Genomic DNA, 110,744 nt, shown 5'->3' with positions numbered 1-110,744 from the left:
GTGTTCGCGTCACAACCCCAGCTTGGTACCGGTCAGCTCGTGCGCGATGTTCACCCCGGGACTTGCGTTTAGAGCTTCACCGCTTTGAGGAGATGATGGTGGTGGGAGAGGGAGAGAAGGCGAGGCTTCTTGTTCATCGTTACAACCGAGCGACTGTGGGTTGACGGCTTCGTGGGCGATCCTCTTGCCAAACAAATGTACGTGCGGTGGTCCTCGATCTTTGTCTGCTTCTCTCCCCGTCCTATGAAGGGTGCGAATCTTCCCCTGCGACCAGAACTCCATCTCCTCCGATTGGCCCCCACCGTTCTCCCGGTAACCACGCAGTAAAAAATGAGCCAATAATAGCCCAGAGTCTTCTTGGTTCTTTCGGTAAAGTCACGTAGAAGGGAAAAAAAAATAGAAATAAAACATAATATAATAATATAATACAATATTTTGTATTATAGATGTTATTTTTATTATTTCCCTTCTACGTGACTTTACCGAAAGAACCAAGAAGATGAATCCCTGCAGTCACGAAAGCTTTAAATCGAAAAATAGCCCAAAGCTTTTTATTTTCATTAGTGACTGGCTTACCTTTTATATTCTTTACACTAATATCGTAGTGTTTTTGTATTGTTTGCTGTTGTAACTGTCTGACCCGCCCCTACTGGACATCTGTAAAAATTATCTTTATAGCTCACCGCTTTCCTCCAGTATAAATACCGATTCTGAACTCACCACTCAGCTGATTCACCATTTAGCTGACACTACTCACCTGACGCTCACGACTCACCTAATACTGCTCAGCTGACACTACCCACTCCCCTGACCCTCACCACTCAGCTGACACGACTCCCCTGACCCTCACCACTCAGCTGACACTACTCACCTATCTCTCACCACTCAGCTGACACTACCCACTCACCTGACTCTCACCACTCAGCTTACATTACTCCCCAGACCCTCACCACTCAGCTGACACTACTCACCTACCTCTCACCACTCAGCTGACACTACCCACTCACCTGACCCTCACCACTCAGCTGACACTACTCACCTATCTCTCACCACTCAGCTGACACTACTCACCTATCTCTCACCACTCAGCTGACACTACCCACTCACCTGCCTCTCACCACTCAGCTTACATTACTCCCCAGACCCTCACCACTCAGCTGACACTACTCACTCACCTACCTCTCACCACTCAGCTTACACAACTCCCCTATCTCACCACTCAGCTGACACTACCCACTCACCTGACTCTCACCACTCAGCTGACACCACTCACTCACTTACCACTCACCACTCACTCACCTACCTCTCACCACTCAGCTGACACTACTCACCTACCTCTCACCACTCAGCTGACACTACTCATCAGACCCTAACCTAATGAGGCTCATGCGTTTAACTTACCTGTGACTATTGTATCCAGTGCGTGAAGCCCCCCCCCTCCCCGCCCCCTGTGTGGAGCGAAACGTCGGACATCGGCGTCACACAACACCACGTAACTTAGTTGTCCAACCCGACAACACGTGGGCGAGGTGGGGAGAGAGCCATGCGTGAGCCTGGCCACCGGATGAGGGTGAGAGTGTGGCGACGTGGCCATGGCTACCCATACGCTGCCTGGCCCTGCAATTCCGATTTAAATGTCGCCACACACAGCGGTGCAGATCTCAAGACCCTGCACAGGCCAATGGCACGTGTGCATCCAGGGGGAAATGAAAGAGGAGGCGTCTTTGTTATGGGGGAGGAGGAAGCAGGAGGGTCTTAAGAGTCAGAATCTTTATTTAGACTGGAGTAATCAGGTCTGTCAAGGTCGGCGACCTAGGAAATGCACGCCACTCGGCACACCACATCCCGTATACTTCTCGTTACAGATGCTATGAGTCGTGTGCCACCTACGACTGTAGGAAGTCTACCAGCGACTCGCACACTGTTCAGTGAGACATTCAACTCTTGACTGCCATGGGCCGAAGATGAGAGCAGGTTCTTGGAGCAAGGGGCTTGAGCAGGGGGTAAGGAGACGACAGCGCGGGTTACTGGGGGAATTGTGTGAATGGAAAGAATGCTCAGAACGCACTCGCTGAACACGTGTTCAGCGAGTGCAGAATGCAGCTGCCCGGATGACTCGGCGGGTTCGCCGTTGTGAACACATCACGCACTGCAGCATGCACTGGCTACACCGGTCCGCTTCCGCATACAATTCGAGGTTGCTCTTCTCACCTACAAAGTACTGCAACGACTTGGGCCCCCGATCTACTTGCAAAACGACAACTCCATCCAATCCTCAGGCACATTCGGTACACTCCGTTCCACGGGAACGGAAAGGCTTTCCCAGCCCAGGATTGTTCATCTGACTCTTGGGAGACAAAGCCTTCGCGAACGCTGCCCCCCTAAAAAATCTGGAATACCACCCGGCCTGGCCACCGGACATCCGAAACGCGCAGCGTGTCTCTCAATTCTAGATTTGAAGCTTTCGTGACTTCAAGGATTCACTCTTTTTTTCGGTAAAGTCACGTAGGTAAAAAATAGAATGAAAACAACTAAATTAAATCACGACGTCTCGGAGGCAACACAAGCTTCCGTCTTCAGGTGGAACCGTTATAATTGTCTCTCAATTATCAAAATATTTGTTTATACCGGAGGAATTCGATGAGCTATGAAGCGCTTTTTTAAAACAGATGCCCAGTAGGGGGCGAATCGTAACGTTACAACTACAAACACAATGTTATAGGTTTTTTTTGGGGGGGGGGGGGGGTTACATCGCGTAAATATAAATGCGTCGGTAAACCCGCTACCACCCGACACTGACAATTAGTGAAGGTTCGTCACGTAAACAGGACGTGCCAATTCGTTACTAGTACAGCACTAGCCGGTGTGTTGGAGAGCATTTACAATCTGAGTACGACGTTTCGCCAGTAACTACAACTATCTTCATCATCCTTCTGTTTCGTTCGTTAAACAGAGGGGTAGATGTGATGACATCACTTGTGAGCTCTTCACGTGGGAAAGGGGCAGGGTGGGTTAATTAATGCACATAAATTACAACGGATATCCATTCGGTTATTCATATGGTAATCGGCGTACTTTATGCATGCACATTGTTCTTGCTATTGTATACGCACAGGTAATCCCCATTGACGTATGGAAACGTGTAGAGGCATGCATTTAAACCATGTATTATTTGATTATTTGCTTCCAAGCAGCACGAAGCCTGTAGCTATCCGAATGTTTTAAAAAAATTCTCAACCAAACAGGATTTCTCCACAAATCTGGCTCTCCGCCTGATGAAGCTAGTTGTAATTACTGGAGAAACATCGTACTCAGATTGTAAACGTTGTGACTTGGCTCTCCAACACACCGGTGTGCTGTACTAGTGACGAATTGGCGTGTTCTGTTTACGTGACAAACCTTACTAATTGGCTGTGTCCGGTGGTGGCGGGTTTAACGACACATTTATATTTACGCGATCGAACCCCCCAAAAAAACGATATTATGGATATTGGTCGCGAAAGCCTAAGCGTTAAACAAACACAATGGTCTGTGCCAGCCATCTTTTCAGACTTGCCTTCCCATAAAATATAAAATACTTATTTTATTTACTAATCACCTTTCGTATGCTGATTCGTTGCGCACGGTCGCACTTTTATTTTTCACGCACTTGTGTTAGCCGCTGAGGTCGTGACGAATATTCTTTTCTCATCCTTGTTGCTTCGTGGTAACCTAGAAGCCTCACCGTTCCGTTGTAATGCGCACGGATGCCAACTTGAGGACCCATCACGGCACGTACAATAGAGATTGATTGACGTGTGAGAAACTCCTAGTGACAAAATGCGAGCGCGAGAAACGTGGAGTGGTTGTCCTAACCAAACCCGGCCACCAGAGGTCGTTGCGATCCACAACTTGGTAGAATACAAAGATATCGTTCGTGACAATAGAGCAGTTGGTTTTCAACCTTTTGTTGGCTACTGTGTTACCCCCCCCCCCCCCCCCCCCCCGTTGAATTTTGTTTTAACAGAGTACCCCCTTGGCTGATCCAAACCGCTTTTGAGAAATAAATTTATGAATAACGAACATCAATATTTTAACCAATTGTACATGTTTTGAGGCATCCTAACAAGCTGGTAATTGCAAGTAAATAAAACAAATCAACGGAGGTTTAGAAATGTATTTTATATCGTTCTAGGATTGTATAAATACAGGCGATACGACTATCTTGGTCACATTGTGGCCCAAGCCTTGTAACACTTGGGATGCTCAGGCGGTCCCGTCTAGCATCGTGTATCGTCATATTACAGTGGTGGAAATGGGCAGGGGATTACCCCGGAATGCCGTGGTGGGAGTAACATTTTGAACCCAACTGCGTTACGAAAAGAATCAAGGATTAATGTTTTTTTTGTAATTTGACTCATAGACCCCTAGACCAACAGAGATACCCACAAACACGCTCAGAAATCCACAGACACGCTCAGAAACTCACCAACACCCATAAGACCCACAGAAACCCACAGACACGCACAGAGACCCACACACCGAGCGAAACTCCTCACCCCCCTCCCACTTAGGAGATCTATAATGTACGGTCCAGATGTAGTGGCGGGTGAGGGGGAACCATTTAGGAGTTTCCCCAGTAATTTATTTCCATCTCCAGCCCTGGTACCATGTGATTGAACGCATTCAGGATTCAGCAAACCAGCCACGACTCCACTCCTCGCATCGGATTGAGCGGTGACGCGCCACTCAACTCGACCGCTTGTGGCAGAGAAACACGCTGCACACTGCATTTAGCCACAAAAAGATTCACTCATGAGCGTTTAATGGAACAAAATCAAAGTTTCCGAAATTGAGTTTGCTCTAGTATCAATCTTAATTTGGAGCTTTCGTGACTGTAGTATTCAGATTGTGTTAGTGTATCTTCGACAATATTTTGCCTGGAGTCTCAACGGGCTCTCTCACCTTTCCTGAATGCCTCGCTGAGGCCGTGTGAACGCACACGCCACATGGGATCTTTGTCTCAGTGTGCTATCATGCGTGTCGTGTAAATAACGTGTTGTTGCTCTGGTTAGTTTGCACATTCCCTCCACCCTGCAGCGTCTGGTACAACCGCCGCCACTGCCGATGGTCTTTGGCTGTGGCCTCTGTACCTCTATGGGTCTCTAGGTAATTCTTTGAATGGCTATGTAACTCTATGGGTCTCTATGGAACCATGTGGGTATCTATGTAATGATATGGGTCTTTAACTCCATGGGTCTCTGTGTAACTGCATGGGTCTCTATGTAAATCTTACGTAACTGTAATGTCATATAACTGCCACCAGTGCCGATGGTCTTGGGCTGTGGTCGTTTTTGTAACAGAGCTGCTTAATTCCACGTGGTCTCACCAGCTGCAATAATAAAGCCTAGGGGGGTCTGATATCAGTGCAACGACACCAAAGCAAGAACATTTTAGTGGGACAAACACAACACGGTTGTGCAACCAGATGACGGCCAAGTACGCTACGTTGATATAAGCCGGTCACAACGTGGGACGCAGAGCCACAATCGTTATACTCACACGGTCACCGCGCGCGCACACACACCGACTCCACAACGGCAGAATAATCCAAGCGACATCACAGCTGGTGTCTAGTTTTAAGGCATTCATTCTCTCTCAAAACAACAACAACCACCATCCTGCGCGCTGTAAAATGTAGACTTAAAATTAACAAAATAAAAAGGTACAAATCGGTTTTTGGGAAAACGATCAAGCGAAGGTCAACGTGGTCAACGGGTCGTGCCGGTCCCACACCGAGACGAGGCCTCTTGGCCACGCCGGGTCCACGGCAGGGGACGTGATCACGTTGTTCCACTCTCAAGGCGGCGCGGGAACGGCCGCAGCGAGCGTCGCACGTTTCTCCCAAAAATATAACATCGTCGTGTGTCAATTTGCAACAACAAAAAACCCACAGCCACCGCTTGGAAATGTGCACGGTTACAAACGAGGGCCTTGCGATCGGTCGACTGCGGAGAGTTTGCCGCCAGCTTAGTGTCCCACCTGGCTGGCCACGTTCCCGATATTCCTGAGGATTCGGCAGACAAATTCTGGATGGTATCGATCGACTCCCACAAGTGATTTCTATGGAATCCTACCGATCCTAAAGTCCATCACACGTTTAAATTATTCCTTAAGCTTCAGGTTGCCACTTGCCCTGGTCTTCCCAGGACCATACTGTTGAGGTAGTCATCCTGGGAAAACCGTAAGTCATCCTGGAGACATTTAAAGTCTCTGTGGTGTCATTTGCGCAGTAATATGCCACACAAGACAATTAATTTACAATCGGTTCTCCCGCTTCTGTAGCATTTTGAGATATTGTTCTACCCAAGATATGCCCCATTTTTTAATATTTCACAAGTGGAAACCTGACTCCGAACCCCGCATAATATCCTCAGGCCTTTGGGTTCTGCCTCGGGGCCGTTGACCCGCATAAATGTGCCCCCGATGAGCAGTGACATCGCCATGGCCTGCGAGGGATTGTTAACGGGTTTCTGTCCTCGACGGCAACAAATGAGACGCGAACAAAACGCCGCGGGGCAACCCCGGATACGATCATCACGCGGCGCGAGCACAAACGCCGCTGCGGCCAAGGTGCGAACCGCGAGGCCCAGGGCCGGCCTTCGTGCCGTTCTGGTCCGGGAGGCACAGTCGCGTGAACAGGCTCAACCGGTTTCCGTCAGACAAACGCAAATGGGGGGGGGGGGGGGGGATTGGAATATGACCTCAATCAATACGTAAAACGAGGGCGCGGTGGGATGTATTATTGTCACATAATAGGAAGGTGGGTTTCGCGTACTTTATTTTTAACGGCCGTGTAAAGGGGTCATATTTTCAGCTTCACGTACATGAGCCAGGAATATTTCAAAACGAGAACTGGAGCACGACCACGATGCTCGTGAATTGCCACAGGACCACGCCGCTGAGTGCGCTTTGGCACCGCTGACCCCTCCAACGGCAACACAGTCCAAGCCCAGCTGACCCTGATCCACGCCACGGCGTCAGGGGTCACACGTATGGGGAGGAATGGCTAAGCTTTGACCGGGTTACAACTTACAGCAAAACAGGCTTTTTTTATCCCAGTGTGCATACAAAGGATCATTATATACATACAGCACAACATGCGCGCATCCACTTAGGCCGCGTCATAACGGTACTCCCCCCTTCTCTACAGTAGATGATTTAAAACACGTACAGCTTTAAAATAAATAATGTTAAAATCATGGATTATTATCATTATTATTGCCAAACGAGAAAAGAACTTAGTTTGTGAATACAGCCGCCCGGTTTTGATTAAAGTGATTTTTTTTTCCGCGCGCAGACTACGAGGTTAGGGGGTGGCGGTGCCTTACCCTGGTGCGCCCACAATCGACCTGAAGACTCCTTCTCTCGGGTTTGCAAGTTCTCTCTTCCTTCTACAGTAGACGACGCTTTTCTTCAGCAACGCGGGGCTTCAGTTAGTGGTGATTAAAGAACACTCAAACCGGCGGGCGAGGAGCGAGAAAAGCCCCACTTACAAAAAAAAGTCTCTACGTCTTTAAACGGTTTTGAGAGGTGGAGCCCTTGTTGACTACTTTCCGACAGAGGTTGCAAGTAAGGCGATCTCCCCCGGAGCCAACCATCTCCCAAAACCACAACAACATTTCCTATTTTCTTTGCAGCAGTTTACAAAAACAACCGTTTTAAAAACTCGCTCGTTCTTCCGTTAAAACATCAAGGCCGGGGGGGGGGGGGGGGGAGAATGGCGGAAGCTCCGAGCAAGGTGTCGTGGTCATCGCTATCGTCGTCGTGGCAGCGCGACGCACGTACGCGCATAGTCCCTCGCCGCAGCTCCTGGCGTGCGCCGCCGCCACCAACCACCCAGCCAATCGCAGCAGGCCCGGCTCCTGCAACCTCTTCGTGATGGGTTTTTTTTTATTAAAATGTATTTGGTCGCTCGCACGGCGGCCTTGTGCAGCTGGGTGGGGAGGTTAAAAGGGTCGACGAGCGCGCCGAGTCATCTCGTGATCGCGGGCGCCGCTGCGAAGAGACCACCGTGTTGCGCCGCGCCACGGGGGACGAGGAGGCGGCACGAGTGGGAAGCACTTCATCGGTGGGTCCGGGTGGGCGGGTGGGGGGGCGGAGGTCGACAAAGAATGGCGCCGAGGAGAGAAGGCAGCTGCACCTCATCCATCTCTTGAGCGGCTTGCCGAATTGACGAAAAACGATTTCACTCGAGGCATCCGATTTCAAACGAGAAAATTGTTGCGGCACGCGCACGCTACCCAAGCGGCCTTCGCGGCTTTGGCGATCTTGCCCGGCGCTCCCACGGGCAGAACCTTCCACCAACGTGTCCACCGCGCAGGGGTAGGGCCCCCCCTACCCCCTCCGCTCAGGCAGCGCCAAGGGGCACGGGCCGGACGACACGCGGTCGTCGCCCCGTCACAGGTCGGTGACCTTGTTCTCTACCGCCGCCGCCACCTGCTGCAGCCGGTACGCCAGCTGCATCTTCTGGGTGTGCGGGTCGTCCTCCAGCGCGGTGATCACCTGCGCACGCGAGCATGCAGACGCACGTCCTGGCGGTCAAGCGCCAGCTGCACGGGTTGGGGGGGGGAACTCTTTTCTCCTCCTTACCAGTGCCGAATTGGGTTTTAAATACCTTTGGTGGAGTGCCACAGATTTAACTATTTAACGCACACCTGTCAGGGCTGTCCAATAATGCCACTCAAATTAGTGCTCAAATTTACAAGTGTCTGCATTCAAATCAGAAACAGTGTTGTTGCCAGGTTAAACACACTCCCCCTCCTCAAGCACCCAATTGGTGTGGCTAAGAAGCTTGCAGTGATGGTTAAATGTCAATTTCGGGCAGTTTTGCAGAGGAAGGTAGACCTCACATGGCCACGAGGCCATGTATGTATGTATGTTAAACTTCTTTCGCACCGTACGTAGCCAACCGTGCTAATCAGGGAGTTGCGCGCGTTACAATAACTGGGCAGCGAAGCCGTAGGCTGCGGTCGGGAAGGAGCCAGAAGTTGATCGTTACTTGCACCTCAGATTCGGTGCACACTTCACTCATGTCACGTGCCGTCATGTTCACGGTCAATTTGTCGCCATTTTGGTTTTGAGTGCCACCACTGCCCACGAAGCGTGACCGTTGGAGCTGCCCGACAGACGGGCGTCCACGTTGCGCAAGGCCAACCATCGCGGCGGTCAGAAGGTGGAGCGAGCGAGTCAACTCGATGCTACGTGGCGATCGAGCGGGTCAAACGCTCGTCTGCTGGCTGGCATCCCAGCCCGGGAGCGTGGTGGTGTGGTGGTGTGGGGGGGGAACTCGCCTGGTCGTAGTACTTGTTGACGTATGTGTAGAGCTCGTGAAGCGCCACCATCGAGTTGAGTTCGTTTGAGTTGTTCTGGGGATGCAGCAGATCCGCGCGTTACGCACGCACGTATGCACACACACAAACGTACACAAGTGGTCTGCACACACACACACGCAAGTGGTCCATACAAATATAAAGATCCCCCGTATAGCCTTAACAGACTGTTGGGACAAGTACTGTTAGCAAGCAGCTATGAAGGCCGGCACAGTACACGAGGGGATGGGTTGCCAACAACGCACTCTGCCGACATTGTCTCCCCAGTGCTGATGTTTTACACACCGCACCAGGTACTGATTTGAGGCCGAGTCGACCTAGAGGAGGGCCAGAACTACTTCAGATAATCGTCACTGATGTTGGGCGCGAGCGGGAATTGATCTCGGGTCGCCAGGTTTGTAGTGCAGCGCGGTGAGCACTGCACTACCGCTCCACTCACCCGTGACTCCTCGGAGAGTTCCGTTCTCATGTCCTCATCCCGGACCGGTACCATCTGGCGGATGTCTGCGTAATACCTGGAGTGGAGACACACGCACATACACAGGCACGCACGCACGCGAGTGCACACACGGGTATATTTAGAAGTGAATTACTGATTCCGTTCATGGTTGTCTCAATCATAGTATGCCTCTTCAAACTAAACACAATGATGAGGAAAATGTATCAATAAATAGTTCAAGGTTGTTTGAGTATATATGTTCTCTTGTAAGGAACTTGGCACTACAGGCATGAGTCTAAATTAACTTGAGAGCTACGTGACAACGAGAATCCTGGGTGGCCATTAAACCGTGAAGTTGCGCTACACCAGGCGTGGAACCCGAGGCCAAATGCACACAAACCATCTCTCCAAAAAAGTAGATTGATGACCATGCTGTGGAAGTTTAATTCAAATTGCGAGGTCCCCCTTGGAAAGGTCTCCCGCACCTCCGACTAGCACGGTTGGCTACGTAAGATGTGAAAGAAGTTCAACATGCATACATATGTCGTCTCAAATAATGTTTAGAGAACATCTCCCTCATGTGAAAGATACGATGAGCATTACAAGTATCAATGCTCAGAACGACTAGAAATGGCCAGAAGAAGACCAAAGGAGATCCAAAGCTCGAGAGCACCCAGAGAGTGAGAGAGCATCCAGACAGCCAGAGAGTGAGAGAGCGTCCACACAGCCAGAGATTGAGAGAGCATCCAGACAGCCAGAGAGTGAGAGAGCATCCAGACAGCCAGAGAGTGAGAGAGCGTCCACACAGCCAGAGAGTGAGAGAGCACACAGACAGCCAGAGAGTGAGAGAGCGTCCACACAGCCAGAGAGTGAGAGAGCGTCCACACAGCCAGAGAGTGAGAGAGCGTCCACACAGCCAGAGAGTGAGAGAGCGTCCACACAGCCAGAGATTGAGAGAGCGTCCAGACAGCCAGAGAGTGAGAGAGCGTCCACACACCCAGAGATTGAGAGAGCGTCCACACAGCCAGAGAGTGAGAGAGCGCACAGACAGCCAGAGATTGAAAGAGCGTCCAGACAGCCAGAGAGTGAGAGAGCGTCCAGACAGCCAGAGAGTGAGAGAGCGTCCAGACAGCCAGAGATTGAAAGAGCGTCCAGACAGCCAGAGAGTGAGAGAGCGTCCACACAGCCAGAGATTGAGAGAGCGTCCACACAGCCAGAGATTGAAAGAGCGTCCACACAGCCAGAGATTGAAAGAGCGTCCAGACAGCCAGAGAGTGAGAGAGCGTCCAGACAGCCAGAGAGTGAGAGAGCGCACAGACAGCCAGAGAGTGAGAGAGCGTCCAGACAGCCAGAGAGTGAGAGAGCGCACAGACAGCCAGAGAGTGAGAGAGCGTCCAGACAGCCAGAGAGTGAGAGAGCGTCCACACAGCCAGAGATTGAGAGAGCGTCCACACAGCCAGAGATTGAGAGAGCGTCCAGACAGCCAGAGATTGAGAGAGCGTCCAGACAGCCAGAGATTGAGAGAGCGTCCAGACAGCCAGAGAGTGAGAGAGCGTCCACGCAGCCAGAGAGTGAGAGAGCGTCCACACAGCCAGAGATTGAGAGAGCATCCAGACAGCCAGAGAGTGAGGGAGCGTCCAGACAGCCAGAGATTGAAAGAGCGTCCACACAGCCAGAGAGTGAGAGAGCACACAGACAGCCAGAGAGTGAGAGAGCGTCCACACAGCCAGAGAGTGAGAGAGCGTCCAGACAGCCAGAGAGTGAGAGAGCGTCCACACAGCCAGAGAGTGAGAGAGCGTCCAGACAGCCAGAGAGTGAGAGAGCGTCCACACAGCCAGAGAGTGAGAGAGCGTCCACACAGCCAGAGAGTGAGAGAGCGCACAGACAGCCAGAGAGTGAGAGAGCGTCCACACAGCCAGAGAGTGAGAGAGCGTCCAGACAGCCAGAGATTGAGAAAGCGTACACACAGCCAGAGATTGAAAGAGCGTCCAGACAGCCAGAGAGTGAGAGAGCGTCCAGACAGCCAGAGAGTGAGAGAGCGTCCAGACAGCCAGAGATTGAGAGAGCGTCCAGACAGCCAGAGAGTGAGAGAGCGTCCACACAGCCAGAGAGTGAGAGAGCGTCCACACAGCCAGAGAGTGAGAGAGCGTCCACACAGCCAGAGATTGAGAGGGCGCCCAGCGGACCAGAGCCAGAGAGCGCTCACAGGCAGAGCCAGGGCCAACCCCGATGTTCACGTTGGCTGACGAGCATGCACTCCGCCCCCCCTCCCCACCCCACGTGCTTGTGAGGCTTCTCTCGATGTATTTGCACGAGAACGGCCGAAACGCCGGGTAACCTCTCAGAGGTTCAGTTGTAAAAAGCAGTGGAGATGACGAAAGAAAATGGTTCGATTTTCGGTTGTTGAATAATATAGAGCCGAGACAAACCGCAAGTGACAATAAAGAGACTCAAAGTGAGTGAGATACGTTGGCATTGTATCCAACTGTGCTACAAAGGTCACGTGCCATGGATGACACGAGCTGAACAACACGAGACTACTGTAAACCACCAAAAGCTCGTGAATAATTACCACGGTTAAGATTCGTCTGTCCCGTCGGGACAGTGAATGAACAGGAACACCATCATCATTCTACACATCGGCAAGACTTGACTACAACTGGCAAGCCAATGGCTGCATCAATCACCTGGCTGCGGCTGTCATGACCAATCAAGCCGCTGTCTGCGCTGTTCCAAGTAACCGCGTGTGTGATGACTTCACAGTCACACACAGCAACAGACTCCGACACGCTTGCCCCATGTCACCTTCTCAACCCGAGCTTGAGAGACCGAAATCTGAGTGACACCTTTGTTGCCTTTGCCGAATCATACACATCATATTGTGCATGGGGCGATGCATTAACCTAAATTCAAAATTAAGCTATTGATTCGTTTATTTTTGTTTTCATTGGTATAACCGTATCAAGTATTATTTGGTTGAGTGTCAGTTGCATATTCAATGACTGGTGCTCGGATCTTTTATAAATAAGATACTTGTTTGTATTAAAACAATCGGTCTCTGTGTGTCTCGTTGAACAGCGTGTCAAATCCATCCGTTACGTGTGAGAAATCTAAGAATCTGAACAAGGTTGGCATTTGTCGTTGTGTATAACGAATACATCATATCCATATGCCATTGTGCAGAGAAAATAAGTCATATCGAGGACGAATCAAATATTATTTTAAATGACAAATACCTTCAACAACTACAGTGATGTCATTGCGTTCTTGAAAAATACAACATTTAAGTAAACGCATCACTAAATGCAAACGTACACAGGCAAAAGACAAAGTCACCCCCATATAGCCTTTAACAGACTGTTGGTGTAAGTGTTGGGTGGCTCTGAGTAAGTTCCAAATGAACAAGGGAAGTTGTTGTTTGCCGTGCGTAGCAATGGGCTCTGCTGTGGCGATGTCCGTGAGTGGCGAGGGCCGTACTTTTCCACCATTTTCTTGTAGCCGGAGATTTCCCTTGCGTAGAGCAGCTTGTTGATGGGGGAGTCCTGCATACAGAAATAGAAAGAGATACGCGGGAGAAAGACACGGGGACAGAGAGAGAAACGGAGAGAAAGACGTGGGGACAGAGAGAGACACGGGGGCAGAGAGCAACACGGAAGGAGAGAAACACGTGGAGAAAGAGACATGGGGAGAGAGAAACACCGGGAGAGACAGGGAGAGAGACAAGGAGAGAAAGGCATGGGGAGAGAGGGCACGGGGAGAGAGTAATCAGTGTGTATTTACAAAGCAGCGTCAAGACTGAGTGGTCCATGAGCCAGGGTGAAAATATTCACGGCCACATCACAGCGGCATCATGTGTGCAGAAAGTTACCAACGGGAGTGAATCGCAATTACATTTAAAAATGAATTGCCTACCAGTAACAGTTTTATGTATAAACACCTTCAGGGTGGTGGCGACGATCCAAATGTCTAGTACCGTCCCACGAAATAACATAACGAGTCTCGCAAAAGGAGAACCGATGTAGCCGCAGGGACAGCCGGCGTGCACTCAGTCACGTGTGACACTGGCAGCACTGGACGCTTGTGATTTGTGACTCGGCAACAGGCAAGGGGAGAAAGCTCAGCGACGATTCGTTTCGCTGGGCTTCCCCTCTTCGTTGTGTCCTCAGAATGGCCGACCAATGCAAACACCGAGGTTTGACCTTCCGGCCAGAGATAGCAAACAGGCTGAGATATACGTGTGTACATTTTTCTGAAAGGTGGAATTTCAAGGGCACTCGACTTTGCGCGTCTGGTCCTCGGTGTGCTCTTGTTCTATGTCTCCGCGTGCTCATGTGTGTCTAGATGTATTTGGCTGCTAGAAATTTCCAAGTGATAAGCCGCTTCGTTGAGCTATCATTTGCATCAAGGTCACTTCTGAAAAGAGCTATACAGCTCAGTGGGCCTTACCTGGTAAAATAAAAATAGTCTGTTTCGGTTTTAGATGTTCATGTGCGTCTCGATACTCGTGCGTGTCTCGATGATCGTGTGTATCTAGATGCCCTTGCTGCTCGTGACATGCTCATGCTGCTCACGATGACACTCACCCGGCCCAGCTTCTGCTCCTGGGTGGTGCACGAGTCCATGAAGGTCTGCGCGATCACGGAGAGCGACGCAGTCCACAATGTCGCTCACCTGCACGTCGAACACGAAGTTCGGGTTCTTCAGAATGTTTACCCAGAACCTGAGCGGCAGGCTGGAACACGCGCAGGAGAGGGGGCGGGGGGGGGGTACAGAGCAGGTTGGTCAGTCATACCCCCAGTTACACTGGCACATCTGAGCGGAGCCAGCGTCAGGCCGGCACGTTACAGGCGATTTTCCCACTAGATATTTGTCGAGCCAAGCCAGAACCAAACCGCGACATGCTGTGTCACAAGACGACGCTTGAAGCTGGCTCGGGGCCAAGCAGGGCCAGGGGGCGGGGCGAATGACGCATTTGTTGCAGTGCAACGTTATGTCGGCGTGTGGCAAAGACGCGGCGTTGCAAAGACGCGGCGTCGCCACGCCATCTTACACACGCCTCAACTCGTGCGTCGCATGCGACGTCGGGTGGCACAGCTTCGCTCGGTTATCTCGTGGACAAAATAGGTGTGGGGGGAGGGGCGGGGCCTTCGGTGGAGCGGCGAGTGTGTACGGGCGCCGCCACCTGTTAGTCTTCCAGATGTGGATGGTCTCCGGGTCCTCGATGCCGTGCCGCTCAGCCGCCTCGTCCAGGAAGTCGAAGAAGTACTTGACGGCAGGCGGCACCGGACGGCTCGTGCTCAGCACCACCCGGAAGAAGTCGTCGACGAACTTCTGCAGGATGCCCTGCGGAGGGACGGACACGCGCACACCGGCGCGACACTCACGCAACGTGCACGCGGCAACGCCACGATCGCACACCCCCACGGAGGCGTCACACTCGATGAGAGAGTGCAGCTGCACCTCATGTACCACGTAAACATGCAAATGTTGGTCCAATTTTGGCCCAAGCTTGCTTGATGTTTACCAGGGCAGCTCCCGAGTGACTTTCCAAATCGACAAAGAATAACTCCACTCCGGGTATCGGATTCGAAGTTGAATCAACTGCGGAGCCTGTGCCAGGCCTCGCGCGATTGCGAGGCCGGGGGAGCTGCTACCTCGGCATGTGTGAGCGTAGGGCAAAGACCGGGAGACGCGCGGTCACCGCTGTTGTCGCAGGTCAGCGGACTTGTTCTCCACCAGAGTCAGAAGAGGGGGACGAGGAAGCGGAGGAGGAAGAAGCGGAGGAGCAAGCGGTACCTTCATGGAGAGCAGGCGCGTGAGGTAGATCTCGGGGATGACCTTGGTGCGGTCGCGCTCGCGCATGCTGCTGCGCTTGCTGCGGTGCACCTCCACGTCGTCCGTGGACTTGACGAGGTGCCAGCGCTGGAAGCCGCCCTCTTCACCGTCCTCCAGCATCGGGGTTCCTGCACAGATCACGCCGTCAAGTCATCGCCATCGTCGTCGGGCGCCAAGGTGGTGGCGTCAGCACTACGACGAGTTCCCATAACGTTGGCGCGGAGTGGGAACCGCCGGGCCTATGTTGGGGCGACGTCACAGGTTCGCTGGGTGCATGCATGTGTTGCTGGCATGCGTCGCCACTCACGCTCGCCGACACAGTGGTCGCGGTGCTGGTCCTGAACGTGGCTGCTTTTGAACCTCTGTACGAGTGCCACCGTCGCTCCGTCGGGGACCTGTGGCAACGGACAGAGCCGCGCTATGTTGCAGGCAGGCCGCGGCCAAACCGCACCGCACGGCCAACGCGACAACCCTGGCCACCACAGCCACCGCGACCGTCGACAGGTGCCGGTTTGTGGTCGAACACGGATGGAAAAAACACTCAAACGGCAGAAGTGGAGGCACGTTTGTGATGAACAGCAGGACACGGGGTGGACGTGTCAGGGCCAACTGCGATCACGAGATAGCCGATCCTCCCCCCTGCCCCCTTCCCCCTCACCATGCCGCAGGCGTTAATTTCTGACTAAATGCAAATCATCACGTTTTAGTTTTGTCCAGTCAAGTGATGCTTTGTAGCTTCCAGTTACGAGCTTTATCACTGAGCAGCAGTAACACAAAGTCGCTAGGTAGGAGCAGAGCGATGAAGCCTGGATGGCGTTAGGGTTGGGGGTGAGAGGTTGAGAAGGTCGGGGGTCAGGGGACCATTGGCACCTTGTAGTGCTGCAGCGTGTTGACTCTCTTCCAGCGGCCGTGCGAGACGGACGTGACGTCCTCGTCCGAGAGGACCAGGTGCCCCGCATAGCCGTTGCGCCACTCTGCGCAGACACAAATAGCGTGGCCGCGTGGAAACACGGGTCAGAATGCCGGGCCAGCACCGCTGAGGTACTGGGTTCAGATCCGGGCTTCAATCGTCTGTGGAACTAAACAGGGCTCTCAAAAAGTACAGCGAGTTGATGATCACAGCCCGGTCACCGGTGACTCGCACAGAGCCGACCCATAGACTCAGATAAACCAAGTTGTGATTAAACTAGGTTCTCATGATGTGTAGTGAACGTATGGGTTCTGATGACACAAAAAACCTCAATGAATTTAAACATTTGATTTCTGCACTTCACTTGACTAAAGTTCAGCCCTGAGAATGAACAATATCCGTTTCACCGTCACGTGACGAACATTACTCTAGAATGTGAATGCGCTTCCTTCTCCGACGTGGACAAGAGGTCACTTGCAAGGGTCTCTAGGAGGTAGCTCTGTGAGATCCGCTTCCGCAGGCCCTTCTTGATAACACGAAGGGTGGCACCGCTGTCTGAGCGGGTGCTCCCGTGTCATGGCACCCCCAATGCCGACACGGCAACAGGGATACGATGGGGCAAATATTACAACATCAAGATAACACGCAAACATAATACGGCCGTAGCTCCCACCAAGAGCGATATCACGCGAGCCCAAACAGGAAGTGGTTGCAAGGCCGCACCCCACCTCACCCCTGCCCCTCCACCAGCCCCCCCCCCTCCTCCCCCCGCATCACGAGCCACCGGCGAGGGACACCCACCAAGTTCGACGTCGCAGATGGGGGGGCGCTGCGAGAAGGGCAAGTTCTTGTAGACCTGCTCCAGGATCTTCTCCTTGGCCTGATGTACGCTGTCGCAGTCCAGCAGGCGCACGGGCGTGGGCTGCTCCTCAATGCTGCCCTGCACCGTCACGTTCAGCATCTGCCGCCGCCGCACGCACGCACGCCACCGCGTAGCCTTAACAACACCGTCGGGGCGAGTGTTGCGAGCGAGTATCTAGGAAGGCTGGCACGGCGCACGAGGTGCTGGTGTGGCCGGTTTTATGCCGGCCAAGCATCGCATACACACATAGACCCAAGTACAGTATATGGAAATATATATATAGACACGTACACACACAAGACAAGCGCTCTCCTGTGTACCCTTGACAGACTTTTGGGGCACGTATGAAGTCCGGCAGAGCACATGAGGGGGTGGGTGGCCAGAATCACACCCAGCCGCCTTTGTCTCCCCAGTGCTGATGTTTTCACGTCACACCAGGTGTTAATTTATCTCTCACCCCTGTGTTGAGATGGTGTGCCACGGTGGAGAGATGTTTACTACCTTGCCTGGTATACAGGAGGTCGTGGGTTCAATCCCGATCCTGATGCCTACTGTATATTTGGAGTTGTATGTATGGTCGGGTAGTTTTTTCTGCAGGTCCTCCAGTTTTTCCCTTCCACATTTAGAAACATGCATTTAAACTATTTGGCTGCTATAAATGTCCACGTGATAAGCCACTTCGTTGCGCTATCATTTGTGGCCATGTTGCATCTGAAAAAGAGCTAAATAGCTCAGTGGGCCTTACCTGGTAAAATAAAACATAGTTTACTTTGTAATAGTTTAATAGCTGCTGATGTCGTCGTCATACCAGTTGTTGGTACTCAACGTCCTCCCCGAGCAGACGGTTGTCGTTGAGCGAGTACTTAGCCTTGCCCAGCACTACGTCCACGGGGCCCTTCTCCACCTGGTGCTTGATGGCCTTGAACAGCGTGAAGAGCGACTCCCCCGCCGTCTCCTGCAGGTCAAAACAAAGCGCTCGTCGTCCACGGAGGAGACACGGGTTGGGGGGGGGGAAGAGGCGACGGGCTCGTCGTACGTGCTGGCTCGGGCAACGCGGCATCCGATCGAGGCTGGCATCGAGTCACCTCGCGCCGCGTAGGGGCGAGCTGTTGTTAGCGGATCCCCTAGAAGAGCTGCCCTGAGGGGGTCCCTTAGGTGGGCTGCCATTAGCGGGTCCCCTAAGCGAGCGGCTGTTAGTTAGGGGGTCTCCGAGGCGAGCTTCGTGTCAGACGCAACAGTGCCTCCTCATCATTGGAACCTCCTCCTTCGAGCAGGGCACCCCCCACCCCACCCACCCCCCTCCACCCCATTTGACCCCGTGAACTCGTAGTTGCCCACCTTCAGGAATTTGTAAAGGCAGATGGACATCCAGTTGGTGAGCATCTTTTCCACCACCGTCTCAGTCCTTTAAAAAAAAAAAAACGATAGATGCATTTAGTTACAGCGATTGTCAACACAGGCGCATTTAATTGTACATTTGTTCTGATTTATTGCAATTTCTGGGAGCGGCCGTGACCGCCCGTGCCTCCGAATAATGAGCCATAGTGGCTTTCGGTGAGAGTGCGCGCGTCGTGTGCGTGCCGGGTGTCGTGCGCGCGGATGGGCCGAGCGATCCGTGTCGCCGCCGTGTCGCCGCCGTGTCGCCAGCGGTGCGTACCCTCATGCCGGCTCTTACCGTCGCAGCATGAGCTTGGGGTTCTTGGCCACGTACTGCTCCATGAGGTCGTTGAGCAGGGTCTTGAGGATGTCGGTATAGTACTCCAGGTTGCCGTGCAGCGCCACCGTGAGCAGCGACGCCACGCAGCCGCGGTCGCGTGCCGAGAAGGTCGGCTGTCGCTCCAGCGTGTGGATGAACTGCGGAGAGAGGGGCGGCGCGAGAGGAACGGTGACGCAGGGGGGAGCGACACGGGGAGCGACACACGGGCAGTGACGCAGCGGTGAGAGACAGAGGGTGGTGACAACGGCAAGGGTAGGCGTTTGCTTTTTCTGGTCTGGGTCTTCCCTGAATGAACATCGATGAGCCCGTGGCATCGTTCGCAAAGGTGGCAATTGCGTGCCGATGCCGGCGCCCAAAATCCACGTCGGCACCCCGCGCTCGTTTATCCGGTTACGTTGTTCGCGTGCGGGTTAGACACAACGTGAATTCAAACGCTATTACTGGAGTGCGTAGTTCATACAAACAAGGGCCCTGGAGGACTTAATATGCTGCTGGAGCAGTCAGCGAGCAGCTATGAAGGCCGGCACGGCGCGCGATACGGGGGGTTGTGGCCAACACCGCGCCTGCGCGGCAGCATTTGTCTCCCCACTCGTGGTACTCATTTAAGGTCGAGTCGACCAAGGGGGATGTAGGCCCACGACCAGTTTCTTTATCGGTCGTCGAGCAGAAAATTGAACTCGGGTCGCCGGGTTCCGTGGCACGGCGCGCCGACCGCCACGTCGACGCGTGCTCCCAGACGCGCACACAAACACAGAGGTTCCCGTGTAGTCGTAACAGACCGCGCGGGGCAAGCGCGCACACGCGGGCACACGCGGGCACACGTAGAAGCACCTTGGTGAGGAAGGGCTTGCTGTTGAGCAGGTTCGACAGCTGGCTGAGGCCCTGCTCCACGGTCTGCCGCCGCGCCTCCGACACGTCGAGGGAGCGCGACAGCGGGGAGCTGCTGCCGGGGAAGAAGATGCGCTCCGTGTAGAGCTTGTAGTCGCGGAAGGGGATGCCCATGCCGAGGAGGTCGCTCGACACGTCGTTCATCTCCGTCATCAGGTCTACGAGGGGACGGAGAGGGAGCGAGCGGCAAACGCCATCAACGCCACCACCACCACTCACTGCCGTTACCAACCACTACGACCACCACCAATCACCAACAACAACAACCACGTAATTCGCCACTAAATAGCGGTGACGTCACCACGGCGCTTGTGCCAGGCTATGTGCGCTTTAAGGCCACGTGAAGTGTTGAACGGCCGCTGGCAGGAGGTCACGGGACAGACCCATGTGCCATAGGCTGACTGACTGAGATGACTGGCAGATGCAATAGCTGTGCCCCCTACTGTGCCAACTCGCTGCATTTTAGCTGCCCGGCGCTCCGCTCGTTGTTACGAGCGTCGCTCCTCTCCTCTCTGTTGTTGCTGGAGGGCGACTGCCTTCAACTGCCCAGTAGCGTCCTTCACGAGCCGCCTCCGCCTGCTGCGCCTGCTTGCACCCCTCACCTGTGAACTGCTTCTTGCACTGGTCGCGCACGTTGGTCTCCAGGCTCTCCAGCTGTATCTGCACCTTCTTGTAGTCCCGCAGCGCCTTCTTGCTCTTTCTCCTGTGAACGTCCCACACGACGCGGTCACTCAGCGCGACGCGGTCACTCGGGGAAACGTGATGATGTTGTTGTTGTTATTTATGATGATGTACGTGTGTGTGTGTTGAACTTCTTTCTGTCCTAATCGAAGGTGTGGGGTCATGTCCATCTCACATTCATTGGTTCGCTCCTAAGTCCATCTCCTGCTTTCCTAGCCACGCTTCCCCAGACAGGAACGGTTGGAAACTCCCAGGGTGCCCCCCCCCCTCCCCCTCGGGAACTGCTTGTGGCTGGCTCCCATCGTGGGTGCGAACCCAGCGCGTGGTGCGCACGCTGGGGAAGTGGGAGTACGGGTGAAAGAGAAGGATTGTGGCTGCGAGGGTGTTACGCCCCGTGCCAATCTGGCAAAGCCAATGGGCGCGCCAGTGTGGCAGTAGCACCGCCGACAGGTTTTTATCCACCCCGGCGCCCCACTCATCGTTGCGAGCGTCGCTTCTCCACCCTCCGATGTTGCCGGAGGGCGACTGCCTCCAGTGCCTCAAAGTGCACCCAGCCTGGCACTGCGCGGGTCGAGTCCTTCACGAGCCTGCTCCACACGTACGCACCTGTAGATGAATATGACGGCGACCACCAGCAGGGTGAGGACGGCGGCCGCCACACCAACCCCGATCTGCGCCTCGTGCGGGAAGTTGTTCGTCACCTCCATGTCGTACTCCACGGGGCCCAGGTTGTACTCCAGGTAACCCATGTGCACCTGTGGGGAGGGGGAGACATTGCGTCGGACGCTTCGCGCACCGGCGCCGCGGGTCACGCGGCAACGATCGCGCGTCGGTGCTACCGGGCCAAACCGTCCGCGGCGTGGACCACGCCGCACCATGCAAAACCGCTCCACGCACCACAGCGATGCGGCAATACTACGGCACATCGCAGCAATCCTACGTGGCCCCACGCCCAGCAACACGGGCAACCTCGCAGCACACCGCACGCAGCAGCGGTGGGAGTCCACACCGTGAAGTTGACGGTCCGTTTGGGGTCGGGGGCGCTGGCTGACGGGTTGCAGTAGAGGTCGTTGTCGGTGAGCGTGCGGATCTCGCACTCCTGGTCCCCGAGTGTCGCGCGCACCTCCACCTGGCTGATCGCCTGCTTCAGGTTCTCACCCTAGAGGCACGGGAGGGGGGGGTCAAGAGGTCGTGGGGGCCGTCTCGCTCCAACAGGCCGACGTCGCGGGTCAAGCTACTCCATACGCTTGATGTCAACTATTAACGACACCATCATTATTATAATAATAATAAAAAGGAAAGGGTCCTGCCCTCACCTTGGCCACAATGAGGCTGCCCGGCTTGAACTTGTAGGGCTTGCTCGGGTCCTCGTGGTTGAGCGGCAGCATCTTGGGGTCACTCACGTAGCGGAATTGGCCGTAGTCCAGTTGCAGGTCGTCCATGATAAAGAGGAGGCGCGTGGAGGCACCGGGCGGAACGACGTCCGACACGCTGGGCGAGTAGCAGCTCATGCTCGTCTCGTTCAGCACCTCGCAGCAGTCCTCCGCCTGCCGCAAGCACGCGCACACGCGTGTTCACAAGAGGAAAAGGTGCAGCCCTGCAATTGCATGCTCCTGCCACTTGCTGGTGGAAGGGCATATGCTCGAGGGAGCTCTAGAGATCCTCTCTAGGGAGCATTGTGGCCTACCCTCTGAACGGCTGGCCAGATGTTTGAGTTGGTGGGAGCGCCCGGAATTTTTTCCACCTGCAAACCCGTTACTACCACGGGGTTGGACTGCGCCAGGAGATGGAACCGGAGACCCATGGCCACTCCACCGCAACGACGACGGCAGGGGCAGCGTCCCGCCCGTCCAAACGTCGGAACAAGTGGTACGCTCCGCACACGCTACGAACAACAACGTGAAGCTAACACAAGCAAGAGGGGAGCGAGGGGAAGGCGCTGCAGCATGCGGCGCAGGGGCGAGCGCTGCACTGAGCCATAAACCTGACGACCCACGTTCGATTCCCGCTCACGGACAACACCAATGACTATTATCTGCACCAATCCTGGGCCTTCCCCCTTGGCTGACTTAGCCATAAATGAGTACCCGATGCACTGTGTAAACATCAGCATGGGCGTGTTGCTGGCCATCCACCCCCTCGCGTACCGTGTCGGCCTTAATAGGTGCTTGCTAACAGCACTTGCCCCAAAGATGGGTCGCCGGAGTGGTGGAGGAGGCACTAGAACGGATTAGTATGGCACAGCGGTGATAACCCGAAATAGGAAGTTCATAGCACGTCAGTGTGTCTGCAGTCATTGTTGCAATGCGTGAGTTCTATTGGGGTGAGGCCCCTGAACATTCTAACCGCTAAACCTGGTTGTCAGAGTGACTCTCTAACTCACCCATGGCAAGTGAGCCGAAATAATAATACGCGTCAGATGGTGGAGGGCTCTCGCCGCAATAATTTGACCGAATCATTACTTTAGTGGCCGAACCCAACATTCAATTACGAGTCAAAGGAGATCACATCACGAAAAATGGCCTCGCGGTAACCTAGCTGGGCCCAAGCACAGTGCACGGACAAAAGCTCTCAGCTTGTCCAAACTACGCACGCCTCTAAAACCCGCACTGTGGAGGCAGCAGCGAGGGTTGGTGGATCACGCACAAATTTCGCGCAACTCCCTCCCCCGTAGGGGAGGCATCATACCCTGGTTCGCCAGGGGAAGACAGTACAGCAAATGCGAACTTCATCTGCTCGGGGATAGAACACATGGGCTTTCTCTCGGTGCTCCGGTTTACTCCTATATGTAAGCACTCATTCATTGGGCTTGAGGAATCGTTGGTCATGCCGACTCCTCGTCACCTGGCCGCTGCTGCTCGCACCTGCCGAGTCGCTCTGTGTCTACGCGAGTGAGCGAGCAAACACTGATCGTGAGGCCGCGCCGTGCCCCCAGTGGACCCACCAGGACGGCGGTGCCCTGGGGCTTGCGGTGACGCTGCGCGGTTCCGGGTCGGCACAGAGTCGGGGATGCAGCCACGGCCCGGGATCTACGCGCCCACCCGCGGCTCCTCCTGCGGCGAGCCGCATCGTCGCCGGGGTCGGAGGAGACCGGCGCGGACCACGAGGACGCCGCGGCGACCACCTCCACCCGCACCAGCGGCTGCTCCACCGAGTCCAGGTTGGTGCCGGTGACCAGGATGGTGCGCCCTCCGCTGCGAGGTGTGACGCACGCACAGCGACAAAGACGCCGTCACGTTCGGCGCCCCGACGCACGCGCTTGTGTACGCACGGCAACGACGACGATGACGGCCGCCGTTCGCCACAGACCGACGGTGATGGCGCCACGGCGCCTGTGTCTGGCTCGGGGCAACTTCGGCACCGCGTGAAGTTCCAGAATCCGGCCAGATGGCTCAGCAGCAGAGTGAACACATCGCAATCGGAAGGTGATGAGTTCGGGGGGCGGGGGGGGGGAGTATGAAGTCAACAGTGGTTGCCCGATGGATAAACTTGCCCCCTGCCATAGCAATGTGGAATTTCCACCATTGGCTTAGTGCTGTAAACAGGAGATGAGCACCGCCTTGATGGCCCATTGAACACGGGTGACTGTGGTTCCCTGTTGGCAGGACGTCCCGGGACAGACCCAGGTGTTACGGGTTTACGGACCGGGATGATGGGACCCATGCACCTGGACACACGTGCATGTACGCACGAGAAACAAAGATTACGGTCGCTAGAAATTGGCTCGTCACTCCCACTGCACCCAACCAATCGGCTGCCATGAAGACAATGCCTCATGTCCGCCGCGATATCATCGCAATAATAAGAACCTCGATTTAAAGCTTTCGTGACTGCAGGAATTTATACTCTTTCGGTCAAGTCACGTAAATAAAAAATAATAGATCACGACGTTTCGATCGCAACACAAGCAAACGTCTTCAGGTGAGAGAGAGAGAGAGAAAGAGCTGCTGAGACGTGGTCTTATACAGGCCTGAGATGGTGCAACAAGGTCGGTGGGTGGAGCTAAAGATGGTCCAACCAACGGAGACTGGGTCAGTGGCCTTTGTATTGAGAGATTATAATAACCTCTATTTTATAAAGTGCCTTTCATATTAAAGTATCTCAAAAAATATTAATTAACGATGGACTTTTTTTACTGTGACATGTGAGTGAGTGATCCCGACCTCCCCTAAGTTATCCCACAACGTTGAATTGTCTGAACTCCCGTAAAGAATCGACGTCAAAGCTTTACGCTGTGACATCGATTCGAGTGCTCGGGGACCACCGGCCGACGGAGGCCTGCGAATTTAAACCTCGCGCTGCCGGGACGCCGCACCTGATGAAACTCTCCTTGGGCTCCACGTTGTGAACCTCGGGGTCCGGGGTGTAGGTGTAGAGGCCCGAGAGCCTGCGCTGCGCCAGCGGCCCATAGTGCAGCACCACCTCGGCCTCTCCGGGCTCCGGGTTGCTGCTCGTACGGCACCTCACCTCGCTCTCCGTCACCTCCACGTTCCTGCTTAAGAGAACAAATGCCGATCGGTCGGACGTACGAACAAACGAACCCTCGCACGGACGGACGAAGCGGATGTTCGCACGGACCAACGCACGGTCACGTAGAACGATAGACGAACGCGGCCACAGAGAAGAACGCACGGTCACGTGGACCAATGCAGAGAGAGACGTGCAGCCTCACGGATGAAAGCACGGTCGCACACACGGATGGATGGACGGACGGCCACACCACGCGCGCGGAGAGGCGCACGCACCTGCAGTTGGTGTTGCCGACCGTGACGGAGATGTCAGCGGCGCTGCCCGAGAACAGGTCGTCCCCGAGCACCCGCAGCATCGTGCCACCCGCGCGGGGCCCCTTCACTGGGAGGAACTCTTGAGGATGGGGGTCCTGCCGTCCGGCAAAAAGACACGGCAACAACCGTCGAATAAATAACAAAACGGCCAGCGTTCGGAAGGGAGGAGAGAGGTGGCACCGTACCCGCGTTTAGGGGGTGTGATCGCGATACGGGTTCATCCGCGGGCGGTACGGTGGCGGTGCGGGGATTGGCGCATGGCAACCGGAATCCGGTGATCCGGGTTCGATGCCTGCTCCATGAATGAAATCTGAACAAGTGCCATCGTCTCCTTTCCCAACGTTCTTACCAAACAGAGAGCCTTGCTCAATCCAAGCAACGTGTTGCCTGGCAGCCCAGCATTATTTTTCGGCTTCGGCCACGCAGCGATCCGGCCAGATTTTTTTGCCGCGAAACCCTCCACCGCCCGGCAAGGCCAAACAAATAAAATTGCCAAATTCGGCCAGATCACTACACGTGGCCTAACCCAAAATCAGTCGGAGCCGTTTGTTGCCGGCCGCTCGACGTTTTTGGCCCCCTTTGGGCCCCGAGCTCAAAGGGGTCCCGGATGTAATCTCTCCGAGCGAGAGGGGGCTGATGCGGGTCACTGCCGAGGGCGGCCACCTGGTAGGTGAAGAGCTGCGGCGCCGTCGCGGCCGAGTCGAAGCCTCGCAGCTTGAGCACCACGGGGCCCTGCGTGACGGCGCTCACGCTCGACAGCTCGCACACCACGCTGTGGGGGAGGTGGGGGGGGGCAACAAAAACAAATTCACACGCATGCACACACATAAAGAAAAAGATCCCCTGTATAGCCTTAACGGACTGTTGGGGCAAGTGCTGTTGGCGAGCACCTATGAAAGCCCAGCCGCCTTTGTCTCCCCAGGGCGCACACACAGCGAATGTGACCATCGTGACACTGGCACTCACACAGCTGCCTGATCACATGACCAAGAGGCCAGGTGTGAAGCTAAAGGGGTGGGGATTGTGTAAGACCCGAGGTGGCATCAACCTGTTGCCTAACTGTCACGCGGCGCACAAGACGTTAACGACGTGCCAATTATTTATCATTTTGTCCACGGGCGAGTCAAACAGCAAGTTTCACAAGTGAACAAAGCAGCGAGTCAGATCGGAATCGAGCGGGCGAGCCACCTCGTAATCCTCGGCGACACCCTCCTCCACCCGTCTCCACCTATTCCACCTCGTCCTCCACGCGCCCCCCCCCCCCCTTGCCACTTACCGTATCGAAATCTCGTAGAGCTCCACGACGAGGGGGCACGGCGCGCCAGCCACCGTCACCGCCTCCACGTCGTCCACCCGCTGGCCCATGTCGTGACCCCACACGGTGAGCCGCGTGCCGCCCTGCAGCGCCCCCGTCGTCGGCTCCACCTGCGGACAAACGAGGGCGACGCGCCACGGAGGGTCGCGCTCACGATCGGCAGGGAGCGGCGCGGACTCCCCACCCGGTGGGGGCCACCGTGCGACCGCCGCGTCGCACGCACGTGGCTGCTCACGGCCTCGTGCGGAACAGCGACTCTCACCCGCACGATGTTGGGCGCCGGGCAGGTGGAGAGCGGCGCGGCGCAGGTCTTGTTGTAGACGCACGTCGGCTTGACGCCGCACCACTGGCAGCCGTAGCTGGCGTTGGCGGCCAGGCACTGGCTGCAGTCGCGCCGGCCCTCCCCGCACTTGTACAGCGTCACTGCAGCGCCGGCAAAAACAGGGAACGGCGGTCAATACCGGCGTACGCCGCGCGCAGTGGCAATACGTCTCTCAATCAATGTTTTGATGCAAATCATCTGCTGCTGCTGCTGCTGCTGCTGCTACTGCCGAACGTGGCTGCAGGGTTACCTGAACAGACATATGTGCGAGCGATCCGAGAATAATCGACTCACTTTGATGGCAGCGTTGCTCAATTGTGAAAAACAGCTTTTAATTAAGAATATACATTAATCAATAGGAGCAGTGACGCTCTCGTTGTTAGCTCGTGAGACAGCGCGTGAGCGAGCGTCGGAGTGAGCGTGTTCACGAGCGTGCGGTCGCGCTTCGCGCACCCTGGAGGTCGTTGTGGTTGTCGATGTTGAACTGCGACGTCCACCGCACGGTCACGTCTGCAGGGACCTCCATGGCAGCCTCGTCGTAGTCGTACTGCAAGCACAACCGACACCATCGCCGCGTTACCGCGGAAACGCTGTTGGCGCGATAGCCACACCGAGTAGGGCCCAGGGAGAGACAGACATGGGCCGCAAGGAGGGCTAGGACATGTGTGTGTGTGCGTGCTTGTGTGGTACAGTAGGGGGTACAAGTGGTGCATCGGCCAGTCATCTCAGTACCGTCAACCCATGGAACCTGAGTCTGTCCCGAGACCTCCTGTGAGCTAGCCTTCTACACTTCACGTGGCCTCAAAGTGCACCTGACCTGGCACAGATACCGTGGTGACGTCACTGTCGCTAAGTGGCGAATGACGGTTGTATTGGTATTGAGGGCACTGGGGGGGGGGGGGTGGGGGGGCGGCCCAGGAAGGGACGTGCGCTTGTCAACGCGAGCGATCTAAGCGGCAGGCTGCTGCTGCTGCTGCTGCCGCTGGCGGTGGTGCTTAGACCCCGTTCACCGCGTGCCGGGTCTCAAAGCGAACATTGCGCAGTTCATCTTGGAATGGGCACCGTCGGATTTGCACGTCGGCGCTCACCTGGGCCACGTCGCAGGTGATGACCGTTTCGGAGCTGGTGACGTCGCTCGCCTGCGCCCCCACAGCGTGCGACTTCCCGTCCACCGTCACCAGGCACTCGAACGCCGGCACCTGCGTCTGAGATTAGTGCCAGCACCGGTGGTATGACGGCAGTGCGTGCGGCGGTGAGGAGAGTGGGGGTGGGGGGGGGGTGAAGGGGCAGATGTCAGGATGTGGGAGACCTGCCGAGGGCTTCAGTGAGCACTCAGCTGGCTCTGATTAACGTCCGATTGGCCGATTGCTCGAGTGAGTGAGTGATTGGTAAAGTGTGCGCTCTGTTCAATTGGTTTATTGGATGAGAGTTTGATCATCACCTTGGCCAAATAGGCTCATCCAATTCGCCGGTTTTATTTGTTGGGTTGAGTCCCTATGAGCAACGCGACTTTACGCAGAAATGCAATCGGACCGTTTCTTCCGAGAGCAACGGCGCTTTTAACGTCGGCCGTAACGCGTCAAAAATAATTAGGGATATAAATAGCCCTCGCCCAAATAAATCCAAGTTTGCGCGTGCCCACCCATGCCGTGCCCCCCCCCCCCCCCACTCCGTCACCTCCAGCAGGTTGAGGTTGCGGGCGACGAAGGCGAGGGCGGTGGAGAAGCGCGCGGGCACGAGGCTGGCGCTGGAGAAGCTCTCCAGGCACGGGCAGCTGCCGGGGCCCTTCATGGGTACGGCCAGCTCGTGCTGCAAGCGACAGTACACCGTCACACGGGCACGGGTAGGGGCAGGACTACAGACATTCCTAATTGATCCTGAATGCACCCCAATCCTCGAGATGTGTCTTCATTTCCCACCCATGCCCTCATCCTCTAGGTACGCTGCTGCCGCCATTCTCTAGATTTTATACACAACACTATCCCTGTTAGATGTGTCCTCCGAATCCCAGCCATGCCCTCTGACCCAGAGACGCTTCATCATCCTCTATACCCACGCCCCTATCCACTCGACACTCTGCACGAACATTACCCGCAGATATGCCACCCCAACTCTGGACGTGCCCGCCACCACCCCCCCCCCTCCCAAGTTCTGGTCACGGCTCTCAACCAGAGCCGTGCCCCAATTCCCCAAACCCATGGCCCTTATCCTATCACATTCCTCGGCGAGTAATTATTTAGCACAGAGGGCTACTAAAACGAGAAGAGCCTTGCACGGGCTTCACCATCGTGAACGCCAGCAAGCTCCCCACTCTGGTCATGCAGCTACGCAGGAAGAGACGCGAGGGAGGGAGCGAGGGAGCGAGGAGCCTTGGGAATCGAAGCCTCAGCACGAGTGAAGAAGGCCCCCAAAGCTTCTCCTTACCTCACCCAGGCAACAGCCAGAAGCACGAGCACGCAAGCACGCACGCACGCACACACGCACGCACGCACACACGCAGGCACATGCGGGGTGAGGGGGTGAGGCTGGGAAGGTAAGGCTGGGAGGGCAATTGAGCCATTCCACAGTAATTCCGCATTCGCCGTAGCATGGGCAGTTCGTTTGCACACTGACACATGCTCACCGCACGCTCCCCTCTAACACAATCACCACGTGCTCAGCACACACTCGGCATATACTCGGCACACGCTAAGCGCACGCTCGCCTCTGACAGCCCCAGATCTACGGCTACCGGGCGGGATTGGCGATGGTGTAAACGAGCAAGGTGAGGGCGGGGAGGGGGTAGCAGGGGAGGGGGGAGGGCTTCTCCGTGGGGAAGGAGCGGCACGGTCATCTTCTCGAGCGACGCAATGCAAGCGCCTCCCAAACACCGCGTTCTGCAGTCGGCAGAACGAACGGTGTTTGTGACGCTGGGGGGGAGTGGGGGGGGGCGGTACTCACGTGCGTGTGGTGGCCCCCCCCCGCCGCCGTGTGGGGGAGGAGCTGTGGGGAGAGGGGGTGCCCGGCCAGCGCAGACCGCGGGTGCAGAGAGTGCGGGCGAGAGCCAGAGGCAGACAGCTGCAGCAGAGCAACTAAAGCGGCAGTGGGAGCTCCCGGTGTAGCAGCATCATCATCACCACCGTCGTCGTCGTCACCGCCATCATCGTTGTCGTCGTCACCATCACCGTCACCAGAGAGCAGCATCAGTGAGGAGGAGGAGAAGCGTGCGGGCGAAGCGGTGGGGTTTGCGGAAGCGGCGGCGGAGGAGCCGGGCAGCGGCGAAGACTTCTCACCCTCGCCCCCTGACCCCGACTCGTGACCCCCACCAAGGGTCAACGGGCTGGTGTCAAAGGTGAGGAGAGGCTCTCCGAGGTCACCGCCGGCCGAGCGAGCGGCGGTGTGGGTCGGAGCGGCGTGAGGGTCGGCGTTAGGGTCGGCGTTAGGGTCGGCGTTAGGGTCGGCGTTAGGGTCGGCGTTAATGTCAGGATAGAGGTTAATGTCGGGAAAAGGGGCGGCACTGGGGTTAGCGAGCGTTGGCGCATGCTGGGCGGGGCGGGGGGTTTCAGCGGGGGGCGCGGGGGTGGCATGCCGAGGGGGGGGGCGAGCAGGGCCGAGCGTGAGCAAAGCTACGGGGAGAGCAGGGTCAGAGGTTGTCGGGTTAGAGGGCCCGTTAGTTGGGGCGGCGGCGGGAGGAGCAGCGGCAGGCGGCGGTGTCGCGAGAGCGACGACCGCCGCACGCACCGGGGTGGGGGGCGCCTCCGGGGGCGTGCGGGGAGGGGCCGTGGGGACGCCGGCAGGGGGCAGGCTAGGGACACCGGCTACAGTGGAGGGCGTGGGGGGCTCTACTGGCAGGAGGGGGGAGGAGGGGGGTACAAGTGGCTGGGAGAACTACCGGGGTTACGCGCGCGGGCGCACACACGCGCACACACACACGCACACACACACGCGCACACGCGCGAACCGCAACCACAGCGCAGCAACGGACCGGGAAGGGAGGAGATGAAGGAGACAGAGAGAGGGAGGAAGATAACACACGCACACAGTTACCATCCACATGCCACATCCAAAGTGAGAGACAGCAACCACAAGGTGACCGCAGTGAGAAATGTAAAATATAAAAAAAACATTGGAGGGTGAACGAGGGTGACGATCGGAGAGGGAGGCGACAGTCGCAGGAATCATTGCTCAGCAAACTTGAAGACAAAAGCCCGAGGGAGCAGGGAGCACCGCACCCTCGATCCGAACCCCGACCCCGAGACCCGAACCATGACCCTGACCCAGAGGTCGAGTGGGAGCTGGCGGTGATGCAGGGGAGTTGGGGGTGGGAGGCAGTGCCGTCCCTTCTCGCCGGGTCCCACAGCCACCGCGACACTAACGGCCGCGACGCTCGCAGTCGCTACAGGCGATGACCACAACCGTGATGGCGGCGGCGGCGGCGGCGGCGCGAGTAGAGGGGCGACGGGGAGTGTACCTGGGCATTGTGGATGATGGGGCCCTCCTCACAGCTGGGCTCGTGGGTGCACTCGTGACGGTGCACGCACCAGTGGCAGCTCCATGGGCTGCCCACGCACGCGGCGCACCTGCACACACGCGTAGCCACAACAAAGGTCCCCTATGAGGTCGGCACGCAGGCTGTTGGGGCAAGTGCTGTTAGTGAACACCTACTAAGGGCAGCACGTTGCATGGTGGTGGGAGGGGGTGGGGATACTCATTTGAGGCTGAGTTGACTTAGAAAAGGCTCAAGATGGGTTCAGATAATCCTCACTGGCATTGGCCATGAGCGGGAATTGAACTCGGGTCGCCGGGGTTCGTAGTGCGGTGCGCTAACCGCTACACTACCGCTCCCCACACGCACACACATGGCCACGTCGGCTAACATGCCAACACACACATACACATATGCACACATGCAAAACGCGACCACACAAGTCAGTCAACACACACCAGACACACACGTTATACAGGAGCCCACACAGTGGAAGAATCACAATGCTTTACGCAACCGATGAGAAACTCAAGTTGCGGAAGAGTGCGTTTGCCTGCTGGCAACAAATAATACTCTCTTGCAGCAGGGCTGTTTTCCAGGAATAAAAACACAACACTCCGAGCTTAACCCGCCCACGTACATGCACATACCAACATACATGCCTCGCATAACAGGTGACATCACCACACCGCATGTACGATGCACACGGCCTTGTTTTAGTGATGGGGGGGGGCGGCACTTGGCGAGGTCACATGACCGGCAGTGCACGTCGGGCAGGTCCCAGCGTGCACGACCAGACGTGTTGCCGTGCGAGCATTGGGCGGCGAGCGAGCAAGAGAGAGAGCGAACGAGCAAAGGGTCTGCGCACGCATATGTTAAGCGCGCCAGTGTGTTAATGTGTGTGGTAGCGCGAGTGAGTTAGTGTGGTGGGCGTGCGAGTGAGTGAGCGTGCAAGCATATGCATGAGTGTGCACGTAGGTATATGAGCGTGTTCGTGGGTGAGTGTTCATCTCAGCGAATGAGGGTGTGAGTGTGTGAGCGAGTGTGGTTGTGGAAGAATGCGAGTGAGTGTGCATGCACAATGGTGCACGAACGTGTTAGCGTGTGAATAAGCGTGCAAGCATGTGTGTTGTGAGTGCGTGAATGTCTTCATGAGCGAGTGTGTAAGTACAAGCTTCACCACTTAGAGGTGAAGGGCGGTTGTTGTTAAGTTAAGTTAGTGTGCGAGTGAGCGTGCGAGTGAGCGTGCGCGTGAGCGTGCGAGTGAGCGTGCGAGTGAGCGTGCGAGTGAGCATGCGAGTGCATGAACGTGTAAGTGTGCGAGTGAGCGGACGGGCGTGTGAGCAAGCGTACGGTGCATTGCGTCGCGTCTGGGCGACGGCGTTGCAGTTGAAGTAAGTGAAGCTGGAGGCGGCGACCTCCACTCCCTCGAACCGTAGGACCAGCGGCACCACCATGTGGTCTGTTGGGAAGGAGGGGAGGGGGAGAGATGGAGAACACAGAACCAGGGTAAAGCAGCCGCGGCCCACACGGAACGAGGCACTCCGCGAGCGAACAAAACCTAAGAGCCCAGGCAAATGAGGAAGGAAAAACCAGGCACGCGTGGATCCAGTGGTCACGGTCTTGTCCTAAGTGAATCAGCGACGAGCGTTACATCCGGAGCCACGTGACCACGTGAAGCCGCACGGCATAGCAACGGCATCTCACGACATCACACGTGATCACGTCATCTCCTCGGTAGACAAAGACCAGACACTTAAGCGCTGGGTTCACCACCGAGTTCTGGGAAACCGCGCGATCGGATTTGGCCACTGTGGTCTGCAGAGCGAGACCCGAATAGTGACACGGCACTGGACGCTAACGTTTTGTGGATTGTCGGGTCACTGACTCAAGTTTTGACCCCCCCTGCTAAGGACAGACAATGAACAACGGTGGCCAAGGTGGTCATCCGACGTCCAACCGACGTCGGCAAGGACCTGCACCATCGTTGTGGTCGTTACAACGACCTGACGAATCGACGGACGCGAGGCGGATGTCAGCGGGGGTGTCGGGGCTGACCTGTGCCGTTCCAGGTGAGGGCGCCGATCTCCGGCGTGTGGCACGTGAGGCTGGAGCCGGACAGCGTGGCCGGAACGTTGTGATAGAGGAACGAGCAGGTGTAGGTCTCCCCGTCTCCCAACGCTGGCAGCCCGTCCACCTGCAGCGTGATCTGGTTGGGGGGGACATGGGGGGCACATGGGGGGCATGAGGGAGGTGACCCATATTTACAACCCAGCTTGGATTCACACGGTGTGTAAATGCAACCGTATTTCAACACGTTGTGGCCTCTGTGTGAGTCTATGGGTCTCTGTGCGAGTCTATGGGTCTCTGTGCTAGTCCATGGGTCTCTGTGCGAGTCCATGGGTCTCTGTGTGAGTCTATGAGTCTCTGTGCGAGTCTATGGGTCTCCGTGTGAATCTATGGGTCTCTGTGTGAGTCTATGGGTCTCTGTGAGAGTCTATGGGTCTCTGTGCGAGTCTATGGGTCTCTGTGTGAGTCTATGGGTCTCTGTGCAAGTCTATGGGTCTTCGTGCGAGTCTAAGTGGTCTGTCATAGGCAGAGGAGAGGAGGAAGTCTTGATCCTGGACTGGCACAGGGTCAGGGAGTTGACGGCAGGGATGGTTGGCGAAAGGGAGTTCAAGGCTATGGGGGCAACAGGAGAGAAGGAGCGATCACTGTTGACGCAAGTACTGTTAGCAAGCACCTAGGAAGGGACCGATGGTGACGCTCAAAGGAGGTAGTGTGGCCAGAACCACACCCCACCACCTTTGTCTCCTCCACTGCATTCCCACTCGACAGGCACCCGTCCACTGTGTCCGGGAATCTAACTCGGGTTGCCAGGATGGCACCACGTGTGTACGTGAGCACGTGTGGACGCAGGCCCTGTGTTTACGTGTGTGCACGCGGTCACGTGGGGACGTGGGCACTCTGTGTGGGGGGTTGGGGGGGGGTTGTGCGTTAAGCAGCACGCACCTCCTGTTGAACAACCCAGCTGATGTTGGCGGGCGCCACCTCCTCCACCCTGAGGCACTCCTTGTCATAGCTCCAGCGCCAACGGTTGGGCTCGTCGGAGGAGCGGCACTCGGAACGCCGGGAGCACCTGCGGGCAGAACCACGGAGCTGGGCACTCACCCTCGCTTGCGCCCCCTCACCCCGACTCATCCTGGCTCGCCCTCCCACCCCCTGGGTCACGTCTTCACCCTGACGACTCACCCTGGCTCACACCCTAACCCTCTCGTGCGTTCACACCGTGATGAGTACTGCTATTATTGCCCTTGCCAATCCAGAAAACAACCAAGTAGAAATCGAAGCAGAAACAATCGCGCTGTGACTCGAGCATGAATCAATATTAAACCAAATACATTTCCAGTAACTGAAGTAGGCTCGTACAAAAACGTGGTTACCGAGCGCGGCAGCTCACCTCCCCTCCAGCACACACCACCCGCAGTAGGGGTCGCGTGCGGCCACGCAGGACACACAGTCTGCGTGCTGCCGGCAGCTGCTCACCGGCACGCGGCTCACCTGCGACGTACGCCACCGTGTGAGGCACGGGGGGAATGGGGGGGGGGGGCGTGGGGAGATAATCGGGCTCAACGACGAAGTCACGGGCAACGTCGCGCGGGCAAACACCACAACCCTGCCACGAGGTAGAACGGTCACGGGTGCCTGTGCACAGGCCCACCTGACCCCCTGAGTCGAGAATCGAGCCACCAGCATTTCATGCTACGAGGCGCGAGCGTTACCACTGCTCCGCAACTCCTGCCGTGCTCAGGATGAGGTCAAATATCCAAGGATTATCTCAGGCCTTTTTCTGATTGTGTACATCTTGCGCGAATGTCTTCGTGATAACCACCGTGGCTTCGCCAGCCTTACCCAATGCCAAGCGACGCCACTTTCGAAGGGAAAGCAAGGAAGTGATGTCACGATAATACCATCGTCACTTCCGTTTTTTTGGATCAATCCCTAAAACTAAATATTCAGATTGTCCCCAAGTCCGTAATTAGGCCTGGATTTTGGCGTTTTGCGATTTAGTCCAAAAATCGGGTTCTCGTCTGTACTCACTCTCACACACGTGGTCACTCGTCTCAATAAAACCTGGACCAACTCAAAATGTTGTAGCAATTGAGTGTTGGGAGTATTCGCAGGTGTGGGAGGATGCCGGAGGGCCTCACGTTGTTCTCGGCCATGACGTAGATGTACTTGCTGTCGTTGCTCAGCTCCATGTCCTGCTTGATGGCGCCCGGCACGGAGAGCAGCGGGATGCTGTCCTTGAAACCGTCCTTGTCCGCAATGAACGCCTGGCACACGAAGCAGCAGCATCAGCAGCAGCAGCAGCACAGACACCGTGACCACATAAGCAAAAGGCCCCAACATGCTAGGCCCGCCGCCCGGCATGCCGTTTTAGAATGGGATGAAAGCAAGCCTGGGGGCTTGGAGGTCGGAGAGCGAGGCCGGCACCGCTGAGACCCGAGGTTCGAATCCAGGCAGCCACCTCCGCAACTAAACCGGGTTCTCAGGAAGTGCAGTGAGTTGATGGTCTAAGCCCAGTCACCAGTGGACTCGCACAGAGACCCATACACTCACGGAGAGACCCATAGACTCGCACAGAGACCCATAGACTCGCACAGAGACCCATAGACTCGCACAGAGACCCATAGACTTGCACAGAGACCCATAGACTCGCACATAGACCCATAGACTCGCACATAGACCCATAGACTCGCACAGAGACCCACAGACTCAAACGAATTACGTCAGGGGGATCAGTAACGCCCACAGCGAGTGAAGTAAACACGCATATGTAAAGGTTAATACAGTGCACCGCAGTATTAACTACAGTGGCCGCTGGAATCGAACTGCGGACTTCTGCAACGAGCGACGAAGGCGTCGCCGTTAAAGTTCACATCGCATGAGAAAACGGAGCGATCCGACGAGGAGAAAGATGTTTGTGATATGATATGTCAAGAAGGAACCACTGGGCACTTTCACATTGCTGTGGACAAATAGGAACGCTCCCAGGTCAGACAAACTGTGGACATCATCTCAGAATGAGGGATTGAAATTATAACAAAAATAATTATTATTATTATTGATATATCCAGGAAGCCACACTCATTCCAAGGACTCTCTTTCAGGAGGGTCCTGCACCATACGTTTTTACATTAAGATGTTTTCAGCCAATTAATGAGCGTTTATTCAGTGAATGCAATAGGGGGGCAAAGCTCTATCCCCGTACATATGGAAACCGATGGAGGGTTACGGCTCGCCCTCGACAAACAAGCGGATCAATTTGGCCTACCGCAACGCGGAACAGAGCGAGGTCCCCTGCTGCTCGAACGGGGCCATCGACGCTTCACGGCCCCACAGAGGCCCGGGGCGGCCGTGCGACCTCCCCGCACGAGCGTCTTCCGTGAGGAACCAATCCCCCCCGCCCCCTCCACCTTACCCGGCTCAGCTGGCCCTTGTTGGTCCCAAGGAACGCGTAGGTGCGCTCCTCCTCGGTCGTCACGGCAACGGCGGTGATGCAGGCGTCGTTGTTACGGCCCAGGAAGGTGCCGTCGGTGGGCACCTTGCTGGTGATGGGGGTGGCCAGGTGCTCCGATCCGCACGGGTAACGCGCTTCCGACTGGGACATGATGGGGAGGGGACGGACGGAACGACGGACGGAAGGGTTAGGGCCACACACGGCCCACATCACGGACACGGCACCACTGCCAAATGATGACTCGGCACTGAGTAATTCACTCGAGTCCCTTGCTCCCCACTTTTCAGTTGCCTCCGTATCACTGTTCTCTTGCTACTATCATGGTTACTCTGTCCGGGAACTTCACTTAATTCCTCCACCCGTGGTGGAGGAATTGGTCTCCCAGAATGACTGTTTTGCCTCATCCACACCACGTTCAAGCACCAGCACGCCGCAGCTAACAACAACTCGCTCGCCCACTCACCCGCCACACTGCAGGTCACAGTGCTTCCCCTTTCGGCTCGTTCCCTCGCACTGCTCCACGCTGGAATTCCCTCCTCCCATCATCATCACCATCACTGTCTCACCATCATCATCACCATCATCATCACCATCATCACCATCACCATCTCATCATCACCATCACCATCATTGTCTCACCATCATCATCACCATCATCATCATCACCATCATCACCCTCACCATCTCATCATCACCATCATCGTCTCACCATCATCACCATCATCGTCATCGTCTCACCATCATCATCACCATCATCGTCTCTTCAAGCCCCTCCCAAGCTCTTACAACAATCAACGTGGCTCAATGCAGGAAACGTGTGACAAACTCTTAACCATTACAACTCGGATAACAGTGCTGTTTGTTGCTGGACACTGGACGTTTTGCTGAACGACGCTCAGCAACTGCGTTCATCCCCCCCCCTCCCCCACCTCGTGCGGTCTCCGGGGGCCGTTCTGTTTGTTCCGCCAGAGCTGCCTCACCGATGTTTGCGTAGAGGCCCGATTCGGGCCTCCTCCTCCAGCGCAAACCCGGGGTAATTTATCGCTCGTCTGGGTTCATTTACTCGCCCGCCCCTGCGTGTGCGCTCCGACGGCGCAGCGAGCGTGCCTACGGGTGTGTGCGTACGCACGTGTGTCTGTGTGGGTGGGAGCGGTGGTGTAGTGGTTAGCGCGCTGCGCTACAAACCCGGTGACCCGGGTTCGATTCCGGCTCACGGCCAACATCAGTGACGATTATCTGAACCGGTCCTGGGCCTCCCCTAGGTAGACTCAGCCTCAAATGAGTACCTGGTGCGGTGTTTAAACATCGCCACCGGGGCGACAAAGGCGGTCGGGAGTGGTGCTGGCCACCCACCCCTCATGTACTGTGCCGGACTTAATAAGTGCTTGCAAACAACACTTTCCCCAACAGTCTGTTAAGGCTATATGGAAGATCCTTGTCTTTTTTTGTGTACGAGTGTGCGTACGTGTGCGCGCGCGTGTGCACGTGCTCGCCTAACAAGTCAACAAGAGAGGGCGCGTCGCTGCACAAATAAACACCGCCTTCACTGAGCGCAACAATCAACTAAAAGATGTTCAGATGAGCCACGAGATTGCTTCTATTCATAGCGGCCTCATTCACCAAGGCCCCCTCCCCCCCCACCATCACGGCAAAACTGAACTGGGCACAGAATCCCGGTCAGGGCCTTGCGCAGCCGGTCTCATAAACACGGCCATTAATGATGTTGTTTCCCGTAACCTCCGCTCCGGAGACGAATTTCTCCGCCGGTGGTAACGCGACTCCCGGGAGCCACAGCCCGTGGCGACGAGAGGTAGACTGAATGTGTGGGTGTGCCGGGGGCGGTGATGTTCTCCAAGTCGGCGACCCCAATGGGAGAGCTGGCTGAAAATGATGCTACGGGAGGGTAACTCGGGTCGGTAGATATAATCGAGCCCAGTCTAACCTGGTTAGCCTCCCTCCCCCTTTTTCCACTGCTATATCCGAGCCGAGCCAGTGTGGAGGCCCGCACCGTACCTGCCGGCTATTTTCCCTGCCGAGCCAAAAACCAAACCGCGACACACGCTGGCCGGCCTGAAGAGAAAACGTCCAGATCCGACTCGGGGCCGAGCATGGCCTGGGGCGCGGCGGGTGATCACGGCACGGTCGCCGCGCATGGCGTTAGCCGGCGGCGGCTCTCCGCGGGAATTGCGGCGTCACACGCGCGGTCTCGACTCGTCGATGGCAGTGGAACGATCGACGACCTGGTGCCTGATAACCCACGCGCCGGGGCTGTTTTACAGAGAATAAGCGGGAGACGTATAAAGTAAATAGATAGACAGGGTGGCCCCAAATGTTAGGACACGTTGGGGTTATTCATTTCTGTTGACACTTGCAGGGAAAATATTTTAACACTGTATTCTTTAAATTAATTTTGCATCTATTATTGTCATCATTAACATCTATTTATATATTCTTCCTTCGAGGGGGTCACCTCAGATGTGTCGTTTACAAATCTCCACCAAGATCCCTGGATGAATTGAGATAACACAATACAATCGATGTATGTTCAAAGATTGAACATGTAATCTATAAAAAATAAATAAGTCCTAAATTAATTTCTAAAGAAAATTCGTGCATGCAGTAAGGTTAATGGGAGTCAATAAAAAAATTTGTTCAAGTAAATTAAATAATAATTAAATGTGATTTGTAAATATAGATACAATAACCCTATATGTCTTGACTTTTTGGCCACCCCAGTGGTGATGTTTACACACCACAACAGGTAGTCGACCCTAGGAAAGGCACAGGATCGGTTCAGATAATCGTCACCAATGTTGGCCATGAGCAGGAATCGATATCGGGTCAACGGGTTCAGAGTGCAGCGCGCTAACCGCTACACTTGCGCGACACTCGCGCGACACGACACACAGTGTACACGCGCACACACGCACACACATTCGAGGCCAGAGCGAATAAACAGTGTGTGGGCATGGCGGCTCTCACATCCTCGCCCTCCTTGCGACACGGCAGCGAGATGTACTGCACGTGCGAGTCCTTGTCGCTGCCCTGGTAGCAGCTGACGCGCGCCCGCTTCATGACCGCGGCGATCCGGCCGAGCGGGAAGAGGCAGAGCGCCGACTCGTTGAGCGGGAGGCCGCCGTGGCCCTGCGTGGCCGCGAACGCCACGAACAGCACCGGTCCCGTGCCGTCCCCGTCGCCGTCCCCGCCGCCACCGGCCAGGCTCCGCGCCAGCTCCGAGCCAACGCCCTCCGCCAGGTACGCGTCCTGCGCCAGCGGGTACGCGGAGGCGCCGTCGCGGCACGACAGCGGCGCCTCCACGTACGACTGGTAGGTGTCGTCGCCGAGGCAGACGCGCGCCACGTAGCTGGTGAAGGGGCTGGTGGAGAGCGTCGACTCGTGGCGCGCGAACACGAAGTAGGCGTGACCGGCGTGCGCGAACGCCGCCGCGAACGTGAAGTGGTACGTCGAGTGCTCGCCCACGATGTGCGCCCGGTCCGCCACCGTGAACGCGTCGCCCGCCGGCAGCTGGTGCAGGTGCCGCGTGCACATGGGCCACAGCTTGTAGGGCGCCATGCCGCTGCCCACGAACAGCATGTCCTCGCCGCCGACGCCCGGCGCCACGAAGCCCACGACCCGCACGCTCGCGTTGCTCGACACCACCGTCTGGCTGTAGGTGGGCGACTCCACCCAGAAGGTCTTCTGCGACACATCGTCCGGCGCCAGCTTGGCGCACGTGCCGTGGTGGACGCTGCCGCACACCACCAGCGAGCCGCCCGAGCGGTCGAGCACCAGCAGCATGTTGGAGTTGTTGGTGAGCTGCGTATCCTTGCAGTGCTCCAGGGGCGGCAGGCACTCCTTGCTGTCATTGACGGGGCCCGTGCCGAGCTCGCTCTGTTTCGTCAGGAACGCGTCGAACTGGTACACGAAGTTGACGGCGCCCACGTACACGCGCCCCGTCTCGTTGTCCACCAGCAGGTGGTTGAGGGCGGTGGGGGTGCTCACGGTGATCGCGGTATCGGCGCCCCGGCAAACCAGGACGCAGTAGCACAGCAGCGCCAGCCAAGCCGATGCCGGCGTGAGCAAGCACCGTGGCGTCCGCATCCCTGCCGGCCTGCGACACGGGGAGGAGATGATCCTCGTGTTAGGGTAAGGACACCATTACGAGGTCTTGATGAGAACATTAATGATCGGGATTTACCGCAAGTCAAGGATTACCGGACGAGGTGGCCCCAACCCCACCGTGACTTCAAAGTTACCAGTGACGTCACTGTGATGATGCTCCACTCAAGCATGTCACTAGAGCACGGCGCTCGACTTTAAATGTTTTTTTCCCCCTCACTAGCAAAAGCCTAAACAACACAATTTGTGCAACCGGTACGGTTGCACTTAGGCAAATCCACGCCTCCGGCGATTGCATGGATCCCAGGTCGCGATACCTGACGCTGCATGCAGTGAGCGGAGCCGTGTTTCCAGGGGGTCAGTGGGGGTCACGCGAACCCCCACGGGACGCATCCAACCCAATCCACTCGCATCGATCCTCACGCCCTCAACCCAACGCAGCACGAATCGGTACCACCCCCGACGTAGGAAAAAACTTTAGTAGCCCTGAATTATACGGCCAAAGAAAGGAAATCACTTGATAACAAAATGGTTCCATGTAATTCACTGCACAAACAAAGATTTGAACCACGAAAGTTATGGCCTCCTGAGCGGGACAAGTGACATTCCTGGTCTGGGTTCAGCGGGGAGTGGGGGGGACCAGATAACCAAATCCACACAGCCCTACGGTGCGAGAGCACGACACAAACTACAGTGGCACGAGGCCATCTCGGCTGGCCGTGGGGAACACGATGGCCCGCAATCTGTATCCGGGCCGCGGCGCCGCTTCATGCGGCCCACGGCCACACGAGGGCCCACCCCTTGCAATCGCCCCGGCAGACAATGTTCTCATCTGTCACCGCGCGAACTTCCCAGCCATGATCATCCCCGGTGCCGAAAGGGGTCGGATATTTTCAACCTGGCACAGACACGTTTAAGCGCGCGGCTCGGCCGCTTTTGGTTCCCGATAACGATTTGAATGTCCCGCTTCGTTGGGTGGAAAGGTGCCACCACCCCCCCAGGCTGCGATGCACCGCAACGTACCGCGATAACGCGTCTTGCGCCACCCGCATTAACCGACGGGGCGCGAGCGCTCCGCGAAACGCCTGACTATCGCACCGCGCGAACTACTGTCGCTGCGTACACGCAATGTCGTGAGGGGGGTGGGGGAGAGCGTTCGCCCTTCATCGTTTCAATAACATTTAGGTCCAATTAGCGGCGTGCAAACTCTTCTGCGGTGTCTGCGAGAGCTCCCGGTGTTTGCAGTGATCGGGTCGCAGGCGACGCGGTCGCTGCTTAATTAACAGTGAATAATTAATTGGCGCGGCCAATTTGGCGCACACGCCGCCGCTCGCCGCTGGGTGTGGCCGGCATCCAGCGCCGTCCGTCGCCGGATGCATCCGCGGTAACCAAGTTAATTTCGTGGACGGCGTCGGCGAATTATTCAAGGGGACAATGTTTGCGTTTAATTAGGGCGCCGAGCGCACGTCAGAGGCAGTTTGGCTCAAACGTGGACAGCCGTTGGCCTCAAACGAAATGTCGGCTTCCCCCCACGGAGCGCGAGCGCCGTCGTCAGCGCAATCACACGGCGCCGACAACGGCGGTGGCACTGACGAAGCCCAGGACCTGGCACGCACGCTGCTGTTTCCATCCACACCAATTAGCATTAGCTCACGCGCATTCACGGTCAAACATGCGCGCGCGCGTTCATCCACTCGCACACAAGACAGAGACAAAGATTCTCCATTTCGCCTTTACATATTTTTGGGGCAATTGCTGTGAGCGAGCACCTATGAAAAGCTGGCACGCCACAATAGGGGGTGGGTGGCCAGCACCCCGCCCTGCCACCTTTGTCTCCCCAGTAGGTACTCATTGAAAGCTGAGTTGATCTAGGAGAGGCCCAGTACCGGTTCAGATATTCTTCACTGCTGTTGGTCGTGAGCGGGAATCGAACTCGCGTTGCCGGGCTCGTGGCTCGGCGCCCTAACCACTGTGCCACCGCTCACTCGCACACACGGACGGACGCACACACGCACGCAGGTCGTTCTTGCAAGTGAGACCGGTCCAGCTCTCTCTCTCCGGACTTCTCGCCTGGTCAGACAAATAAACCTCAACGGAACCCCGCAGGTCGCCCCTCTTCGCCGACGTCCCATCACTCCGCGCCCCCACCCCCCTTGAGCATACGTGAGTAGGGCTTGTCGAGCACTCGCTGCCGGCCCACCGTGGGCGAGCGCACGGACCCCCCCCCCCCCCACCACCTTCATGACCTCTCTTTCTCTCTCTCTCCCTCCCTCCCTCCCTCTTTAGTCGGCGGTGACGGTGACCAAACCGTTTCCCGATGGAATCCCTTCCGGAGATCTCTATTGAACCCCTCGTGAATCCATTTCATGGCTTTACCCTGACCTCTTATACAAACGTAGAGCGGCAAAGTCAAACAACAACAAAAGCTCCCCCACCGTCTAGCCTTAACAGACTGTTGGGGCAGGTGCTGTTCGTGAGCACCTGTGAAGGCCGGAAAGGCACACGAGGGGGTGGTGTGGCCAGCACCACGCCGGTGCTGAGGTTTACACACCGCAACAGGCACTCATTTAAGGCCCAGTCAGAATCAGAATCTTTACTCAGACTGGAGGAATCACAAAGAGCCATGAAGCACTTTTTCACAGATGTCCAGTAGGGGTGGGGGTTAGCAAGTTACAACTAAACATAGAAAAATACGATAGGAGTGCGAAAGAGAGAGGTTATCAAGTCGCAATTTGTTTAATACAAGTATGATTAATTGCAAGCTTGGGCAAGGCACCAACACGACAACAAAAACAGTCTCAGACCATACCAAATCAACACGCAGTCCCAACAAATAAATTGGGACATTAAAATTGAGTCAAACTCGGGTCACCGTGTTCGTAGCGCAGCGCGCTAACCACCGCGCCGCCACTCCCCGCCACGCGCAGAGCAACACGCAGGCACCCCGAGCTCAGCGCGCAAAACGCGAGATGGGGGGGCAATGTGGGCACGTGGGCGCTGGGTCGTGAACGCGAAACAGAAAGTGACAAAACCCCGCTACTATGCCGCACGTCGTAACGGGGAGGAGGGGACGGGGTCTCGCGCGTTGTCAAGGGAAGTTGTGGGGGGTTGGGGTGTCAATCGTTTCGCCACGGAGAACACAAAAGCAACGGAACGGCCAGCCTGAGGCGAACCCTTACCACGCTGCCAACCAGCGGCCATCCTCGCCCACAACCCCAAAACCGCCCCCGCGCCAATCAGCCACGAGCAGGACCCCGAACCAACCAGAAAACCAGCCACCAGTCCTGACTCTACCCCTAACCCCAAACAAACAGCAAACCAGCTACCAGTATTCACTCCACCCCTAACCCCAACCATCAAACCAGCCACCAATTCAGAGCGCTTCCACCGACCCCAAGCAACCAGCAATGAGCACCGGCGAAGGAGCACCGGCCATCTGATCAACCATACCCTTACCGATAACCAAACCATTCTCAGCGGTTCACCAAATCCCCTACATTCATCGTTTTCAGTTTCTCTGTTCACGGCACCACACGTCCCGCTTCTGACACTGCTCCCAGTGTCGCCCGTTGGCCGCCGTGCCCCCCCCCCACCTCCGCGGCTGCCACTGGTCGTTCGGTCAGTCGGGAAGCGAGCGCCCCGAGACAGATGCTCCTCTTCGGGTCACGGGCAACGACCGTCAGAGCACATCACCGGAATGCGGCACGGCAAGAGCACGGCGGGCGGGCGGGCCTCCCACCAGCACCCCCGGGGCACAAGCGAGCGCCACTCCTCCGCGCCAGCAACACCGCACACCCGGCCGTTTCACTCCTTCGTGGCGGCAGCAGCGAGGGAGGGATGGGGGCGCGCGCCCACAGACGCCAGTCCGCTCGTCCGCTCTGCGGTCGCGCGGCAAATTATGGGGACGTTTACTCGGCGCGCAGTCTTGAGAGCGGCCAAAGCGTTGATGACAGCTTCCCAGAAGAGCCCAGCCACGCGGGGGGAGGCGGCAGCGGCGCGGCCTTCTCCCGCCCAGCCCGGCTAGGCGGTAGTTTTCTCACTGAGACAGCAGGCGTGGGGAGAAGTTGCGACTCCCTCGTCAATCCACCGCTTGCACGAGGGCCTCCCGGTTACCGTGCGGCTCGCGGAGGGGGTTGTTTTTGACCGTACTTCACCACGGCGGTCAGTGTGGGCTGGTGAAGGACTCCGTGGGTGGGTGGGGGAGTCCCGCTGGTTTACCGGTGGGAGGTGGGAATGTGTCTACCCCTGGGGGGAGGCGATGGGGCACGCGACTGCACGACTGCAGCTGCACGGGCCCCGCTGGTCCAAAACGACAAGCGGTCAGCGACAAACAGCACTCGTAAAAGTTGTTTTAGATATTATTCAAGTTGAGGCTGCACCTTGCTAATGAGACAGCCACGATGACGATGCTCACGAGTGAATCCTGCGGTGTTTTCCAAACAGACGTCATGAACCACAGGAACTGGTCGACCCAGGATTTAGGATTGTTTGAGTTGCGGGGGCGGTGTCGTCGAGTCGAACTGGTCCTGCACCGCGCCTGGCACCATCGTCGGGGCGGCGCCGTACCCATCCCTGGCGGCGTGGGGGCGTGGGAGGAACGTGTGCCTGGCAGTGGACGGGGGGGGGGGGGGGTGGGGGGGGGGGGGACCGCCACCACCAAATACAAAGATCCCCCGTGTACCCTTCAATAGACTGCTGGAGCAAGTGCTGTTAGTGGGTAGCCCGATGAAGGCTGGCAGGGCACACGAGGGGGTGGGTGGCCTGCACCCCGGCCAGCCGCCTTTGTCTCCCTCGTGACGATATGTACACACCGCACCGGGGACTCGTTTGAGGCCGAGTCGACCTAGGGGAGGCCCAGGACTGGTTAGGATAATAGTCACCTAGCGTTGACCGTGAGCAGGAATCGATCTCGGATCGCCGGGTTTGTAGCGCAGCGCGTTAACCACCCCCCAGCCCCCACCCCCATCCCCCACCACAATGGCCGCCGGGGTGGGACACGCATTCCTGAGCAACGACGAAAGCCACTGCCGGCCCCAACTGTACCACGCCGGCACGCCGCACTGTAGAGCCACGCCGTACCGTACCATCGTGCCGATCTGTAGCACCACGCCACGCCACCAACACGTCACCTCGCCCCGTCTCTCCGAGCGAGGGGGGCCCGTTTGGTCACACAGGGTGGTGCTGTGCGTCGTCAGCGAGGGGTGCCCCCGCGGGGTCAAACGCACGGCCCGCGCCACCCGGTGTACAGCGGTCGCTGGTGTTGCCCTGGCGAGCCTCACCTCTTCTCCGGGAGGGTGCTGCCATATCGGGGTGCTGTGCATATGGAGCGGTGGGTGGGGGGTTTAACGCCGCGCAAGGATCCGCACAGACGGGTTCACAGATCCGATCGCTCTACTGCCGTCTGCTGGCCACCTAACAGGGCGTGTGACGAGGTACCGGTTCGTCGCTCCAGCCAAATTCCTCCGTTCGCGATACGCGCATTGAACCGCGTGCAACGTGAGAATCGATCACTTGCAATGTGATGCAAACGATATGGCGGTGGTCTCTGGCGACCGAGGGGAGAAGACCCCGAGAGCGGACGGAAGGCAGGGGATGGAGGAGGTGGCTGCGTGTTTACTGTATGACGGCTGTGGGATCCGGCGTGAGGGGTTGAAGGAAGCTTTGGTGGCGAGGGGGTGGTGTGGCACCGCATCTTGACAGATATTTCAACGTCACATGGTGTGAACAAAATTGACAAGTAATACAAACGACAGGGGAAAGAAAAAAAACCTTAAATCTAATTGCGGCCCCCAAACAGTGACAAATCACCCAATCTGACTGTTTAGTGATCGCATGGCTACCATCAACTCTCAACTGCAAGGTCCGCGCGGATGGCGTCACAGGCGCGAGAGTGCCCTCCTTCTGGAGTCCAAGCCGCGCTGCGCTGCACCGCGGGATTTTAAGGAGCCTCCGACGATGTGCGCCGCCTCCCGGCGTGCGAGTGACGAGGTCAGAGAGCTTCCATAATTGGGGCACCCTCGCAAGTCGGCCATCAATGCAGGCGCCGCCGTTCCTCTTCCGGAGGATTCCCGCTCCACGTCGAGACAGTTTCGGGCAAATATTGCAACCCCGCCGGCATCCAACAACCTTGATTTCTAATTGATTTAAAAAGCCATTTAGTATTAATGAAAATTACCAACCACAACCAAAGTCGTTACTTTGGCTGCGGGGCACGTCGCTCGTTCAGGGAATCGATAAGCGGTGGCAGTGGCCCAAAGGGCCGAGCGATCCCGATAGCGAGCGAGACGCTAATGGGCTCGGTGAAGGGCGCGGGCGCCGACGCGCAGCGTGGCAACTTCAATCAGACCCGCTCGAAGTCATCAGCAGGATTTTCACGGCTCGGAGAGAAGCGGCAGTCGTCGCAAGTCGGTCCTCCACCCCCCCCCCCCCCCCCCCGAGGATTTTTGCGATCGTCAGGAAAGAACATTGCAAGAGATCGCGACGTTGCGCGCAAGCTGCCCGCCCCCCGCACCGCCGTTGTGCACGGGCCGTCGTGGCCCAAACGCGACACTCGGATAAACGCGGCGCAATTACCGGACCCTGCTTTTAACGATCCCTGTCCGCCCCAGCCAGAGTCTCACATGCTCACAAGCGCGTCTAATGATATGGATGTGCGTGCGGGTGCGCGCGCGTGTTGACAAAGTGAGCGCTGAAGGGTCTCGTCGCCGCGACGTTCTAAGCGAGGGCGGTGGGAGATAAAACCAAGCGAGCCATGGAGAGCAGGGAGAAAGCGAATGGAGAGGGGGAGCGTAGAGAGAGAGAGCTCCAATGGGGCGTGAGGGCCGAGGGACACACGGGAAGACGCAGCGGTGACGCGCGCAGCGGAGGAAGTGTCACTCGTCACCGCTGCCCATCCCAGCAGCTGGCAGCCTTAAGAAGGCAGTGGGCATTGAGGGGGGGGGGGGGGGGTGAGGGGGGCGTGAGGGGGGGGTCAAGATGGGGAAGTAAGCCTGGCTTTTTGTGGCCCAGTGCTGGGAGGCTCTAAACAAACACAGCGGGCGGCAGAGACACAACCGCCAGGCCACCACTCGCCCACCGCCGCCACCGTGCCCGGTCATTGGTCCTCGCCGAGCCTCGTGTTCACGACGGCCAAAAATAACCAAAAACCAGGCAGGGCCAACGGGGCCTCTCGCTTACCCCAGTGATGAGATCCCTGCACAGGCGGCACGTGGATTAGCGGGGATCACAATGGGGTCGCGACCGCCATTATCATGCCCAGAGCAATGACGGCCACCGGACACAGCTGCTCATCCCCCGCCCCGACCCCCCAACCCCCTTCCCCAACCCCCTTCCCCAACCTCATCTCATTGTCATTTCGCAGCGGCGGCAGAGGGGATGTGAGGGGATGTGAGGGACGTGGGGACGCTTAACCCACTTTTCCGCAGATCTAATTTGGCCGCACCGCGCTGGCCACCGCCATCTCTTGGCTTCCTGATGAACGGACACGCGGGGAGTTATTGGAGGTGACACGGAGGCAGCCACCAACTTGGTTATGGATCTTTGTGGCCCGCGGATCTATGGGGCGGCGGGCCGGGAGACAGAGACAGAGAGATTGCAAGACGTGGAAGCTGACGCAAGCAGCAATGGCTTGACGAAGAAAAAAAAAACGATCGTTTACACTTTCTGTCCGAGTCAAGTCAAAGTGTCTCCCCTGCCCTAAGCGAGCGAGAGGTCACGACAGCACGTGACGGAATCCACAGATTGCATACGAGTCACGCGCCAGAGGCGTTACTCGTCTCCAGGAATCAGAACCCAGGTCGCCACTCGATGTTGATGCCACGTTGGTCCGACGGTTCCAAGCGCATGCGAACGTTGGGCCAACGTCGGGCACGTTTACTGGGCAGGACATAAAGCCAGGTCCAGGAGGACCTAGTGCAGTGTGTGATCCACTGCTCCACCACCGCCCAACCGCAAAAGTCAAAAATTCTTCCCATGTAACCTCAAAGTCTGTTAGCGAGCTCCTACTTAGGCTGGCACGGAGCACTAGGGGTGGCGTAGCCAGCACTTACTCACGTGCACTTATTGTCAAATACCCACACATACAAAGTCAAAGATCCCTCATATAGCTTTAACAGAATGTTGGGGCAAGTGCTGTTAGCGAGCACCGATGAAGGCCGGCACAGCGCACGAGGGGGTGGGTGGCCAACACAGACACACACTCGGACATATAAACTCACTCAATCTGACAATAACACTCACTCCCAACGCATTCACCCACTCAAAGACAAAAATACCCTGTTGGTCTACACAGGGTTGCCAGAAATGCACACGAGGGGATTGTGTAGTCGGGACCACGCCCAGGCGCTTTTGTATCTCCCACGCTGAAGTTTGCACACTGCACCGGGTATTAATTTAAGACTGAGTAGACCTGAAGAAGGCCTGATGACCAGTTCAGACATCACTCACAATGGATGTTCGCCATGGCCGGGAATTAAACTCAGATCACTGGATCGGTAGTGCAGCGCACAAACAGCCGCACAGCCACCACGGACGGCATACGTACAACTATCATACACACATACATGCGCAGAGTCAAACACACACTCCCAAGCTAACACACTCGATCACTCAAAACCAATGCTGTGAACTCCCGGATATTATCGGCAAGGACCCTCTCTTTAAGACATTGGGTCCTGCGTTCTAGTCGATTACGGTCGGCACGACACTCGCAAACGGCAGCCCCCGCCCCCCCCCCCCCCCCCACTCTCTGCGAAGCGATGGCGGAGTCTCCACAACGCTTGCGCCAGGCTAGGTGCACGTAAAGACAAACATCCCTCACACAGCCTGAACAGACTGCTGGGGCAAGTGCTTTCAAGCGAGCGCCTACAAAGGTCGGCACGGCACTCGAGGGGTTGCCAACACCACGCCGGGCCGCCTTCGCCTCCCCAGTGCCGATGTTTGACACACCGCACCGGGTGCTCATTTGAGGCGACCTAGGGGAGGACCAGGAGTGGTCCAGATATTCGCCACAGTTATTGGTCGCGAGCAGGAATCGAACTCGGGTCGCCATGGGGGGGCTAACCCCACTGCGCCGCCGCTCCCTCCGTGTGCACGCGCGCACACTTGCACACGCACGCCAGCGTGTCCCCACGTGAACGGCACGCCAGGAGGGGGAGGTGAGCGTCGCGCTGGGCAATCGTCTCCCGTTCCCCCGCGCGGCTCCGTCCCGGAGAAGCCATTGCCCTAATGGGATCAGAACGGCACCTCGCGCGCCGCGTGACGCCGCGACGGGAGGTGTCGGCCGACAGCGGCGATGCATTCTGCTGAACGAGGCGAAGCCGGCGCACCGGTGGATACGAGGATGGTGGGCGCCCTGCGTCGGACGGTGCCGAGAGCCGGGCGGTTGGTTACAGCACCAGCAGCAACAGGAGCAGCAGCAGGAGCAGAAAGTCGTCACAGACACCCGCAGCTAACTTTTGCAGAGATCCGCTCATTAACGTGACCTCCATTCATTTTCATCGAGGTCCGTTCAAGCGGCCTCCACGTGTGCGAGCGCGAACGATGGCCCCCTGGTGCTTCCGCGCGAGCGAGTGGCGGCGGCGTGCGACGCTCGTGTACATCGTCGCCTCCGCACAGAGCCGCTATGTTGTGGTAGCAATCCGGAGGGGGGAGAGGAGGGGCTGGAGGGGGTGACCTTACCCTCCCCCCCTCTCCTCCCAGGCCTCTTGGGCGGTCGTGGGAATCCAGGAGCTGGAGGAGGGGAGTCGTAGCGGACAGAGACCCCCCCCCCCACCCCCTGTCGAACGCCTGACTCCGGCCGCCCAAAATAACCACCGCCGGACAGCCCCCACGCCACGCGCTATCGTTCTGATGAAAATTAACGACTCGCCGGCCAGCCGCATGGGTTCACGGCACGGGCTAATCGTGGCATACCCCGCCGCCCCTTCGGTCCGCGGTGGAGGAGCCGAGCGTCGGTGAGATCGCCGCGCCGTTAACGCCCCCAGCGAGCGCCGGTGGTGTCCCGTCTGGCCGTTTGACCAGACGGGTGACCCGAAGTCAAGAGGGATCGCGCGCGGTACGCGCGTCGTCATCGCTCCGTCGTGAACATTTGCCCCTCCCCCCCCCCAGCAGTGCTTCTCCTCACGATGTCACCTGGGTGGGAACTTCGCTGTGAGCCGCACGAGCAGCCTCCTGGACACGTGCTTCCAACCAACGCGGAGATCCGAAGCACCGAGCGTGGCACAGTGGGCGCGCTCACACACAAACATTCGCTCATTCACTCGCGCCGCTCACTAATGCACTCACTCAGCTGTTTACTCATTCGTTCACTTGTACAGTCACTTTCTTGCTCGCTCTCTCATTCATTCCTTCACAAGCTCATTGGGCCAACTCACTCCTTCATTTACCCACTCGCTCACTCAGACTCATTCATTCACTCGCTCACTTACCTATTCGCTCGCGACACAGCTGCCAGGAGCTTGTCTGTGCTCAGTGCCCTTTTGTTTTAATAACTTTCAGCACACATTTATAGAATTTAACCGGTAGTTATAACCATCAACTGGGTGAGAACCCATCTCCTCTCGCGAACGAAACCTGGATAAGCAGAGGTTACATAATGTACTCGTACACTCGCACTGTTGGTAGCTGTACCCATGAACCCTGTGGTTAATGTTTGGTAATTATTAACGCAAGTGTTTGACAGAAAGTAATAAAAACGCCGGGTTTTGGTTCAACAAATGATTGGCTCATACTGCATTGGCAGTGGTGCATACCAGAATACACACCACCTCACTGAAGAGCCAAACATCGCACACCTCCTGGCTTTTACACAGGCGGTGGTGCAACCATCAGCGGCACCAGAACATCATTGCCAGGCCGACGCTGCACCACATCTCCTTCACGAATAGAACATTCAAGACACAGCCACAGTCGTGCAATTTTGTGGCCATGAAACCCAAACTATGAAGCGTATAGTAAACCCACAGAGACACAGAGACCCATCGAGATATATTCAAGACGGGAAACAATGCGACTTTAGCCATGCAGCCCAAACGATGGACCCTATAGCAAACCACTGTAGTATGGCACTCCTTCAAATGGAGGAGGGTCAGCAAAACTGCACAAACTCTTTCATGAAGCCCTCTCTTGTGGCTAGCAGATCTCGACAATGGAATTTAGCTCCTGAACATATTGCCGCTGCCATCATGCGCAAGGACGGAATAGTGGGTGCGCACATGGGCCGTGAGCCCACGCCAGGTATGCTGTACTTGTACGTTGAACTTCTTTCACACCGTACGTAGCCAACCGTGCTAATTGGAGGTACGGTGGAAGGACGACAAACTCAACACAAACAGCAGTTCTAAAATTAACGAATACTTGGTCGGTGCCACCTGTGGTGGCATTACTTCCCGGGAGGGAGGGGAGTCCAGCTTCTCAATGTGGCCAATAGCGGTTGATCACGGGACAACCACTTTGAAATGAGCGGGGTCAGGGGGGGGTCAGAATCGTCGACTCTCATTGGCCATGCCAATAAACCGGTGCGATGAAAGAGTTTTGACACCATGCGGGTAGCACCGATGTCTGCCCCGGCCCATGGGCCAAAAGGCAGAAATGACAAAACGGAAAACCCCCTCCTTTCTCTGCGCACGTGCCGTAGAGCCCGCACACGGGAATATTGCTGAATGTTGAGAATGAAAAGACCCTCCCCCCGCGCACTGCGGACTGCGGCACCAATGTAGGAATACATCGGCAAACAACTGCAGCCTTCAAAGGAGAACCGTGAAGAGGCGTCGCCGTGACCGCCGAACATGCGGCGCCCGGGATATTCGGCCATCGCTTGTTTTATGGCCACACGTTAAAATGCGACTCCGCTGTCGTTTTTACTACACTCGTTCAAACGACGAAGCGTTTGGTGATCTCAAACCCCCGTCACCTTGGGTTTTGATTCTGCGAGCGCAGTACGAACGCTTCGCGACCGCTGGCACGCGCCCGGTGTTGCCGAGACGGCAATTCAAACCCGGGGCCCTCCTTCGGAGACACTCTCCTGGTCTCAATGGGCTCTTTATCTCTCACGTGGAAAGGTTATCACCGGCGTCCGTCTCTATCTGCGAAATCGCTCGAACGCGACGACAGCGTTGGCTCGCAACGCTCTCGGCTGCGCACAAAGCGGTGCCGACGGCCCCCCGTTGACCTACCTGCGCTGGCGGCAAAACACGCAGAGGGCTGTGAGCACACAGGCTAACACGTCAGTCCCAAAGACAAAGATCCCCCCCCCACCTATGTGGCCTTAGCAGATTGTTGGGGCAAGTGCTGTTAACGACCACCTGTCAAGAGTGGGATGACGCATACATGGGGCTGAGTGGCCAGGACCACACACGCCCACCACCTATTGTCTCCCCAGCGGCGATGTTTACACACCGCACCAGGTACTCATTTGAGGCAGAGTCGTCCTGGGGGGAGAGACCCCAGGAACGGTTCAGATGATCGTCACTGGTGTGGAACCGCGAGTGGGAATTGAACTGTGGTTGGCAGGTTTGTCGCGCAGCGCGCTAACACACTGTGTGCTCACGCTCCCCACAGCAACAACAACCGCTATTCGCCACTAAGTGGCGGTGACGTCACCACGACGCTTGTGCCAGGCCATGTGCACCTTGAGGCCACGTGAGGTATCGAACGCCCGCTGGCAGGGGGTCACGGGGCAGACCCAGGTGCCACAGATCGACTGACTGACCTCCCACACACACACACACACGTGCACCCACATCATCTCACGATCCCGTTGTGGGCCTTCACTCTGTGTGTACACCGGTGCAATGTGTATATAGACTCAATTCTCGGAGGTGCGATTGTCGTGAATGCAGAGGAATGATGGGGTGGCCAGGTTTAACCCCACCCCCACCTCTTTATGGAACTCGCAGGCCTGGGGGCCATCTGACAGGCCGGTGCACGGACAAATATCCGAGTGCCAGCATCACAAATGACAGAAACGAGGACAGCGCGGGCAGGCCCTGGCGTGTCACCGCGGTGAAGTCATCACGACGCAATCCGCACGTCCCGGGGGGGGGGGCAGACGGCCGCCACGCCCCCCAGTCGGTGCGTCACGCTGTGGGCCGGTGGCCTCCGTGAACACCGGCGCATCGCCACCGCCAACGGCAGAAGCCACCGTATCGCCACCGCTACCACCCGCCAACCATAGCCTTCGGCTGCCACCATCGCACTGCCACCCATCATCCCCACTTACCAAGCCCCTTCTTCGTCACCACCACCATCACCAAGTATCATTCCTATCATCGCCATTACCACCACAATCATTATCGCATCTACTGGCATCACCACTGCCCATCACCATTATCGCCATTACAATCATCGCCACCAAGTACCATAAATGCTGCTGCTTTTAACAGGCGACCCACACAGACATGCAGCACAGCACAAGCACACACACACACAAAAACCCCCCCCCCCCCCCCATATAGCGTGAACAAACTGTTGAGGCCAGTGCTGTTAGCGAGTAGCACCCATGAAGGCAGCACCACGCCCGGTCGCCTTTGTCTCCCCAGTGCCGATGTTTGCGCACCGCCCGAGGCTGCTGCGGAGGCCTGTTCTTCGTCGTGAGCAGGAGTCGAACTCGGGTTGCGGTGTTCATAGCGCAGTACCTTAACCACTACAACAACAGCCACCATTCACCACAGTGGCTGTGACGTCCCCACAGCGCTTGTGCCAGGCTAGGTGCACGTTGAGGCCACATAAGTGTCAAAGCCTTGCTGACAGGTCATGGGACAGACCCAGGTGTTATAAGTTGATTGACTGAGAGGACTGGCAGATGCACCGCCTGTGCCCCCCACTGTGCCAATTTGCTGCGTTTTATCTGCCCCGGTGCTGCACCCATTGTTGAGCGTCGCTCCTCCGCCCTCCGCTGTTGTTGGAGAGCGACTGCCTCCAACTGCCCAGTAGCAGCAACGTCCTTCACGAGCCTCCTCCACAGAGGCCGATCTTGACACTGCTGTACCAGTCATCGGCAAGTCCACTCAGCTCCACATCCTCCCGTACGACATCAGCCAATCTCTTCTCTAGCCCTTGCCGTGCCCAATTAAGCCCCCTTCATCCAGCCAAACAGAAGCTGTTTGGCCACGCGGTGGCTGGGCATGCGGGCTACATGGATCGTACAGGCAGGCCAGTCGAAATGTTTCAAACCGTGATGCACACACACGCACACACACGTCACACGCCAACACACACGCACAGGTGCCTGGCGGCCCCGCTGGCAGATGATGCAGGGGGGCTCCGCCTCGCACACCGCACCGCAGCAGCTGGTGTGCACCGTCAGCACTCAACTATGGGGGACACGTGTGCGTACGTGTGTGCGTATGTTCTCTGTGTGTGTGTGGGTCTGTGTGCATCTGTGTGCGTACGAAAACGTTCACGGAGTGGTGGCACAGTGGCTTGCGATCCGAATGCTACAAGCCCAGCGACCCGAGTTAGATTCTCGCTCACGGCCAACATCACTGGTGAATATGTGAGCTGGTCCTGGGCCTCCCTTAGGTCCACTGCGCCCTAAATGAGTATCTGGTGTAGCGTGTAAATATCAGCACTGGGGAGACAAAGTCGGCCGGGCGTGTTGTTGGCCACACCATCCCCTCGTGTGCCGTGCTGGCCTTCACATGTGCTAGCCACTAACAGCACTTTCCCCAACAGCCTGTTAAGGCTACACGGGAGATCTTAGTCTTTGTGTGTACGTATGCAAACACGTAAAGTATGCTGAGCACTGTGTTTGTGTTTTCTAGGTACGAACGCTCACCCTCCCCGCTTTCTACGGCAAGAGACAAGTGGTCTAAATTACCTCTCAACCGGCTTATATAGAGGACAGCCCATCTCTAATTACCTGAAATTTACTCAATTGTGATGAACACGTGGCAACATCACCCCGTCCAGGCTCTCATCCAGCCAGGCTGGTATACAAGGGACTACGGACTCGGGTTCAGCGCCTCCCGAGTACTCGATCGAACGTTCTCGAAATATGCGCGCCTTATAAACCGTGCTTATTATCTGCTGCAAAAGTTGGCAAGCCCCTCCGGGAAAAAAAGAGTCTCTTGAGATTCGGCGAGGCCTTCCTGGGCAAACCGTGCGCAATGAATAATAACGATAACACAGGCTATCTGGGTTGAGATATGCCAACCCACACGACTACCCATTACGACCACCACCTGCTGCTGCTGATAGTGGCCAGTGGTGGTGGCGCTGGTGCCAACGGGCAGTTGACCAAGCACACGGTTGCGGACAAGGCACGCAAACATTTTCTCAGCCAAGCCGCGGCGGCCGGGCGGGAGGGGAGGCGCACGCGCGCGTGGACAAGCGGCAGACATTCCGGAGGCAGCTGCCCAGGACGAGACGGTGACAGGTGCCGCCCCGGCTGAAACATGATCACACGCACGCCCGAGCCGGAGCTTAACGAGGCTGCGGGGCTCCTGGCCCCCCCTTCGCCCTGGTGGGGGGGCGGGGGCCGGCGGCGAGGGGGGAAGCTCACCCCCCGCGCCTGCAAGTCGCCCGCGCACACCAGCGCCAGCCACAGACGCAGTAGGTGCTTCGAGGCCTGTACCTTGCTCAGTACAGGAAAAGCCCAGAGGCGGCAGGTGAAACGAGCAGCGAACGGCACGAGGCTCTACCCTGCGCTGTTTTTTGTGTCGTGGGCGAAACGCATCGTCGTCCGTCGTTCCGCAGCGACGTCCGACGATTTCGCGCCACGCGTAAGGAGCTTTTCAGTAACCGAATCGTTTCTTAAAGGAAGCGGCTGCCGGCACGTGGAGCAAAATCATCGGCCGAACAACAAGGATAACAACGACGAAACACTGCGGCACGACCGGAGCGCGCACAGCCTGGCACGCGGCACAGTGGAGCCTCACTCACCGTGAGCGACGCCTCTCCCAGTTGGTGGTGGTGGGCACCCCCACGCGATCCATTAGCGAGCGGTCATCTTCTCCCTCCCCACGGGAGATTCCCGCATTTAATGTAGAAAATAAACTCTTAGCAGAGCACACCGAGGGTGCCCCAGAGTGCACGGAGGGGCCTGCCTAAGGACTCGGGAAGCAGCTCGCACAAGGCATTGCACTGCTTACTGCCGGCGACGAAACGCAAATCCTCCGTCTCTTGTCTGCGCGAAGCCGAGCACGCAACCGGAAAACAAGCGGCAGATTAGTTGAACCCGACCTCTCTGGCAGCCTCCCACTGCGCTGTGAAGAAGGCCCATTGGCCAAAACGTCACCTATCGTAGGCTATCAAGGCCGCAGGGAGTTCCTATATGAACGAATGGGGTTGAAGTCTCATTTACATTTTCCAATTCACAAAAATCCACCGGCTTCCAACGCTAAGGCAGCTTTCCAACGACGTGCGCGCCACCTTCTCACTGCACAGCCCCTAAGGAGGCGGGCGGGGGGGTGCGGAGAGGCGTGCGAAATGAACACCGCGTCGCTTGCCAGTTTTTCACCCTCCGGCAAAAATTCCGCGGCGCTGCCCACCCCCTACCTGCTCGCTCGCTCCGTCACACAGGTGCGCGCCGCTCGCCGGACAGGTACCGCCGGCCCCGCCCCTCCTCCATCAACTGGCGCAAAAACACCTCCACCCCCCCTTTAGACCCCCCCCCCCTTTACACCCTCCCGCCCAAACCGGACGTCACCGGAACCGCAGCCGCTCAAATTTCCAGAGAGACGCCAAAACCCACAAATCAAGTTCTCGATCCAGCGCCCGGTCGGTCGGTCGCGCAAGAGCAAAGGAAGCCGGCGGAGGGCGCGGAGTCGCGCCCCGGCGTGCCTGCAGGACGACACAGCGTGGGAAGAGGATCTCACAATAAAAGTCGCACTGTGTACTGCGGGCAGAGGGGAGAGTTTCACGCGAATAAGAAGGATGGGGGGAGGAGGCGGGATGGGAGGGGACTATCCACTGTTAATCTCACCACAAAGTGGTACCAATTTTAATCACCCCTGGAAGGATGATGGGCCGAGTCAATTTCCCCCGCCGAGCCGCCCCGGCACAGTCTCGAGTGGAGGATCATTATCGTTGTTCATCATCGTGCGCACGACAAAAAAATATATAGGCATCTTAATATCCTGGAGAAGACTTCTGATGTCCCAAGACAGCTGCTAGCTCCTCAACAAAGAGGACGAGATCCAGCGGAGAAAAAGAAAGCAGGACAGGTGGCAACCCTCACGTGTTGGGGTCCAACGAGACGGACGACGGCCGCGTCTCCCGCATACGAGGCCGCCGTCCGGCCGACGAACGCCGCAACAGTGATCTGAGGACACGGGGCCGCCCCCTGACCCCCCACCCCACCCATAGGATTGGGGGGGTGTGTAAGGAGTGTTCTTTTACAACATGCACCCAAAAGCCAGGCCCGTGCTAAAAAGTGCACCCAACAACACACGGCGACTGGCTGTGGCACGGGGTCTCACACAAACAGCCGACTACCGACGAACGCTCGGCAGGTGACCACGGCACCGCACCTCTCGTGGGCGACCCAAGAGCTGTGAAGCCACCCGACAGCCAGAGCCCCCCCCCCCACCCCCCAACAGCAGTGGGACACCCCAACAGCCGTGGGACACCCCAACAGCAGTGGAATCTCTCAACAGGCCTCAAGCCCCCAAAGGCCACAAAGGCCCACCCCCACCCTCACGCAGCCCTCCCACGTACGTTCACGACGTAGCCTCCCCGCAGCAGCCTACGACGACGGCCTGGCGCGCACGGCGGGGGTCACCCATGCAGGCACCGTCCCATTTCAAAGCCTGCTCAGAGTTTCTGAGTGCCGTGGAGTTCGGTGACGGGCGACTCGGTCAAAGACGCTCTTCGAGAGCCGCCCCGCAGGCACAGCGACCCCCCCCACCCCCCCCAGCAGTCACGTGACTCTCTATCGGCGGTCCAGCTGATGTGGTCAAGTGGCCCTGGAGGTCCGGTTGCCCCTCCCCCCCCACCTCCAAGCGGCCTCCGTTCCGGTGCCCCACGAGCGAGGACGAAAACACAAACTCGGCACGACCGACGGCGCAGCGGCGTTGCGCGTGGGCGACCCCGAAGGCGGCGACGGGGGCACGCAGCCGTAGCAACTTGGTGCCCGCAACGCCACTCCCCTGCCAATGGTGACCAGGTGGCCCAGGCACCCTGCGTTAACACCAGCAGCCTGCATCAATAGCGACGTGCTGCCGAAACACGGGCCACCCCCTGCATTAACACCGATGCGCATGCGTTCACACGTGCTGACACACGGAGACGCAGTCGCTCTGACAGACATACACGATAAAGACAAATATCCCTCGTGTAGACTTAACAGACTGTTGGGGCAAGTGCTGTTAGCGAGCACCTATTAAGGCTGGCACGGCACACGAGGGGGTGGGTGGCCAGCACCACGCCCAGTCGCCTTTGTCTCCCCAGTGACGATGAGTACACACTGCACACCAGATACCCGTTTGAGACTGAGTCGACCGATGGGAGTCCCAGCACCGATTCAGATAATCGTCACCGGTGTTGACCGCGAGCGGGAATCAAACTCGGGTCACCCGATTCGTAGTGCAGCGTGCTAACCGCTACGCTACCGCTCCCCCACACAGACGCGCATACACAGACGCACCAACCAGAGATGTACAAACACGGCGAAAAACATAGACAGACTCACACGCGCACACAAATGACACAAACGCAAACAGACGGCCTTCGCTTAGGTCAGCCAGCCCCGCAAGTGCATTAAGGCTCTCTCGCCCGTTGCCTCCTCTGAGAGAATGCCTCTGCGCCTCGCTTCACGAGGTTCCTGGCAGGGGTTGTGGCAAGGGGGCCGCTCCCCCCCCCCCCCCCAATGCACGCCAAGCAGCATCAGGTGCAATGGTGGAAGCGTCATTGGCTGGGTACGTACGGTGGGGGGGACGGGGTTCATCTCGGACGACACACAGCCGCTTAGCAGTTGTTGGGCCAGGAGCTGTTAGCGAGTAGCACACGAGGGGGTGGTGTAGTGGCCGGCACCAATCCCGGCTGCCTCGTGGCGATGTCTATACATCGCACCAGGTGCATCTACTCATTTGAGGCAAAGTCGACCTAGAGGAGGCCCAAGGACCCGGTTGAGATTCGTCCACCGGTGTTGACCGTGAGTTGGGAATGGAAATCGGGTGGCCAAGTTTGTAGAGCAGCAGGCCGACCACCACACTCCCGCTTCCTGTATACAAGGACAAAGATCCCCCGTATAGCCTTCACACACTCTCGGGGCAAGTGCTGTCAGCGAGCACCTATGAAGGCCGGCACACGAGGGGGTGGGTGGCCAGCACCACAGCCGCCATTGTCTCCCGAGTGGTGATGTTTACTACACACCGCACAAGGTACTCATTTTAGGCTGAGTCCACCTCGGGGAAGTCCAGGACCGGTTAAAATCGTCACTGGGGTTGGCCGTGAGCTGGAATCGACCACGGGTTCCTGGGTTCGTAGCGTGGTGCGCTCACCACTGCACCCCCCCGCCCCAAAGACAAAGAACCCCTTATAGCCTTAACAGACTGTGGGGGCAAGTGTTGGTAGCGAGCACCTATGATGGCCGGCAAAGCACACGAGGGGATGGGTGGCCAGCACCACGCTCGGGCGCCTTTGTCACCCCAGTGGCACGCACACGCAGATATACACACACACACAGACGCACGCACATGAACGCGCACACACGTTCCCACACATGCGCGATGGTTTCCAAGCGGCGCTTCGCACGGCTACCCGGCTCGTGGACTCATGGGCGCAGCCAGCAACGCACGCACACGCGCAGACACACACAGCAACGCACACGCGTGCACACACACAGCAACGCACGCACACGCACGCAAACAGCAACACACGCAGATTACTTAAAAAGAACCGCGTGGGCGTGCGGGCGCGTGGGGCGGAATAAAAAAAGGAAAAGAAAAATCGAGTTTGGCGACTGTGGGGCTGAGTTCATGCGCTGCTGCTGCTGCTGCTGCTACCCCCCACGCACATCACGGGTGCCACTGTGGCTGGGACGGTGGGGGAGGCGAAATGAGATTGTACATCAACCGTTGATGCGTTAATGATTATGATCAGAATGACCACCATAATGATCATACGAATGACGATGATTACAGCGATTATGATGACAGTGATGACGATGGTAACAATGGTGAGGCCACCGTTAAATAACAACCACCACGTGGACGGCGTGGGGAGGGGCCCTCATCCAGCAGTGGATTGACATCATGGCTCTACATGTGCACACGCTCCCACTTCTCACACTTATCTCACTCGCAACAGCCACTTTAGCTGTGGTGACATCGCCACAGCGCTAGTGCCAGGCGAGGTGCACTTTGAGGCCACGTGAAGTATATAGCCGACAGGAGATCACGGGACAGACCCAGGTGCCATGGGTTGACAGACCGAGATAACCGGCAGATGCACCGCCAGTGCTCCCCACTGTGCCAACTCGCTGCGTATTATTCACCCGGCGCTCGGCTCGTTGTTGTGAGCGTTACTCCTCCGCCTTCCGCTGTTGTTGGAGGGCGACTGCCTCTAACTGCCCTGTAGCCTCCTCCTTTATGAGCCTCCTCCTCCACACACAAACACTCAAAACACACCACCCCCTCCGACTCTCAAACACCCTCATATTCGCTCTCACCCACCCACACACACACAATCCCTCACACATTAACACACTCGCACTCTCACGCCGGCCTAAACCGGCCTCACCCCTCCTGGCCCCTCCCGGCTGCCCCCCCCCCCCCCCCCACCCCGCCCTGCCCCCCACCCCACCCCCACCCCTCCCCCGCCCTGCCCCCTGCCCATCCGCGCTCCTCAGCCACCTCGGAGCGCGGTCCTCAAGGCCGTGCCAGCGTCGCACAATCGCGCGCCTGTGTTAGCGGCACGCTGCGTGGGGCCTGGATCCCCCCCCTCGCATCTCCCACGGCGACGCGGCCGCCAAAGCCTCGGTCGCTCCGGCCGCCGGCAGCGGCCTGTGGCAGGCTGCACCGTCATCGTCGCCGTCGTCCGTTCGCCTCGCCGCTCTGCTCGCTTGCTTGGTTGTTGCGTCCATCGTTTTGGTGACCCCAGGTCACTCTCGCAAGCGAGAGACTATCCCGGCCTCTCGTGTTCTCGTCTGGTCAAAGCAAACGGCGCACACTAAAGTCACATCAGCAGCAGCAGCTTTGCGTAATCCACTGCTGGATGAAGGCCTCCCAACCAAGCGGACGCCATCTCTCTCACAGTCTCCCAGGGATTCAACGAGCCGTCTTACTCCAACGTGGACGTCCTCTCACGCGTCTTCCCTTCTGCGGCTGCCACTCGGCAGGTTGTCCTGGCGGACCGTGGATAACGCGCACCTCCCCATTCCACCAGGGCCCTCAGCGACGTCCCTCGCCACCACCACCACAAATCTGAAGGCACGCAATGAAACCTTTGGGACCGACGCGCTCAACCTTCTCGAACGTGATGATGGTGAAGCTTAGAACGTCAAAATGGAGTTCACAAGAAGAAGTCAGGAATGCCTCCTGAAAGACTCCTGACTCAGAACCTCTCTGGCTTCCATCTTCCACGAAGCTCAAGGGCCACGACCCCTCAACCGCATTGGCACCGTAACCATGGCAACAGCAGCAGTAGCCACAGTAGATGTGGATCCTTGATGGCGATGATGAAGACGATGCACAAATGGGAGATTTAAAAACTCTCCGGGCGGTGTGCGGTGCCCGATTCACAAACGCGACGTCGCGCCGAGCAATGCGCGCGACAGTCGAAGTCCGTAACGCGTGGGAGAGGCGTGTGGGAGAGCCGTGTGGGAGAGCCGTGTGGGAGAGGCATGCGGGAGAGCCGTGCGGGAGAGCGTGTGGGAGAGGCGTGTGGGAGATCCGTGTGGGAGAGGCGTGTGGGAGAGCCGTGCGGGAGAGCGTGTGGGAGAGGCGTGTGGGAGAGGCGTGTGGGAGAGGCGTGTGGGAGAGCCGTGTGGGAGAGGCATGCGGGAGAGCCGTGCGGGAGAGCGTGTGGGAGAGGCGTGTGGGAGAGGCGTGTGGGAGATCCGTGTGGGAGAGGCGTGTGGGAGAGCCGTGCGGGAGAGCGTGTGGGAGAGGCGTGTGGGAGAGCCGTGTGGGAGAGGTGTGTGGGAGAGGCGTGTGGGAGATCCGTGTGGGAGAGGCGTGTGGGAGAGGCGTGCGGGAGAGCCGTGTGGGAGAGGCGTGCGGGAGAGTGTGCGGCAGCACGACCCCGAAAAGCGGACGCAGCAGCGCGACCGCGATCACCGTTACGCAATTAACGGGAGAATTAACGGGAAATCCTGTTAATTGCGTAACGGTGATGGAGTGCATCCCCTTGCCAGGGGATGCATTCAGTTTGTAAAATCGAGCGGAGTGGAGTTCACAGCCCCGCAGAGCCAAGCTGCATTGCCCACCAAGCGGCCCACAGAATCAGAATATTTATTTATACTGGAGGAATCCAATGAGCCATGAAGCTCTTTGTGACAGAAGTCCAGAGGGCAGGCTGGGCTATCCCCCACTCCCCCCCCAGCCGACTCAAGCAGCCATCGACCCCCATCGCCTAGTTCCTTCGTCACTTTTGTCACCGCTCTCCCTTTTGAGAAACCCCCTCCCAACCCACATCTCCATCCTGCCCTCCTCCTCCTCCCCTTCCCCTCCCTCCCTCCCTCTCCAAGACGTCGTCTCTCCCCATCTCTCCCTCCTCCCCCTAATACGAGACCCCAGGCACTCGCCACAAACCGCTCGGCGAACCGCGGAACCACGGAACCGCGCGGCCCTGGCGAACTTCGTCGTAAATCCAAGGAACGCCTCCACGAGTGGGGCTGCGCTGGCGGCCACGGACAGGGCCCCCAGCACCGCCGTGTTGGTAAAAGCCGCGGGGACGAGCCTCCGCGTAGCGAGGTGCGGGCAGCCGCTTGGCGCACTCTCCGGGAGCCGTCAAACCCGATTTACTCGCAACAATGTGACGGATGGTGTGGGAAGGGGGGGGGGATTTAGCGGAGCGGGAAAGCTTGCCAGGAAGTGAAGCATGCTTTCGAAAAAATTCCACCCAAATCCTCGGGAGAGCGGATCAAGTGTCTCTCCCCTCCCGTCACCTCTTCTTTGATCGCCCTCGCGGGCCGTGGACGCTGACACCGCGAGGCCGTGCGGGCGGCACTCGGGCAACGGCCGCGTTCCACCGGCATGGTCGGGGGGGGGGGGGGAACCGATCGTGGCTCCTTGCCCGTCGTGGAGGCGAGCCGCTCCCGACGAGTCCACGAGGGGAGCACGGCTCGGGGTCCGAGTCGGAACTTTGCGACGGTCACGGAGGCGAGAGGGCACGCGCGGCGCCTGTGTTGCATAACGGGCAATGTAAAAAGTAAAACGCTGGCCCTGAAGAGGAGCGAGGTCCAAAGAGTCGGTTGTGTTTTTCCTTCCAGTGAAGAGATTTTCCGAGCGCAAGCAATTATGACATTCCGTTCCTTCTCATGAAGTAAAATTGTCGTTATAAATTTCTCAGCAAGCACACACGCACACACCAACAAGCGTGTACGCACGGATGTCAGCGTGAATTTAAAAAGCAAGAGACCTTGGCCGGGACACGTCATTGGAAGGGATGATGGCCGACGGGCAAGAATAGCAACTGGGTAGCAGCCAAGGGAGGGAGGGGACCGCAGCCAAGAGATGGAGCGAGATGAGATCGATCTCGTGGGCAGGTACTGGATGGATCGTCACGTCACGGAACCATCAGGGGAAAGGCCTTCATTCAGCAGCGGATTGATCATTTCTATCTCGTCTTGCTCCAACATTTACACACACACATGGATACATGCATGGACACGTGCACAAACACACAGACGCACGCACACACAGATGCAGATACAAACACATGGATGCACGCACACATAAAACACACAAGGGGGTGGGGGGGGGTGGCCAGCACCACAACCGGCTGCCTTTATCTTCCGGGTGTGGAAGATAAAGGCATCCAGGCTGAGTCAGGACCGGTTCAGATATTCAAATGTTGGCTGTGAACGATAGAATCGAACTCGGGTCCCTGGCTTTGAAGCGCAGTGCGCAAACCACCACATACAATCACTCAAACAAACGTGCACACCCGGACACCTGCAAACTCAACACTCACGCACGCAAAGACAAAGATCCCTGGTATGGCACGCGAGGGGGTGGGTGGCCAACACCACGACCGGCCGCCTTTGTCTCCCCAGTGACGATGTTTACACATCTCACCAGGTACTCGTTTGAGGCTGAGTGGACCTAGGAGAGGCCCAGGAACGGTTCAAATAATCGTCACTGGTGTTGGCAGTGAGCGGGAATCGAACCCGGGTCGCCATGTTCGGAGCGCAGTGCACTAACTGCTACAGTACAACTCCCCATGCATGTGCACGCACACACTGATGCACACACGCATCCAGGCCCACACGCACACAGACACTCGCTCACACGGAGCTGCGGCCGCCGCCACAAAGCGTCCCCTTGTGAACGCGGGGACCGGCGAGGACGCCTACGATGACGACGACGCCGCCGCCGCCGCCTTGGGAACTACCGCTCATTCTCCGGGCCACGCGAGGGCGGACGGTGTCAGGGGGTGGAGGGGGAGGGGTGTTAGGAGGCACCGGCAGAAAACAAAGGGGGCACAGTTGGGAGAGGAGTGAGCGTGGCGCGGACGCCGCCCTGGGGGAGCGCGGATCCTCGGGGGCGAGCGCCGATCGAGCCCCGAGCACCTGACTCAGGTGCAACGGCAGCAGCTGCTGCCTGTTGCGGACCCCAACTACCGCCACCGCCGCCGCACACAGGTTACACTGGCAGGGGATTTAGGTAGGGGGGTTGCCACCTGCTCCCAGTATTGTCCCCTCTTTTTCTCCGAGTAGCCATCCTGGGGGAGATCTATAGCCCTTCGATGTCGCAGGGCAATGCAACTTCCCGGCTGTTATCAACTTTGCACAAACGCCCGATCGTACAGCTGTCAAGAAGAAGACGCGCCTGCCGGCAGTGCTCCCCTCTGTGAGCTATTCTTCTTATTCTGCTTCGACACATCCCAGTTTTCTGGCCACCTGGACTGTGCCATCGGGGAGAGGGAGGTCACCATCTCACCTCCACCTTCGCTCGGATTATACCGCACCTCCGATTAGCACGGTCGGCCACGTACGGTGTGACAGAAGTTCAACGTACAACATAGCGGAGGAGAGGCAACAGCACCTGACCCGTACCCCACCAGCGCAAGATGAGGACACACGGCCAGCCACTGCGCTCAGTGCGGGGGGGGTGGACGGTGTTGGCACAGGGCTCGGCGTCACCGCCGCTGCGGTGTCCGAGCGGAATAACAACAATGCCTGTGGGAGGAAGCGGTTCCCGCTCGCGAGAGAGGCTCACCGTCGTGCAGGGAGACCACCTCCCGCCATTGTTCACCACTTCCTCGCAGCGAGGGAAGACGCCAGCAGGAAAATAAAGATCTCTGCCATCCCCCCTCCCTGCCTCCCACAACCCCCCCCCCCCCCATCGCCAGCACAGCCGGTGATGCACCTCCGATTCGCTCGGTTGGCTACGTGCGGTGCAAAAGAAGTTCAACGTACATACCTAGGCGGCACAGGGAGGAGCGGCGTCGAACAAGGAGGCGCAGGGTGGCCACAGGTAGCTACATTTACGGGATGGCACAGAGTGGTATGTGAAGGTCCGGGTTGGTCTAGGGTCGCCTAGCCTGGCCTGGGGAAGCAGAGGATGGTCTGGGTTACCACAGGCTGATAACAGATCGTGTGGGGAGAAACAGTGTGGCACAGGGAGGTACAGGGAGGCACCTGAAGTCACAGGGTGGCCCAAAATGGGCTGGGGGTGGCACGGAGTGGCACGAGGTGGCCTGACGTGGCACAGCAGCCCTGGGTGGCACGGCGTTGCCTAGGGTGGCAGCGCGAGCGGAGCCGGTGAATCTTGCCGCCCATTCCCCGGTTCACTTTGCCTTCTCGTGCTACCGCGGCGACGGCAAGCGGCGAGGGCGCGCGCAAAGGGAGCTTACGGACGCGGCTCTGTGCTGCGCCGTACCACGGCACCCAGACTAAGCCAATTACACGAAGCAGGCATTCCTGCGGGGATTACGCTGCCAATCTACGCACGCTCTCGACCGAGAACAAGTTCAAGAGAGGGAGGAGGACGGGGGGGGGGGGGGGGGCAGGGCGCTGCCGCGACGTCGCCGTCGAACGTCCGTTCACGTCCGTGGCCCCCCACTTCAAAATAGCCAAGCGACATCCCCCCCCCCACCACCCCCCCCCCCCGTCTGTATCTCGCGCCACGCCCCGGCAACCGCGGGGCGGCTGCACGTCCCGACCTGCCCCGGCGCGGCACAACAATGGCCGACTCGGGGGGCCTGCGGGGCTGCCACGTGCCTGTGGTATCGGGAGCGGCGCGTTTGCACGAGCGACGCTCGAAATGCACGTCCCACCGCGTGGGGTGGGGGGCGACAGGTTCCCCGTGCCCCCCAACAACCCCCAAACCCCCCCCCCCCACACCTTGGAGAGCCTCGCGGGCACCATGTCTCCTCGATGTTCCCGCAACTCGCAGGACGGCGGCACCGCACAATGGGTCGTGTTCATCAAAGGGGAGGGAGGGTGTCTATTACACCACTACCGCCACTACCGCCACGACTGCTTTACCAGGTAAAGCTCACCGAGCTATGAGCCCCTTGTTCAAAAGCGACCTGGACACGCGTGATGCTAGCCCATCATCGGAGTGGCTTTTATCATCATCCTCATCATCATCACCACACGTAGGAATTCATAGTTGCAGCCAAATTATCTAACCACGTGATGATTCTAAATGTGGAGGGAGGGCAAAAACCGGAGGAACCCGGAGAACAACCCACGTGACCACCACAGGGAGAGAGAGAACATGAGGACTCCAACTATACAGCAGCAGGCATCGTCAGGGTCCGGAAAACGAACCCACGACCGCGGCGCCCCATGCCGTGTTTGTGCTTGAGAAGAGGGGACAGTCAGTCCACAGGCAGGGGACGAGAGAGGCGATGATGCTGGAATTGAACATGGGCAGGGAGTCGACAGCATGGATGGTAGGGGGGGAAAGGGAGGTGTTAATGTGAGCATATTCGATACTACTCTGTATATATGCTCTGAAGGAGGGCCATTGCATGAAACGTCACCCACTGCATAGTTTATTTTAAGGCCGCTGTGCTGTTATTGACGAACGTGTTGAATTTTTGTTAATTGTGCACCACTGCCAATGCAGCATCACCGCACGTGTACGACTGCTTGGGTTGTCGCGGCCGTTGTGCTGCGACGCCCTCAGGCGCGTTCTCGGGTTATGCCGTTCCACGCGCCGTCGTTCGGCACGATGTCCGACGTTTCGCTCTTCCCTCCTTAACGAAGCTCCCGGAGCAACGCGAACGAAACGTCGCGACTCCGCGCCGAATTGACGACGCGAACGCGATCGGAGCTCATCTGGGCGTGCGTTTGCGCGTGTGCGGTCAGCGAGTCGCGTCGCGCACTCTTGGCACAGACGGCACCGCGAGCGGAGGAGTACCGCATCCTCCGAAGAACCACGCCCGCCGCCGGGTACAACGACGGCGGCGGCGGCGGCATGGCCCGGGCTCAAAGCCTCAATCTCCTCTCTTTTCTGTCCGCTGCTATTTTTAGTTTCAAGCATTTTATTCTCAACTTCATTTAACGCGAGTGCGCGCTTTGTTCCCGGGCGGCGAGGCGTGGCCGCCGTGGGACAGCCGCGCCACGTGAGTACAGACATGCACGGCAACCACCCCCCCACCCCTTAATCCACAACCGCCACCACCATGGGGTCAGCGGAGCAGGGTGGGGGCGAGCGGGAAGAGGGGGGCACGCCCCTAACCCAATCCCAAACCCCCCCCATCCCCAACCGAACGAAAGGTGATCGCGGGCCAAAAAAAAATAAATGAATGAATAAATTCTGAAAACTTCCGACGCGTTCGTTTGAAACTCCGTCAACCAGAAAATGTGGCTCTGTGAAACGAGCGCTTTGTTTACTTAAATCGCTACCGCATGCCACCCCACGCGCTCCCCACCCACCACCACGGCCCCCCCCACCACCCCCATCTCCACGGCTGTGCACCCCCACGACGGCAAGCAGATTCAGAGCGCGTCCACCGCTGTGTAAGTGTGAGCCGAGCGGGGGCGTACAAGTGAAACTCCCCCAATATGCAAATGCGGCACGTTGCCGCCTGCTGCGCAAGCCACACGCGCGCGCTCCCCTTGAGCGGCGGACGCGGCCCAGCGGTGGCGCGTTCGCGGCTCGCCGCAGAGGTTCGCCGCGTTCAAATCGAGCGGCCGCCCCGGTTAATGCTGCGGTGTTTTGATAACCGCGGTGAGCGATGCCACGCACCGTCCGCTTCCCTCGCTGTGGACATTACAGATCCCCTCCCCCTCCCTCTCCGCACCGTTTGCAGGACTCGGCCATTGCGTGCCAGCATCAAAGGGTTCAAATTTGGCAAATTCGAAATTTTACACGGAAAACTACTCAATTGGGATTCTACACACAGCAGCAATCGCCCTCTGCTGGCAGAACAGACGCCCCGTGTAACTCTCGCAATCGAGACTCATCCTAGTCTCTCGTGGGTTGTCACCTGGTTACACGAAATATAAACTTGAACTCGCTCAGAGCCGCATACGAGGAGGCGAGGAGGCCACAGTCATGAGATCCTCCAGCACAAACGCTCGCCCCAAACGCTCGCCCCAAACGCTCGCCCCAAACGCTCGCCCCAAACGCTCGGTCACCTTCAGGGCCAAATCCATATCACAAACCTCTAGGGCAGCTCCACTCACGATATGAGCTCACTCAAATAACTCAACGTCATCCTAATAATGCCGTTAAGAGTCGTAATGAGGGTAATCACCTCTGGTTTGGGAATAATCTCGGGCGTTACCCATGGGGTGCGTCGGTGGCTTATAAAACTTTATTTATTATTCAGTTATTCAAGGGGCGCCACGGTGATGTCATGTGATCTTCCTCGCCTGGTATGCAGGAGGTCGGGAGTTCAATCCCAACCCTGACGCCTGCTGTATATTTGGAGTTTGCGTGTCTCTCTCCCCATGGTCGCGTGGATTTTTTTCTCTCGGTCCTCTGGTTTTTCCCTCCACATTCAGAAACTTGTGTTCAGATTATTTAGATTCATTTGCTGCTATAAATTTCCACATGATAAGCCTCTTTGTTGAGCAATCATTTGTGGCCAGGTCACTTATAAAAAAAAAAGCAAATAGGTTAGTGGCCTTCACCTGATAAAAATAGTTAGTTTAATTTTTTTCAGTGATTATTTAACTATACGTTGCACTCCCTATCATGCTTTTGCATTGTTTGTTGTTGTAACGTTCTGACCTACCCGGATATCTGTGATAAAAAAAATAGCTTCATAGCTCATTTGGATTCCTCCTCCAGTTATAAATAAATATTTTGATCCTGATTCTGACTTGACGGGGCGCACCAACCCAGAGGGAGCAGCGCCATCGCCACCACCATCGTCTCGGCGCCGGCGGGAGGCGCGAGCGATCACGGAGTACGTCCGCCACCTCGGCAAATCTTGCGATCGCTCCTCCCGTTAATCGCGCTAAAGAAAAACAACTCGGACGCATTCGTCAACGACAACGCCGGTTTGTGTGCTCGTACGGCCCCGAAAGGAAAATACACGCAACGGGTGACGTTTTAGTAAATCGGCCCTTCTTCAAAGCGCCTGACTTTCCCACGTCAAGAAAGGCCTACAAATGTATTTCTGCATCTGAATCGCGGACCTAATTGGTTGACGTGCCGTGCCCAAGCGGAGCGCCACTGCGTGATCAGACTAACGATGGCTCCACATCCTCAGAGCGTCTGGAGTGTACGTGCGAAATTGCGCAGCGTGCTCTCATAAGTTATTCCCCCCTCTCTCGTTAACGACGCTGCCAGTGACCTAGCAGCGCGGTCGGCATCGGCGCTGGCGCAAGGAATTGAAATTCTCCCTATCCACCCTCTCCAACATCAACCAACTATTCAATTTTCCCTCGGGCCCCCCCCCCGACCAGACCACGCACCCCCTTCAATAATCGTAGTGCAGTAGCACTGCCTGCACACTCGATAGCTTCGCCACGAGAAACTTCACTGGGGAGTGGGATGGGGGAGTGATTGCGAGCCGGGGGTCACTTCACGCTGCTGGGTTGAAGTGACCGCTGCAGCCCACACCGGCCGTGACCCAGCAACTCCGACGGAGGTCTCCCCCCCCCTCCCCCGTGTCTCCGCTTATCCGCAAATGAGCGCGGATAACCGGATTCGTTCAGTCATTTCCACGACACCGCTTCCAGATTCCTCCTCCTCCTCCTCTCATCCACGAATAAGCTCGACCGGCTTATTCGTGGATCAGCCGGTAGCGCTTATCGGCATGCGGAGTGCGGATACGGGGAATGTGGCTGCGTTGACGAGACGATGCCGTCACTGTGGAATGGTGACCGCATCGCGCTCTCAATCCACGGGTCGCTGGTGTCATCTCCCGGTGCCGCGACGGAAACAACGGTGCAAGTTCATTAATTCACCGTACAAAATACGGGTTCACCACAGTTAATAACAACAATTTTAGTTTTATAGAACGTCATTCATGCGGACTGCATCTCACAACGCTGTACAATAATTATACGTGTAATCACATGAAGGGCTGAATCCCCGTTTGGTCGATCGGCAGGTCACGTGCGTGGTGGGGCAAAGTGTGGGTACACGCCAATCGCTTTCGCAGACAAAGTGTGTAAATACATCCCACACAATAGGTTCTCTCGAGAGCTCCTTCCAGCGGAGGCTCCTCCGCCAGCAGCAGAGCTGCAACCTTCCCATGCACGTTCTGGGCGTCTCTCTCACGGGATCGCTCGACCTGCCTGCGAGCTGCCGGCTTGCGGTGGAGAAGCTCCGCCGAGCGTCGCCCGCCTGACCCACAGCCGAGGTGCTGCCCAAAGGATTTAGGACGAGATTAGGACCGTGGCCACAAGCTGCCAGGAATGCGAGTGCCCGGAAGATCAGGCTGCCGCATGACGCGCAGCAGCAGCAGCAGCAGCAGAGGCCTGGACCAGAGCGACACGAGCAACGAGTGGTAGACAGACTCGCCAGAGACCCCGGAAGGTACTAACCAGAGACACGCAAGAGAAACAGGAGACACAGACTCCGACCAGGACGACAATTTACACAATGCCAGCAGAGAGAAACACCACCGACACTCGGACACTTTAGAGAAACACCCAAAGAGGAGAGTCCAGATGTAAACGGAGACAGGCCCACTTTAGAGAGACCCGTGGAGCCACAGGGGGCACCAACTTGCCACCGTGGCCACGCGAGGCCACGGAGTAAAGAGACACGAGAGGCCAGGACAAACCGACATGGCGAGCGAGCGGATGACCGCTCTCGCACGACACTAGCGCCATGGCCGCGCGCGAGCAGGTGAGGAGCCCGTGGCGATGGCGACGCCGTAAATCTCGCGCGCAAAAAAAAACTAAGGAGAGGTAAAACAAAACACAGAAAAACACCCTCCCATCCCCCCCAGGGTGGCCTACATAGGCTGCTGCGGGAGCACTGTGAGTGAGCGGCACTTATGAACGCCGCCGTGGCGCACCAAGGGGTAGAGTGGCCAGAAACCGCGTGTGTCCAACCGCCGTTATCTCCCCAACGCTGACGTTTACACACCGCAACCAAGTACTCATTTGAGGCAGAGTCCATCTCGGCGAGGACCACGACTGGTTCAGATATTCATCATTGATATGTTGGCTGTGAGTGGGAATCCAACTTGGGTGGCCAGGTTTGTAGAGCAGCAAGCCAACCCAATCATACATCGTACAGCCTAAGCAAACTTTTGAAGCAAAAGCTGTTACCGTGCATATATGAAGGCCGGGATGGCACACGAGGGGGTGGGTGGCCAGCACCATGCCCTGCCACCTTGGTCTCCCCAGTGGAAATGTTTACATATCGTGCCAAGTACTGATTTAAGGCTGAGTCGACCTACACTACCGCTCCCCACACAGGCAGCAGACGCACGCATGCACACTCTGGCGAGGCGGTGCTCGTGACGCCAAACGCTTCGTCCGTCGTGTGGACGTTGCTCAAAGAGTTCCGTCGCGAGAGCCACACTCAACCCGCACCTCCGATTGGCTACGCACGGTACCAAAGAACTTCAACATAGAAGCGTACAATTGTTGTGGGGCGGCAATCGTCGCCAATACCACAACCACGCATTCCACCGCCGTGCTCACTCTCCTCTCACAGCGTCACCACACAGGCCGATCTTTACAACCAGTGCCCACAGAGGCCGCCGTTAATGACGGCTGCAGGAGATTTGGGCCCCCCCCACCACCCGGCCCCACCGTGCTTGGGCTCCCCCCCCACCCCCACGCTTTTGGTCGTTGTCAAACGCATCCCTCGCCACCGCCCCCCTCCACGTCGTTTATTTTTGGTGGTTGCCGCTGGAGACGTTGCCTCAGGGAGACATTGCGCGCGAGGGTGGCGTCTAGGGGTGGCGTCTCGGGGTGGCGACTTGGGGTGGCAACTTGGGGTGGCGTCTCGGGGTGGCGACTCGGGGTAGCAACTCGGGGTGGCAACTTGGGGTGGCAATTCGGGGTGGCAACTTGGGGTGGCAACTTGGGGTGGCGACTCGGGGCGCGGCCAAGAATGCCGAACGCCAAAGTCGAGCCGCAGCTTTTGGTCGGAAGTCACAAGATGTCTCGCTCGCCATGTTGCCGATGAGCAGATGACAGGGCGGTACAGCAAGCGGGACTGGTGAGCTCTCATCAGTCAGCAACTGGATTTTTATCCCGATGCTCCAGTTTCCTGATGCGTGTATAAAAACGCGCTCATTAATTAGCTCAATGGCAAATCTTGATGCAAAAAGAACTGCGGAGGTTGGGTCATTGTTGGTAACACCGGATCCTCATCACCGCTCGGCTGCTTCTGCCGCCTTCCCACTCGTCTGTGGTTCCTCGGCGATTTGCGAGGGACGAAATTTGCGTGACCAATGGCACGCTGTAGGAAAGTTAATAAATATCGTTGTGCTTATTACGGTGCGCGTGGGGTTTATTCAGGCAACTTTGGGGTGTCCTCCAAAACGCAAAGTGCTCCTTTAAAAAGCGATTGGCCAAACAACCACCAGTGCACGGACAACCTCAACAAGAATTTTCGGGACTCGCCGAGGCATTCCCGGATAAATAACGGCCATCAATACGGTACCTTTGGGAAACTATTTTTTTACGGACTACGCCAAGGACCCGGGTTACCCGAGTTCGATGCCTGGACAGAGCTAACATCGGTGGCGAGTGACATCCTAACCGGTCATACCCACCCCTCCAGCTTTCACAAACACTCGCACTGACCAGCGTGGTGAAGTATGGTCAAGCAACGGATTATATAGGGAGGCCTTTATCCAGCAAGTGGTTTGACAAAGGGTTGAATTCTATTTTGTAGTATTATTATTTATATCACAGCAAACGTTCCCATATTTACAGGCGTGGGATTGAATGCTCCTCTTCAACAACTCTAATTCGGCGATGGAAATTCCACATTCTCATGTCAGTGAGCAGTGTCTCCCCGCAAGGGCGAAGTGGGGAGGGTGGTACGGGAATCATCACGACCGCATCTCATGGTAATCTCTTAATTAAAACGACTCCACCGAACGCACTGTACATCATTTAGGCATTTAGTGGCGGGCAGAGTGAGCTGCTCCATAATTGATGGGGACACGAGCTGAGGGCGGCCTCATTAAGCGTTAATGTTTGTTTTAGGAAACATTAACGTTCGCTCGTCGTGCGCACGCCACGGTGGCGGCAGCGGCGGCGTCCCGCACCGCCCCGCCGCGGTCGGCACCACTCCATTAATCTCCGGCAAAACCCAGCGGACGCAAACAACGGACCTTGTTCTTGGTCCTTCAATTAGACCACGCGCTTGGGATTTATCACGGCGCCGCCGCGTGTGCACCCGCGCCACCCCTGCCTGAACCGCGGTGTGACGGTTTGCGGGAGGATGCTGCCATGGCGGCCATCGGTCGCTCGTCAACACGACGGGAATAACCAAGCGTGGTGGCCGTGGAAACCAGGAAGGCAGCACTAAGCACCAAGATGGAGTCACCGGACACAAAGATGGAGTCACCGGGCACCAAGATGGAGTCACCGGGCACCAAGATGGAGTCACCGAACACCAATATGGAGTCTCCGGGCACCAAGATGGAGTCACCGAACACCAAGATGGAGTCACCGGGCACCAAGATGGAGTCACTGGACACACCAAGATGGAGTCACTGGACACACCAAGATGGCGTCACTGGACACCAAGATGGAGTCACCGAACACCAAGATGGAGTCACTTGGGCACCAAGATGGAGTCACCGGGCACCAAGATGGAGTCACTGGACACCAAGATGGCGTCACCGGGCACCAAGATGGTGTCACCGGGCACCAAGATGGAGTCACTGGACACCAAGATGGAGTCACTGGGCACCAAGATGGCGTCACCGGACACCAAGATGGAGTCACTGGACATCAAGATGGAGTCACTGGGCACCAAGATGGCGTCACCGGACACCAAGCATTGAGGTGCGGCCTTGGGAAGCACCGGAGTGCACAAGCAGAGCTGCAAATGCGTTCATCCAGGCCTTCACCAAGCAGTGGATAGATCACGGCTGCCGAGGATGACGACACAAGTGCAATGGCACAAAGACAAAGATACCCCGTATAGCCTCAACAGACTGTTGGGGCAAGTACTGTTTGCGAGCATCTATGAAAGGTTGGGCACGGCACACGAGCGGGCTCAGTGCCCAGCACCGCCACGCCCAGTCACCTCTCCTCCGTGGTGATGTTCACGTGTCGCACCAGTTACCCATTTCAGGATGAGTCGACCTAGGGGAGGCCGGTTCAGACAAGGCGGACACAGCGACGCTCACCAGCAACGGGCTCTGCGCACCCAGACCCCAACGACGTAAATGAAACACGACGCCTCGTACTCCCCCCCCCCCCCCCTTTCGGTTTGCGGAGATAAGAGCTCACACGACGGATGGCGATAGAGCGGGCACGGGCGCCGCGTTCACACAGAACGTGACAGGGGGGGCCCCCCCACAACGCGCCGCCCGCCGCCGTTAGGGTTGCCGTTGTGCAAGGCCATAGCGAGTGCAACAAGGAAGTGGAGCGGAATAAAAACAAAGCCTTTAGCGTTAATGGGTAGAGACGCATGGGAGAGAAGCCCCCCACCAATCCCCCCTCGCTTCTGTTCGCGCAGCGCCTGCCCGCCATTAGGCAATGCAGGCACAAGGCTACCCCGTGCACGGAGCGAGATAAGGCACTTCACATGGCGATGGAGTAAAGGCTGTCCCTATGGGGACTTCATGGCAAGCGTACATATTTTTGGGGTGCAGCTTATCGGCGCAACTTTCGCGTCTGTTGGGTAGACTTTGTAAATGGACTCCGTTGGGTACACTTTGCAAACGTGTCTCGCACCCTCACCAGTCTAAGGCAAAGGTCAAAGTCACGGTGCTACCAAAAAAGTCAACGAATAACGTGGCCACGCCAAGCCGGCGCGTGGAGCGCGTGACGCGCCAGCCCAGTGGCGGCACGTTCGCTCGCTCGTTGACTGAGGGTTCGCGGTTGGAATCTAGCAGGCCGTCCTGGTTATTGCCACGGATCCACTCAACGTACAGATACGACGCGCCGCCTGATTCACAGGTTCGAGTCGTTGCACTGGAGACACCGGGATATCGCTGATCGACGTTCGGTCGCTGGGTTGACGGCGTCGGTCGCAATTTCTCATTGAGCGGTGTGGGCCGCGCAAAGCCTGCTGATCGCCGCCATCTTCCACTGCTTCACATGGGACGTTAGGAGACCCCGCGACGTCGTTCGCAAGAGTGGCTCATGGTGTGTCGGCATCACGGTCCACGAAAAAAATCACACCGCAGATCATTTGGGATTACATACGGCGATTACGGCCCCCCTACTTCGAAAAAAATAGCAGGAGACCCTCCTGGTAAAGTCACGAGACTCGGCAAGGCTCTCCTGGGTAAAACAAGCATAACGAGGATGATGATGATGATAATAATAATGATAAACAAATGTATTTGAGCACGCGTCACGAGAGATATGTCACACCAGCCCAACGGGAGAGGCCCGCTGCTGGAGCCCCCAAGCTTGTGCGGGCATCAGGTGGCAGGCATCAGGTGGCAGGCATCACGTGGGGGGCATCAGGTGGGGGGCATCACGTGGGGGGCATCAGGTGGGGGGCATCACGTGGGGGGCATCAGGTGGGGGGCATCACGTGGGGGGCATCACGTGGGGAGCATCACGTGGGGGGCAGCCGTGGTGGGTGCAGCAGGTGGGAGGTGGGCAGTGCCCAGAGGTTAATATCTATAAATAAATATCTTAATCAGAATATTTATTTATCCTGGAAGAATCCGATGAGCTATACAGCTCTTTTTCACAGATGTCCAGTAGGGGCGGGTCAGAAAGTTACAACAAACAGTACAAAAACACGATAGGAGCGAAATGTATAGGAAAGGTAGGCAAATCACACAAAAAAGGTAAACTTTTTTTTATTTTAGCAGGTAAAGTCCACCGAGCTATTAGCTTCTTTTTCAGAAGCGACCTGGCCACTATATACCCTAACACTAACACGAGTCGTCACACTGACACTATCCCAAACACTAATCCTGTCTCTAACACGAACACTCTCTCTAACAATGACACCAGCCCTAACGTGAGCCCCAACAGTGACCCGAAGCGTGGTCACCTAGAGCCGTTTGTTGCGCGCGTTCGCAGGTGTCCGTGCACGTGGTTTATTTATGTAGCCCAATGAAAAAAACCTTGAGGCTCCCTTAATGGGCGGGGCCGTGTCGAGCTTGCCTCAGTATACGCCACACGACCCGCTGCGTTCATCATCGGTGGAGCGCCGAGTGATGCCTTGAGGCACTTCTCTACCCCCCACCCTTGGCCCTCCTCCCCTCCAGGAGGAAACCCCTCCTCTCATCCCACTCAGTACCAAGCCGTCATAGAACCACAGTCTACAAACAGCCCACGTCGGAGAATGAGGTTTACCGCAGCCTCCGCTCTGGGATTTAGAGAGCCGTGCGGGCGCTGCAAGGATGAGTGTTGGTCGCGGGTTGCCGAGGAGATGGAAACCGCCTCAGTCGCGTGCGATCACAAATCATTCTAACTACATCAAAACAGTAACTTGCAGCACCACACCTATCACCATTCTGAAGGGGAAAGATCTCCAATACCCAAAAACAAGTTCGCTGATCATTGCTCGGAGGAGGTCTTGGCGGCTGTCATGCCTCAAATATCGTGGAGGAAATTGCCGCTCCCCTTGAGTGGGCCGGCTGATCTGCCACCTGCTGACGAAGTGCTCAGGGCAATCCAGAGCCTGCGACGAGGTAAAACACGACCACGTAAAACACCGGCCAGGTGAAACACGACGAGGTAAAACACCGGCCAGGTAAAACACGACCAGGTAAAACACTGGCCAGGTGAAACACGACCAGGTAAAACACGACCAGGTAAAACACTGGCCAGGTGAAACACGACCAGGTAAAACACGACCAGGTAAAACACCGGCCAGGTGAAACACGACGAGGTAAAACACCGGCCAGACGGGATCTCTCACGCGAACTGCTGTAGGGAGGGTGGGGTTTGTTTTACAGGCTGGTGAGTGCGCTGCACTACAAACCCGGTGACCCGGGTTCGATTATTATCGCTCACAGCCAACACCGGTGACGATTATCTGAGCCGGTCCTGGGCCTCCCCTCGGTCGACTCAGCCTCAAATGAGTACCTGGTGTGGTGTGTAAACATCGCCACCAGGGACACAAAGGCGGTCGGGCATGATGCTGGCCACCCAGCCCCTATTGTACCGTGCCAGCCTTCATAGGTGCTCGCTAACAGCACTTGCCCCAACAGTCTGTTAAGGTTATACGGGGGATCTTTGTCTGTGAAATAATTACAGTCGCTTGGTTTATAGGACATAATCACCCATAAATGTCTGTCCGTCCCGCGCGTGACGTCACTCCATATGAGGCCCACCCCCCTCATCAATATTCATGAGTGGGTGGATTTTTACACTAACGCAGAGGAAGGTCGAGCTGAATTAAATAATTTATTACGCAAAGTCGCTTCAAATATGACGTTTCTTTACAGAAAGTGACGGTAATTTTTTTAAATCGACGCAGCACAATGCAACATCCGTGCGTGACGTCACTGCAAAAGAGCCCCCCCCCCCTTCATTAATATTCATGCCCGCGTGTAAATTTACACTCACGCACAAGAAGGTCGCGCACTCCACATGCTGCACCCCTCCCCTCATTAATAATCATGAGCGGGTGACGTCACTCCACGTGCCGCACCCCTCCACAACAACAATGAGGGGGTGACGTCACTCCACATGCCGCACCCCTCCCCAATAACCATTAGCGGGTGACGTCACTCCACGTGGGGCAACCCTCCCCCCTTCATTAAAAATCATGAGCTGAACAATTTTTCTATTGAATATTTCAAATTTACTAAAATATACACCCGTCCTTGGACGGCGAAAAAAGCGAGTTTTTGAGAAAGGGGACAGCACTGTTTGTAACAATTACTGGGCACCCCCCCCCCCTCCTCAGTGTGTGAGCGGCTCACAAACAAATTAAAATCCCGGGTGGGAGTTTACTTGGCCAATCATCCCTTTGCGAGTTGATCAAAATGAGTACGCGTTTGTGTTTGTGGGAGTAATGTGGAATTTCCACCACTGGCTCGGTCAGGGCTGTAACCCGAAAATGAGCGCCGCCTCGATGTGCAATCAGACTCCGTCCCTGCAAATCTGCAGTCTTCCCAGAGCATTAAAGGAACCTCGTTTTTTCCACTGCAGAAGCCGAGCCGAGCCATGCCCGCCGACGTCACAGGCAACCATCGAGTGGAGTCGCGTGGAGATGGCGACGGTTGCGCCGAGTCCTCACGGTGGACTGACCGACGTCACGCGCAACGAACGAGTCCTCGTTAGCATCGCCCGTGGGCCTGCTGGGCCCCAAGCCACGTTCGAACGTCCCGTGAAGCCAGCGCAACATGGTTTTGGTTGTTGGTACAGCGTGGGCAAAAAATGGTGAGTGGGAATAAGCGGGCTCCAGCCTCGCGGAAACGCAAACCCCAAAAGCTTGGAGCCGCCGCGTGGAATGGGGCCAGGGATTATCGTGGGCCCGGTGCCTCACTGCGTGGCCACATCCAGGCCGGCGTGTCGCCCAAACGGCATTCCTCTTCCCCCTCCTGCGAGAAGCTCCGAACGCATCTCTCCCGCAGCGCTCGAACCGCGCGCGAGAAAGCGCAAACCCAGCGCCGAGGGCGGCGTCGACAGCAGGGCCGGCGTGCGCGGGCGGCACAGAGGGTAGAAAGAGATGGGGGGGGGGGGGGTGAGAGAGGGGAAGAGGGGGCACGACGCCGCCACTGCCAACGCCGCCGTGCATTCGCTCACCGCCGCGAAATGTTGAATGTCGATCAGCGAGTCGGCCCGGCCTAGAGCTGTGTTCTTAATCCAATTTCGAGTTGTAATTTTGTCACGGTTGTTTTTGGCGACCGCGCTCAGCTCCGTGCCCAGGACGGCGTTTCACACCCCCCCCCCCTCTCCACCGAGAGAGCAGACAGTCGCTCCGGGCTCCCTGACTCCTGGGGAGAGACAGTGAGGGGGGGGGGGTGTTGGCGGGGGGTTGGCTCAGTGGCTGTAGTGGGGCTCACGGGGCTCACGGGGCAATGCTGGGAGAGTGCGGCGGTGCGTGTGGAGCGCTCGATCCCACCGCCAAACCCCCCCCCCCGCCATGTCCTCAGTGGGTGCTGCGTCAATGAGAGGGCTACGGTTAGAACTCCGGTCATTATTAATACTACGAATACAGTCACAACTATGTTAGGAACACGGTTAAGCCTCAGTGTTAATATTCGCGTAAGGTACAGCATTCGGGAACATATTTTAAGTGTTAGGGTTATGTATCTCCGTTTATTGAACTTCTTTCGCACCGTACGTAGCCAACCGTGCTAATCGGAGGTCTAAAGAAATTAGTTTTTAATCTCAATTTAGGGCTACCATTAGGGTTCGGGTACTGTTAGTGTTAAGGCAATTGTTAGTTTTAGGGCTAGTCTTAGTGTTATGGCGACCAGTAGTATTAGAGACAGGGAAAGTGTAGGGCTGGCGCTATGGTTGGGGGTGTAGGGCTGGTGCTACGGTTGGGGTGTAGGGCTGGCGCTATGGTTGGGGGTGTAGGGTTGGTGCTACGGTTGGGGTGTAGGGCTGGTGCTATGGTTGGGGGTGTAGGGTTGGTGCTACGGTTGGGGTGTAGGGCTGGTGCTATGGTTGGGGGTGTAGGGTTGGTGCTACGGTTGGGGTGTAGGGCTGGTGCTATGGTTGGGGGTGTAGGGCTGGTGCTACGGTTGGGGGTGTAGGGCTGGTGCTATGGTTGGGGGTGTAGGGCTGGTGCTACGGTTGGGGTGTAGGGCTGGTGCTATGGTTGGGGGTGTAGGGCTGGTGCTATGGTTGGGGTGTAGGGCTGGTGCTATGGTTGGGGGTGTAGGGCTGGTGCTACGGTTGGGGTGTAGGGCTGGTGCTATGGTTGGGGGTGTAGGGATGGTGCTACGGTTGGGGTGTAGGGTTGGTGCTACGGTTGGGGTGTAGGGCTGGTGCTATGGTTGGGGGTGTAGGGTTGGTGCTACGGTTGGGGTGTAGGGCTGGTGCTATGGTTGGGGGTGTAGGGCTGGTGCTACGGTTGGGGGTGTAGGGCTGGTGCTATGGTTGGGGGTGTAGGGCTGGTGCTACGGTTGGGGTGTAGGGCTGGTGCTATGGTTGGGGGTGTAGGGTTGGTGCTACGGTTGGGGTGTAGGGCTGGTGCTATGGTTGGGGGTGTAGGGCTGGTGCTACGGTTGGGGTGTAGGGATGGTGCTATGGTTGGGGGTGTAGGGCTGGTGCTACGGTTGGGGTGAGGGCTGCTTCCCCAGATTCCTCGCCCTCGCTCATCCCCTCCTCCAAAGACGCGGCACCAGCTGAGCGGCCTCTTATAGACGCCTCCACCCATCCCCCACAACCCCCACCCCCGCCCCTCACCCCCCCCAGCACCCGCCCAGCCCAAACGTGGCCCTCCGCAACAACGACATTTTGTTACAATATTAATAAAGACAAACACCCAGAAATAACACAGCCGATATCCGAGCCAGCAACGAGATGAGAAAGCTTGAGGCCTTCAAAGCACGGGGCTTAGAAAACACCTGCGCGCAAATCCATCCGTGCGGCTTCCAAGCCCCATGCCGAACACATTCCCAAAGAGCCAAAGCACACGAGCGGCCGGCAACAAACAGCAAGTGAAAGCTGCAATTCCGGATAAGCGTCGACACACATCTTGAACCGAGTGAGGTTACAGTCGTTATCGGAAGCTGAAAATACTAGAAGGCAGAGAATTCCAAAGTTGGAGCAGTGAGAGGGAAGAGGCAGAAGAGAAGTGTCGTGACCTGTGGCGAGGTGAGTGGGTGGGTGAGTGGGCGGGCAGGCGGGCGAGTGGGTGAGTGGATCAGTGAGTGAACGGGTGAGTGCGTGAGTAACCATGGTGGTAGTAGTAGTAATCGGAAAGATAGAATGAAAATCTTCAGTTAGACTGGAGGAATCCGATGAGCTATGAAGCCCTTCTCCACAGATGTCCAGACAGTGATATGGAGGTGACTGAGAGTGAACCAGCGAAGCCGTGAGTGCTGGATCGTCCATCACCCCTGGGTGCAGCTTCACTCTGAAGCGTGTCGAGTGCAGCGTAGAGGCAAGGGAGGACCCGAGTGCCTCCCCACCCCAGAGGTGACAAGAGGCGAGTGGCAACAGGAATGTGAATTCCGCGTGCGCGCACATCGGCGCAACCCACCAAGGGCTCTCTGGTGGGGCTACGTGGCCTGTGATGATGACGTTAACAATTCAAACTTAACTTAACAATTTTTTTTTTTACCAGGTGAGGTCCGCTGAGCTGTATAGCTCTTTTTCGGAAGCGGTCTGGCTATCACAAATGATTGCTCAACGAAGTGGGCTTGTCACATAGAAATTTATAGCAGCCAAATACTTGAAACGCATGATGTTGATTCTAAATGTACAGGGAAAAACCGGAGGACGCGGAAAAAAAAAATCTACAAGACCACGGGAATAACGTGCAAACTCCAAATATACGGGCGTCAGGGTCTGGTTTAAACCCACGACCTCCTGTATAACAGACGAGGTAGTCAACATCTCCTAGCCACCGTGGTGAGATGTTAACAACCTCGCCTGTGGCGTATATCTAAGGAAAACCTCCAAGAGTCTCAATGCTTTCATTCTTTATTTGAAGTTTTCGTGACTGCAAGGATCCATACTCTTTGGTTCATTCGGTAAAGTCTCAATGCTCTTCCGAAAGAAATCTTTGCGCTGGCATATTTGACAAAATCCTTTTTTTGTTTATCTCGAGTGCGGAAAAAAGAGAGCACACGAGGGGGGGGGGGACCCACCATGCGTAACAATCTGGAGACAACACTCACAAGGTCGGCACGGATAGATTCACGGAACCTCCTTGCCGCGCCAGCGTGACCGCCTCGGAGCGCAGCTCAATTTGGGAGTTCTGCAAATCTCCACATGCTCCACCAGCCCCAGCCCTCCGCAAAACACGGCGATCAGAGGCAGGCGCGCGCGGGCGCGTTGCTAGCCTGCGGTGAGGGGAGTGCAACTGGAACACATTTCTCCTGGAGGCGGATGGCACGACGGGGATTGTCCGACGTTTCACCTTGGTGGAGAAAATTCCTTGCTTATTTACATCAAAGATAAAAGACAAATATCCCCTCCTCCCCAGTGTAGCCATAACAGACTGCTGGAGCAAGCGCTGTTAGCGAGCGCCGTTGAAGGCCAGAGCGGCACACGAGGGGGTCGGTGGCCAGCTCCACGCCCAGCCACCTTTGTCTCCCCAGTGGCCGTACCAAGTACTAATTTAAGGTTGAGTCGACCTAGGAGAGGCCCAAGACGGGTTCAGATAATCGGCACCGGTGTAGGCTGTGAACGGGAATCGCCGGATTCGTAGCGCAGCCCGCTAACCACTGCGCCACCGCTACGTACACACGCGCACACACACACATACCCACGGCCCGTCAGATGGCCACGAGGCTTGACGATTCTCCCCCATCCCTTATTCTATTACACGGTTAAATAGCCTCATTAGCCTTAATAAGGGGGGCGCGAGGCTGGACTACGATCAGATCTCATCCCTGACCGCACCAAAGACACGATTCACGTCTCCCGCCAGCATAGTAAATAGTCGTAGGAGGTAATGGCCATTTTTACCCAGGAAGCCACACAGGGTCCGAGGACTTCTCTCTCTCTCACAGGGTGGGGGAGGGGGGGTCCTGCCTGCATTAGGTTTTTACATGGAGATGTTTTCACCTAATTTTCTGAGTGTTTATTGTGCACGTGGGAAGAAACAGGGGCAACCCGGAGAACACCCCCAATGTGTGCGAGAGGGGCTGCGTTCTATCCCCGCTCCTGGGAAAGCCAGGGTACGGACATCGCCTCCTCGACGTCCACCCACGGAGGAGGAGAGGAGTTTCGCGACATCTGCGCGGTGATCCACCAACCCTCGTTGCCGCCTCCACAACCGTGTCGCGTTACAGGCCTCACCGCCACCACCACGGCGACAGCTGCATTCCGATGAGATTTTCCCCAAACCCGCAGCAGCAGCAGCAGCACGCGCAGCTCCAAGCCAAGACACGTCGCATTTGTAACAGCCGCGGTCAGAGTCAGTGCAGTTGTTTCAGATTTAAGAGTTTCGGTGATGCGTTTCACCACGCTGGACTGGCCGCCGCTGGCAGGCGTGGTGATGATGCGACAGCAGGGCAAAGTCGCGGTGCACGCGTCGCGACGGAACTTGCCGGCCTCTCAAGACGCCGCTGCGCACGAACAACGGCGGTGTTCATCACGGCGCACGCTGCTAGCGCCAAGGCTCGGACCGTGACGGAATGTGCCAAAAATCTGACGTCAAATCATCAAAGATAATACCTCTCATTTTATTTACGACAGTAGAAGTCTATGTTGCTGGGCAGCCATTTAATTGGCTTTTGGATCAAAACTCCGTAACCATGGCAACAACAGATGCGGATCCTTGATAATGATGATGCACAAATGGGAGATTACAAAATCTCCAGGCAGTGTGCAGTGACTGTGGTCACCACCCAGAACGGAACCACGGGACGCGTGACGTGGGCTCGGTGCCAGATTCACAAACACCGAGGAGGAGGCGACATCGTCATCGTCATCAGAGATGCTGCACTCCGCTGGTCCCGATGCCATCATCTGGATCAACAACCACCTCGGCGTAAAATTACAGCCGCTGTTCCGCATCAGCGTCAGCCGTGCAAAGACGAAGCAGAACTTGACGGCCTTCACGAAGAATGTTTTCAAGAGACATGAATCGTAAATAACCCCGGGGGGGATAAATAACCTCAAACGACGACGACTCAACAAGAGGCCCGAGTCATTCGAAAACAGTTGGGTGAGAGGCAGAGGTCGCAAACGGGTTTTGATTCCTTACCCGTACCCGTACCCGGCCGCACCAGGGTCGCAAACAGGTACCCGATACCTGTACCCTACCCGATACCTGGCTACCCGTACCCGGCCGGGTATCGGGTAGGGTACGGGTACGGGTACCTGATTGCGACCTCTAGGATGAAGCCATGTTGCAGGCGTGTGTGGGTTGATTCTAGGAACTTGCATTGTGAGAAGAGACAAGACGTTGGGAAATGAGTGACAAATGGTTACTCACCAGTGACTCACCGCTTACCCGTACCCGGCCGCACCAGGGTCGCAAACGGGTACCCGTACCCGGCCGGGTACGGGTAGCCGGGTATCGGGTAGGGTACGGGTATCGGGTACCCGATTGCGACCTCTGGTGAGAGGGAGGGGGGGGAAGCCTCGTGTTCGATACACCAGCGCTGCCGGAAACTGGAGTCAATGTTGCAGAGGGTGATCTCCCAGAGAGCCCACGAGCCCAGACGCGATAAGAGGGTGTGGGGGTGGCACCCTTAAGCGTGAATAAAGGCAAAGATCCCCCGCAACGCCTAAATGGTCTGTTGGGGCAAGTGCTGTTACCGAGCACCTATGAAAGGTCGGCGCGGCGCACGAGGGTGTGGATGGCGAGCACTACGCCCGGCCGCCTTTGTCTCCCAGGTGGCGACGTTTACACACCGCACCAGGTGCTCATTTGAGGCCGAGTGAACACGCGCGCACACACACACAGCTGGCTCTCGCATCATCTCACATCGTGGGCGAGTCAGTTAGTTTTGACGGCTGAACATCTGAGCCGGTTTCCGCAACAGACTTAGAAAGGTGCCGTCTTTCCATAGAGCTTCCGATGTGCGATCGGCGCGGCGCGCACGCGACGGCCTCGACTCACGAGAGGGCGCGATAATAAACGCTCGAACGTCACTCGTCAGTGCCACCCGGGGTGACATTGCTTTAGTGCGTTCCAATTCCTTTATGTGGGCAGTAAACGGTGAAATGTGCAATAACCACTTTGAGATGAGTGGCTGATCGAGCAATCCGCTCGCATCGGCCGTGTAAATAAATGCGTAGGACGAAGGTTTTGATACCTTAGGTGGCACCGATTGCTGCCCGGGCCCATGGACCGCCTCTGCTGAAGTGGCTGCGTGCGCGTGTGGCTATTGACACGGAACGCGTCGAGTTTGTTTTGCTAGTTGTGCTCGTGCACCACTGCAACGTCTCTGAGCACAACCGCACGGTGAAGACTCTGGAAAATAAAAAAAGAAATCATCGTGACCCCCACTGATTTTTTTAAGTCATCATTTGTTTCTGTTGAGATTGGACTGTGCAGTGCGTATGGCAAGTCCTCATTTAATGCGCTTTCACTGCAACGCAGTTGCTTCCACGATGGAAAACTTTTCTCGCAACGCGGATCGCGCACCGTTATAACGAGGAACGCGGCCATTATGATCACGTGGTCTCAGAGCGGTCGACGACATACTACTTTCTTGAGCTGTGCGGTGAAACACAGTACGCGGAATGATCGAGCGTGGCGTACCCTCATCTCAGTTCTTTGTCTTGCCATGGGGTGGCTGGCGGATGATTTTATACCGCGGTGCAAATGCGATTCGGTAACTCATTAGTTCCTCGCTTAAGGTAGATTTCGCTTAACGCGACGCTTGTCAGGAAGGCATCTCCTACGACAACTACCACCGCGTTAAGCGAGGGACGACGAGTGTGCCTTGCCCGGTGTACTCTCCCCCCTCCACCCGACGCAGCCAGACAAACCGCACTGGGCGCCACGTGGGCCACCTGTGCCCAATCGGCGGCTTTGTTGTCCAGCAAAGAAACGGTGGAGATGCAGAAGTCCGCCCACAATTCGGTTCAACGGGTCGCGGGAGACGCCGCCCGGCATCGTCAACGTAGCACCGGCCCTCGTGACAGCTCGATGCAGCTCGTCTTTGTCGCCGAGTGGTGGGGAGGCAGTTCTAATTAACGATATACACGACACCTACACGACACCGACACAACACCGACACGACCTAAACCAAAACAAACCCATCGTGAAGCACGATATTGGTTTATTATATAAACAATGTATATTTTGGCGCGTCTACGGGACCTTTTTGACAGCATCCAAAATGATGAAAAACAAGAATAGGTTTTACCATTTCTGGAACCAAAACATCACTTTGCTGCTTATTTTACAAGTTTTGATTGATCTTTGTGTGGTTCCTGGATACCGATCGGGATTGGGAATTAATCTACCTCAACAGCTGCGCAGCACGCAAGCGTGTACGTGCGTACGTGCGCGCACGCGCGCGATCCCTCTGACCACACAACCACAGTCACAGCCACCAAAAACCCCACGATGCAAACACAGCAAAACAACTCGACGCGCGTTCCTCGGTAACACCACGAATGCGTGGCTTTATAGAGAAACACTCATGCAACAGGTGACGTTGTTGGCAGCCAGGCGAGCTCTGGGACTACTTTCGCCTTCCATGAGCGTGTCACACCTCTGCTCTTCCAGAGTTGCCCCGGCTCCCAGTGCACTGTTGGATAGTGTATCAACTCTCTGCTGCCTATTCATGCACACGACTACTCACCACCCATCCATCCATCCACCCACGCACGCACCCACACTCAGTCAATAATTCACCCACCCCCGAATTGCGCATCAACTCTGCTGCCTATTAACGCACATAGCCTATTATATAAACAAAAGTCCAGTCTACTTGTCCAAAGCCCTCACATCCCATAGCAGACCTCCGATCACGGCGCCGGTCTTCGCTCCGCAGACAGCTCGGACAACGGCGTCCCCGCGTGCACAGACCACAGTGTTGGGAGCGGCGCCTTCTACACTGGGCCCAAGGCTTGCAACTCCCTTGGCAGCAAACTGCGGGCCGAGCAATAACTTCCACAACATCATCTTTTACACCCGGCTTTGAACTCTCGAACTCAGAATTAGTAATGTGACGTGACGCTGGTCAATATCGTTAGCAGCGCGGCCGGAGCGACGTTTGTATTTTCCCAGCTCCCGACAGGGGACGGCATCTCGAGGCACTGTCCAGGAACACGTTGGGGCGAGGTTATCGCGGCCACTCCGAGGCTCACGTCGGACCATCGCGTCGACGAGTCGTTCAGGGCCGATTGCGCAGGCGAAACTGTACAAGCGAGAGAAGGAAACGAGGCGCGATACAAAATGAGACGGTAAAAACAAACATCAAACAAATACATTCTTGAAACGGATCGCGACCCTGAACCGTGACGTCGCGTCGCTGGCGCGGTGGGGGCGGGGACTCGACAACGATGCACGACGACGGCGCTGCGATCATCCCCGCCGCCGCCGGAGCTTCCTCTATCGGCGATGGAAAATTCCACATTCCTGCTGTGGGGTGCAACCGCACTTGTCCGCCGTGCACCCGCCGCCGCCACGGGCCCCCAGCGAGCAGCGGCGGGGTGGAGGTGCAACGCGCAGCCATCCACGTCGGGGGGGGGGGGGGGGGGGGGCGGCCGCGCGACGGTTTCGTAGCACGCTTCGGATCGACGCGACGACGCGGGGTTCGTAGCGGCACAGCTCCGACCGTTCCCCTCTCAGCACCCCACCCCCCCTCAGCCCCCCACCCCCCCCCCCTCTCAGTCCCCCCACAAACCCAGCCGGCACAACCGCCAAGGGGAGTCCCCCCGTTGGAAGATATTTTTTTTTCCAGTTTTCCGAGTCAAATATGAACTCCATGCGTCTGCGGGGCAGGCCAACAGTCGGGGCGCAAAGACGAGGAGGATGACGATGAGGAGCGGGAGGAAGAGGGAGCATGGAGCCAAGGAACCTGTGAGCGTGGGGGTTCTGTTTAGGGTGCATCGCATCTTGGAGGGGGGGGGGGGAGAAATGTGGGGGAGAGGCGGGAGGGGTGGAGGGAGCTCTGAGTCAGCAGCTGGAGCGAGCGTTCATGAAGCTGGCGATGGGGAAGAGGGCACTGAATACCCGCCCAATGTGCTTCCTGCGTTGTGTGCGCGTGCGTGGCCGAGCGAGTGTGTGCGTGTGTGTGTGCGTGCGTGGCCGAGCGCGTGTGTGTGTGTGCGTGCGTGGCCGAGCGAGTGTGTGTGTGCGTGCGTGGCCGAACGTGTGTGTGTGTGCGTGCGTGGCCGAGCGCGTGTGTGCGTGCGTGGCCGAGCGTATTTCTGCCTGTGCGTGTGCGGCCGAGCGCGAGTGCGCGTGTGGTCGAGCGTGTAGGCGAGCGTGCCTGTGTGGGTGTTGTAATCAGTTTGTTTTATTATTAACATGAAAGCAACGTATGCGACAAGACGAAACTGCTCTTCGAGAATAAGAGGGGGGCAGGGGGGGGTCAGGTGTTGCGGGGGTGAAACTACAACGTGAGTTTGTGCGCCTGAATGCCTGCGTGCATATGCACGTATGCGTGCAGATGAGCGCATGTGTGCGCGCGCACAAATGTGTCTTCGTGTGTGTGTGGGGATGCGGTAGTGTAGCAGTTAGCGCGCTGCGCTACTAACCCGGCGACCCGGGTTCGATTCTCGCTCACGGCTAACACCAGTGACGATTATCTGAACCGGTCTTGGGCCTCCCCAAGGTCAATTCAGCCTCAAATGAGTACCTGGTGCGGTGTGTAAATATTGCCACTAAGGAGACAAAGGCGGTCAGGCGTGGTGCTGGCCACTCACCCCCTCATGTGCCGTTGCGGCCTTCATAGGTGCTCGCAAACAGAACTTGCCCCAACAGTCTATTAAGGCTATACGGGGGTCTTTGTTTATTGTGGGGACGCGTCTGTGTGCCAGTGCGTTTATGTGCGCGACCAGTGTGTGCGGATGTGCGTGTGTGCATACGCAGTGGTGGAAGTGTGCCGATATAATGCCGGTACGTCACACCAGCACTTCTCAGAACGCCAGACACGTGAACTGGGTGAGTGGGTGAGTGAGTGGGTGAGTGAACGAAAGAGTGGGCGAGTGGGTGAGTGAGTGAACGAGTGGGTGAGTGATTGGGTGAGTGAGCGGAAGAGTGGGCGAGTGGGCGAGTGAGTGGGCGAGTGGGTGAGTGAGTGGGCGGGTGGATGAGTGGGTGGGTGAGTGGGTGGGTGGGTGAGTGGGTGGGTGAGTGGGCAGGTGGGTGAGCGAGTGAGTGAATTGCTTGAGTGAGTGGGTGAGTGAGTGGGCGGGTGGGTGAGTGAGTGGGTGAGTGGGTGGGTGAGTGCGGGAGTGAGTGGGTGAGTGTATGGGTGAGTGAGTGAGTGGGTGAGTGAGTGGATGAGTGAGTGGATGAGTGAGTGGATGAGTGAGTGAGTGGGTGAGTGAGTGGGCGAGCGGTGTTATACAGTGGAGGAAATGTGCCGGTATGAACCCAGCAATGTCATACCAGCACTTGAGAACACCTGACACATGTACCAGGTGAGTGAGTCAGTGGGTGAGCGGAAAATAAATGTTACACGCAGTGCCGGAATAACGTCGGCACGGCACACCAGCTCTTCTCAGAACATCAGACGAGTGTACCAGCAGTTTTCAGAACGGTTCCTATCCAGATATCACGATGTTACCGCAAAGGGGAAATGCCAGCGAGTGCGAGTGTGTAATATGCGAGTGTCTGCGAGTGTGTGTGTGAGTTAGAGTGCGAGTGTGGGGAGCTGGTGGTGTAGCGGTTAGCACGCTGCGCTATGAACCTGGCGACCCAGGTTCGATTCCCGCTCACGGTCAACACCAGTGACGATTATCTGAACCGGTCCTGGGCCTCCCCTAGGTCGACTCAGCCTTAAATGAGTACCTGGTGCGGTGCGTTAACATCGCCACTGGGGAGACAAAAGCGGTCGGTCGTGGTGCTGGCCACCCACCCCCTCGTGTGCTATTCCGGCCTTCATAGGTGCTCGATAACAGCACTTGCCCCTCCAGTCTGTGAAGGCTACACGTGGCGATCTTTGTCTTTCGCGAGTTAGAGTGCTCGTGTCTGAGCATTGGCCGGTCGGGTCAACCCCGTAACACTTGGGTCTGCCGCGTGACCTCCTGTCAGCAAGGCCTCCGACACTTCACGCGACGGCCTGGCACAAGTGTCCCTAGCCTGGCACAAGCATCCTGGTCTTGTCACCGCCACTCGGTGAAAAATGGTGGGGGGGGGCGTAAACCACCCCGCACACAAAGACAAAGATCCCCCCCGCTCCCATATAGCCTTCAACAGACTGTTGGGGCAAGTGCTGGAAGCGAGCACCTATTAAAAGATGCCACGGCACACGAGAGGGGGGGGCAGCAGCACCGCCACGTCCGGCCACACGACGCACGCATGAGCACGCCGTGCGAAGAGCAGGTGTGCCGTAATTATCAGAGCGCGAGATCTCACCGTGTACAATGGCACACGGCGTGGAACAACGCGCTGCCTAATTAGATATTTATTCAACGAGGGCACCAGCTCTGCCCTGAGGACAGGGGGGGGGGGGCAGCTCACAAATAGGGGGCAAGGGGCTGCTCATCCTCCAGAAGGGGCCCCCCCCAACACCGTGTCACGTGTGGGGACAATTACAGCGGCTTGGGGGACGGACACAGTTGCTGTCCCCGGCTGCGCGGGCACGGTCACCACACGACCACCACCACCACGACCACCGCCACCACCACCACGACCACCACCACCATGACCACCACCACCACGACCACCGCCGGGCCACGGGTCATCGGGCGCAGGTGAAGGCAGCGGTTTCGGGCCGAGTGTCGTTACATCTCAATCGGCCCACGCGCCATTCGCAGCCAATTAACGTCAAGCGCTGCCCGTCTCAAAACCCCCCCACCACAAAGCCCTCCCCCCCTCCTCCCTGTTCACGGCCGGACCCATCTGCTCAGCTGCAGACCCCTGTGGCTTCTCTTCTCCCCACGGGATGGGGGGGGGGGATGAACCCGCACCGACATAGGGGACGGGCCTCGTGTGTCGGCCCTGCCCCCCCCCCCCCCCCCGATCGTTCTGGACACCGGGACAGAGGATGTGCTTGGCTGTGATGCCGGCGGTCGCGGTAACGGCCGGTGGCAGCGATGAGAAAGACAGGAGACCTCGGTTTGCGAGTGGAGACTGGGGGGGGGGGGGGGGTGGCTAACGGGAGGCGTCAGGGGTTTAACTCCGCACGACGACGCTGCAACGCTCGCAATGCCGCAGCAGCAGCGGCGGTGGTGGCGGCTGCGGTAGCGGTTGTGGCTGCGTTTTATCAGTAGGTGTAATGGCTGTAGTGACGGTCGCGGTTGTTGATGCGGTTGTGGCAGCTGTTACCGGTCATGGTAAACAGTAGCGGTGGTGGTTGGCCGTGTTCACACACAAACCACGCATACCCGGATGATACTGGCGCAGAGTTGTGGCACGAATTCCACCACCACTGGTCTCATCAGTCGCGGCATCTGCGTTTGACACAGGACTCTTCTAGGTCCACTCAACCCAAAAAAATGCTCCCCCACGCCCCACCCCCGCAGTCTCAAAAATGAAATGTCCCGAGTCAGTGGCTGCATGGTCCAGGAATGACCCCCCCCCCCCCCCCACTTTCCGCCTTCTTGCCTCAATTGGCGCTCGGCGCTAACAGCACTCGCCAAAACCGATTGGGAGTTCGCGGAAGCGATCTCCATCTCTGCGTTGTTACCGAGCGAGTTTATCGCTCAACGGGCCCACTGTGTGAAGGCGCCAGGAGGAGGGAGTGGCTGTTGTTGTTGTTGCTGCTGCTGCTGTCGTCGTCCGGGAACTTCCCCCCCCCACGCTCTCCCCATTCCGCCGCCTGGCTGCTCCTGTTTGGCCGTGGCCTCCGACCCCCTCTGATGACGCCCTTCACCGCCGCCGTCTCTTCCGCCGTCTACCTCCTGCTTCTCCGTTCGGTCTCCACTCTGTCGCCTGGTATGCAGGAGGTCGTGGGTTTGATCCCGACCCTGACACCTGCTGTATATTTGGAGTTTGCGTGTCTCTCGCTCTCCGTGGTCGCGTGGATTTTCCTCCAGGTCCTCCAGTTTTTCCCTCCACATTTAGAATCAAAATGCATTTAGAGTATTTGGTTCCTATACATTTCTACATGACCAGCCACTTCATTGGGCTATTAGTTGTGGCCAGGTCGCTTCTAAAAAAAGAGCTGTATAGCTCCGTGGGCATTAACCGGTAAAATAAAAAAATAGTTTAGTTTTTTTAAGTTTATAGATTTAAGAAACCTGGCCCCATCGTTTCAACTGCCGCGCCCCAAAAGATCGGTCTGAAGGGGCGACCCTCTGGATCACCAGTCCAGCCACGGTGCTGCTGGACGTTGCTCCGCGATGGTGGCGGCGGCAGCAGCAGCAGCAGCATCCTTTTCTGGGCGGCGAGAGCCTTGGAGACTGCGTGCGATGCGTCTGGCCAAGGCCCCCCCCCCTCCCCCACCCCTCCCCGTGAGCCAGATGTTCGTCTCAAGGGTCATCGTCCCTGATACACACAGTCCCACTCGGGGCCATTCCATTGCTCGGCGTGCTGTCATCGCAGCCACCAACGCTCGGACCGCAATCTCGCAACATTTCATGCTCTCGCCGTCCGTCACGTCCGTGGGTGGGTTTTATATAAATATACAATAACCATCGTTCGCTGTTGTTCGTGTTAGTTGGAGCGGCGGTAAGAGGGGTTAGCATTAGCACTGCGCTATGAACCCGGCGGCCTGAGTTCGGTTGCCGGCCACGGCGAACATCAGTGGCGCGTGCGACGTGACGATGCGATCTCCTGTCCTCCCCGCCCCCCGCCCGACTCTTCACGGACCCAAAGTGACCAGCGTGGGTGAAGTCCTGTCAAACAAACCGCACAACCGACATGTCGTGGCGAGTCCTTCTTCATCCGAAAGTGGATTGAGAGTAGCTGATTATTTATTTTGTTATCCTTTGTCATAAGCATTGTCCTTAAGCAATGAAGTGTAAAGTGCGGCCGGCTGGGCAGCCTGCAGTCACGGGAGCTCAGTTTGGGAGGCGGCCCCATTGATTTTAACATCCACCGGCTGCGCTATCCGTGTCCCCAGACAGAGACGCCATTCGGATTGTTCGCTGGGCAGTACGAGCCCCTGCGATAAGAAAATGGCCTCCGGAAGGAGATACCACAGAGCTAGCCCTTAAATTCCTTCACGTGACCTCTGGCCCACACAGCGAACTGCAGTACTTTCCCAACCACTCCAGCCAACGAGAGTAATACAGATCTGGAAAATACCCGAAAAAATACAGAACCGACCATAATGTCACGTGACTGGGCTGAGACCATCATCCCACTATACATGGAAACCCGATTTTCTCACGGCTCAGTCTATGCGAGTCTATGGGTCTCCGTGTGAGTTAATGGGTTTCTGTACGAGCCATTGCTGACCGGTCAAATAGCAGGCGATTGCCTGGATTCAAACCCTGGACCTGAGCATTGCTGGCCCAGCACTCGCGATGCCCACCACGCAGCCCCATTGCCTAGAACACCTGCTGCACACGGCGCTCACACACACAAGAACCACCCGGGCACAACCCTGCCGAGCTCCGTGGTGTGGCGAGAGCGGCCGCATTCCGATGGGATTCCATCACAATCGGGGGTTACAGCGACGGCTCCAACGCCTGCAACGCAACGTTGTGTCCTGACCCCAGGGGTTGTGACCTCGTCCCACCGTAGACAATAGCCCAGGAATAGGCGACCCCTTGACTCTCTGCCTCACCACCCCCCATCCCAGAATTAAATCCCAAGAGCAAACCTTGGGAAACAATCGTGTCGGGTTTTGTCTCCCCAGTGATGATGTTTACACATCACGCAAGGTACTCATTTGAGGCCGAGTCGATCTAAGGGAGGGCCCAGGAGGGGTTCAAATATTTGCTACCATTATTAGTTGGGAGCATAAATCAAACTCGGGTTCGGCGGGATGCGTAGCGCAGTGCGCTAACCACAATGCTTCCGCTCCTCCGTACCTACAACAAACCTTTGGAGCGGAGCGGGGCGATGCGATCTGCGATGCCCATGTAACGGAACAAGGGATTGTGGCGAATTAGAGGAAACGTTATTTGTCTTCAAGAGAAGATGGAAAATAAGCCACAGTGAACGCAAAGGGTCCCCAAGGCAAACTCCACTGCGCTCCCCGGGGCCCGTGTCCCCAGCGCGGAGGGCGCAGCGATCCTTCTTGCGTGGCCGGCCTTGCTGGGACATGACAGATGGCACTCGGCGCACACACACACACACGGATCTCGTCTCTCGGTGAGTTGTGATGAGGGTCCGGTCCGAACCAACCATCATCTCTCTCTCTGCCATGTACAACAAGGGCCCGACTGCCCGAAACGTCGGACCATTATATTTATGATTTTACTTTCCCTTTTCAAAAAGAGTCAGAGTGACTTCCTGCTTGTGTCCTGTTTAGCAGCCCTGGTCGAGCCAGTGGTAGACATTCTACATTCCTATGACCAATTCTAACTTCCGCATAATGCGGTACCTATTTTATCGACCCCAGAGGTATTGTAACCCGCAACCCTTTAACTGCTAAGGAGCCATTTCGCTCAACCGCCAGGCCACGCGGAGATTCACACCAGGCTGGCGTTATTGGCGGTCGCGTTGGCCTCACGCGACACGAACTGTACTCCCGCCACTGCAGGGGCCTCACCGTCCCGGAACAAAGGACGGCACACGTTTTACAGCGGACCGTGATCAGAGTCCACGACGGCGGAGGCGTGGCCGAGTGGCGCACTGCTGTGCAGTTACGCATTCAACGACGGCACGGAAAACCACACAAACCACCTCCACGCTCGCCCTCGCATGCACGCTAGCACCCGCACGCTAGCACCCGCACGCGAGCACACGCGGACCCTCGGAAACCCCACCGTATCACTTCTACGTCAGACCGCACGGCGCTATCCGTCAAGCGTTCGTTGATTTAATTACCCAGGTGCCCGCCCGCTCCCTTCGGGCCTCCTGCAGTGTAAACCCAACTTACTGCTGCCTCGTGTCTATCCACTGCTGGATGAAGGCCTCCCCATGCTTCACGGTCATGGAGATTGGGCTCTTAGCCGGTCAAGAAAAATATTTACTCGTGAACTGCCGCTCCCTCTGTTCCTCCTCCTTCTTCTTCTTCTCTTCCGTCGGTCGCCGCAAGCGGCGGAGGCTGAAGTAAGCCCTTCCCGTTCCGCTCTCCGCTCATGGCGACCGATTCCTGGAGACCAACGTGTTCCTCTTTCAGGTCCTCGGTCAATTCGGCTCCTAAAGATTCCCGCGGCGGAGGCATCACTGTGGCGGCACGACGGAAATTCCGGACCCCTGACTTTAAAGTCTTCCTGTTCTTCCACACCACAACATCACCACCGTCCTCAGTGAATTTATAGGTCTCCACGTCGATGGGTCTCGATGGGAATCTGTATCTGCTAAAGTCACTTCCACATCTCCCCGATGCTCTCGACTTGATATCAAAACTTATCATCGTACAGTCAAATGTGGCTATTGCTCCACAAGACACAACCACCACCGTCGTCATCGTCGTCATCACAGCTGCCGTCATCAAGTTCGCCACGGAGATTCGCGTTCCACGTTCCCCTCCCGACCGGACTCACGCCGCTGCGCGTCAACCCAGGGCTCGCATCTCACGAGAGCCGCAGCGCCCGCTCCCACCGCCCCCCCCTCAATGCGGTCGAGGAAACGCAGTGAACTCATCGTAAGCCAGCAAAAAGGCACACGTTCTCTCTTAAATACTCTCTCTTAGCGCGATTCACGCACTTACGGAAAGCGGCGGCCGCGACGGTGGGGGGGGGGGGGGGGGGAGACAAATATAGTTGGGGAAATACAGGTAGTGGGAGGGACAAGTACAGAGAAAAGTATAAGGAGATACAGGCAGGGAGACACAGGGGAGACAAAAAGAGAGATCCATGGACAGAGAGATAAAGGCAGGGAGAGTGACAGGCAGAGAAAAACACGGGCACGGAGCCAGAGGTAGGGAGACACAGATATGGTGAGACACCGCAAGGTAGACACAGATAGCCATGATTAGCGAGACACAGATAGGGGAAACTTGGACATGGAGTCACAGATAGGGGGGAAACACGGGAAGGGAGGCACAGCCATGAATGGGGCCAACAGGGTTGGGCAAGATTATGGGAGGTAGGACAACCGCCTCAAACATTTCTCGACTGCCAGAGAGAAGGGAGAACCCAAGTGGAACTCAAGGATGAGCTGGAGAAGGGGTGACGCGCCATGTCAGCGAGGTGTCAAGTGGCGACAGAGTGGAGCTCTCGCGAGCAGCGCAGGAGGCGAGAAGGGGACGCGGGCCCAGAGTGATTTCCGTCTAAGCGGCCGACTAAGTACAGTTGCCGCCCGGCCGGGTGGCAAGATGTTAACCAAATAAACAGGCGTCAGGGTCGGTCCCAACCTTGACCGCCTGTATATTTGGGAGTTTGCGTGTTCTCCCCGTGGTCGCGTGGAATTTTTCTCCAGGTCCTCTGGATTTTTCCTCCACATTTATTATAATCAACATGCGTTTAAGAGCATTTTGGCTGCTGTACATTTTCACGTGATAAGCCACTTTGTTGAACTATCCTTCTGAAAAAAAACAATATAGCTCAGTGGGCCTTACCTCGAAAGAAAAAAAAGATTGTTTAATTTAAGTTTTTTCGTTTTGAGTAGTTTTTAGTTTAGGGTTGTTCCTGGACACCTGTTCAAAACTGGCACTTACGTTCCGGTAGCAGGAATTAATTTAGTACCAAGGCCTGGTGGAATGCTCTTTGCAGTGAACTGTACTCTAGCTCTGGAGATCGAGTGTTGAACTGTACTCCAGGATACTGTACAGTGTTGACCTAGGTCGACTGGGAAATATGTACGGCTTTGTTCTGTGCAACGGGTGGCATCCCCACTCAATCACTCACTCACCCACTCATTCATTCATTCATTTGCCAGATCGGTAGCTCACCCACCCAATCACTCGCTGGGGTTGCCACCTGCTAGCAAATTGGCGTCTGTATTCGGGTGGCAGGAATTAATTCGTACCGAGGTCTGGTGGCGTTGTGTTGAACCATATCAATGGAAATTGCACAGTTTTTATATTACTGCACCGATTAGACTCGGAAAGCCTCACCGAGTCTTAACGATCTTTTTCAGGAGAGTTCTGCCAAGTTTTTTTGCAGGAGGGGGGGGGGGGGGGGTAATGTTCCTGTGTACGATCCAAATTTAGTCATTTTCAGGAAATGTTTTAACATTGGGATGTATGGCCAAGACCAGTTAGACTGGTAACTTCTTTTAGCCGATATACTAATCTAAAAACTAAACTATTTCTTATTTAACCACGTAAGGCCCACTGAGCTATGTAACTCTTTTTCAGAAGCGACCTGGCCACAATTGATAGCTCAACGAATTGGCTTATCATGTGGAAATTTATAGCAGCCAAATACTCTAAATGATTGTTTCTAAATGTGGAGGGAAAAACCAGAGGATCCGGATAAAATCCACACAAACTCCAAATACACAGCAGGCCTCAGGGTCAGGATCGTACCCACGACCTCATGCATACCAGGTGCCCTAGCTAGGCTGACTGAAGCAGCTCGGTTGACTGAGAAATACATCCGGGTTTGGTTTGTGGGGCGCAGAGTTGTGACCCCTACACCCAAGGCCGGAGCCGACCGACATGGGCCACGCTGCCATGCTCCATCACACGCGAGCCGTGCCACCGTCATGCCACCGTCATGCCACCGTCATGCCACCGTCATGCCACCGTCATGCCACCGTCATGCCACCGTCATGCCACCGTCATGCCACCTTGGTGACCCGTCAGGGCCATCGCCGCTTCCGCCGTTGCCGCCACGCGGTCAAAACGAGTGGGGGGGGGGGGGGGGGGGAATGCCCCTCGGCTGTTTCGCGTCCCTGTCGAGAAACGGCAATTAAAATAAACACGGTGCTCTCAAACAAACAGAGCGGACGGCTCTGAAACAACAACTCAGCCGCCCGTGGGCTGTGGGGTCGAGGGTGCGGACACCCGGGCCCCCTGGGTCCTGGGGAAGTGATCAATTTTGAGTTGTGGGGCTCCCTCCCTCTCCGCCCAATCAGAGACGAGTATCCCCCCCCCCCCCTCCGCAGCTTAAGCGTCTACTGCAGCTGTGCCACCCCAGGGGGGGGTCAACATTTGAGCCCTCGCCCGTGGTGGAGCCCCCTACCCACCCTCCCTGCTTGTCCCCAACGGCATTGGAGGAGGAGGAGGGGGGGCAGAAGAGACGGATGACAGAAAGCAGCCACGACGGAGGTGTCTCTCTCTCTCTACAAACCGTTGCAGGACGCCGGCTCCAACACGAGGCGCGTGCTGCGACTCGCCAAGCTGCTCTCCCGCGCGATTAAAGCGGCAGGCAATAAAATAAACATTCCAGGCAGCAGCAGCAGGTACGGCTCCAGGAGATTTACAGCACAGCGGTGGTGCGTACGCGTGTGTGCGTGTGTGTGTGTGTGAGCGGGTACGGTGGTGTGCACACACACCGTGTGTGTGCGTGTGCAAGATTAGTGGGGAGCAGAAGTGCCGTGGTTAGGGAGCTGAGCTATGCGACCAGAGTTCGATTCCCGCTCATGATCAACAGTGGTGATTATCCGAACCGGGCCTGGGCCTCCTCTAGGTCGACTTGGCCTTGACGGAGTAAACTGGTGGGTCGTGGATGTCAGCACCGCAGTCCTGCACAGCAAAACCTCCACCGCCGCTCTGTACCCGGGGTAGATGCTCGTGTGCACCCACCCGGGAGGAATGAATGGGATAATGGGCTAAGAGTTCACCGACCCCAACCAGGATTTCAGAATCAGAAACATTATTATTTATTCATCCTGGAGAAAGCCGGTGAGCTATGAAGCTCTTTTTCACCAATGTCCAGTAGTTTCCCCCGCAGATGTCCGGTAAGATTTTAACTCACGAACGGAGCCAGCCGCTCGCCGCTCTGCCGCCGACCGAGCCGGCGAGCGAACAGAAGAGCGGAGAGAGCGCCAAGAGAGAAACATTGGGGAGCTGGCACAGTGGTGGCGACAGCGGCAGCAGTAAGTCACGGGCACAGCACAACGGGGTGAACTCGGTCAACACGCGCGGTCAACACGCGCGTTGGGGCCAGCCGAGTTCCATCGGCAATACAAACACAGCCGCCCCCCCCCCCCCGCTCCTTCCTGTCCCACACACACCGCCCCTCCACCACCCCATCCCGCTGCCCCACTCGTCAGGGCATGGACAGCCCCCACAATTTATAACGGAGCTGGCAAACACACGCAGCCACTGTCCATTTCATCAGCCGCTCGCAAGCCAAGAAGAAGGAAGCCGCTCCACGCACACAACACACGCGGGGGGGGGGGGGGATCCACCCAGGCCACAATCGGAGGGAGGGAGGGGGTGAGACAACCACCGCAGAGTAGTGCAGCCGAGGTGCGTGATGGTAGTGCTGGGTGAATAGTGATGTGTGTGGAGCGATGGGAGTTGGAGGGATGGCTATAGTCTAATGGGTGCTGTGTGTGGTGTGATGGGTGTGGAGTGACAGCTGTAGTGTAATGGGTGCTGTGTGTGGTGTGATGGGTTTGGAGTGACAGCTGTAGTGTAATGGGTGCTGTGTGTGGAGCGATGGGTGTGGAGTGACAGCTGTAGTGTAATGGGTGCTGTGTGTGGTGTGATGGGTGTGGAGTGACAGCTATAGTCTAATGGGTGCTGTGTGTGGTGTGATGGGTGTGGAGTGACAGCTGTAGTGTAATGGGTGCTGTGTGTGGTGTGATGGGTTTGGAGTGACAGCTGTAGTGTAATGGGTGCTGTGTGTGGAGCGATGGGTGTGGAGTGACAGCTGTAGTGTAATGGGTGCTGTGTGTGGTGTGATGGGTGTGGAGTGACAGCTGTAGTGTAATGGGTGCTGTGTGTGGTGTGATGAGTGTGGAGTGACAAGCTGTAGTGTAATGGGTGCTGTGTGTGGTGTGATGAGTGTGGAGTGACAGCTGTAGTGTAATGGGTGCTGTGTGATGGGTGTGGAGTGACAGCTGTAGTGTAATGGGTGCTGTGTGTGGTGTGATGAGTGTGGAGTGACAGCTGTAGTGTAATGGGTGCTGTGTGTGGTGTGATGAGTGTGGAGTGACAGCTGTAGTGTAATGGGTGCTGTGCGCGGTGTGATGGGTGTGAAGTGACAGCTGTAGTGTAATGGGTGCTGTGTGATGGGTGTGGAGTGACAGCTGTAGTGTAATGGGTGCTGTGTGTGGTGTGATGAGTGTGGAGTGACAGCTGTATTGTAATGGGTGCTGTGTGTGGTGTGATGAGTGTGGAGTGACAGCTGTAGTGTAATGTGTGCTGTGTGTGGTGTGATGTGTGTGGAGTGACAGCTGTAGTGTAATGGGTGCTGTGTGTGGTGTGATGGGTGTGGAGTGACAGCTGTAGTGTAATGGGTGCTGTGTGCGGTGTGATGGGTGTGGAGTGACAGCTGTAGTGTAATGGGTGCTGTGTGCGGTGTGATGGGTGTGGAGTGACAGCTGTAGTGTAATGGGTGCTGTGTGTGGTGTGATGGGTGTGGAGTGACAGCTGTAGTGTAATGGGTGCTGTGTGTGGTGTGATGGGTGTGGAGTGACATCTGTAGTGTAATGGATGCTGTGTGTGGTGTGATGGGTGTGGAGTGACATCTGTAGTGTAATGGGTGCTGTGTGTGGGGTGATGGGTGTGGAGTGACAGCTGTAGTGTAATGGGTTCTGTGTGTGGTGTGATGGGTGTGGAGTGACAGCTGTAGTGTAATGGGTGCTGTGTGTGGTGTGATGGGTGATCTGAGTGACATCTGTAGTGTAATGGGAGTTGTGTGTGGTGTGATGGGTGTGGAGTGACAGCTGTAGTGTAATGGGTGCTGTGTGCGGTGTTATGAGTGTGGAGTGACAGCTGTAGTGTAATAGGTGCTGTGTGCGGTGTGATGGGTGTGGAGTGACAGCTGTAGTGTAATGGGTGCTGTATGCGGTGTGATGGGTGATCTGAGTGCTGAGTGCTGGATGTGGAGCGATGGGAGCACTGTGTGTGGAGTGATGGGTGCGGTTCGTTCGCAAGGCAGCTCGATGTTCAAGAGCTCGTTGCCAATGTCGAGGTCTGCTGCTCGCCACGACGAGGGCTTTCTGGAGAGAGTTGATGTGGTTTTGCCGTTCCTCTTCCTCCTCTATTGTAGGAGCACAGCCCACAGTGGGGTTTACCACGTGGTCCAGTTTGGCTTGCATTGGCCTTAATCGCACCACGTTGGCCGTCTCTTTAATTTTCCATTCATGAAGGTGATGTGATGCAGCATCCGCCTGGGGATGTTCTGAAGCGGTTGATAGTCCCGCCAGCGTCTTCGAGGATCAATGTCAAATGAGGTGTCTATTCTGGAAGTCTGCGTTGTTCCACTCTGTTCTCCAGCATGCTGCTGGGTCTGGGTAAGATTCGAGGATGGCGATAACGCGATCCCAATAGGGGGATCGGGGACTTGAGTAGTCGGCAGCGAGGAACACCGTTGTTTTCGTTGATGATGGGCAGGTGGGTGGGTTGTCGTTGGCAGGAGAACGTGCAAACTCCCTTGCAGGTTTGTACGTCTCAGCGGATTTCTGGTGGTAGAATATTCGCCAGGACAGTCAGCCAGGGTGCTTGGTGTCGCTTTCAGCATTCCCGTGATGACTCGCGTCGCGTTATCCAACTGTGCATCTGCCAGTTTTGTGTTTGTTGCCGATGCTGCGCATTTGGTAATGGGTCATGAACGTGGAGCGGCAGCAACCGCGCTCCGCTGCCGAGTGCCGGTGCTGGGTGGCTGGTGATGTCCGTGGAATGCGGAGAGTGTTGATTGTGTCCCGTGCTGGGAGGGTGGGTGGGGGTGTAGTGGCTTGGGGGGACGGGGGGCGGACGGGCACCTCGGCAAGTTACAGTGCAAAGTACAAAAAATAATTCTGAGCGGCAAAAAGAAACGCACGCAGACGCCCCAACGGCTTCCATTGACAAAAAAAGATTCCAATTAAAATCCAATCATAGCGTGCCGGGAGCACCGGCTGGGATCGCGTTACAGCCCGGATGCGTGTCAGCAACATCCACATTATCGCGTCCGCTGCAGGAGCAGCAGCAGGAGGAAGGCGCAGGGGTCACGGACGAGAGAATGAGAGCGATTTATGCATCGATCTACGGAGAGACAGAGCTGAGCGCGCGCGCGCCACAGTGATGTGACAAGCGATCGTGGCCTCCCCGGCCTTGCTCCGCTGCTCCGCTGCACCGCGACCTCCAAGGGTAACCGCCGATCGATGAGACCGGACGAGGGCACGAGAGCGCGGCGAGCGCGGGACGCCCCGGCGAGCATGCAAGCGAGCGGGCCAGGCTTCATTCGCGCCGCCAACGCGCCGCGCCGAGCGGAGTCAACGTTTCTCTGCAAATTCCGCAAGGAAACGCGATAGAATTTTTTCAATTGAATTATTGGTGGGCGGCGAGAAGCAAGGTCGTGACTGGCGCGTAGAGCAGCGGGATCAACAACGACCTACCTCACCCGCCACCATCTCTCCGGCAAGCCACAAGCATGAGGTCATCCCACGGAATAAATACACTTCTGCATGAAAGGTGACTCAGTGGAACGGTGGCGTCGGCGGCGGTGGCAGGGCGAGGCAATCACCACAAAGCCTATTTTTGGCGATTAGTTGTCCGGGTGACGGCATGGGTGCCAGCTCAGCCCGGCCACCCGTCTCACGCAGGGCCCAGTGCCCCTCCTCCACCACTGCCGGGGAAACCACCCAACATCAATTCCCATCCCCCCGCCCCCATCAGAACCCCGACCTACCCCCCACCCACAACAAATCACAAGAGAAAGAGTTACTCATTAAATAAAGAGGAGGCACGAGGCTTGATGGAACAGCTGACAACCTCTGTTTCCGTGCCGGGCTCACTAAAACTCCAGTGCCAACAAAATCGAGGTGATCTATAGGACGTGTCATTCCTGTAATTAAGGGAATGCTGCCATGCCTGTGATGGGCCAAATTCCCACAATGGGAGGGCGTGGAGAGGGAAGCGAGGCAGGGAGAGAGGGAGGGGGGTCAGCGATGATCGCTCGAGCAGCTGACAGCGCGGATCGGCAGCAGCGAAGGCAAATATGCGTGAAATTCCCCAAACACAAGGACGGCGTCGTCCTTCCCCACGTGGCGTTCCTTGGCCAAACGAGGGATGCCGAGGAAACGGCGTCACCGGTGGCCACGGTGGCCGCTTGGCCCGGTGTGCGCAGCGGCAGCCTCACCGATTAGCACGTCCCCGGAGAGGCGGGCCCCTAATTACACTCGAGAACCAGGCCACATTAAGTGGCCAACGAGGCCCGTTACGAACAGACGTGACGATGTTTTCCCCATTTACGACGGGCGTTTAAATTTAATTGCCTGCACTCTGGTGTCACCCGGTAATGAGCGCCCGCTCGCTCCGCTAAAATGCATTAGCGGCGGAACGAGCCACGCGAGAAGGGAGCGGCAGTTTTCATCACGGCTGCCGTGATGGGCAGCGGTCCGAGAGGGCATTTATCGGATCGCGCCCACGCAACAGCGACCGCTCGGCAGCACAAAACAGTGTCAGGTTGCAATCCGAAAACGGCGCAATCTCCGGTAACATCTGCCAGCCGCCAAGTGCACCGGGAGATAATGCGGAGCAAGTGGGGGGGGGGGGGGCAAGGTAAGAGCACCGCACGGCTCTGGCTGCCACGGTGACTCCAGCCGTACCTGCCGGACACGCGCCGACGCCTCCTCTTTCAACCCAACAAAGGCATCGCGCTTGATGACATGGCGACAATGCGAGCCATCCGCGGAGCGCCAGTTGGCGGTTGAAGAGAGAGAGTCCTCACCGGCGGAAATTGATTCGAGAAACAAACGGACTCTGCTGATGAGACACTGTGTCAAAACCAGCCCAGAGTTTTGCTTGTCTTGAAACAATGCCGCTGAAACTATGCACTCCCAAGAGGCAGTGGGCATGATGGGTTGTACTAGAATTTGTTTTCAATTACGTAGAGAGATGTATTGTACGTGAAGGGGACGGATTGTCTGCTTATTTATTTATTCAGTTGACTTTTAGATTCGCCCAGCCACCCGAATAATTTCTTGGCGGTAATAACGTATCGCCAAACCGTGCCGCCTTGCATCGCAGAGTGTGACGTGAATGAAAATGTGACATCATTCACAACGGTTCACAAGCGCAGGCCACTGTGTGGTAATCCTGAAACGGATACTGTGCGTCAAATATAGCGCCAGCAACTAAATTACTAAAGTGGCCAATGTAGCAACCACCCAGTTACCGGTTAAATCTGAGCCATTCAATCCCAACGTGCTCTGGCCAAGACAAATATGTGACAATGACTTAGAACCAATCGTCCCAAAGTCACGTGACACCACGTTACTTAACTACCGGGCCCGGTGGCTGGGCGACAGAGCGAGCGCCTCGGAAGCGGAATGTTGTGAGTTCAAGTCCTGTTTGGCGGACGGTTGCCTTGAACCATCATCGTTCCTCTGAGGTGGCTAAAAGGAGCACCACTTTGCGGGGCAAGTCAAACAGCGGTAGTCCTCCGGAGATACTCGCCCCCGCCATGGGAATGTAGAATTTCCAGTCACTGGCTCTAAAAGTTCTGTAAATAACAGGAGATGAGCACCGATGCATCAATGGCAATTTGGTGGAGCAGGACGTCTCTGACCTTTTTAACTTAACGGTAGCATTTTAAAGTTGTGAGAAACAATCGCCTCTCCCTTCAAAGGGGGGTGGCATGGGTGGAGGAAGGAGAAGAGCTCACGTGTACGCTTACTTCTATGCAGCACAAGCACAGAATGTTTTGTCTTGGCCACAGTGAATGGGATAATTGTAGATTATGGTTTAAGGCTTGGGAGGGGGCAGGCAGTGAAAGCTTCACAATTCATCGACCAGGAAGGGCCAGTTCCCACTGCACTGGTGAGCTAGTGCCGGTGTGAAGTAGCACACTGGGGTGGGTGGGGGGGGATCCTGGGGTGCTGGGAGGGGTGGCAAGAGTGCACTGGCACGGGTTAAGAAGCGGCGATCCGCGCCGTTCCCACGCGTTGAGTGCAAGCGCCTTCCTGAGATCGCGACCGCTTCTCGTCAAATGTGCGCTGAGCGGCGGGGGCCTGAGCGCGAGAACTGACCGCACGGCAGTCTCCGGCAAGCGGCCCCTCGCGCTCCATCGTGGCGGCAATATTCACCGTGAGCCCGAGCCAAAAATACACGTGCTCATATCCAGCGTCTCCCACGATCAAAACCGACGACGGGCAGTGTTTGTCTCCACCACTGGCTTGGCCGTGCCGAGCCACCCCGCACGATTCAGCCTCCAACGCCGCCGCCCTCCGGGCGAGAAGCGGGGCGCGGAGCGAAGAGCGCAAATAAAAATCGATTCCGTCATCGAGCCGCGAGCGCGAGAATCGATTCTCTTGGAATCATCCACATCAGCCCCTTGAAGGGATTCATCTTCTTGGTTCTTTCGGTAAAGTCACATAGAATGGAAATAATAAAATAATAAAAACAAAACATAATAAAATAATTCTCACGACGTTTCGGCCACAACGCAAGCAGCCGTCGTGGAGAATTATTTTATAATTGTTTTATTTTTATTATTTATTATTTCCATTCTACGTGACTTTACCGAAAGAACCAAGAAGATGAATCCCTGCAGTCACGAAACCCTTGAAGGGATGTTTTTCGGACAGGCCACCACATGATGGAATTAGCGCGCGCTGGCGGCTCGAGTGATTTCCGATGTCACGATGCCACGCGGTGCCGCGACTTCACACAACGTCTGCTGCGCATGTCACCACGAATTCGCACATCTCGTCTCAAGCTCTATCTATCTCTCTCTCTCTCTGGGGCTCCTGTTTGAGTCACTTCCAACTCGCCACTTTGTATCTCTCCTACACGGCTCTCTTACTGCCGTCACGTTTACCTCTTTCGGTGGTGACGCGGCCTAGTAGTAGGATGTTCGTCGTTAGTGACAAGAGGTTCAGAATTCGAATCCAGCGGCTGCCCCTGGATAATGCTGCGGCTGTATGAACGGTAAGAATACTAGGCGCCCATCTGCTTCACATTGGACGTTAAAGACCCCGTGACTTAACTCGCCAAGAGTAGCCCGCTGTGTTCCCGGTGTCCAAGTAAAAATTCAACCAATTTTCTAAATGACACCGCAGATTACCACTAGGGATTACACACAGCAGCAATCATCGACCCCCCCCCCCCCCCCCAACTGTGAAAACTAGGCAGGACCCTCCTGAATGGGAGTCACGAGACTTGGCTAGGCTTCATGGCTAAACAAGCACAATAGATTGTATTAGGTATCCACTGGATCTATGCACTTTAAATCCAGATTGAAAACTAATTTCTTTAAAACTCATTTTTGGCATTTAGTTTGTTGTCCTTCCCCCGCACCTTCGACAAGGACGGCTGGCTACGTACGGTGCGAAAGAAGTTCAATACGCGCACATACAAAATAATCACACTCATCTGTACCTATGTGTGTCTTGGCAAGCAATGTCTCCGAGCGGGTTACAGCACAGAATTCGCGGGGCCAAGTCTAGTGTGCAGGCTGCCAGCTGAAAATCCTTGGTATGCGTACAGTTTGGTACGCGTAAAGTAATTGACTCGTGATATGGCGAGGTGACTCAGCAGCGGTAGGGCGAGCAGCTAAACAGGCTGCAAGGTTGCAAGGTTCACGTCCTGTTTGGGGAGTTGACTCGGGCCAACAGCCCATCAGGACTTGCAGGGTCAACGCCCAGTAAACATATCAAACTTTGGGCCAATGTTGACACGATTTTGGAGAAGATTGGGCCCAACGTTAGCCGAACGTTCCATATTTTCCGGGCAGTGGTAGTCGTCCTATGAACATGCTCATCCCTGCCATAGGAATGTGGAATTTCCACCACTGGCCCAGAGCCTTAAAAAGAGGAGAGTGAACACAAGCCCGGTAAAAGGGTTCATGAGCGGGGATGTCACCGTGACATTTTGACTTGCAGTGGAGTTGAGAAAGCCCGCTGACAAACAACTCTCCATGAACGGAACAACCCGCCAGCACTCCGAGCACGTACGGCAACGCACTGTACAGTGTCCACACAGCGGTTGCCCTTCGGCATTTGCGAAGCGAACCAAGTCCTCCCCGATACCCATCTCACCACGCTGCAACAGGACACGTGATGTGCCGGGAACCGCGTGGCGACAACTCGTCAAAGACAACATCGAGTTACGGGTTTTATGGTCTTTCCGGCCTGCGACTCTTCCTTGTTATGCCGGGGTGTTTTCTCATAATTTGCAGGTTTTTTGACTACGTGGACACACCGCGAGACACTTGTAAATGTGACTTAATGGCAATGCAACGTGGGTTAATGTGGTTGTTCTAACGCAGACATAGGCGCGTTAGGGTGAACACCCGCCTCTTGTCTTTTTTCTTACTCCTCGCCCCCATCGTAAATATACTCCAGTTGTTTTGCACGTTGCAAGGTGAACTCGACTGCCGCGCTCTAAGGCCAGGGGACAACTCGGACACACCACGCATTCCTGTCCGTGTTGTTTCATGCACCTTGCCGCTGCTGCTACCGCTGCAGCAGCAGCAGCATTCCGCGCTCCGTTTGCCAGAGACCGTGGAATGTGTGTTCCCTGCCACGGGCCGCGAGCAGGAATGTCATGTTTCATTGCGGGAGACGAGCGGCATCGCTGACCGCGACACGTGCTCGCCGGGGTTGCAGGCAAAACGCGCACACACCACGCACCCTGCTCTCCTCGCCCAACTTCCGTTTCTGCAGGTGTCCCCCGCTGCAGCCAGGGATTCATTTCCCGATAGTTTGACGACTGCTGTAAGGTGGCATTTGGCCTATATTGCCACAGCCATGGCGAGAAGACACAGTTGATGTGGTGTTGGCAGGTGTGGAAATGTTTTCCGAGTCACCGAGCCGGACAGACCCGGCTGGCAGTCAGCTCTGCCCGCAGCACGGTGTGAGTAGGCTCGCTTGCAGCCGTCTCTGCTCACTGGAGTTCCATAGTTAGGAACTCCCTTACCCCATCCGTCTGTGCTGTTGACTCCTTGCCCCGGTTCAAGACCTTCTTTTTCTCTATGACCGACGGCATTACTCTCCATAAAAGAAATAGACATACCATTGTCTGTGGTCTCGAGATGCCCTGGCATTTAGATGCTTACTAAATACAAGTTACATTGCCTTGAGGAAGTTTGGCCCAAGGGTGAATCCTCCAAGCTTGGCACGGTGGCACCCCAGCTCAGACAACACACAAGACGAGGATTAATCTCAACATTCCTTGTGTAATTTAGCTGGGATCATTATTATTTAATCTGTTATCACTTGGGTGACGTGACCGTTGACAGCTCTGGTGTGGCCTTATCATGGAAGCCTTGCAAGCCGCATCGGCGACAAGTCCGCCAACCATCACATCCTCGGCAGTAAAAACAATAACAATGGCAATAAAAATATATCTTATTATATTAAGCTAAAAGGAAACGCAGGCCCAAAGGAAAGGCATTTAGAGACCTCCGGATAGCGTTGCTCCGTCTGTGTAAACACTCGCACCGATCACAATCGCGGGTACAGTAGCAGCACCAAGATCGCCATGTCCTTAAATCGTGGCCGAGCTCCCAGGGGCGCCTGGTCCACTCCAGCCATCGCTCTGCATTATTCATGCGGGCCTCTTTCCATTTAGCGGCCAATAACCGCCACCCAGGAAGCCATTCAGATGGGTATCTTTCACCGCCAAACTACGTGCTTGTCAGTTATCATTCACGAGGAAGTCCATTTTCAACATCCCCAGGACATTAAGTAACATTGTCACTTGCAGGCCATGCCAGGTCACAAGCCGACAATACAGGCCACTCCCAGACCACAACCTCACCACCCCAGCTATACCCAGCCCACAACAAAGCCACAATGGCCATTGCCAGACCTCTGCAACTTCCACCAGACACTACTAGACCACACCAGTCAGCTACCACCAGCCACTGGAGGCCACAACCATGCCACCACTGGGCCACACCAACAATGAGCATCCATAACCAGGTCACACCATTCAGACAGCACCAGCGATTACGATCTCATCTTTCAGGCCACACCAACAGTTCTGTTCGGCAATAGCAGCCACCACCAGTGCAATGGAGCCACTCTGAGGCAAGGTGGTGCCAAATTCTG

General features: G+C 56.7%; 1 protein-coding gene across 1 annotated transcript; it reads right to left on the bottom strand.

The window, feature by feature from the left end:
- Positions 1–5,611: 5,611 nt before the first annotated feature.
- LOC133351725 (plexin-B1-like) lies at positions 5,612–57,623 on the bottom strand. The gene is given in 38 exon segments (XM_061567156.1): positions 5,612–8,544; positions 9,333–9,407; positions 9,811–9,886; positions 13,288–13,352; positions 14,394–14,462; positions 14,464–14,542; positions 14,993–15,153; positions 15,607–15,773; positions 15,953–16,040; positions 16,516–16,619; positions 17,357–17,516; positions 18,226–18,372; positions 18,756–18,822; positions 19,093–19,271; positions 19,966–20,180; positions 20,625–20,725; positions 21,310–21,458; positions 21,713–21,862; positions 22,020–22,250; positions 23,648–23,897; positions 25,019–25,195; positions 25,449–25,582; positions 26,151–26,259; positions 26,764–26,912; positions 27,065–27,225; positions 27,578–27,671; positions 28,213–28,329; positions 28,802–28,933; positions 30,065–30,991; positions 31,575–31,683; positions 32,943–33,051; positions 33,648–33,798; positions 34,602–34,728; positions 35,050–35,150; positions 35,801–35,926; positions 37,075–37,254; positions 40,096–41,224; positions 57,115–57,623. Coding segments are annotated over 38 exon segments (6,723 nt in total). The 5' UTR covers positions 57,168–57,623; the 3' UTR covers positions 5,612–8,439.
- Between the last annotated feature and the right edge of the window lie 53,121 nt (positions 57,624–110,744).

The sequence above is a fragment of the Lethenteron reissneri genome, chromosome 38, assembly GCF_015708825.2.
Source record: "Lethenteron reissneri isolate LAM-NWPU_2019-01 chromosome 38, ASM1570882v1, whole genome shotgun sequence".
NCBI classification, from domain to species: Eukaryota; Metazoa; Chordata; class Hyperoartia; order Petromyzontiformes; family Petromyzontidae; genus Lethenteron; species Lethenteron reissneri.
Note: the sequence above shows the minus strand (reverse complement) of the source record. Positions and strands in the feature narration are given on the sequence as shown.